Below are 131,057 nucleotides of genomic sequence, written 5' to 3' on the forward strand. Positions count from 1 at the left end.
CCATGGTACATTTATGTAACTCACATAATCATACATATTAGGAAGCACACTTTGTAGGTGTAACTATTTTAAGCTGCCATAAACCACACCGCCACTGAATGACCAACAGTACTAAATTGAATGAAGTCCTGACCTGAAACTGTACAAATGAACCTTTGATTGCTACTGTGACTTTAACTGTGCACTCCCTTGTAAATAGTTGGATTGATTGATTGTGGAATTTATTTTTCACTCCAGCATTGAATAAAATATTTTCCTGTTGTCATCTTCATTTCATGCCACATGCTTCTAAAGAACATTGTTTTTTTTTTTTTTTTACCATGTTTGACCTCCTTTACGTTGTCGTCGACCCCCCCACTTTGGTTTGGTAACAGAATGCTATCGTTTGTGAAACATTCACTCATAAATGTGCTACACATTTGAGTTGTGCTTCAGGTGTCCTTTGAACATACACCCTGTGCCTTACTCAAACTTACCTTTCTGTCTCTGATCAGTTTGCTATTCGCCCATTTGTCATTATCAAGTTCCAGGGAACCGATTCTTGTTGATTCAAACGGATCAAATCGCTTCGAGGAAGTCATACTGCAAGACTCGAGAGAAAACTTGACTTGCAACTTGCAGCAATGTTTCTGGTTGTGTTTTTGACAGACGCAGAAACTGATCGCGTGCGGGGAAAAAACGGAGCAGTTCTTTTTCAGTCAACATCTTGGTTTATCCACGATATAAATGTCAGCTGCTTCAACAACAGAGAGAAAGTTTGTATCTCGTATGGACTCTGCGCTCTGTCTGCAATTTTGTCAGTCGTCGCATGTTTGCTGTGAGTAGACTGTAGTAAATATACATCCGTCATAGGATATTTGAACTGATCCCCCTATTTATTTATATACTACTCTTTTCTATAGTCTGATATACCAGAGATGCTGTTTGAGAAAGCAAATGACGGCCGATGCTGCCACCTGCGCCGCTTATTGTTTTCTTGGCAATTTGTGCCATAGTTTTGGAGCGTCTCTTTCCAAGCAGTTGGCTTTTCAGGTGAGAGGTCTTGCTTAATAATACATTGAAGATGTTACTTTAGTTTTTGCGATTAAGTTTCAAAATTGTCTTTGGTTTACATACAGGTCATAATGGGTGCGTTTTGGGCTGCTTTGGATGTGGTTTCTTTCTTAGCTGTCTTGCTCCCTGTGTGTTTGTTCTTTCACTCGAAAAAAGGTAAGTCATTTACAGAACACCATTGAGCTATTTGTCTCATTTTGTTTGGTAGCCTCCTTAAAGGCAAATATGTGATATGTAAACTAACAAATAATGAAAGTAGTACACCCTCTCTTACACAAACATATCAATGTCAAGTTCAGTATATTTTACTAGATCCACAGACTGTGCAGTTGATTGCGAGGACCATATATTGGCTTAGTCATCACCAAGTCAATGATGTAGGAACATCTTTAAAATTACTTTCAAAATGTTAAACAGTTGAAATGTGTTCATACGCAATCCAACCGAAATGATGATGGATGATGTCCACAACTTGGACCTAGAGTGTTGAATTGCAATAGATACGCAAACATACTATAAGATAGAGCATTTACTGTATGATAAGGAGAGAGGATGATGATGAAGAGGAGGAGGAGGAGGAGACAGAACATGTTGAGTGTGTGTCTCCTGCTAATCATGGCTGGATGGGGAATTCACCTGACTGTCAGTGATGTCCACCCAGACACAACCCCAAGTAGGCGAAGACTTCTAGGGGCTTTTGTTCACGTGAGTGTCATATGAAATGCATCATTCATAATACATAAATACTTGTATAGAGGTCAGAAAATGCATCAGTACCCTTTTATAAGTGGCCTTGGCCCTACAATGTGTGTACCTACTTAGCTCCAACCTGAATCCAAAAGACTGGGATGGTTTTGGTAGACTGATGAACTTCTCCTGGGTTGCTGAAGCATTAGGATATGTGATGTAGTAGTACTGAACTAATCTTCAAAGGATAAAATGTTCACCATGCTGTTTTACACAGCTCAAAACAGTGTACTGTATGTCTAAAAAGCTATACTAGTTTTTAAACACCAGTGACTGTCTACAGTTGATTAACTGTATTCAGATATATCAACACTTACTGGTCATATTTTCATGTCCAGCTTAACTATGCAAAGAAGGTCAATGTGCCATTGCTAGGCAATAGTTGGATTTGAATATTTCTTGTGATAAAGGACAGACTGGAGCTCCTGGGCTACACACTTGGTCTGCTCAGTTTTGTGATCAGCTGGACCTCACGCTTTCCAGCTATTTTGAAAGCTGTAAGTAAAAGAAAATCTGACATCCCAAAATTTCATTGACTGACTGGGAAACAGCTATATAGTGTATAGCTATGGTTAGCTAGTTTCAGAAGGTCACCTGTATAATTAGTGTTACCGGCATTCATTTCAGAATCATTTGTTAAAAAAAGTAGAATTATGAGAATATATGGATTATGTGGTCCATCACATCTGTGTTGTAAATAAAGTATTTAAGAGGTGTATCTTGAGATGTCATTCAAACATCTTCCTTTTCAATTTGTTTTACTTTGACAAAAACTACAACTTCCTAGTACAACAGAAAGCGAAGAGGAACCGTCCATGCTGTTGTTGGGATTCTGTATGCTGTGGCTGGTGCCCTTTATACCACAGCCATCTTGGTTCATGACACAAGACTTGCATTCGTGGTCAAAGCCCTGCCATGGATTATGTCTTCAGTCTGTTGGGGAGTCTTGGAACTCCTTGTATCCTTTGCTCCTCATCACAAAATGTATTAATGATGTTAAATAGAATAGAGAAAGCTTTACTTCATTTTGCAATAAATATGACCCATCTCCCTTTCACCTGTCTTAGTGATTAAGTTGAACAGTGTTGCTCAAACACTATTTTCTTTTCTTTGACCTTTAGGTAGTCAGTAGTAATAGTAATGTTTTTCACCCCCAAATGCCTTAAATGAACGTAAGTTTACCTATCAGACAGTAGTTCAGATGCATCCAGACTCACTGCTGATTGTAACTGTCCAGTGTAATGGTCCCTCATTGTCACGAACGTGAACCTTACCAATGCCACAATTCCTATTCACTCTGCCATAATTCACAATGAAACTATTAAACTAAAATGAGACTCTGCCTGGGTTGCTTAAGTGCCTTATCCTCTGACCCATCAGATCCTGGTCTTCTCCCTCAGCAGAGAGCGTTGTGTCCATACTCAGACTGTGAGATCTCTCAGCTCAGACACAGTGGCTTTGTTAGGGGGCACCTCTGTCGGAGGCAACCACGCAGGGAAAGCTCACAGGAAACTCCAGGTAAATCCCCACCTAATGACCCTGTATATCTATTCCCAATGCCTGTCAGGTAACTTGTAAGTGGCACTTGCTGATTGGTTTTCTGGGACAAACCTTTCCTGCATCCCCAACATTGTCTTGTTTATAATTCACATCCACACCTAGAGGCCAAGCAGCAGCAGTGCTGCATGATTCTTGTTCGGTCACCTCCATACCCCCGTCTTGAGTTTGAGGGGGGTGGGGTGTAGCAGTAGATCCAGCCTGCCAAAACCAAGCTTACTACCATGTAATTTTCATCAATAAACAAATCCAGTTAACTTATTCTTTTTTTAAACATTCATTTTTGGGCTTTTTGGCCTTTAATCGATAGTTTAGTGACGAGTGGGACAGGAAATGAGAGGGAGAAGAGGTGGAGAGTGGCCAGGAGAAATGACATCAGGCCGGATTCGAACCTGTGTCCTCCATGGGCATCATGCCCAAATGTGGTCGGTCGGGGCTACTGTTTGCGCCACAGTGCTTCCCCAGCTAACTTATTCTCACAGTTTTCTGACAAATGTTATTTAATAATGACACAGATTTATTCAGCCGTCATGCCTTCCGCAGTTTGAGCCACGGAAAGATGTTTCTGATTGTTTAAATGGTTTGGCTTCCAGGACAAAGAGGGTGCATCTCCACTTTCCCCACCAGCTAACAGGACTCTACATAAGAGGACAGACATGGGCTGCTACATGGATGTCAACATTCTGCCTGTACGCAAGGTCAGCCTGTGTATAACCAAACTCAAACTCTGGACCAGGACAAAATGTTCCTGTGAAGTTTTTGTACAACAGGATGGGGACCACCATGTGTTCACTGTGTAACAGAAGCACTGTCTGGGATATTTAGTGAGGGGAGGGGCTGTAAAATAAAACCAGCATGATTGTGTGCTGTTCTTTATCGTGTCATTAAATGGAGGTCATATCTCAACTATATGACAATATTACATTGCTGCATCAGCTTCAAGGTAAATTAAAAGCAGTAAAGAACACATTTAGTCTATTGGTGTAGACTTGTAGACTTGTGAAATATTTTTTTTAAATGAAGAACAACATATCTCACAATGAGACAAGAATCTGTAGTTTATGTGTCAGATTGAATGGTAACAGTAGAGGAGGACTGGTCGGATGTTACAGATAGTGTTCCTTGTTCTCTCCTGTAGGAGGAGTTACTTCACAGTTTTGTCACAGAGACACTTATTACTCATGAGCTTATGAATATTACACAGCTGATACATGATGCCAAACTCACAGCCACCATCTGACATGATGCAGGATATGTGAGATTGCAATGAATACAAAAGATATATGTAGATTATATGAATGAGAACAACAAATTATAAAAAATATGTGTATTAATATGGCCTAAACAAAGTACAAATTGACATTATGTACACAGAAAAAGATCATATCTACATTTGTATATATATAATATGCGAAGAGGATAATTATCTTAGCAATTTCATTGCCATTCCATAGCCTGTTTCAGCACCTGACTCTTGTTTGCACTGCAGGTGTGTCTGAAGGAAGTGCGGATCTCCAATAAGGGTCAGTCTAAGAGTGAGCCTCTGAAGACGACTGTAAAGGTGCTGAGAGTTGATGAAACCTGTTCCTCGGGAAGCTCTTCAGATTCCTCTCTGAATTCTGACCTAGAGGTTAGCAGCCATTTCCTCACCAGGCAGTTACCAGGCAACGGTGAATGCATTCTCTTAGCCACTTTTTTTCTGGTCTAAAATGTAAACAAATGGGTGAGCTGTGGCGCAAGCAGCAGCCCTGGCCATGTACGGGCTTGAACACCCATGGGGACACGGGTTCCAATCCAACCCGAGGTCCCACTCCCCGACTCTTCTCTCCAGCTCATATCCTGTCAAACCTTCACTATCCTATCTGATTAAAGCCAAAAAGCCCCAAAATAAATCTTTAAAATGTAAACCAATGTAAAATTGACTGAAATAAAGCTTGAAGATGCATAGAATGAATAACATATGGAAAAATTATCTGTTTACCAAACCATGTCAAGTTTACTATTGTTAGTTTAAGAGATTAAGATATTTCCACAATGAAATCACCATAATATTGTGGTTGAAATATTTGGCTGCAAGTATTCATTTTACCAATAGATGGCGATAAAGTGTAGAAAATTCATGTATAATACAGTCTTGTGCCCTGACATGTCATCAACTGTACAGAAGAGATCTGTAGTTTAGGACTGCTCACAGATTTAAGACTAAATCCCTTAAGGTGTCTTTATGTATTTGTCATAATATTCAATTTTGTTTGTGAATCTGTTGTGAGATTTTGCCATGGAGGCTTTCCTTGGTAATGAAACAGTGAAACTCTCTTCATCGCTCTGATCATGCCAAGAGCTTTCTTATTGACTCCCTGAGAAAGCCAGTGATGGAGGATGTCATTTAATTAGAAACAAAGGCAAAAGAATTTGGAGTGCTTACAATTGCAGTTCACTAAACAGGAAGAGGCAAAGCATGTGAGCCTCCTACAAACAAAAGTGTGGCTAAGAATGTGGCATAATGTCAGTTTGTCTGTCATGCTCCAACTTTTAATGACAACTATTTTACTTTTCTAATTTGTATTTCTGCTTAGTAGTTTAAAAAAATGTACTGCAGAAGACCAGTAACGAGGAAGGTGTTTACTCTTACATAATTTACACAACTTTCTACAGGTTGACAGATGGAGAGATGTTTCATTCTCTTATACTGTCAGGTCTTCAGGCCTGGATTCAGCAGCACTTTAATTTATGCTCCCCCAGATCTCTCTCTTAAGCTTGTGCTAGTCATTGGACGAATGTGATTATCATTTACTATTTAGAGTTGTCAAACAATACAATATTTGTTAGTTCACCTGGAATTAAAACGGAGACTTGTACTGTTAGTGTTAGTCACTTTGATCATTCAACTTGAGTTACCTAGTCCCATAACAAATAATTTCTTTGTCACTTGTCTTGAGCAGTCTCATTTGGGCTTTAGTGGGACGGTGAAGTGACTCAATTGTTCTTCTGTTAGATGTTGTGATTATGGTCCAGGGCTGGACCCCCTTTGTTCGGATGCTGTACAAAATGGTGACCCAGCCCATGGGGAATAGGACTCCCTGTTTGCTATTTTTGGGAGTAATTTAACCTTGTCTCTGGAGAGCAGCGTTACAAAGAGATTATGATGACTGCCTTTCAAAGGAAGTGACTGTCTAGACATGAGCTTGTGCTCCATTAAGTGTGGCACTCATCTAGATGACCGTATCTGAACACCTCTTTTGTAAAGGTGGGCAAATGTCCAGTTGGCAGACATCCAGTTTACCTATGTTCTGTACTTTATAAATTTAACCCACAACTAATCCCAGTGAGAGTCTTGTTTTAGAGCCTTGTGTAGAGTGTTTGAATTTATTGTACGTTATGTATGTTGGAACACATTTCTACTGAAAACAACACTTTATTGGTACATGTCTGACCGTTCTGTACAATCTTTACTCAAACTGATCTCTTCTGCACAGTGGGATTTTGAAGAGGCGGCTTCAGTGCAGTGGTACAAGGTTTCACAGGAGAAGGATGGTGGAGAAGCTTACAGCTGCAGCAGTAGATGGTGACGCCGAGCCTGAAAACCAGCACCCAGTCAGGTGCTCACTTCTGCTATTGTGACAAGGGTCTGGCCAACAAGATGGCTGCATGGACCGACTGACTGTCATAAGACCACATTTCTGCTCTGAGAAATGACTGCAGAGCTCTTGCTGACCAACACAGCAGTTTATGACCAAGCACGGTATCTAACGTCAGCAGAAAACCGCCTTAGATTGTCACATAATCACATCACATAATAAAACCAATCACAATCAGTTTTCCAATGCTTTATTGGTGTATTTGAATTGCAAGAACATACTAAAATGTGATTAGATGTGTTTTTGTAACATTGATCCACCGGCCACGGATTTATTAAGTTGGGAGCTGAGTTTCCAAATAAGGACAAACTCTCTCAATTCATACATTCTATATACTGGGTGTTGAGGCATACAGGGCTATAACTTATTCACAATAAACGTAGCTCTTTGAATGCTGCTGTAAAAGACAGGTTTTCACATAGGCTACTTAGACTTTATTTACATCACGTTGAACTCTGTAGGGCTCCAATCAGCAACTCAAACGTTTTACACGGTTTAGCTGTATTGACCAAACAGTGACATCCCAGCCTGCCAATTATTCTTGCCTGGTCAAGTCCGGTCAAGACTGGCATTTTTCAAAAACTGATAATGTTGCTTACGGCAGCTTTGAGTCCCAGTAGCACCAAATCTAGGTGGCTCAGACCGAAACCGATCCGGCTCGCCAGTGGGTGCGTCAACGCAGCTCGTTTGTTCAACACTCCCCTTTCACTCTCGTTGGCTCCAGGCGTGGTTTCCTTCCTCTCAGCCAAACCACTGATTGATGGGATGGCACCAAAAAAAAAAAAAAAACTATCGCTCACTGTTTTGTGTAGTTGGCACTAAATAGTGACAAATGGAGGGAGGTGTCACATTGCCTGCCCCAATAAAGTAAGAGTACGTCCACTTACAGTCTGTCAAAGTCAAGGGGTCGCTTCCTTTATTTTGATAGCTGGACTGGTTTATCAGGGCTGGACTGGAAAAAGCTCAGCTACTCTTGATAAGAGGCAGACTAGATGACCAGAGCCCTCCCACCCTCCTTTTATGCATTGTAATAGGTCCTTCTCTTCTGCTTGTCTTGTCTTGTAACTCAGAGGCTTAGAGTCATTGTGCATGGTTCCTAGTCTTGTTTTAACAGATGGGCTTTGACGAGACTTCCCTTCCAGTCTGATACCAGGACAATGTGCAGATTAGATGCAAGTCTTGTAGCACATTCTTTGCTTCGCCATTACATTCACCATGGTGACATGCCACTGACTAATAGGGCAGATAAGTATTCCCTAAACTTACCGTTGACTGACTTTATCTGTGCCAGATCATGATATGGCCTTTCTAGTGTCAGTCGAGATACTTCTCAAACGGTAAATCTACGATGTCGAGCATTATTAATATGCAGTGATTCTTGTTCCATGTCTGTGTATTTGGAAGTAGGCTATAGCCTTTGTTGTCTGACTCCCTACAGTCACTTTGCTGCTTTTGATGAACTTTGTCTTGGTACCCCAAGCAAAAGTTCAAAAGTTTTACATCTTAACTTACGCTCACTGCCTTTGTGTACACACTGAATAAAGAGAGGTGATGCTTAGTGAACAATTTCCTGACTTGGCAGAAAGTAAAGCAAGCGTATAGACCCCTATGTCAAAAACTCTGATGTCATTCCATTTGCTTTACTAAGCAGTTGGCTTCTGAGAGCCTACAGTAGGGCTTGAGGTTAATCCCGTCTCTCTTTGAGACTCAGGGCAAAAAACAAACAAACTGCAGGGCATCCAGATAGGTGGAATTCTGTTTTTACAACTTTCAGAGAGAGAGAGAGAGAGAACATCAAAAACGAAAATGATGAATGGGCTTTGGGTGCTATTCTTTTTTCTCTTTATAAGTGTTGAGCACGTCACTAATAGGCTAAGTTAGACCAGGCTACGAGGGATGGTGTGTCTGGGGACCAGAGACCCCAAACATTTGTACACTGATTAGGCATTGATTTTGTTTTAACGTTAGAAGGCCAAACATTATCACGCATAATGCCATATAAGACATTACCTACTTATCGTTAGGCTACAGCACAAACCATTGTTATCTACAACGCTCAGAAAGAATAAAAAGAACACACAATTCAGCCATAGCATAATAACGATTCACATAAAGATTTACACTGTTGCCTTGTATATGATGATGCCAGTTTGCGCATTTTCACCTGACCCTGAGTGTGTCTGTCTAGTGATCTCACATCCTGTGCCTCACTTCCTCCAACCGTAAGCTAGCAAGCTTTAGGCAGTCAATCCCCCTACCACGACACGTTTGTTCGTCCAACGAGCTGTCAACAGAAGCCACACGCTCCGACTGACAGATATAGGCTACTGACAACAGAACTTACTTTGAGTCAAGACGATCCTCGACAGATTTTCTTCTTTTAAACGAGATCAGATTGTCTCATTATGACTCTGAGGTGATCCTCAAAGTATCCAGGTGGATCTGGTAAGATTCGTCTTTATTTCGTCTTGGGCACTCACAGCATGTGCTGTGCGATGCTAGTGGTAGTCACCAGCCATTGAGTCCGCCTTCACCTGAGGTGGATAGGAAGGGGTATTTGCATGTGTCACGAAGTAGGAATTCCGTTGTGATGAAACTCACTGTAAGCGTTTGTGTCTAACGTTAGATAGTTTTGGCGGTGAACTCCTTGCCGTGCAGCCACTTCATCGCTCAATGGACGTGTTTTCTCTGATACGTTCAATGTCTAACGTTATCTATCTAACGTAATTATGAACGAGATGTCACTATTAAGACTTTGAATCAGCTTGCTGGTATTCGAATCAACCAGTTTTCGCTGACTAGCCCATTATGATGTTGAATACGCTGTTAGCAGTGGCATTGGTTAACCAACCAGAGGGTTCAATACGTTATTTTCTAACCATGTTAAGACAGGTTAACGAGGATGCTTATTGTAACGTTAGCCATTTATCGTCACATTAGTGTTAGCTAGCCAATGTTTGGCTGCTCGTTCAATGAACACTCGCTAGTTTCCCCGTGTTAGTACTGAATCCTATAGCGAATCCCGTCAGCCACTGTATAGGTGCTTTATGCTTACATTGAACTCGAATGTCGAGTACCATTAGCTAGTTAAGATAGCTACCGGACATTAAAATCTACGGCCACGACTAACGTTAGCTCTGCGGGTTAGCAAGCTAGCTATCGCTACCATGGTTGAACCACTCCGAACAGATACATCAATGGCGTGCCAGCATGTTCACAGATAGCTGGCTAGGCAACAAGCAGGACCCCACATTAGCGGGATGGCAAGCAAACAGTATTAGCGACTTGGAGTAATTCAAGATGGGGTAAAAACTATTTGATTTACGATGAATACACTGACATATTGTTGCCTTAATCAGACAGTGAAGTAGTGTTCCCTATCTAGTGCTGTTCTTGACAGCTTGCACCAATGCTATTGTATGGCTTTCTGCCAAATACAAACAGAAATCTAGCCAAAGATCTGATGGACAGTGGCTAACTATGCTAGCTTGCTGAGGTGAAGTAGTTTTTACGTGTGTCGCCTGACTATGCAACGCACCTCAAACGCTTTGCCTTAACAATGTCACTAATCGGTGTCGCAAGAGACTGCGCTGGCTGTTGTCACCGAGTGCATTGAATACTGTTTACCTTTATTTAGGTGTCTTTATAGTCGGTTAGTCGTTTTTCGAGTGTCAAGTGTGAAGACAGGTTGTAGTAGGCTATTTGTCCACTTGAGTTGGGACATACGGCGCCTCATCATACACGCATATGTGAGTTTTCTTTCAAAAACATCACTGGCACAAGTTAATGATGTTTCTCTGAAATGTTATAGCATTTGTTTATTTGATTTGTGAAAGCTGTCCTTAGGTGAAAGTGTTTAGAGTGCATACGGTATTCAGTCAAGTTTATTAACTCAGTGGCTGTTGCGTATGCTGACGTCTATTGTTTAACCCTTGTATGGTATTCGGGTCTGTGGGACCCGTTTTCATTTGTGATCAAAACAAAAATAATACTTCTAAAATGTTTTCAAACTCATTGGCTTTGGCTCATTTGATGCGAATAACAGGTATCAGGCTACATTTTCATTGAGCGCACACCGTAAACCCCCCCTCCCTACACATTTGTGTTTCATACAGGGTGTTTGGGTCCACTGGACCCAGGGCAAATAAAAGTGTGGAAATTGTAGGTCCTGTGTACCTAAAGTCTGTTTTCCTCCTGTCTGGGTCTGCTGTAAGTGTGTGTGTGTGTTTAGTCGCTTAATATTGTCGCACAAAAGGAGGAATTAATTGCAATAGAGATGCAATAGAGCGGCGAAACCTGTTGATATGTGCTTACTTACAGGAGACCGGCAGCCAATTTTAAGCGGCTAAAAAGTACCTGATGGCTTTCGAACAACTCTTGATACTCTCTGACTGATAGCCAAAAAGTGTTGGGGTACATAGTGTCCGTTTAGGCACAATATTAAGCGACTAAAAAGTAGCTGATGGCTTTCAAATGACTCTTGAGATTCTCAGACTGATAGCCAAAAAGTGCCCGGGCTATGTGGCGTCCGGGTTACTTAATGCTATCGTTGGTATAGCAACTGTCACTCAAGAGTCTTTCGAAACTCAACATTATGTCGTCCGGGCTCTTTTTTGGCACCCGGTCACTTTTAAGCATGACAGGGCCCCTGCCACTTTAGACATTATATACCATCTAAACTTGCAAAATATGGTATAAAGATCTGGGCTGCCTGTGATGCGACTTCCTCATATGCTTGAACCTACGTCCTGAAGTCTACATAGAGTAACCTGATGAGAACACCCTGAGAAAAATCAAGGAATGAGAGTTTTCCTGGACATGGCTCAGGGACTCAGTGGACACATCACATGCTATTTTTTTTTTTTACATCCTACAAGCTGGGACAGGCGCTGACCATGTAGGGAACAATAAAGAAAAACAGGTCTGAGCTCCCACCCCAACTGCTGCCTACAAAGAACAGGCCTGTCAACTCTTCTAAATTTGTGTACACAGCTGACACATCCCTGGTATCCTATGTGCCAAAGAAACGCAAGAATATTGTACTCATGAATGCACACGGATGGGAGCGTCTCTGGCCTGGAGCATCAAAAACCAGAGATCATCGTGGATTATAATGCCACAAAAGCAGGGGGTGGAAAACATAGACAAGCTGGTGTCTGCCTACAGCTGCAAAACACTGGCCACTGCCAATTTTATTTTACATATTGGACATCGGAGTGGAAGAGAGGGAAGCTCCAGAGGATAAGCCTTTTTCTCGAGGAACTGGGGAAGACACTGGTGAAACCTTTAAACCCTGAGAAGACAACATGTTCCAAGTATCTCAGCCTCTGCAGCCACCATCAGGAGGATTCAGGAGGACAATGCTGGTGCCCCAACCACCCATATTGAGCTATGTAAGCTGACCTGTTTTCAAATTAAATTCACATAAATCAAAAAAAGTTATGGAAACCCTTGCTTCGGGTAGCAAATTAAATTCATAAATGTGATACAAAGCTAAAGGGCAAATATTAACCATATTTGCTGTTCATATTTGTTCTAATTGGGATGAAGAAAACATCTGTTGAGTATTTTACAAAAAAAATTGTTTGATTGTACTGAAAAATCGAGCGGGTCCACCAGACCCACAATACCTTCTGTGTAACAAAAAAAATGAATACCATACAAGGGTTAAGTGCAGTTGATACCTTGCAGTTATTTTGCTAAGTCAGTGCTGATTGGTGAATGTTGAGCACGATTGTGTCCCGTGGATACAGCCAGGACTAGACGTTAAGATTTGTTCAGCAAAGTCCACAATAGACAACCCACTACAAAACATTTCTCTGTTATCTTCTTTCCTTGTCTCCCCTGTAATTAGCTTAATGTTTCTTAATTTTGAGAAAAAAAATTCGAACCATTTTTCTTGTACTTGAGTAAATTCTTTGACAATACAACATACAAAGAAAGTGGGCTGCATACATCACTCATCCACTAACCTGTAGGCCACTTTAAATTGTTTTACTACTCTGCAACTAATAAGCCCTGTTTAAGTGTGTTTTTTTCTCATTGTCCGGCCGGGTGTGAAACGTAGTTAGCCAATCTACTATCAGTAATGTGAATTTAAAACACATAAGAACATGGGTGAGATCGCTGTTGATTCTATTTAATTTTAATCCTGCATGAGAGTGGTGTCTTTCTCACCAGTAGGCTGACCTTTAAAGTGGTGCTTGCTGTGTATTGTAATACATCACATCAGTACAGCATCTCCGTAGCCTTAGTGAAAGAGGAGAGTACATTTGGCCCCTGGTTATTCATTTCCACCTCTCTGCCCTAGCTGCGATGCCACGCTGTCATATGCTTCTAAAAAGAGTTACTGTCAGCAATACTGCTGTGACTCATGCATGTCTGTGCAGTAGGAATTCAGGGCTTTTGATTGTATTACTTACTTATATTTCCTGTGAATTGATTGTGTGAATGAATTGTGTGAAAGGAACATCAGCAAACCTTAGGCGGTTTAGAATGACTTCCCTAAATGCCTGTCATGAGGTGGCCTTAGGCTAGCTGCAATGGAGTGGCTTGAATTGAGTTGCGTAAGAGCTTTGGTGTTGCCTCACACTGGGCACACTTCCTGATCTGCCGGGAAATCATATAAGACCGTACTTGAACAGGACAGTCATCAGCTTGTGCCAAGTGAGGTCATTACGCATCCCATGGCTACAATCGAGACATTTTCTAATTCTTCCGGATATTTTACTCCACTTTGAAGTTGCAGGGGATGTGTTGCCATTTTGTGTCTTGTTTAAGGGGACACCTTGCAGAAGAGTCTTCAAGAAACAATATAGGAATTATCTGAGAATTGGCAGCGTGCCTAGATTAGCCATTATTTCCTAAATCCCCATGTTAAGAAATCGACATTGGTGTTTCAAGTTAGTTATGAAAGGCAGAATTTATGTGGAAGCCTTGAAGACTTGTTTTGAACTGCTTGCACTTTATCTTTGGAAGAATGCAGATTTTGGGAGTAGGTCTATTAAGATCCAGTTTTGCTTGTGTGGCCTTTACATCAATAAATACAATTCAGCCTATCTGACATTTCAAAGCTGAAAGAACACACACTGATGCTTACATACTTGACCTCTGCTAGTTTGGATATGAAAGGGCACAAAGACTACATCTCGTTTTGCCAGCATTGTTTGGGTTTTTCCTTAATATAACTCTTGGAAATGTGGTATGACGCCACGGATGGGTCACATCATCGACCTCATGTCATTCAATTCCAAGGTTAAGCGAGAGTCAGCAATCTAGACCAGACCTTTAATCATCCCCCTCTGGCACATCACCGACCAAAACACCCACCCTACCCTCACTGCCGATGATGCCGATGGAGGATTAAGAGCCTTTGGAATGAGTAACGGAGGCGCCACAAGCAGTTTGTCCTGGGGGCCTTTGAGCTGAAGCCGAATGTGATTTTCACAGGTGTGCTCAAAGACAGCAGCTCATGATAGAAAGGCTGCCAGTGTTGAATCAGAGCTGGCTTGAGAAATGTCCTGACATGGTGCAAGTCCCTTGAGCAGCTTGGCGGTGTTTGCTCACACTGACGCTGGGACGAACTGTGAAGAGGGTGGCCTTTCTAGTGCCCTGCCTGCGGTTTACCCTCCGGCAAGGCCAAGATAAACCGGCCCTCCGTTCCGGGGGCGTGATGAAGTGTTTTGGATGAAAATAGAAACAAATGTGAAATTTGGGAAGATGGTGTGAAGCACATAGTGAAGACTCAAGCCAAGAGTTCAAAATCCAAACTTTCTTTCCTGAAAAAAAAAGAACCGCTGGAACAGAACAATGAAGTATGACCACATTAACCTTTTTGATTATTTTATGACTGTTCAGAAAACAAAGTCTCTCGATCTGGTAAAATGTTTAATCAATTTTGTTGAGACATCAGTAAATAACTTACTTCAAAACGGAGTCCTTGAGGCCTTCTGAGTCACACAATCAAGGTTGACGTCATATTCTTCATATATTAGAGAACGCTACATTTCTTATCTGTTATTTAACATGGATAATAGCAGTGTCTATTAATTAACCCCAAGCACTTCCTGCAGCTGGTCAATGTGGCTACACTGTCCCTGGAGCAATTATGAGTTACATAATAAATTAAGCTTAATCTGGCCAAGGTTTATCAGTATTTTTTTTTTTCTCAGACTATCACTAATCCAGGAACATGTGGCCGGACTTAAGCGTCCAAAGCTGTTAGATCTTAAAAGATTTGTGTTCTTTCTTTCGTTTTTTTTGTCTCTCCCACACTTTGTATGTGTGACTTGCTGTGTACAGCAAGGTGAGACCCATGGCAAGGCTGGACTTAAGGACGGCCCTGTCTCTCATCCCCTTCAGTGTTCCTTCTCCTCACCAGGCAGTGCAGTGCAGCTCTCCATCCGCGCTGGCTATAAAGTGTAGACTACAATAGAGGATTTGTCAACGTGTTCTTATATTGGGTCAAAGGTGCCTCTGATTGCAGGTTTACAACTCAGGGAAGACTGGTAATGTTGTGGAGACATCACCATAATTAGAGGCAAGCGTAACAAGGTGGGTTCATTTTTGAGTTGGCTCTATATCGGTAAAACATGTAGGTGCATATATTAGTTGAAAACTTACCCTTGTAGTTTGTGGAAAAAGAGATAATTAATGTATAATTAGTGACATTAGTCCATATAGTTAACTGTGTTAGTGACTCAGTTTTCTCAACATCATTTTCACTTTGATCACCCCCCCAAACAAGGTATTGACCCTAAAGCAGATTAGCATTGTCAGCTTGGTGGTGTAATCAGCTTAAAATCTAAAATACTTGTCAGGAAAAATCATGTTTTTGCTAAGTACCACATGCAAGCTGAAAATGTGCTCATTGTGCCAGTTGAGAATGTGATTACCTCACTGAGGGCAACAATGTGATTTTTCTTTTCTGGAAGATTTCGGACATTTTTGAAGCTAGGATTGGTTATTGGAGGAAATCTACCTGGCAAACATTCAAGTTGGAACAGCATGCAATAACACACATTTTAAGCAAACCTCACATTTCCTTGCAGTTCTTGTCCATTTGTTTGCATGGTTATTTGTAGCCCTAGACATGACATGGTTTAATGAAAAGATTACCTCTTTAGGATATCACGCATAATAATTTTTTTTTAGTAATAAATAACCACTGTTGCACTGCGATGAATCTGTGTGTGTGTGTGTGTGTGTGTGTGTGTGTGTGTGTGTGTGTGTGTGTGTGTGTGTGTCTTCTTTGAAATGCAACCAGACTCAGTGCACGTCGTAGGGTCCAGTAGATACATGGTGAATAAGCGCTTCTGTGCCGTTTGTAGACAGTTTTGCACCAGGAGCTGCCGACTTGGAGGAAGGAACAGACAGTTAAAATCGAGTTACTGCTGTCAGTGGTGGAACAGTATGGAGTTACTGCTGTCGGTGGTTGAACAGACAGTTAAAATGGAGTTACTGCTGTCGGTGGTGGAACAGTATGGAGTTACTGCTGTCAGTGGTGGAACAGTATGGAGTTACTGCTGTCAGTGGTGGAACAGTATGGAGTTACTCCTGTCAGTGATGAAACAGTATGGAGTTACTGCTGTCAGTGATGAAACAGTATGGAGTTACTGCTGTCAGTGGTGGAACAGTATGGAGTTACTGCTGTCAGTGGTGGAACAGTATGGAGTTACTGCTGTCAGTGGTGGAACAGTATGGAGTTACTGCTGTCAGTGGTGGAACAGTATGGAGTTACTGCTGTCAGTGGTGGAACAGTATGGAGTTACTCCTGTCAGTGATGAAACAGTATGGAGTTACTGCTGTCAGTGATGAAACAGTATGGAGTTACTGCTGTCAGTGGTGGAACAGTATGGAGTTACTGCTGTCAGTGGTGGAACAGTATGGAGTTACTGCTGTCAGTGGTGGAACAGTATGGCTTTGGGGTCACACCATGATGATGGGGCCCACTCTTATTCAGAATGTTGATGGACCGCATCGCATTGGGTCCATGAATGACTTGTTTGGGCTGTAGGCTTATCAAAGTCTCCTCAGTCTTTCATTCTTCCATCCACTCTCACTCTCTCACCTGCTCTATGCTTGTTTGTCTGCATGTCCTTCTTTTTATTTATTTCTCTCACTTGTTCTGTCTCCCTCCCTGTCTGTATCTTGATCTTTCCAGTGACTATTCTCTGAATGGCCTTTTCTCATATTTGTTTGTATCTCTCTGGTTCTGACATTTTCTTTTGTCACTCTGCTATCTGCTCAGTTGTCAGTACAAAATGCGATTTCCTTGTCTGCAATCTCTCTCGATCTCTCTCTCTCTCTCTCAACTCTTTATCTCTATTCTGTTCAGTTCATGAAGCCTTATTAGCTCTCTCCTTTCTCATGCACGCACTCCCATAACTGGACGGTCACCCTTTCAGTCTGACTCATTTCACTCTTACCTTCACTACACATTTACAGAAAGCCAGCGATGGCTGGGTGTGGGTGTTCGGTGGGAGGTCTAGGGGTGACCTCAGCCTCAGGAAGAGGGGCCGCGTGACTGCAGGACAGGACCACAGGTCGGGATGATGTACAGCGGCGTGGTCAGGCTCAGCTCAGCCGAGCGGGGACAGTAGCCCCCCTTGCCAAAATAGATTGTGATTAGAGCGGGAAGCGATAAAGAAAAGCATATTGAGCTCAGAGTATGACCGCAGTCGAGGGGAGTGAAAAAAAACGGGGCCTTTCCTCCGAAAGTTTCCTTGAATTCTTGTGCTGGTCATTAAGTCATGCTCATTGTTAAAGATTGCGGGCTCATTGTCCGCGGATAGAGAGAGGGTTCAAGTGCATGTGCCCTAAGCACTCGGGCAGTCTAATCTCCTAAATCGCTGAGATCTCTCTTCCTGATAAGTCACAGGAGGGAGAGAGAGAGAGAGAGAGAGAGAGCAGATCATGCAATGCTCTGCTGAAGTTTGTCTCAGAATCACATTGTTGAATTCTGTGAACCTGTTGGTCTCTGACACAATGGCGGCTGTTTGAAATGCCAACGCTGCACACCTATCCCTGCGGTCACACTCACAGACGCAGTGTGTGTTTCATTGTAAATAAGTTCCTTTAGAGCCTAGTTATCCTTTTTTAGTCACAGTAATTTGTTACACACACTCTCATTTCCTCCTCTAGCTGTGAGCAGCGTCGTTTTTGTGAATGACTTCCATCCAGGACGGCACACTCTCCGTGCTCTCTGCCTTTCTCTTTCTACAAGGCTATGGTCCCCCTCTGCTGTTGCGCCATCTCAGATTTGCATATAGTATACAGACCGGCTTAATGACATTAACTTGAAGGCATGCAAACATGTGCCGCTGGCTAAAACGTAAATCTTCATCGTCGCTCAGAAAAAAACAACAAGAACAAGAAAGGACTACTAGCTCAAATGGTGGTGCTGATGATGTTAATGTTAACTACATGAATCCTCAGGATCCTCACGCAAGTAGCGGTAACGTCGCTTAGGTGAAGCGGCAGTCTGAAGACAAGTTTCAGGCTAACTGGCTCAAAATGTATCCGTGGCTCGACCTTAACAGTGAAACGAGCTGCTCAATTTGTAAAATGTACAGGGCAGCGCCTTGTACTAGCCGATGTTACAAAACGTCGACTTTAAGTCTCCACTCCACTGGCGTTTGTCATACAGCAGCCTCTAAAATAAGGCATGAGGCTGATTCTTTGGTACAGTATTGTGAATACTCCTCTACACGTGATCATAAAGAGGTGTAATGTGTGATGCATTTTTCATGTCACAGTATAAACTGTACTAACGACATGGTCCGTACTAACAGAAGTATAAAGTTGTTTGCGTGGATCTCAGTTTTTTCAGGAATACCTTGAGATAATTTTCTCCGTGGTTTGTAGTGTTGCTTAACTCTCAACCAGGTTGTTAAAGGTGTCTTGTCCTTACACATTTCAGTGAGTTTGCATTACATCATCAGAATCATTACTGGAAGATGTTGCACTCCTCTTCACATTTCAGTGAGTTTGCATTACATCATCAGAATCATTACTGGAAGATGTTGCACTCCTCTTTACATTTCAGTATGTTTGCATTACATCATCAGAATCATTACTGGAAGATGTTGCACTCCTCTTTAAATTAATCTCATCTAGATAGATGAAGAACCTAATTGTCCTTAATTTTAACTGAAATTAATCTGGCAGCAGAGAGAACTTCTCTTCCTTCTCTGGACATGCATGATTTAACCTAGAGCAAAGTGACTTGACTGGTCAGCAGTGCAGTGTGATGAAGAAAGAGTTTGGTGTGTCTGTGTGCATGATCACTCTAAAGCCTCTCCTGTTATTAACTTGCAGGGGCCCAGGTTTGTGCCGTGAGCGAGCTCTTCTAGTCTGAAGGCTACCCTGGGCCCTCTGTCCCGGGTGTGCAGGTAAGACCACCTGCTTTTCTACCGCTCTTTCTCAGGTGCTTCAACCATGCAGGAGTTGGCTGCTCTAGGTTTGGTTAAACCGTAAGCTCTCCAGATAGCTTCTTCTGAGGGGGGGTTTACAGGTGAGTTTTTACGCAGGGTGTTTTGAATGGCAAGCGTGTCTGAGCACAGATACAGATGGTTTTTCTAGGACTTTCTTGGGACACGAGAAAGGTATCGAATCAACAGAGTATGTGTGATAATTAATCAAGTCTGTTTTGGCAATACGTTCGCTGTAAAGAAAAGCCATTAGCTGAATGACGTAGCTCGCTTATGAGTTTCAGCTTTTGTGTGCGGAGTCTTTGTCCTTGTCTGTGTTTAGACGCGGGGGAGAAGCACGCCTCCCTCCCTCCAGCAATAAAAAAAACAATGTCATTTGTCTGCTCAAACAGTGCTTAAAAATTTTGCTCTGGCCAAATATTTTTTTTCTCCTTTATTATTGTCATCAAAAACGTGCTAGCCTAGCGCCTGGCCTCCTGGCACACAAATACTAGGAAGGGCTTGGCCCCAAGCAAAATTTCCCCTTGTGTGGCTGTGAAAGAGCGGGGGGCAGATAAAATCAGGCCCTGTGGCACAGCACCGGGACAGGGGCTTCGGGAGGTGGGGAGGGGGGTGGTGGTGCGGTCAGCCGCCCTAGCGACGCTCTCAGGCCCGGCTGCCTCTGCTGGGCGACAGCCTTCAATTGTTAAGACGGCAGCAAGTTCTGCCAAGAGCCATGACACCAACACACACACAGAGACACACACAGAGACACACACACACACACAGAGACACACACACACACACAGAGACACACACACACACACAGAGACACACACACACACAGAGACACACACACACACACAGAGACACACACACACACACAGAGACACACACACACACACACACACACACAGGCACAGACACACAGACACAGGCACACAGACACAGAGACACAGACACACACACGCACAGGCACAGACACACACACACGCACAGGCACAGGCACAGACACACAGAGACAGACACACACACACACACAGAGTCGCGTGCACATACACACACGGCCTCCGCCAACTCGCTCCAACCCGCGCTCGCTGCCACTGTACTGTTCTGTTCATCTGTTTTCTTTTCCTCTTTTTCCTCCCCTCTCCCCTACACGCTCATTGTTTCTGTCTCGACGGCTCTATGCTTGTTTGTCTGCATTTCTTTCTTTTTATTTATTTATTTCTCTCACTTGTTCGGTCTCCCTCCCTGTCTGTCTATTGGGCTATCCAGTGACTATTCTCTGAATGGCCTTTTCTTATATTTGTTTGTATCTCTCTGGTTCTGTCATTATCTTTTGTCTCTTTCTGCTATTTCAGTTCAGTTGTCAGTATAACATTTGATTTCCTTGTCTGCAATCTCTCTATCTCTCTCTCTCTCTCTCTCTCTCTCTCTGTCTGTCTTTCCTCAGAGGGTCCAAACAGGTGCAGACCCCTACCATACAGCTTCCTCTTTTGTCTGAGTCTGAACCATGTGCGACATTTACATTTTTATTTTGTTGCCTTCTTTCCTCAACTTTTGGTGTTGACCATTCTAGCACAGGCTCTTAAAGTGTCACGCCTGTGAATCATTTATCACTACCAAAGGAGTTGCTTACCGCATAGACTTCTCAAGTGTGTTGTGACTTGTGGATGGGTAATTGGATTATCTGTAGTTTCCGTCGCAGAGTAGGAGTTTGAATTCATCACATTCCTTCATGGAAATGGTCATCAGACCATTTCATGTGGAATTGGTGTTGTATCTAAAATCTACATTCTTTCCATGGGAACTACTGCCGGTGTTTGTGAGGGAGTGAGGGAGTGTTTGCGTGTGATTGAGGGAGTGTGTGTGTGTGTGTGTGTGTGTGTGTGTGTGTATGTTTGTTTGTGAGTGAGTTAATGTGTGCACACGTGCCCTCGTGTGTGTGTGTGTGTGTGTGTGTGTGTGTGTGTGTGTGTGTGGGGGTGGTGGGTGTGTGAGCAGCCCTTTCTGCTCCTGCTAATCACAAACAAGCACAGGCAGGCCTGTTTCCTCCCCAGCCGCCTGTGGCCCGCAGTACCGCCGCACAGCTAAATCTCCCTGATCTGGCCTTTCATGCTACGCAAACAGGGCGCATACAAAGAGAGGATAGACTCCCCTCTGGGCCCTATACTGCCCTGGACCATGTGTTTGGTGTTTTTGTGGGCTGGTGAAGGCACCTGGTACAATGTGCTGTTTTTGTCTTTTTTTTTACGAGCGAGCCCGGCATCCACACATGCCCTCCTACGTGGCTCTGAGGGTTGGCGGTAGAGCTTACTGTAGGACTGATCCAGGCTTGTGTGTGAGGAGGCTTAGATGTGAGGCGGGGTGAGAGGGTTCGAGGTAGGACAGGTGTGTGGGACTAGGCTTCCTACACGATTCCCACGAGGAACGTGGAGAGTTTAAAGGAGTTGAAAAGAGATGAACCAACAGTAACGGACTGATGGGTGATGGCATGACTTGTCCAATTTAGATAATTCATTCCTGCTTTCATTGCATTCTTTGGAGATCGAGTTTCGATTGAGGTCGAGATCTTTCTGGTCTGTGGCACACTGAGGTATAGCCATTTCTGAGTAGTAGCTCATAAATTGCCCCTGAGTAGGGTGAGTAGTAGTTCATTAATTACCCCTGAGAAGGCTGAGTAGTAGTCAATGAATTGCCCCTGAGAAAGCTGAGGAGTAGTTTATTAATTGCCCCTCTGACAACAAAAGTAGAGATATTTCCTAAAGTAGTGAAAGGCTCATTCAGGGATAGGTTTGTGTGTTTGTGTTGAGCTCAAATATCAACAACCTTTTGAGAAACCGGCATGGAATGACGTGTCTTTAAAGCCGTGCCATCAGATATAGTAGGGTGTTGGAGGTAGTGGGTGTGTCTTGATTTGTAGGGTGTGTGTTGGAGGTAGTGGGTGAGGGTTGAATAGTAGGGTGTGTGTGGGAGGTAGTGGGTGAGGGTTAAATAGTAGGGTGTGTGTTGGAGGTAGTGGGTGAGGTTGTTTTTTTGTTTTTTTTTAAGATGGAAAAGTTTGCACACATTGATTAAAGCAGCATAACGGATCACTTCCTAATCACTAACGAGATGCTAGTGCCTCAAACTAGCGAAATCTCTTGAAATGTGCTTACTTTGACACTATGACCAACTAGTTAGTCAACAACTTTCCTAACACAGGCAATCATCAAGCAAGTGCAACACAAGACGGCAAATAAGCTACTTACTAGTTCGGCAGACAGTAAAAACCAGGCAGCTTCAGGCACACCTACATAACGCAGTAATTTGCCTACGGACCCTGGTATGGCAATGGCACAGAGGCGATTCTCCATATTAAAAGTCATTGTAGCGCCCCAATTTTCAAAGCTGTTATTTTAAGGTAAAACTGCTTATCCTAACCCTAACCCTGAAGTACAATTACTGCATAAGGCCAATTTAAAAAGTGCATGCCTTGTGTTTATACTTGACTTTGTTTAAATAACTTAAATGCACAGTGGCAAAGCCACCGATTTGTTTCTGTAATGAGCAGTTAAATTCAAATGTAAAATGTGAGAAAGAATATTTCACACTAAATGTATCTAATATTGTTTCATATTTAAATCATTAAGTACGTTTTGTTGGAGAAAAAAAAGAGGATAACATTTTTAAAAATCGCATATCGAATCGCAATCGCAATATTTTTGGGGAAAATCGCAATTAGATTATTTGCCCAAATCATTCAGCCCTAGTGTGTGTTGGAGGTAGTGGGTGAGGGTTGGAGGTAGTGGGTGAGGGTTGGAGAGTAGGGTGTGTGTTGGAGGTAGTGGGTGAGGGTTGGAGGTAGTGGGTGAGGGTTGGAGAGTGGGGTGTGAGTTGGAGGTAGTGGGTGAGGGTTGGAGAGTAGGGTGTGTGTTGGAGGTAGTGGGTGAGGGTTGGAGGTAGTGGGTGAGGGTTGGAGAGTCGGGTGTGAGTTGGAGGTAGTGGGTGAGGGTTGGAGGTAGTGGGTGAGGGTTTTCCCATGCTGTTCGACTCATTCATTGTCACTATAAATCAAAGGCCCAAAGTAACCATCCACTTCCACACACATTTCCAACACTCCTCAATCCCCTTGACACACACACTGGCACACACACACATGCACACTGGCACGCACACACACACACACTGGCACGCATGCACACACACACACACACGCACTGGCACGCACGCACACTGGCATGCGCACACACACACACATACACACACACGCACGCTCTATCACGCACACTGGCATATATATACATACACACACACACACACGCACACACACACACACAACCAGAAGCATTGATTGAGGTTAGGTTACTGTCAAGCTGCGGCGTCCCGGTCACCCTGAAGACAACTGTGGCCTGGGCTCTGACTGTCAAATGTGAGCCAGCCGCAGCAATCCAGAGACACTTCCTGGAGGCCTCAGCTGTCTCAGGGCACTACAGATGGAAATGCCTAGCATGCACACTTGCATTTTTGTGTCTGAGTGTGTGTGTGTGTGTGTGTGCACGTTCATACGCTGCATACCCTTGTGTGTCAGAGAGCATTTCTATATCCAGGGCGTGTCCTGATGTGGTGACCAGGCTCCGTGTGTAATTCTGTCCCAGCTCCATATTAAGCTCAGGTGCCGGTGTGACGGGCGTGTCCTTAGTGTGCCTGTACATGAAGGCCTGTCCATCTGGGGCCCTTTGGCTCACTGTAGCCGTGATCTCTGGCCCAGATCAAAGCAGAAAGCCAGGGTAAACACGCAACATTTGGAACATGGAGGATGGAGAGAGACAACAGGACATCTGTCAATGTGTGTGAAATAGTGTGATGAGTAATGTTTGCTGGATTGTTAATATGTTTGGGTTTCTCTCTGCCTCAGGTAGGCAGCTGTGGTTTGGGCTGGACTCTGCTTCACCATGGAAGACCTGAAGACCGTCAACAAGGGGCTGGAGGACGAGATGGTATGTGCGGGAGAGATTGGTAAATATGGAGGGATGAAGAAGGAAGGAGAGGGAGGGAGGGAGACTTGGTAAATGTGGAGGGATGGACAAGGAAGGAAGGAGAGGGAGGGAGGGAGACTTAGCTTTGGAGAAATGGGAATAGGCCAAGAGTTGTAGATAAATAGAAAAACTCGACAAGCTTTAATCACAGGAATGTATAGGAGTTCCAGCAGTCATGGCCTTCTCTGGTCTGGGCCACTAAAACCTCTTCTCAACACTGGCCTGTCTTAGTAAAGCCTAAACACTGTGCTGCAACACACACATACACACACACACACACACACACACACACACACACACACACACACACACTCTCACTCTCACTCTCGAGCGCGCTCCCTGCATGGTTTCCAGAGAGATATCCTCCAGACTCACTCGAATGGTTCCCAGGTTAATAGCTTTGGCAAATCCAATCTAATTTACGTCTGCTAATTACTGCGGGCCAATCACATTTCTGTGGGACACTGCTGAAGCCCTATGACACGTGCATCCAGCCGTGACCACTGCACAGACACACAGACCTTCAGATGCTCACAGACCACTGCACAGACACACAGACCTTCAGATGCTCACAGACCACTGCACAGACACACAGGCCTTCAGATGCTCACAGACCACTGCACAGACACACAGACCTTCAGATGCTCACAGACCACTGCACAGACACACAGACCTTCAGATGCTCACAGACCACTGCACAGACACACAGACCTTTAGATGCTCACAGACCACTGCACAGACACACAGACCTTCAGATGCTCACAGACCACTGCACAGACACACAGACCTTCAGATGCTCACAGACCACTGCACAGACACACAGACCTTCAGATGCTCACAGACCACTGCACAGACACACAGACCTTCAGATGCTCACAGACCACTGCACAGACACACAGACCTTCAGATGCTCACAGACCACTGCACAGACACACAGACCTTCAGCCCTCACAGACCACTACACAGACACACAGCCCTCTCCGCTGGTTTGGTCACTGCAGTATTAGAGCGTTCTCATAAAACCGGACGGTTCAGAGGACCTTTGAGTTTACTTTAAACCACAAAAATTATGAAATGTTGGTATTTGAGTGAGGAAGAGGGCTTTTATATGTTCTCAGTCATCTTTGGGGCAGATTGAAAGTCAAAGTCAGCCATGGCAGTCTGCTGCTGTAGTATTGGTCTGCACAGAGGGCTGTTTGTGTGTTTGTGTGTTTGTTTGTTTGTTTGTTCTGTAAATGTGAGCCTCGCCCCTCTGTACAGGAGATCAGCGGGTACCGGCTGTGCCGCTGGAAGCTGGCGCTGGTGGGGGTGGGCGTGGTGTGCACCGGCGGCTTCCTGCTCCTGCTGCTCTACTGGATGCCAGAGTGGTGCGTCAGGGCCACCTGCACCCGCACCACCGTGAAGGAGGCAGAGATGGTGCTGCTCCGCTCCACGGTACGACACACACACACAAACTCAAACAGTACAACGCGCACACACACTCACACTCACTCAGACAGCTTAACACACACACAGACTTCTTTGTAACCCCAAAAGAGGGGACAAGATGGTGCTGCACCCCCAATCACACATGCACACACTCACTCACTTCTCTATGTGTCTTTGTGTGTGTGTGTGTGTGTGTGTGTTTCAGGACGAGTTCAAGCGCTGGTTCCTGGCTAAGGTGCGTGTGATGCTGGCCCCCAGCAGGAACCCGTTTGACAAACTGGACTCTCAGACCACCTCGACCGCCATGGCCAACGGCCACACCCCCCACAACACCCACAGCCCCTCCCAGGACTTCATCCAGAAGTACGCTGAGTACCAGCCTGTACAGGTGAGATACATACACGCACACACGCACGCACACACACACACACACACACACACACACACACAGTGCGTTAATTACTAACACATTACATTAGGGGTGGGAATCTCTTGGCATCTCACGATTCGATTCAGAGGTCAACGATTCGATTCTAAACCGATAAAACGATTATGGATGCAGCTTGCATTTCAACAAAGAACGGATGTATAAAAACAAATATATATACATATATATATTTTGTAACATTTTTTTAAATGTATTAATTTTTTATTTAAAAATCGATTATGAACTTCTGAATCGAGACAGAATTGTTCTAGAGAGAATCGAGAGAAATCGAAGAATCGACTTTTTTCCCCACCCTACATTACATACACAGACACGTTGGTAAACAGAAACATGTCCCCGGCTCCCTTGAATAAATGTCTTCATATTAATGTGCTGTCCCACATCCCCACTGTCTGTCTCCCACAGATCCGCTATTTCACACTCCACAGCACAAAGTACTACTGGAGCGACACAGCCCAGAATTTTGAAGTGTTCACGTGAGTGTTTGTGTTTTCTAAGCATCCAACCTGCAGTGACCATATTATTACTACTTTACATTTTTTTTAATTCCTCTCGTCTGCATCGTTTGTATCGTCTCTGCTTCTGTAGTGGCCTGGAGGATCTGGAGGTGACGTGCTCCACCGTCCACTCGAAGCACAGCACAGGGCTCTCCAGGAACCAGCAAGAGTACAGGTGAGAGACACATATACGGAGAGAGAGAGAGAGAGACACACACACACACACACACAGAGACACAGAGACACATAGACAGACACATGGAGAGAGAGAGAGAAACAGAGAGAGAGAGAGAGAGAGAGAGAAACAAACAGATGGCATGCAGATAGCATAGCTCTGCTGAGTGTAGACTTTAAATGCACCTGACTGAGCTGCTCAGGCCCTTGAGGAGCGAATGAGGCCCTGTGCCAGGCTGCTTAGATGAGAGAGAGACACGGAGAGAGGGAGAGACACACACACATAGAGTGCCAGGCTGGTTAGATAAGTGCCGTAACTAAATCCAGCCGGGGAAGAGATCCCCAGAGAGGGATTGGACATCCCTGAACAATGCAGGCCAGCCAAGCCTTCCAGACATCCCTGCGGATCTGCACACCAAATCAGCTTATCTTATCTGATTTGATCTTATCTTATCGCTGTGGAAAAATAGTCAGCAATGCAGATGTCTCGTCTCCATGGAAGAACCATTAAATGGCCCACTAAAAACTCGGTTCTGCAGTTTTATAGCATATTTTCATAGCTTTGGGAACCATTTATTTTTTTGCCAGAGAAGGCACCTTTGTGCAGAAGAATGGTCGCTGTAGAATACTTTCTCAGTTCTTGGTAGGAACTGTGATCTTGTTGTGAGGGTGAAGGAACTGTGATCTTGATGTGAGGGTGTAGGAGCCGTAGTGGTTCTTCCCCCCTGCTCTGGTACCATCAGGGAGCATGTAGAAAATACACACTCACACACTCACAAAAATCACGAAAGCGTGTAACTCACCCAAAAATCACGAAGGCGTGTAAATCACCCAAAAATCACAAAGGCGTGTAAATCACCCAAAAATCACGAAAGCGTGTAATTCACCCTTGCGTCTTGTGCGCATCACCTACCCTGGTGAAGCAGTTCTCCCATGGGAATCGCTGCAATTGGCATACTAGTTCCTACCTGCATCAGAGGGTAGGAGCCGCTCCCTCTGGCAGTGTCTGCTTAGCCTCACCCCCCATCCTGGGTCTTCACTGACCCACTTTATCTGCCAGCCTCCCGGTCTCCTCACCTGATCTGGTTTCCCTTCACCTGATCGGGGTGGATGAGAGCTTCACTCCGAGCAGGAAGTGAAGTGTTTGATGTTTATGCTGAGGAGAAATACTGATAGAAAAAAATCTGGGAGAAAGTGGTGTTACTAAAAGTGCTACTTCATGTGTTCTTATCATTCAAACAGGAAGTTATTTTTTGGAGTGAATGAAATTGCAGTGAAAGTGCCTTCTGTTTTCAAGCTGCTAATTAAGGAGGTAGGTAAAGTGTGGGTAAACTGCCACACACACACCCGTGTGTGTGTGTGTGTGTGTATGTGTGCGAGTGTGTGTGTGCGTGTGCGTGTGCGTGTGCGTGTGCGAGTGCGAGTGCGTGTGCGTGTGCGATACGTGTGCTTGTGTGTGTGTGTGTGTGACATTATACCCTTTGTTGTCCTCATCACCTGAATTGCTTATGCTGTAAGCGCATCATGTTCCCTCCCCCATAGAATCTCCTGGAAGTGTAAAGATAATGGTCGTATCATTAATTATTCATTTCCATCCAGTCTTGATTTAAAGAATGCTGAGATGTATGCGTTGACCAGAGTACAGCGGGGGGGAGTTGGAATATAGATCTCTAGACCCTCTTTGATCCTCGTCTCTCTTCACTGTTGTGATTCTTGTCCTTCCACTCCTTCCACTCATGTCCCCCATTTACTCTTTAACACACACACACACATGCATATTTAAACTTCATCGGCTTTTCCTCTTTTGCTTATTCTCTCTTCTCTCCTTTCTCTCCTTCCCTCTTCTCTCCTCCACTCTGGTTCCCTTCCCCCCCTAAATCCATTGCCTTTATGTTTCTCTCTCTCTCATTTTATTCTCTCTGTGTGTCTCTCTCTCTTTCTCAGGTCCTCAACCCCTTCTACATCTTCCAGCTCTTCAGCGTGATCCTCTGGAGTGCGGACGAGTACTACTACTACGCCGCCGCCATTGTCTTTATGTCCGTCATATCGATAGCTACCTCCCTGTACACCATCAAAAAGGTGAGCCCCTGCCCTGACACCACCTCCCCACCCCCATCCCCCCAGAGCCCCCCGTGCACTAAGCCCCCACATCAGACAGGGAAAGAGCTGTCTAATCCGGGCCCATTCACACAGGCACAGGCCCATCACTGCACGGTCTGCTGCCCGGAGTGAAGGTGGGGTCACACAGCCCCGGGGGCAGAGAGACGGGCCTCTCATGCACTGGCAGGGGGGAAAAGAACCACTTTGTTCCTGTTCCCTGTGGAGGGACTTCTAAAGTTCTGTTAAGAAGTTCTGATTGAGCAAAGAACTTTTGTTCAGAGTGTCACTGTAGAATCTCTGTTAGAGGTAGAAGTTCTGTAGAAGAAGAAGTAGTTCTGATTGAGGGAAGAACGTTTGTTCAGAGGGTCACAGTAGAATCTCTGTTAGAGGTAAAAGTTCTGATTCGTTGCAGAACTCGTGTCTGTGCTTGCAGTACGGCGGGATGTGCTGAGGTAGCCTCCACAGTAGCACAGGTGGAGAGTGTTCAAGTGGATTCACTTAGTCAGGAGACTTATCAAGTAGCAGACCTGGGCCGAGTGTTTCTGCTGTGGAAGCCTTTCCAAATGGCCAGGGACTGGAGCGTAGAAGGTGCTGAATCGGTCCAAGGCACAGAGCATGGAAGGCGGGTTTTGCTGAGTGCTTGAACTTGGCACGGACTGACCCAAACTCCAACTGCACTGCTGTAGGCAAGAAAAGGGTAGAGAGTCGAGACCATAAAACTCTGTTACAATATCTCCAGTCATAGAAGTGGTTCTCTACCTCTCTACCTCTCAAATTCTCACATTTTTAAGTAAACCCTCTTGACATTAGTAAATCATTACTATTGTATTTATCCTCTTATTTTGTGATTCTCTCTACAGCAATACGTCATGCTTCATGACATGGTGGCAGCTCACAGTATTGTCCGCGTCTCCGTCATCAGATCCAATAATGGTAAGACACCCTTTCTTTCAGCCACTGGGGATTAGGTAGTGTTAGTACAGTCGGGGTTGTCTTGAGGACACTCATCTCTTAAGTTGCCTTTTAAGTTGCCTTCCTCAAGAAAACCCTAAGTGGGGTGAGTGTGTTCCTGAGTGGGGTGAGTGTGTTCTTGAGTGAACCCTGAGTGGGGTGAGTGTGTTCCTTGAGTGAACCCTGAGTGGGGTGAGTGTGTTCCTTGAGTGAACCCTGAGTGGGGTGAGTGTGTTCCTGAGTTTAGGTGAGTGTGTTCCCTGAGTGAACCCTGAGTGGGGTGAGTGTGTTCCCTGAGTGAACCCTGAGTGGGGTGAGTGTGTTCCCTGAGTGAACCCTGAGTGGGGTGAGTGTGTTCCCTGAGTGAACCCTGAGTGGGGTGAGTGTGTTCCCTGAGTGAACCCTGAGTGGGGTGAGTGTGTTCCTTGAGTGAACCCTGAGTGGGGTGAGTGTGTTCCTTGAGTGAACCCTGAGTGGGGTGAGTGTGTTCCTTGAGTGAACCCTGAGTGGGGTGAGTGTGTTCCTTGAGTGAACCCTGAGTGGGGTGAGTGTGTTCCCTGAGTGAACCCTGAGTGGGGTGAGTGTGTTCCCTGAGTGAACCCTGAGTGGGGTGAGTGTGTTCCTTGAGTGAACCCTGAGTGGGGTGAGTGTGTTTTTGAGAGAACCCTGAGTGAGTGAGTGTGTAACGCTGTGGAATGGGACCACACAAGAGCTTGCAGTCTTTTGAATCAGGCAGGAGAGGAGCCGGGAGACGTTAACTAAGCCTGGCGTATATCTGCATGGAAACAGAGCTGCTCAGGCTTTTATGTAGCCTACTCCCAGAGGGGGGGTGTGTGTGTGTGTGCGTGTGCGTGTGCGTGTGCGTGTGCGTGTGCGTGTGTGTGTGTGTGTGTGTGTCTATAGCGCTGTATCTACGTCTGCATTCACATATCTGTGTGTGTGTGTGGGAGAGAGAGAGAGAGATGTAGAGAAAGATGGTTGGAGGTGTGGTGTATAACCTGCCGGAGGGCAGCTGGTGCAGTGGCCTCCGCTGGCAATGACTCAGCAGTCCGCCTGCTGCCCACAAGAGCTAGAGGAATGAGAGAACTGCTGAGCCAGAGAGAGAGAGAGAGAGAGAAGGGGGGAGGGAGAGAGAGAAGGGGGGAAGGAGAGAGAGAAGGGGGGAGGTGTGGGGCCAGTCTGATGCTCTGATCCCGTACTTCTGTCTCCTGTCTGTTTGTGTCTCTGTCCGTCTCTCCCTCTGTCCTTTGCCCCTCTCGGGTTTGACCTTTCACTGCCATTGATGTCCATTGTATTCTCTCTGTCTCTCTCTCTCTCTCGCGCTCTCTTTTGTTTATGCTCCCTCACTCACTCTCTCTCCTAACCTGTCTTTCATTTTCCCTCTTCCCCTCCCTCCCTCTATCTCTGTCTCTCTCCGTCCTATCCCTTCTCTCACTCTAGATATTGAGGAGGCCATGTCCACTGACCTCGTCCCAGGTGACGTCATGGTGATCCCCAGCAACGGGACCATCATGCCTTGCGACGCCGTGCTCGTCAGCGGAACATGCATCGTCAATGAGAGCATGCTCACAGGTGAAGACCCACAGCAGGGGCTGCTCAGGAGGGATGCTTGTTTTCTTCACGCACGCTAAACAGTTCCTCTCGTGCAACAAAGTACCTTTTAAACGTGCTTTAATCTCGGCTTGTTTGTAAACAAAGCATCGTACCTTTTAAAGCCCTCATAAAGGTCTCCAGTTCTCAGAGTTTAACTGGAGTTCTATCCGTGTTGGGTCTTTGTGACCATGAGATATGAGAGCGCCCATGTCTATATTTACACACACCTCCCGTGGGAACGTGCCCCAGTCTCAAAGCGACATCAAGACTCCCCAAGGGACGGAGACTGCATCTGATTGTGTGTGTGTGGGTACCTGCCTGAGTAAAGTTTGGCCCTCACTCACTCACTCCTCCTTCTCCCTGGCTCGTAGGCGAGAGCGTGCCCGTCACCAAGACCAACCTGCCCAACCCGCGCCTGGGCGAGAAGGGGGAGGAGGGCGACGACCTCTACTGCATGGAGGAGCACAAGAGGCACACACTCTTCTGTGGCACCCACGTCATCCAGACCCGCTTCTACTCAGGGGAGCTGGTCAAGGCCGTGGTGGTCCGCACTGGTGAGGAACGCTCTGACAAGACACACAACAGACACACACACACAACAGACACACACAACAGACACACACACACACACACACAGACACACACACAGACACACACACAGACACACACACAGACACACACACACACACACACACACACACTGGAATGCAAGTGTATTTTGTATTTATATGAATTTGTGGAAGGCTTGGTACATGTACATCTACATGTGTGGATGTATGTTGTTCTGTACGTCTGTGTGTGTGTGTGTGAGTGTGTGTGTCTCAACTGAATAGTGTTTGTGGGTGTGTGTATTTGTGGGTGTGCACGCCAGTCATTCTTGGATGGGCTGTGTGTGTGTGTGTGTGTGTGTGTTCCCTCAACATGTTGATTACATTACGTTCTGACCATCTGGCTCCGAGAGCACACACCCAGAAGCAGCCTGAATGTTCTCTTTGTATCTGCTTGTGAGCTGTGTGTTTATTTGTGCGACAGTTCTGTGTATTTTAGTGCTTGGGATGTTCTCTCACAGCATTTAATGTGTTGATGATCCACTCCATCCTAATCCACACATGTTTGTGTGTGTTTGTGTGTCTTCTTACTGTATTCAAACATTAGTGTGTGTGCTCTGTTCTAAGTGCTGCCTCTTCTGTCAGACTTAGGCACTGCTAAAGGGTAACAAATGCAGTCAATTTCTCTCTCTCTCTCTCTCTCTCTCTCTCTCTCTCTCTCTCAGTGTATGGTTTTTACAGTGCTCTCTTTCTCTCTCTATCTTTCTCTCCCTCTGTGTATGGTATTTACAGTGCTCTCACGCTCTCTTTCTCTCTTCTCTCTCTCTCTCTCTCTCTCTCTCTCTCTCTCTCTCTCAGTGTAAGGTATTCACAGTGCTCTCTCTCTCTCTCTCCAGGCTTCAGCACAGCCAAGGGGCAGCTTGTACGCTCCATCCTGTACCCCAAACCCACAGACTTTAAGCTGTACAGAGATGCCTACCTCTTCCTGCTCTGCCTGGTGGCTGTAGCCGGCATCGGCTTCATCTACTCCATCATCCTTAGCATCATGAACAAGGTGAAGTCACTCATATAAACATTCACAAGGAGTTATGTCTCCTAGAACTAAGAGCAGTATCTAATTGTTTCATTGATATTTATGTGAGGAAGTCTTCTATTTACTTAAAGTAAAATGGGATTAAGGCCATTTTATGAGCATAGCCAACCTGCATGGTTTTAATATCTTCCTTCTTCACAGTAAAGTCTCCATCCATCTAACTTCCTCACCCTCAGGTGCCAGCTAAGACCATCATCATCGAGTCTCTGGACATCATCACCATCACGGTGCCCCCTGCTCTTCCAGCAGCCATGACGGCGGGCATCGTGTACGCACAGCGGCGCCTCAAGCGCCTCGGCATCTTCTGCATCAGCCCGCAGCGCATCAACATCTGCGGCCAGCTCAACCTCATCTGCTTTGACAAGGTAGGTGCCAGGACGAGCGGGGGAAACACCACAACCTCTCACACACACACACACACACACACACAAGTTAAGTCTGACTAGTAACATATTAGCAGTTTATTCAAACAAGCCTCAAAGCAGTAAATTCCCACCATAAGGACATGACGTGAGGAACAAAGGGATGGTATTTAGACTCGGAAGAACTGGTTGATAAGTAGTCAGCATTTGTTTGCCTCAGTAATCTCACAGATTAAGTAAATCCAGTTCTATCCAGTTCTTTAACTGAAGGTCAGGCCTCTATTTGCAACACAACCACCCATCCCCTCTGAAGTATGTGTGAACTGGGTTAGCTGTTAATCTGAGCAGGAATGCGTGGTCACACTTTAACATAGAAACATTGTGAGAGCGGTAAGAGGAGTGAAGGAATAATGTGAATGTCTCTTCCCGCCCTCACAGACGGGGACGCTGACTGAGGACGGCCTGGACCTGTGGGGTGTTCAGAGAGTGGAAAACAGAAGGTGAGACGCTGTCTTCATCACCACCGTCACTGTCACTGTCACAGTTGTGCTCAGACATCAGACATGTTGATAATCTCAGGGTAGGTTCCGCTGTTGTTCCACTTGACGTTTGCCTTGGCATCACAACAGCAGTGCAGAAAAAGGCAGAAAGTCGACAGGCAGTGCCTTGTCAGCAGCGAGAGAGAAAATACTGCATTTTCCGCGCTATAGGGCGCACTGGATTATAAGGCGCACTGTCAATGAATGGTCTATTTTCGATCTTTTATCTTATATAAAGCACACCGGACTGTAAGGCATTAAGCGAAACAAAACATCCAGTAAGTCAAACTTTATTAAAAGTGTTCACAATAACTCTCAACATTGTTCAAACATTAATGACTGATTCACAATAACTCCCAACCTTGTTCAGTTGTAACACGTAAAAAAAAGGGACTGATACCGCTAAATCAAACGTTGGCGTATTCACAATAACTCTCAAAATGTGTATTGTAGGTCTTAACTAAAGCTCTCGACCATTATTGTTAGGTTGCTGCTAACGTTTAGACCAAAAATCCATTGAAACACATAGTAGCTAGCTAGCCTCGCTGCTAATAACGTTAGCATGTTGATATGCTGTCACACGCCCCCCTCATTGAGGCAGAGGTACTGTTTGCCTCCAGTCTCTTGGCTCTTACACTGCCGTTTCTAGCCATTAGGTCAGCCATTCTAAATAGGTTCTACACATACGTGAAATACATTCAATATTTAATGGATAGAGAGCAACGCTCCCAGTATTACTCCATAGCAAATTACTTTAGTTGTCATTTCAAGCTTGCTTGAGAAGGCACTTCCAACACCGAGCCACCAGCAAAGACAGCAACAGTGGTCGGAAGCAATGTACTGTTCGAGGGTTTATATAAAATCGTGTAGCCGTAATGCTGCTTTGTAGTTTACCAAAGTCGTGCTAAAACATTTTGACAGAGCACCGTGTACCACACGAAATCGCTTTGAGGTCAGTAATCACAACCAGAATTAATCCATTTATAAAGCGCTCCGGAATCTAAGGCCCACTGTTGTTTTTTGAGAAAATTAAAGGCTTTTAAGTGCGCCTTATAGTCCGGAAAATACGGTAAATAAAAATGTGCGCACACACAGACACAGGACTGTAGGTTTCATTTTTTAAATGCCTCAGATCTGAGAGAACAGCATTGTGATCTTCATTGAGTTATAACACATCCTACTCCTCTCTATACACACACACACACACACACACACACACACCTTGCCACTCCTTTCACTCTGTCTCTGTCTTGAGTTGACTTTGAGATGGTGCACACACTCAAGCTGAGATCGGCTCCCATTGTGAACTGCTGTTGTCTCCATTATCGTCTGTTAGTTTTCTGCTGTCGGAGGAGAACGCTTACAAGGAGAGTCTGGTGAAGTCCCAGTTTGTGGCGTGCATGGCCACCTGCCACTCCCTCACCAAGATCGAGGGGGAGATCTCAGGGGACCCGCTGGACCTCAAGATGTTTGAGGCCACTGGCTGGGTGAGTAGTGATCCCCAAGCAGTGCTACACTCATGACGTCTTGTAATGTACCCAGGCTGGGGTTACACTTTCACTCAAACTAGTGACTCTGAACACACCCGAACAAGCAGGCCAAAAGTATGGTTAGAATACACTTAGACACTTAAAAAGTACACTTAGACTTGTCAAAACCACTGAAATGATGAACTCCAGATGTGCTAAAGTCTTTATGACCGCAGGCGGGATGACTCCTTCATGTTGGTCAGGTGATCAGTTACAGTTTATGTCCAAACCAAGACGGAACCATTTAATCCTGAATCCTTTAAGCTGAACTACAGACAAAAAAAGTACAGTTACTGTTAGTGTTACGGAAACTTTCTCAGGACTCTGCTGATAATAGCGTGACTGATTAAAGCAGCCTCTGGCGTGACCTCCGCTAGCGCTAGCAGACTAATATTAATCAAGACTTGTTTTCCTGGTGGTTGGATGTAATTTCACAGAACATCAACAAACGGAATGTTTTTTTCAGCCATTTTATTACAGAATGGAACACTCAGATCTATGTAGACTTGATTTAACACTGCAGCATTTTTGATTGGTTAGTCATATGTGCAGGCAAGTTTAGCTGAAGTACAATCAGTCCTGCGAACCTGCTGACCGGTCACGGTCATGTGCGCTAGCACGCTAGAGCATGCTGATCCATTTTTACTCACGTGGACCTTTGGCAAATCTGGCATTTCAAGTGGTTTTATCTTTCAAAAGAGTGCAGATGTGCTCTGAAGTGGCCTTGTAGCGCACACGTCTTTGTATGGCAGCAGGCTTGGTTTGTGTCCTCAAGCAGGACGCTGTGAGGGTTATGGCTGTGGCTGCATATAGGGTTCAAAGCACTGGTACTCTGAGATTGCCTCTAATTTTGATCATGGTTATGATTCTGTGTGTGTGTGTGTGTGTGTGTGTGTGTGTGTGTGTACATGTGCCTCTTCATTTAAAAATATATATATATCATAGTTATTGGCTTTGTATGAGTGCATTGGTTATTGCATATCTCCCTGATGTGTGTGTGTGTGTGTGTGTGTGTGTGTGTGTGTGTTTGTGTTTGTGTGTGTGTGTGTGTGTGTGTGTGTGTGTGTGTGTGTGTGTGTGTGTGTGTGTGTGTGTGTGTGTGTGTGTGTGTGTGTGTGTGTGTGTGTGTGTGTGTGTGTGTGTGTGTGTGTGTCTCAGATCCTGGAGGAAGCCACAGAGGAGGAGACGTCGCTTCATAACCGCATCATGCCCACTGTGGTGCGGCCGCCCAAGCAGCTCCTTCCGGAGCCCATCATGTCACCCGATCAGGACATGGTACAGTGTGTCCTCCCTGTCTCTGCACTCACACACACACACACACACCCTTGGGGTCTAACTTGGCTCGATTAGACTGGCAGTGCTTGGGCCGAATGGTTCTGCTGGTTAAACTTTTTAGAAATGATTCCCCTTTATCCTTCTGTTGCACTTGACAAATAACTTTTTGAATGAGTTCTCTGGTATAGTAAAATAGTATGCATGCTTTGTGTACTTTTGAGAGAGTCGTAGATCACAGATTCTGATGTCACTTCTTTTGCACGTTGGGGTGATGTGATGCATAGTGGTAACTGGGATCTGCAATACTGGGATCTGTAATATTGTATACCAGTAGGCCTGTCTGATTTGACCTGACCTACAGCTAAGGCTAATCACTAACCCTAACGCTCCACTGAACTGATCAGCTCACTCTAATGACTGTCTCCCACTCTCACTCCATCCCTTCCACAGGAGCTGTATGAGTTGTCGGTGAGTTGACACGCAAGACGAGACACACACACACCAGTCGCAGCCGCATGAATCTTGCATACCAGCATTCACAGTAGCACAAACTCCACTCGCTCGCTCCAATGCCCCCCCTGTTCTTTTGCAGCAGGTGGGCTACGAGATCGGGATAGTGCGTCAGTTTCCCTTCTCCTCAGCCCTGCAGCGGATGAGCGTGGTGACGCGGACGCTCGGGGAGAAGCGCATGGACGCCTTCCTCAAGGGGGCCCCTGAGGTGGTGGCCAGCCTCTGCAAGAAGGACTCTGGTGGGCACAACAGGGCTGCTCTTTCACTTCCCTCCCTTCTTTTTGTTCTCAAGTATTTCTAGTGTATAATTAGCTAAAGGACTGTCTTGTAATGGATACAGAAAAAAACGAAACTTTCTGTAATTGACTAGCTGAGTTTAGGGACAAAATGCCTTAGCTTCAGTACTCAGTAAAGAAATGGTGAACTGATTAGACCAGGAATTAAACCAGATGCTTCTTTTCGACCCTAAGAAAATATCTTATTTTTTCCCCATGATTCAGTTCCAGAGGACTTTCCAGAGGTACTGGAGGATTACACAAAACAGGGCTTCCGGGTCATTGCCCTGGCACACCGACGCCTGGAGTCCAAACTGTCCTGGCACAAAGTCCAGAACGTGAATCGGTAGGCCTCTAAAGGGCACAGAGAGAGTGTGTGTGTGTGTGTGTGTGTGTGTGTGTGTGTGTGTGTGTGTGTGTGTGTGCGCCTGTGGGAGTGGAGTGCAGCACTCCCTTCTCTCAATGGTATTCATAGTTAAACGTTTACCATGGAGGAACAGTCTGGTTGACCTCATACGTGCTGTATAATATATAACCCACACCACAATACACCACTGACTGAGGTCGGACAGATCACAGTAGCTTGTGTTTACATTTCTTGTTACTGTTTGACCTGAAGTGACCCTCTCCAACCCAGGCAGGTACAGCGTATGCCTTGCCTGCTGTTTTTCTTTTTTCCACTCCCCTAACTGGGGTCATTCTGACACGCAGGAAATGTGTTGTTTGTGTTTTAAGGGATCACATAGAGGCCAACATGGACTTCCTTGGCCTGATCATCATGCAGAACAAACTGAAACCGGAGACCCCTGCGGTACTGGAGGACCTCCGGAGAGCCCACATCCGCACCGTCATGGTCACAGGTACAAGCATGCTCAGCCCCCTTAACACTGAAATGGTGGGCAGGGTTGTGCAGAGGATGGCTTTCTGTTGGCATTTCTGCTGGCAAGTGGAAGCTTGCCTGCACTTCAAAAGGCCCTTTGCTGCAGTCTTTTACTGCATGCCAGAGATCCTCTTGGATCTGTTGTGACTTGAGTCATTCATGAAAGGTTTATGATAGAACACAAGCGAGTGTTGATGTGCAGAGGGAATATGTACACCTCAGAATGCCCTCAACCCGCTGTAGTTGAGCAGCAGTTCACCCACCTTTCTGAAGCGTGAGGTGGAGAGGGTGGGCATCGGCAGAAAGAAGGGAGAGGCAGAGGTACAGGGAACGAAGGGTGCTTGTTTTTCCTGCGAGGCTCAGGGCTTAATTCCCCCCGTATTTGTGAGGCATTCCTGGAATCCCGTCCAATAAAGCGTTCAGTGCTGCAGCTTACCGTCAAAGACCTCCAAAGTCCAGAGCCAGAGGCTGGCTAGCTGGCGGCTCCCCTCCATTGTAAATGTAATCATGCTCTTAGATTGAGTTTCACCGCCACCGGCCTCGCCCCCACACACACACACACACACACACACACACACACAACCTGGCCAGGGTCACGCAGCCTTCTGGGTCGTTGCCAGAGTGCATATATAACCACGCTGTGCCTGAAAGCCCTGAAGAATGAAAGCATCCTTCTTTACATCCATGAAGTCAGGCCATGTGAAAATGAGGATTAGTTTGAGTCTCTTTCTCCATCTTTCTCGGCCCTTTCCGCTGAAATTTCTCACTGCTTTTTTCTTTTTCTCTCTCTCTCCTCCCTCTCTTTGTCTGTGCGTGTCTGATTGGCTCAGGTGACAACATGCTGACGGCCATATCAGTAGCACGGGACTGTGGGATGATCCCTCCTGAGGACCGGGTGATCATCGCCGACGCGCTGCCCCCCAAGGACGGCCAGGCGGCCAAGATCGATTGGCGCTATGCTGACAACCCCACCAAGAACTCCAGCAAGGCCGCACAGCTGGAGGTCAGCGCCCCCTGTTGGACATATAAGAGCACCACAACTTACAGCATCACATGATCTGGAAAATGCCTTCAAATTAGCTTAAAATATGTATTTTATTTTTTTGTATTAAGCATCGTTGAGTGGACTAGAAATACTACGGCTAAGCCCGGGGTTTATCTGTCATTCCAACCAAAATACAGGAAGGGTTACAAATACAAAGAACACACGATCAACAAGCTCTAGAACAAAGGGTCACAGCAACATGTTGTGACACACTTGATATTCAAGCACCCAGAGCCTCCATCCATCCATCCAGATCAGATCAGATCCATCCCTTTCTCCAGGGCTCTACCCACCTGTCTATGTGACTGCCCTGGGATTAGCCTCAGCTCCAGCTCCAGTCCTGACCCCTGCTTCACTGAGTTACACAAACACACTAATCTTGAGTGTCAGTTAAAGGCTTACTGTGTGTGCTTGTGTGTGTGTGTGCTTGTGTGTGTGTGTGCGTGTGTGTGTGTGTGTGTGTGTGTGTGTGAGAGAGTGTTTATGACTTCAGTGTTCAGAAATGGCAGTGACGTTGGGTGTAAGGAATGAATGAATGTGTTTTGTTGGTCCGAAGTGGCCCAGGGAGGCCGTGCTGTCTGGCTGCCTGTGAAAACAATGGACAGCTGAGTGGGCCTGCTGCAGTACAGACACACTCACACGCACACACACACACACACACACACACACACACGGCTGTAGTAATCGGGCCCAGAGGAAGCAGAGCAGCCCTCCCACCCTGAGGAGCCCTTAGTCGGGGGCTGTTTCCTCTTCATGTAAATCCTGAAGGTGTGCTGGAACTGCCAGGGTTGAATTTGCATGACCCACAAGAAAGCATCTGTATGCATGATGATGTTTTTTTTTCAAGCATTGCCTTGCGTTATTCTTTCCTTGGTTATTTGCATAGATATTGGTCCATAGTTTCCACGGGCTCGAACATTCTTTCAGTCCTTTTGTCTCCGTGCTGGTCAAAACTAGCCAGTTTCACTGCCAAAATACCATCTGCCATATTGGGTGCACACATGCAGTATGCCCTCCCTCAACACTCTCTGTCCACAAACCACTGCACCCAAACCGCAGTGCTATGGTGACCTCTGAAATATCATTGTCCCCTTTTAACACCTGTCTGCCACTTCCTGTGTGAACAGGATGTGGAGATCAGCCTGGAGGACGTGACCCAGGGGGATGAGTTGAAGCCGCAGGAGCGTTACCACTTTGCCATGAGCGGCAAGGCCTTCGCCGTGATCACGGAACACTTCCAGGACCTGATGCAGAAGGTAGCCACCAAGCCATCACAGCCCCGAGGGCTATGGGGACACTAGTGTTTGGTCCAGGTGTAATGAGTCATTATTATATCTGCTTCCAATTTGTCAGTACTTTGTTGGTAGTGTGAAGTTGGCTTACAGGGCCAGAGGGCAGTAGGCCTACATAGCAACAAGATCGATGAACTGGTAGACCTATACAACGTTTGAAAATAAGCATCACAATTGAGTCTCAAATCATTTCATTCTGAGGAAGCCTGGCTTCTTGACTGTTCCAAACAGCCACGTTCAGTAGTGTTGTGTAGTCGCTGAACCTCAGTGTGTGATTGATTGACAGCTGGTGCTCCATGGGACGGTGTTTGCCAGGATGGCCCCAGATCAGAAGACACAACTGGTGGAGGCACTGCAGAGTGTCGAGTGAGTGTTCATTCCTTCCAGACATACACACACATACACAAACATGTGTACAAGAACAAGCACACACATATACGTGGAAAATACACATTTGTGCAGGGATGGGGCAGTCACACACTTTTATGTACACTTTCCTATTCACACACACACACACACACACACACACACACACACACACACACACACACACACACACACACACACACTTGTATGGCTCAAGGGCTTCTCCTTCTTCCTTTTCAGCTATTTCGTGGGAATGTGTGGTGATGGTGCTAACGACTGTGGTGTAAGAGGCTTTTTTTTATATTTACAGATTTCACACACTAGCGCACACACACACACAACCACTGAATTGATCCTCTGTCCTTGTATGACCTAATCCCCCAAATGTGTTCGATCCACTGTAAATGATGTGTCTGTAATTGTACATCTCTAAAGAGAGATAAGGGGGTCTACACTGCACTAACTGGTCCAACTTGTTCATTTCTCTTGTTCCATTCTCTCTTTGAATGGCACTTTTTTTATGTATTTATATATTTGAAACACCTACTTTAATAGCACTGAGCAGACTGCATTACGTGTGCGCTCTGATTTCTGTGCTGTGTGTGTTGGACCCTTCTCTCATCAGGCCCTGAAGAGAGCCCATGGCGGCATCTCTCTGTCGGAGCTGGAGGCGTCTGTGGCCTCCCCCTTCACCTCCAGAACGCCCAACATCTCCTGTGTGCCCAACCTCATCAGGTACAGGCGGCATCGCAAACACACGCAGCTCAGGGCCGCTAAGGAGGGTTTTATTTGGGACCTTGATGTCAAAACATGATTTGATATGCTTTCTCCGTAATATTGTTACATACTGAAGTGTAGGGGCATCATTAAGTCAAAGTGCTGCTTTATATGAACATTACCAGAGCACTGAGCACAAGCATGTCTCATAATTTGTTCCATTTGTAGTATCTCACATAATTTGTCCGGTAACTCGAGATAAAATAATGTGACGAAGCTGCTTGAAGTTCTTTGAGTTCCAGTTGTGTTGAAGTAAATAGATGGGACTCTGTCTCTAACACGGCTGCACTCTACTTCTCTCCGCAGGGAAGGCCGAGCAGCTCTCATCACCTCCTTTTGTGTGTTCAAGTTTATGGCCCTCTACAGCATCATCCAGTACATCAGTGTCACCCTGCTCTACTCGGTAAGTCCCTGCCCCGGTCTTCTTCTCCAGAGCTCAGAGTCGTGTGCGTTGTGGCCACAGCCGCTTCCTCTGTGGTTCTGTAGAGTCCCACGGCCTGCTGTGTTTGGTGCTGACGAGGGCTACTCTGGCGTCTGTTTCAGATCCTTAGCAACCTGGGAGACTTCCAGTTCCTCTTCATCGACATTGCCATCATCCTCCTAATCGTCTTCACCAGTAAGCTTGTGACCAGTTTTCGCAGATGTCTGTCTTATGTAGCCTTTCACTGTCCTCGGACAAAAGTGTGTGTGTGTGTGTGTTTGAATGTGTGTGTGTGTGTTTGCATATAGCACTAACATAGGTTTGCTCGTTCATACACATGCCTTTGTGTTGACATGGGTGTGTGGGTTGTGATCTGTGTGTGTCTGTGCCGCCCGCAGTGAGTCTGAACCCGGCATGGAAGGAGCTGGTCCCACGGCGCCCCCCGTCTGGTCTGATCTCAGGGCCGCTGCTCTTCTCCGTACTCACCCAGATCCTCGTCTGCCTCGGCTTCCAGACCCTGGCCTTCCTCTGGGTCCGCCAGCAGAGCTGGTACCAGATGTGGACCCCGTTGTCCGAGTGAGTACTCCACCCAGCCAGTGCGTGTGGCTAGGGTCTGGCCCTAGAGCGCCCCCTAGGGGCCACCTGCAGATTCACATTATTATGTACCTCATCGTGTATATTTATCTTGGTTCTTCCTTAATAGACAGCTTTAGTTCATTGTGTTTTTACTGTGTACACTCCCAAAGGTCTCCTCCTCCTCCTTGTACAGTTGACTGGTGAGATCACAAACCTGTGTGTGTTCACTGATATGCTACATTATGTCTTCATGTGAGATGCGTTTCATCTTGTGTAATGAAGACTGCATGTTGAATGTGTTTTTGTGCTTGCAAGGCTGCTTTCCTGACTTTTAAGTCTGTCATTATGGATCCATGGATACATTTAGAGCTTTTGAAAGTTTGTTTTAAGTGTTTTCAGTTGGAGGTTGACTGCCATGGAAGTCTATCATTAGCACTGGGTCTCAACTCAAACCATTGGATTGTTATTTATGGCTCAAGCTGCATGGATTTGGGTATAGTAATGTATGTATCGAATTTTTATGAGATTTGATGATTTTCTTTATTGTTTCTTATATTGTAGTGCCTGCAACCAGTCCTCTTCAGGCAACATCTCTGGGGAGCTCAATCAGACCGAGCTGGACGACCACAACATCCAGAACTACGAGAACACTACACTCTTCTACGTCTCCTCTTTCCAGTACCTCATAGTGGCCATCGTCTTCTCCAAGGGGAAGCCCTTCCGACAGCCGAGCTATAAGAACTGTGAGTGCCAAACTTCAGCTTCATTCTGAACATACTGTATTTGCCACGGTACACTCCCTACAGAGACTGCAGTGCCTGACCGGATCAGCAAAAAATGTAAACAGCACCGTGAACATGTGCCGGCATGCGTCTGGACGTGATGTTCCAAATTAACTCCATTATAAACACAGCCCTTTGTCTGGCACGATGAAACATGAGCACTTGTAAAGAGAGCAAAAAAAAATAGTTTGTCAGAGCCTCTGTACAACTTACAAGACACAGACTGACCCAAAGTGCCCACCATGTATGTTTTTAAAGGAGCATGTAGACGGGACACAAAGTGTTTGAAATCTGTACTGAATTCCAAGTTCAAAATATTGGAGAGCGTTGTCTTGCACCTCTCCCCCTCCTGAACAGACTTGAAGCTCATGCGGGTTGCTAGGTTGAGGACGCTGGACCTACACGAACAAGCTTAACATTAGATAATGGCAAGCAATGACGAGTCCTACGCAAGTAGATCAGCTAATGTTAACATTAGGAGTATTTATATTGTTTGGCTAGATGGCTAACAATGACTGTTAGCCAAAGCTCAGCCTGTTATTCTGAAAACAAGCCCACTGCTCCGAAAATAGGTTTCCTAATGGAGTTGGGGTTACTTCTTTCCAGGCCCTGATAATAACAAATTGATACATTTAACAGATTCAATTGTTAAACATATTCATTTAACATATTAATCATTTCACATATTTTTCGGAGTAGTAGCCTAGTGTTCTTCCTTGTTGCAGCCTGATGCAGATCTGTTATGAAGTGCACTCATCAGCGTCAAGAAAAGCCAGTTACGAAAGGCAGAGGGCAGAGAGGATGAGCTAGAGGAGAAGGAGGAGAAGGAGGAGAAGAAAGAGAAGAGAGTACAGGTCTAAGTGGTATGAGAGGCAGAGGATCTAGAGGAAGAGCATCAGAGAGAGGAGAGGGTGCAGGTCCAGCATACTTGTCAAGTCAACATGTCTGAGATCAGTGATTGATCAAGTCAACATGTCTGAGATCAGTGATTGAACAAGTCAACATGTCTGAGATCAGTGATTGAACAAGTCAACATGTCTGAGATCAGTGATTGAACAAGTCAACATGTCTGAGATCAGTGATTGAACAAGTAAACATGTCTGAGATCAGATTGAAGTCTGTGAGCCATCCCCACAGCCCACACATACACACACAAATACAACACGTGCAAGCATATCGTTACATTTGTATTGAAACTTTGTTTACTATAGTAGCCTTAAACTGCTACACAGACATAGTAATCCACACAGTGCGGACATGAAAATGTCTCACTTGCACTCCACAATAGTATAATGTTCTTTGAGATTCTGTGTCACTTACATGAGACATGAGTCAGAAATAACACAAGACTTGAGGGGTATGGTCCTGGTCCAAGACACAGATGAAGAACGACATAGAGAGGAGAGTGTCTAATTCTCGCAAAAATTGAATCAATATAGAAATATACACCAGAAACTGCAAGTTTGACTGTCACGCAGTCACTGCCGTGGCCTGTCGCTCCTCTGCTGTGACTGATAACCGTACATTAGCCAGGGTTAGCAAGACAGCTTTAGCCAGCTCTACTTGGGATCACTTCACTGATTGTGTCTTTCAAATTGTTACCTTAATAACCCAGCTGCACACGTACCACAGAGTATTAATGTTAGCTCTGGAATGTTGAAATTCCTTAAAACGCCCATCCCTTCTAGAAGCCGTGATTAATTAGTTACGGTTAGTTAACCTTAGCTGAAGCTAAATGCTTACCTATTCAGGAGAAGATTTGGCAACTCAGCATCGGTCTTAAACCTCCTAGGCTCATCCTTATCAAAAGCTGCATGTTTGTTTGCTTACTTTCATTACAGTCTCATGCTGTGTTCACGTTCATCTGGCAACCTGGGATGTCAAAGTAGTACTGGAGAAATGGGCAATGTGCGGAATCACACAGGCCTAAACACAGAGAAGTTCCACTCTGGAAACAGAAATGTGAAAAGGAGTGTATACTGGCTGTAGCATTGTTGTCAGAGAAGCCAGTATTTCAGTTTAGCATGTTTCCTTAATCTCTGCTGACACATCATGTTCATATTATGGTTTAGTACAGGAAATATATTACGTATTGGTCCTTTAATGCGTGCTGTTCTTAAGTGTCCTCAACATGTTCCAGTCACCGTCACATACCGAGGGGCTCTTGTTTCTCTCCACAGGGCCCTTTGTGCTGTCGGCCTGCAGTCTGTACGCCTTCCTGTGCTTCATCTTGCTTTACCCCATTAGTGGCATTGACACCTTTTTGGAGGTGAGTGCCGTATGGCTTGGGACAGACTACAGATTTATACACAATTACACAAGGTCTGAGAGGCTATCAGGAGATCATCAGTTAAACATAAAAAAAAAAAAAATGTATCCACTTCCCCCCCCAGATTGTTTGTGTTCCTTTTCAATGGCGCCTCACTATACTGCTAATCGTCTTCATCAATGCTGTTGTCTGTATTGTGATGGAGGTAAGACATTTTATTTACAAACAGTAGTGTTCATAATTTATGTGTTCAGTAGGGTCAAGTCTGACATTTGAAATGAAAGTTGTTTTGAAATTGAGCTTTAGTCCTAATCCTGTGACACATTATCTGTACACACATGAAACATGGTCATAATTGCCTCATAGTCTTTTATATTCATGCAATAATGCCATTAATTATCAGCTGAAACCATTAGATCTTGCAGAGAGTGAATTATTATAGTTAATCTCCTTCCAGTTCTTTATCTTTTCTGAAACTGAGAGATAGAGAGAATCTATTGGACCTCTCTCAGAGATGGGAAGACCACAGTGCTCAACTCTGATTGGCTGTGTCAACCCTTGGCTTTGCACTGCGCTCTAGTGTCATCATTAGTAGTAAGCTCCGCCCCTCCTAGACGTTAGTTTGACAATCAGCCAATGCCGCAGCTACCTGGCCTCTACGGTTGTGAGGCACCCAATCAACCTGGACTGAGTTTGCCACAGCCGTCCAATCAGCTGTTTTACATCCTTAATCCACCATACAAAGTGATTTGTGTATTGTGCACCATAACGTCTCTGCCTCTTCTTATGACTAACGCACAGCCTGAATCACCACCAGCACCAGCAAAGCAAACACAAAGCCAGCACAATGTACATGCGTATTCCAAATGTTCAGAAGTACATTAAACAAACAAATAAAACACAACAACAAACACAAGCAAATCTTGAATGAAGCAGAAATGTGATCAGTAGCTCTCTCCGTTCCTCCCGCTCCACCACTGCCTCATTCCATAGACCTTCGTCCTTGACGTCGTCTTATGGAAGCTTGTGTTCAGCCGAGACAAGCAGGGCAGCTACGCCGCCAACCCTGCCACCCCGAAACCACAGGTTGGACTCTCACACCTCCTCCTTCCTCCTCTGCACTCCTGTCCCCTCCCCCCCTCCCTCCCTCCCCACCTCCCCCCCCTCCCTTCCTCCCTCCCCATGACTGAGTTTCTTCTCCTCCAGACCAGAGGAAATACAGTGCAAAAGCAGAGTATAGTAGACTAAAGTGTCTACATTCATCCAGTTGTGTTTTCCACAAATGTCCATATGTAGAAGGCACTTGCTGATCTATTGAGTTATAATCGATGTGTTGCCTCTTCTTTACTTGCTTATCAGCCAGTGTCTATGTGTCTAACATTGACCGATGTGGTTCCTAGAAATATAGCTATCAACAGTGTTTACATGCACAGAAAAACTCTGACTTCACTTAGCTCAAGCTCCTCTGCAGAGTAAGGTAGAGATGTCAAAGTAAATGGAATAAGACTGTAATGTACTCCTTTTGACTTGGTCACCTTAAACTGGGTGTGCAGTGTGCTTGTAATCATTGTTGATTTGTTGCTAACCGGTTAATAAGCAGCTAGCCCTTGTGTTGTGGACTTAAATATTAGTCACTTGAGATTGCCACTGTTAACTTCATTTAGCCAAGTGCTTGACATCTCCTAGAGTAAGGGAATATTGAGCAAGACACCTCACTGTGAAAGTATGAGTGAGCAGAGTAGTACACATTTTTGAAACTTTAACTTGTATTTTTTTTTTTACATTTTTGAAGAATATGTATATATATATATATTTTCTCAATAATTGTGATTTGAACCACAAATGTTAATATTGCATATGAGTGAATAGTGTAGTGGTGTTGAATATAAATATAAACGAAGACTGTAACAGCGTAACTGAGGTCAATCCAGCGGCTGCCTCGCTGTAGACAGACGGGTTCATGCAGTTGCACTGAAATCCCGATTGAATTTCTGACTCCTGCAGTCTATTTATACTTCTGCTGCATATGCATTTCCATCTGGTCCGGGCTGTTTGTTCTCTCCTACCATAACACAACACTCTTCTTAACCCTTGCCTCTGCATGCTGAAACCTGATTTCCCATATGCTCTTTGCCCCCTAGTGGCCACCCGCTGCTGGTGCAGTTCAGGGGAAACGATTACCCCTGTTCCTCTGTCTGTGTTGACCTTCTCTCTGTCTCTTGGCTCCTGTAATGCTGCATGCCCATCAGGCTTCTTTCTGTCTTGTGTGTGCATATGTATATGAGTGTGTGTGTGTGTGTGTGTGTGCGCATGTGCGTGCGTATGTATATGAGTGAGTGTGTGTGTGTGTGTATATGAGTGTGTGTGTGTGTGTGTGTGTGTGTGTGTGTGTGTGTGTGTGCATATGTATATGAGTGCGGGGTTTGTGTGCATATGTATGTGTGTGTGTGTGTGTGTGTGTGTGTGTGTGTGTGTGTACGTAAGTGTATACACGCACATGTACATGGATGAGCGGTATGACTCAGGTATGTATCTCTGCTAGTGCTGAGCATGAACAGTGTAAAGGGGTTGAGTCTCGCCCACTTGTTTTCTGAGCTGATGGTAAGACTGACCCTGATGATGGTAACTGACAGTCAGTGGCGACTGCACCAGCATCATCTTCAGATAGAAATGAGGCCAGTGTCCCAGTCTTGCACTAGAATACTCTGTGACACAGCTCAGTTCTGAAGTGTCACATGAAAGCTTGATTGGTTTGACTGCCACGTACCATTGAACATTCTTTATGAAAACTGTCTACCAAGCTTTTAGGCCTCCAGCAGATTTAGTTGGCAACTGCATGGCATGGACTGTTTTGCATTCAAATGCCTGTCATGGTTACTGTTTTTTTTTATTTATAAAGTTTTATTTTTTGTAAAAAATAAAAAAAAAATGTCATCCCTTTAAACACAGAAAGAATTTTAAAAAGTCAGCATCTTTTGGTTTAAATATTTCAAATCCACTGCTTTGTTTCTTTATTATCTCACCCTCTGTCTGTCTGTCTGTCTGTCTGTCTGTCTGTGTGTAGGGCAGTATTGACGAGTGGGGTGGCACATGGGTGTCGTGGATCTGCTGCCGGAGGAGCAAGGTGCCCAAAGCGCGCTACATGCACCTGGCCCAGGAGCTCAGCGTGGACCCCGACTGGCCCCCCAAACCCAAAACCACCACCGAGGCCAAGCCCCCCCCTCCAGACCAATCCCCACCACGGCCAGAGAACGGCTCTTACCAAATCATCGCTGCATCCTAGCAGCCAGCCCCCCCTTCCCCAAAAACTCCTAGCACCACCCCACCCCAACTTCCCCTGCTCCTGTTGCCATGGGGACCAGAGCAGCAGACATATGTTGAACACTGTATGCATTACAAAACATGTTTTAGAAACAAAAAGAGACAGAGAACAGATGATGACAAAAAACAACCCAATTTTGGGAAAGACAGAAAGAAACAAAATAACAACATGAACTTTTTGAAAAAACAACAACATAAATTGAAAGAGTTATACCTCCTTCTCCGACATCTGCAGTGGCCATGTGGTTTTGTTTTGTTTGTTTTCTGCTCAGACTTGTTACCACCCCCAACCCCCCCCCCGAGGTGCCCCAGGCTGGGATCTGTGGGTAAGCCTGCATCAGCACACACAGAGCCTGGAATCGGGGCAGCCAGCTACTGCTATTTAACTTCAATGGTATCGCTTTGAAAATGATCATAATTTTTTTTACAATGCAGGTGTACAAAACATGTTGAGGTCCTGTGCAATGCACAACTGTTTTTTTTCTTCTTTTTAATCAAAAAAAATTCAAGAGACAAAAAAACAAGCAGTTTGTGCTTCTGCAGTGCACTTTCCTGGTCTAACACAGCACCCTTCGCCCACCTCTCTCCAATAACCAGCCATACTCACCGTGGAGTAGAGAGGTCTCCAAGTGTTCTGATGCAAACATGTAACCCGGTTGTTTCAATTAGGCTGTTCTATACAGGCTGCATGCCAAAGGTTTGCGTTCACAAGCAACTACTCATGCATGTGAAACCATAAACTCCCGTGAGTTAGATAAAAACAAACAACCTTGATGGATCTGCAAGCCAGTCATTTTTACAAGTATATATTTATAAATGATTTTCTTTTTTAATTTCTTCCCATGGAAGAACTTAGTGTTATGATGCGAATTAAAAGGCTAGGCATTGTCAAGTCCCTTTGCTGTGTGCACTCTCGTTTTCAAACAAACAACACATTGACTGAGTAAGCTACTGACAAGGGTGGATCCATTTGGTAGAGCTGGGCTCTAGAGGTGTGAGAAACGACACTGATCTGAGGTGAGGGAGGCCAAAGGCTCAAAGCCCGTAATCCCACTAGCACACTGCTCCGCACAGACGAAGGGGACCCGATTAGGGGACAGGGAAGAGGTCTGGGTGGTTGAGACGTATCGATTTACAGCAGCATTTCATGCCGTATATGTGTTGCAGGCGAGCAATTTTTGGCCAGCAGTGTTTCATGTTCCGTTAACAGCCACACGTGTCCGTTCTGTACGTAATTTGTTTTTTTGTTTGTTTGGTTTGATCATTTAGTTTTCTTCTCTTTTGAAATGGTAACATATCGTGAGAATCCAGAGTATGGTCACTTAGGGAAGCATCCGCTCAGATGCAGCACATGTCCACATGTTTTTAAAAGGTATTTTTTATGTTAATGTTGCGTCATGCCCGAAACACCACACCAGTTTTCAACAACGTTGTATGTTATGTGTCCTGAGCCACTCTCACACCACACTAGCAGTTTCCCGCCACCTCGCTGTTTTCTCTAAATCATCTCAAATTTGCTCCTCAGACAACCAGCACCTCCTCTTCAGGCAGTCTGTGGCTTGCTGGTCAATTCATGTGTCTATTCACATGAAAGCCAGTATGATGATAACCAAATCAAACGTCTGATTTACAAAGTGAAGTATTGTAAACTGGTGTGTGAGTGGACAGAAGTGCTGTTGAAATGCCATCAGCACCATGTACAATACTGATGAACTGTAGAAGTTGACCCGGAATTTAGTCGGGTGCCAACAAATAAGAGTTTTCCACCAGTCATATATTTATGACTTGTCGTGGTTGGCATGTCGTGAAAAGTCGATTAATATTTGATGATAAATAATGTAATACAGTATACTGCGGTTACCTTGCCATCTAAATTTCCAGATTTCGATGTGATTGGTAGGAAAACAAGACTTTCCAGAATAAAGACTATTTTGTATGACTCATTCAACAAACTTTCCGGTCATCTTAATCGCTTTCACCTTCTGTCTCCAAAACAGTGTTTTATGCCAATGTTTTCCAGTCAGTCAGTCAGTTATTCTGTCTGAGGGTTCGGAGGCAGGTGACTTTTTTTTAGAACCTCCTCGTACCTGTCCTCTCTGATTCCTCCTGTCAGCAATATTAATATATATTATTCCCCAAGTGTAGATGTGCTGGAAATATCAAATTACTGATCGAATGTCCCACAAGTACTCCCCAAATATGTTGGAATATTTAAGTGTGTCCAAATATGTTGTGCGTTGGCAAAACTTTAACTTCGGCTGTATATTTGTTTGAGATGTACATTTATTCATGTATTTAAATTTAGCTTTGGAAATGGAATTGTTTATGTGTGTCTAGACAACTCAAAATTTTTTTTTCTCGTTTATATCAGAGTAAGGGCTTTTTTATGTTTTTGGTACTGTTTGGTCATAGAGATTGTCCGGATCAGATGTCTGTATATTTTTGTGCTGTTGAGATGTTGTAAATGTTTTGTACATCTACTGGGCATTTCCCTGTTTTCCCCTCCATCCCAACTCCCCGCCCCTTTCTTTTTTTTGGACAGCATGGTTTATGTGGTGAAAACGGATCTTTATCTGATCTTCAAAAGGAGGAACGCCTCTCCCTGTTTTGGTCAACACCAGAATGTAATGCCCATTTGATCGAAAACATGAAATAAGGGATTCCACTGTAAACAGGAGCTATGCACATCAGACTACATGGATATTTCTACAGTCTTTTATTGAATGTTTTTCATTTTCTCCCCTTCTATCTTATCGTTTTTATTTGTCTCTGTCTTTCTGGGTGTCGGTCCCTCTATCTTTCTACCAGTGGCTGTCCCACGAGAAATGTACTCTTGGGGGGGGGACTATTGAACTGTTTTGTTTCTTTATTTCTTAATTGTTGCTGCAGATTTGTATTTATGTTGAACACCTTATGTTGTGGAAGTGCTTTCTGTCCATATCTCTTCCTGCTTCTCCCCCTACACGGGACCATTTGGTTGCTAAGGGGGCTTTATACAGTCTGTTGTCATACAAGAAGCCAGGCACCTTATTACTCACAGTCTTTCATTAGAAAGAAATTAGCAAATCTGAAAGCTACCCCCCAAAATCAATTTACCTTTGTCTTCAAAATGGTTCTTGTCCTGATTGACAGGCAGGTGTAACAGATGTAACTTTTGCCTACATGCTTTACTCCATAGAAAGGTACATAGGAAACAAACTGAAGAAATATGTCATAAATGTGTCATCTGACGTTCAATTTTACTGTGCTGTTGCAGCACACCAAGAGGCATTTTGTATCTGTCTAAAGAACAGTTCAGCCACTGGGACTTACAAACCTTGAGTGGTTTTACATCCTCAGGGAAATGTACATATATTTGTTATAAATGATTAGCTAAAAAAAAAAACAATGGAGCCGAACTAAAACAATAACCATGAACCGAACAACAGCTGGGCTTGTGTCTATGCTTTGAGCTTGTTTTCATTGTCAGTCTCTGGACTCCTTTTTGCCCCTACAGCCAAAATAGTTTTTATTCTTTTCTCCTCTCTTTTCAAAGATTAATATCTTTTTTTCTGTTATTCTAAATCATATTTTGTGGAGGTGTGAATTGCTTGCAATTTTTTTTACGTCTAATTTATTTTTAAATTATTTTTTATTAGTATGTTATACTGTAACCTAATTATTTTTTTTATTTCTTTTGCCCCCTTATTCTTTGCAATAAATGTGGTCATCAAGAGTCACTCAGACTCTTTTGGCTGTGTATGAATTTTCTCACAGGTACTTCTTTGCATTTCTTGGAGTAAATGTAATACTTGCCACAAATGTAAAGTTAAAAAACACATCTCCACATCAAGCAATACTGTTGCCTCCATACACACACACACACACACACACACACACACACACACATACATAGAGCTTTAAGGTAACTATGTGGTGCTACTCTCGCTGAAGCATCTGAACCAGTGCTGGGGCTGCAGGTATACTTCACTCTGTAGTGTTCTGACTTATGCATCCTTGTAACCTTGCCAGGTTCTTTGGCGATTACATGACATTCTGCAATTTATACTTATATGCAATTGTGATCTACAACAGTAATATTTTGAGTTGTCAGATTACAATTCAACTGCAAAAGGTTTGTCAAAAATGCAATGTGATCTACAACAGTAATGTTTTGAGTCGTCAGATTACAATTCAGATGCAAATGTTTTCAAAAATGCATGTGTCCACTTTTGGCATGACTGGGAAATCCAGGTGATTTCACCGCAAAGCCAGCAAATGTGGGTCTCTCGCGTTATTACTATACTTTAGGGCTTTACAATGAGACCGCAGACAAGCCTGTGCTACAAATGCAGTATTTTCAATTATTGACAGATTATAAAGAAATACTCTTATTTTGACTACTGTATCATAAATAAAATAGATGTGATTAAGTGTGGGGGAGACCCAAATAAGATGTACAGTTGTATGCAAAAGTTTGGTCAACCCTAAGCAAAATCTGTATTTTGTTGATTTTTTGAGGTGAAGGTAAATACAATCCCTGCAGAAAAGGAGAATTTTAAAATGAGGATGTCTTCTCATTTCTGCACTGTTACTTTTTATTTAATGAAGATAAACATAGAAGAAAACAAAAACGTCATTATGGCATGTGCAGAAGATTGAGCACCCTTCTACTTTAAGAGTCTCAAAACAATTAGTTAAGTCTTCAACCCGTAGGTTGTTAAACCTTATTTAACTCATAACGACTTGTTATGCAGTTCAAGAGTTGTCCTTCAGTATGGTCAGCTCATGACAAATCCTGGTGAATTCTGACTCAAATGTTGTGGCAACACTCGATAAACATAGGCTCCTCAGCAACAGGCCGAGGATATGTATGAACCCATATGAATCCCACAAAGAATATTTCAAGTTCCAATGGCAGAAATATTATTAAGAAATCAAGGGCATGGCTGTAAGCACTCACAGAAAGTGAAATATAAATTGGCTGGGATATGAGCTAACTTCCTGGTTGATGGTCTTGCCGCCGATTGGTTGTGATGAGCGAATGCTTTTGAAAATCAAAAATACCTTTGTGAGGCCTCATCTATATCAAGTTTGGTTAAAAAATAGGAATAATGTGTTGCCTCTGAAATGTTTTTAACCTTTTGAAAGAAATCCACTATAAAAATAATCTGTCAGATTCGGGTTTCGAAGTGTGTTTATGTCCCATGTCCCAGACCATTCAGCCTCTGTACTGAGAGAGGAAAGGATGTCCCTACTGCAGAAAAAAGCCATCAGAGTTGCCCCGACAGTGGAAACCCTTTTACAGCCGCTATAACATTGTGCCAACAAAGGGAAGGGGTGTTCCACCTATACTAAACCCTAGGAGCCCTCAACAAACACCTATATCAGTTTACCTCCAAATGGTAACACATTCAGGTGTTAAGGGTAGGATGACATATGGTGCAAAGACACTCAGCATTCAAGTTCAGAGTTACTGCATATTGACAAAACCCATGGAAAATCCACATTACAAGTAAATTGTTGATCTGTAATGCTCAGTTAATGTACGAATACACACGAATGCAAACTGTTGAATAGCAACACTATAGATGAATATACTTACAAATACAAAACAACATAAGTGTCTCTGTTGTGACAGTATAGTGGTACATTCAGTTATTTTTTCTCTGCGACCACCTCAGATTTTTCGTCCTTGTTCAGTGACTTCACCTTGGCTTCCATGCCCCTGATCCTGTCCCTCAGCTTGGTCTGTGTGGACACCTGCTCGGCCATGAGTCTGGCAAACTGGACTGTGACAAGGTCAACGTTTTGCTGCAAATGGTTAATCTTCTCATCAAGAATGAGCGGATCTGTTCCCGCATTTGCGATGGCCTCGTCGATCAGGTTATCCTTCATCAATATGGCTTTTCCCTTCTCCTCCAAGGCCTTCTTGGCATCTGGGTACTCGGTGAGTGACTCCATCAGGTCATCTTTAGAGAGGGCAAAGAGGTCGGAGTAACCCACGCTCCTGATGTTGGCTGTTCTCCTGTTGCCTGCCTTACTACCTTTGATTCCCAGGATGCTGATCTCCCCGAAGTACGCGCCCTCGCCCAGAACCACAAACTGCGTGATGCCATCGTCGGCAACCACGGCCAGCTTCCCGTCCTGGATGATGTACATCTCTCTGCCGATGTCGCCCTTCTTGCAGATGTAGTCCCCAGGACTGAACACCTGCGGCTGGAGCTTCAGCACCAGCTCGATCAGCAGAGCGGCCTCACAATCCTGAAAGATGCGCACCTTCTGCACAGTTGCTAAGTGCACATTGACGGCAATCTCTGCCTTCAGCTTGTCCGGGAGGTGTTTCAGCACAGCTTTCTCATCACAGGTTTTGCCCTCGGTCCAGAGGTAGTCGAACCACTTGATGACACGGCCCTCCAGGTCCTTGTCGACCTGACGGGACTGCATGTATTGCTTAATGGAGTCCACCTTAGTCGCAAAATCTGTTCGCGAGGCATTCATGTTCAAGACCATGGCACCAACGTTACCGACAATGGAAGCGAAAATCAGCACACCCACAAGGAAGTCGCCTACGACAAACAGATACTCAAAATCTTTGACGGGAGGTGGGACTTCTCCGATACAGGTGAGCGTGAGCGTGGACCAGTACAAGCAGTAGATGTACTTCCTGGCCAGGCGACCGAACTCGGGATGGCTGATGTTAGGATACACCCAGCTGTCTGTGCCAAAGCCCAGGGTCTTGGAGATGGCGTAGAATAGGCAGCCGTTCCAGTGGATGATGATCAAGATGTACAGCACAAGGTTGCTGATTCGGAACACGTTGGGAAAGCTTGTTCTGGTTTCAGTGCGCTCAAAGAACTCAAAGAGCCGAGACATTTTGAACAGACGGTTAAATCTCAACTCAGGGTAGTCGTAGCCGTATCTGAGAAACAGGATATCGGTTGGAAGCATTGCCAGCACATCATATTTGAAGATGGGTTTCTTCGTATAATTGTCTCGCAATTTCTTGGAGTCTTTAACAAGTAATCCTTGTTCCAGATATGCTGTGAAAAAAAATTGTGAATATCATCTTAACTCACACTAGTGACTTAGAAACTCTTTTAGCAAATAACGCTGACTATGACAATGTAAGCAAAACTTGTCATATTCCACATTGTCCATATAATTACCTCTGATTAAACAGACATTTATAGTACAAATATTTGTGTGAATGTATGCATTATGTGCATTTCTTTTTTGTCACCTGTTCTTGCTTTGACAAAAGCGTCCAGGTAGTAGATCGCATCTGAAGTGTAATCCAATACAATCCACAGTATGGTGTAGTTTTCCTGGAGTTCATTAAAACAGGCCCTGAGGAGAGCAGGATGACAGTGAACTTAGTCTTGAGCACTTTACCCATCCTTATGTTGTCTGGCTATGACTTGAGTTGAGTGAAAAGAGAGGTGAATGTACCTTGTCACAAGCATAACAAGATTGAAAAATACTGGTATGGCAATGACTGTAAGCCATCTGTAGTATAGGTCTGTCGCTGGGTCCATGATCCAGATTTCCTTCCTGAAAGAAACATCTAGAAATAGTCTCTTGTATACACACATAGATTTATACAATGTCGCATCAACCTTGGCCTGTTGTTAGTCGTGTTAATGGACTACTCACCAACGACTAATGAGAAATCTTAGACTGTTGGTATGCCTCTATTGTCTACTTTATCCTTTGACTGTTTTTACTTACTTTGGCTCCTCCGCCTTTTTGTCATCTTTTTTCTTGTCGTCCTTCTTTTCATCCTTTTTTTCATCCTTCTTGTCGTCTGCCTTCTCATCTTTTTTCTCCTCCTCCTTGTCCCCATCTTTTTTCTCATCATCTTTTTTCTCATCTTTCTTTATCTCGTCCTTTTTGTCATCTTTTTTGCTAAAGATAACATTTTCTGTGTTCAAACAGCTGACTTAAGCATTAATGTTTCTATTCCGTGGGGGACAACCAGGGAGCTACGACAGATTACCAGTGCTGTCACTATTGCAATTGCCCAGTAGATGGCATCGTAAACACAATGACAGCTAAACTCTTGGCCACACCGCTTACCTCACCTGTGCATGACGAGCACCTCGCTAACCTGCTATGGCTCGCACGCATGTGTGTCAACACCGCAAGCGTTGCTTCTGCTACTGCCAGCCCTATCCTTCTACAATGAGCTCGCCTTTGATAATGGCCATAAATCATACAATGTTTACTTTCATTTCATTTTTAATTAATTTATAACAGCTAGAACCGCTTACCTAACTTAAACTTAAAAATAGGCTCCGCACCTAAACTGTAAGTGCGCCACTGCAGCAAGGCTCGTACAGCGCCTCAGACACACGTTTCACGCAGATTGCCTGGCTACTCCAACCTGTTAACATTGACAGGTTCCGTCACGCACAGGTGAGGTGAGCAGTGTGGCACAGGCCTGTGTTCTTCAGTTTACACAGCACCTGACAGAAATCATCTGTGCAAAAGAGCTGTGTATGGATCAGCTATATTTAAAGAACTACTTGACTTTAAGCACACTGATTACTGAGTGGAGATATTTAGATCTAAACCCATTAAAAACCTATATTAATCCATGCTTACTCTTGCATTAAAGTGTAAATTCACCCCCAACTCCTAATTTCGAAAAATGCTAAGAAGCAGGCAAGGGACTAACAGTTTTGTAAACTCTATGTCTATGACTATCATGACATAAAGATATACCAGATGGTTAACTCTACATCAGCATAGGCCTTGCAAGGTTCAGGATGATTTTAAACAGTAGATGGCGTGCTGAGCCATTTTAAACCTGTAAAATGATGATTTTTATAAAAATGCTAATTTTGTCAATATTAACACCATGCATTGATGTGTTTTCTCACAGTTTAGGGTGCACTTACACTTTAATATGACAAGAATGCCCAGACCTGCATAAAGAGTGAACTACACTGGGTTTTACTTAGGAACCCTATGAACTTCTACTAAAGGGAGTGGACATAGCTACAGGAAAGGCTGAAGCTATGCTATGTTTATGATGCATAAAAACACTTACTCGTCTGTGTTGTTGCAGTTGTTCATGTTGTAAGTGGCCAGGGGCCAATGATTGGTATTACTTGGGGAAACACATTTTCATTTTGTTAATGCTCATCACATTTTTGACCTGGCTACACTGTCTGACTCCACAGCTACCACAGTCAATGATCCACTGTACACTTTACAAACCATAGCAGCACGGGAGGAACCAATAGATTCAAAGTACAGTTTGCTGATTTTGTTATAAAAAACTACCATACTGATTGTATTTTTGTTGTCAATATTCCTATGCATTCATGGCATATGGACTGTCTGTTTCAGATGTTTTATATGCATTTGTGTATTTCTGAGCATAGAAATCTAAAAAAATGCAATAAAATCCCTAAAACAGAGAAACAAGACTAAACAAAACTACTGAGCCAGCAATTTTTTTTTTGTATTATTTCAGAAATGCTATGTTATGTGCCAGGTATGGTGAGTTGTCCCATAATTCCTAGTATGTAATAGCTGACCCGTCCAGTAGAAATATTGTGAAATCTAATGTCGCCGTTTATTTCTGTTAGCAATTAGGAGTCAGTGTGTGCTACATGAAAATGCACTGTGTAGTTTTCCTGGTGTCTGTTTCACCCTCACTTTGTTTTATGTGAATGAGAGTGACACCGAAAGATCGTGAGCCTTCCCTATGTAAGCATATATCCCTTTAAGCACTTTGAGCTGCATTGTTTTGTATGAAACGTGCTATACAAATAGAGTTTATTATTATGTCCTTCGACTGTGTTCTCTGAATAAAAGGCATGGGTGCCAAAGAGAAGCCTCATCTGTCTTCAAAATACTGTGTCTATGATGTTAAATTTGAATCCTAGTTTAGCTATAATTGTTAAATTGCAAAATTACAATATTCCAGATTAGTCTTTATCATGTCTTATGAGTTCCTTTCTGTTCATAGGAAGGAATCAGAACACGTTTGCATGTGCAAGCTCAAAATCAAGAGATTTAAAGTGCTTATTGTGTGCAGTTATACCATAATCCTACATATTTTAATTTTCAAATTGATAACATAAATCTATAATGCCTTCCCAAGACTACTGTAATTATCTTTATCTCCTACCGACTACATGTGATTGAAGACCCACAGAAAACAAATGCGTCCAAGCAACTTTCATCTTCACCTGACAATGATGCAAAAAAAGTGTTCCTATTAAAAACTACAACTAGAAGTAAACACTGCTGAAACTACTAGAAAAGCTCAACTGACAGCTCAACTTTAACCCAGACCACAACCAACTCCCTCAGCTGACTCACTTCCTCTTTCTGGGTCTGTCTGGCAGCCCCAGAGCGGACTCTGCGTTACTGCCCCGACTGCTCAGGTCCTTCAGCTCTGGACCGCGGAGGCGCTCCAGGATGGAGTTAGGCCTCTCTTCCTCACCGCGAAGCCTGCGGGTTGCCCAGTTCCGTAGCATGAACAGGAAGTGAGAGAGCCTGGGGGATCAGTAAAGGTCACACACTAACGGCTCATTCACATCCTTCTATGAGCTGCTTTCACATGTCATTATTCCATGGCTCTGTGGAACACGCCGTTAAACATTCAAGGACTTTTTTTTTCTGGTCTGCATAACTGACTATTGCCACACGGAGCAATGCACAGGTATCCAAACCATTGATAAAATTGTTTCAGATTCATGTTATCTCTCAACAGTTTGGTTCCATTGGTAAGCAGCCATGTAATAATGACAGTAATGCACAGCCAGCTTTTCAGTATTGCAAAATAAAGCCCTTCACAGTCAGGGTTTGGCTTGCAATGATGATCAGCCTGCTGCACCTATGTTTACACTTGGCTAATGGGGATTGTTCTAGAAGGGAAGCTACCTGGCCATGGCTCCAGTGCCTGTCAAAGAACTCCGGCGGGATCCTGGGAGTCTGCTCGTCACAGTGGAGGCGGCACCTTGCACTGCCGAGGACGAGTCCTCACAGTCAGAGGGTGCTCTGAGAGATGGAGAGAGTGGCAGTGTTTCACTGTCTCTTATCACATACTACTTTTGCTTTCACACATTATTCCTTTCATTCGTGCTCAGTTAAGTTCAGTGTACTTAATTCAATTTAGTTTTGTTCAAGGTGTTGAATGCATAATGGTGATATCACGGTTCACTAATAACAAGTTTCTCAAACACCACATCTGACTGTCAAATTTTATGAAACATCTCTTAGAGTTTGCCAGAGCTCAGGAGGATGAAGAACATGGTGATGTATGAATTTGATGTATTTGATGATTTGATGTATTTGACAGATGCAAGTTCACCGTTATGAGATCTGACCTGCTGGGACTATTGTCCGAGTCTTCGTCAGAGCTGCCATCTGATAACCTCTGACTGGTCGGGTAGGACTGTTTAGTGCAGATCTTTGCCATCTTCACTGGTCAGATTCTGCCAGCCAATCACATTTGGCTGTAAATAAAATGCTGCAGTGAAAGAAATCATGAAGCGCTTTGTTAAGCTCATGAATAATATCCAAAAGTAACAATTCCCAGCCAAAACACCTCAAAACGACCTACATATGGATCACCCTACAGGGGAAAAGCCTGAAAAACAGCCTCTAAACATGCCTCTATTAAATCCAATGTATCCAATATTATGACCCACCACGTTGCCCACTCTGTTACAGCTGATGTCCACCCCCAGCTGGATCTGATTCAGTCAAACAGAAACAGCCAACACAATGTGCTTGGGAGAATTGTCACTGGTTGGCATTTAACGTTTTGATTGAGTACATTTTTACATTGAAATCACATCCATGTGAGCTGGGTGTCTAAGAATACACATGATTATGACTTAAGGCCAAACAGGATCAACGTTGCAGCCTGCCTGCTGAAAGATCAGCACGGCTTTAAAACACCATGGCTACTCAGCGCTCTTTCTGTTCAGTAACGTCTGTGATTGGAGATCAGACAGGCCATCAGAAATAGCAGGTGACTCAGGACCAAACTTGGCCCTCACCCGTACCAGATCACCTGTTGCAGAGTCAGATCAGATGACATTTTGAACTCACTACATTTCATTCGCTTTTGTTGGAGAGATGTTTCCTTACGTAATTTCTTTCACTTTCTTTGACTCTTCTGTTTGCCTCTTTGTCATAACAAACATATACACATAGATACGATATACACAATGTACATCCATGTAATTCATTAAACGTCATGGTCATATCTGCGAAGGAGCTCATTTGAAACATGTAAAAAGTACTGTCTGACCTTGGCATTTCACAGTCTTTTCACTGTACTCCTTTGCAGCTTCAAGTAGCGACAGGTGCGGCTGTACTTAGTAAATCTGCGCTAACCCACTCAGCAACAGTATGCTAAATCTTGCTAGAAATTTGAATATATCATGTGGCCTCACTGTCTGTTTCTAGTCTAATAGTGGAACTCCAAAGTTAATGTAGGAATATAAAAAACAATCATTCATAGAAACCATCTAAAATTCACTAAACCAAATAGTTTTTCACCAAGTCGAATTGTTTTCACCTAGCCATTCATTTATTTAGTGCTGCAACTTACCTGTGCTGTCTTCTGGTCGCAAAATGAACGGTTAATATACCCTCTTGATAGTGAGTAAGTCCATACTTGTAAGAGACGCTCAAGCCTGTGCTTTGGTTATCTGTTATCTGAGTTCGCCTAAATTATGTATGTGTCCATTTTGTTCCACCTTTACGTTCGTGAAAATACGCTCCATAGAACTCTCGGCATCCAAACACAGCCTTCAGCACCTAGTCCGTTGGAGAGCTCCATGCGATCGTACTGAAAGTAGGCGGAGCCTCTTCTCAATCTGGTTCCAAATGCTTCTTACCATCCAAGGAAACTAAAATGAGTAACATTCTCATACGGATGTTGGAAGGTGATGATGCATGGGTGTTGCATGGGTGGCAATTATTAGCATATTGAGGTTTTATACCCATGACACCTGTGCAAGACACTATTACCTTACAAAACAGGGAACAAGCGAGAAAACCCACATCTCATTCATCAATGTGTGAGGGACAGAACCAGTGCTATAGCCAATAAACTGAACAATATAGCCAACAACTGTAGTCAACAATGCAGTTATCACTAATCACTATATACATTGCTGTGGCTTGATAAACTGTAAAGAACAAGAGATGAGGCAACTACAGCCGATGCTAGAAAGCCAGTTCCACAGAGGATCACCTGCCCAACATCAACACAGCACTGCACTGCCATCTTTGGGAGACCCGAAAAGACTTTAGGGCAATGTGCAGAGCTGTTCCGCTAATCCCAGATTACAGCCAAGTGCCCCTTTGATCTGTCTTTTTAGACCAAATCCCTTTAAAAAAATGCATGTAAAAGGACCCCCAGATAGGTTATGTCTAAGGATAGTGGTTGGGTTTGATTAAGGTGAAGTACAGTAAACAATTAGAAAGACTATCAACAATTCAACAAATCTACAGCAGAATTTCAACAAACCAGCTGTAGAATCTCTGCAGGCGTACTATCCAAATAACAATGTTACCCACAACTCCACTGTCAACCATCTTAGTTGTGTATCTGGCTTGTCAATGGTTACACTTACTGTGCAAATGTTCTGGATGGCGATTATGTGCAATCTATTTACATGGTGGAAATACACATGTAGTCAGATATTTTACCATACTTTAACCAATCTACATGTTATGACTTGGTAGTTTACAGCAGACTGATGGCAATCAGAAGCAGACAAAAACATCCCTGGTAAAATGAGATTGCCTGTTATTTCTAAAAATAGAGGTTCAGTACCAACTCCAAAAATAGTGTTCTGACTGCAATGTTCAGCAGCGTAGCTAAGAATAACAGGTGTTGAGTAATCTTTGCGGTCCCACAACCAGTGGATTACCATTTCAGAGTGTAACATCAGCGATTACATGATTAACGTAGTGTGTGATTCAACTTGATTCTTTTAATTGACGTCCTGCTGTCACTGTGAAACACTGGGACATGCTGACTCATTGGTATACGGGCGTGTAAAGCCTGAAGGGGAAATTGACAAGCTTTTAAAATGTAATGTGAAAAGTAGATCCGCATGATGTAAAGGAACATTTTAAAGTAAAACTGAAAAATCTCAGATCCAGGGTCTGCGCTGTAAAGCCTGAAGGAGAAATTGACAAGCTTTTAAAATGTAATGTGCAAAGTAGATCCGCATGATGTAAAGGAACATTTTAAAGTAAAACTGAAAAATCTCAGATCCAGGGTCTGCGATGACCATAAAGCACTTCTCCTTGGCATGCTCTGTGATGTCACCAACCCCCAAGAGTCAAGAGCCTGTCCAGGTGCTTTGAGACCTAAGACCAGTTCAAAGCCTCTTTACGAAGCCGGCCAAGAGGGCAGAGCTAATCACTGTACTTAAAACCCAGGTTTCCCAGAATGCATCAGCCAAGAGTACACCTAGGAGCCTCTCACTCCCTCTCTGTCTGTCTCAGTTGACAAAACAGCAGTGAGTTTAGAAAAAAACAACCTTCTGTGGATACTCCCCCTAGCCCACCCACAAGGCAACATACAGCCATGTTTCTGACTGAAAAGCTATCACCTGAAATGGCAATGGTGTACATTTCATACCATTGCGCTACACAGTCCAAAAGAGAAATGGATAAACAAACCCAAAGAGTCACTGCACAATATTGGGCAATGCAGTTAAATCTGCTCATCAGCAGAACTACTTTGTTTCCAAGTTCTGTCCCAATTAGATGTTGTGGACTCCTTGTAACTGCGGTCATGTAAGGACATGTGATGTATACAACCAGACAAAAAGTTACTCTGTCAATCTATCAATTGCAGGATCACTCAGTCAGAGGCCAAGGAAGGGACATTGTGAATAATGTAAAATATAATAATCCTAAAACATAAATGCCTTTTTTGTGTTTAAGTATTTTATTTTGTATTGTTATTTTGCAAACAAAACCTCCACACCTCCCCTTAAATGAAGATATCCTCCTTGATGTTTGACTCCTGGATATCATATTGGTATGATATGTCATCATGATAACCTATATATCTTAATACATTGTATTTTGAAATACTGACGTATCTTAACTATGCAAAAATATGTAAACAATTATATTATGTATAGTGTATGCATAATACATTAACAGAATGGGCACAATTGGCCTGTTGCTCATGACAGAGCATGTATATGTGTATATCTATACTTGTTTGAGGACACAACCCTTTTCAGAAACAAACAAATACCATTGAATGAAAGTGTGTGTAGGTCAATTGATTTTGATATTGAATAGGTTTTCCCAATGGGTCCATCCTTTGACACATCTCCCTTTATATGGTGGCTCTGGAAGAACTTACTCCCTTAGAGAGAAATTAAATAAATGAAATTAAATAATGTGAGGGCAAAGATGTTCTTGTATTAAAAATTCTGACCAGTAGCATTTATCATGTATTAATAATTTCCAGATTCGTACAAATTCTCACACAACATTGCACATAATATTTTAGAAAAAAAACAAAAGAGTCCTCTCACTTTGTTTTCCTGGTGAGACGGAGCTGCCTAAGCCGGAGACAAGTGGCCTGGTATCTGCTCTGGCTGATCTTGATGACCTTATAGCGCAAGGTGTGTACCTGACAGCCAATGATAGAAACAACAATGAAGGCAAGCAAAGATCTTTGAGGGGCACATTATGTTCATTTTTGCTTTCTAGTGGTAATCTTGGTTTTTAAGGAGGGCTATAAAACATTATCCCAAACAGATGTTGTTCAAGTCTCATGTGTACCTCCTTATTGTTGTACTTGAGGATGGTGAATAATTTGTCCGTAGCCTCCAAACGACGAGGGGTTGCTATGACAACTCCTGGGAGAAAGTGATCACCTGGGTCCTCTGTCCCAGTGGCGACCAACACAAAGTCCGCTACCTACGGTGTCAATCAGTCAAGCTCCATTACAAGTCAAGTGGAACTCAAATGCATCTGCGGTGTTTCACATGCACTTAAACATTCAGGCCATGGACAGAAGTGGGTTCAAGGCATCTCTGTCTCTCAACACTGAAAAATAATTTGCAGACTAAATCTTTCTGAGTGCGATTGTGTTTGTGACTTTGTGACTTACCGCCAAAGAAGGACAGGGTCCACAACCTCCTACTGTTAGCACATCACAGAGGGGTACGACCTCACAGGCCCCACTGCTGAAATCAACCTTTACTTTTTTCCCAGGGAGACACTTCCTGGCTATGCCTGTTGTATGGAAGACACAATTCAAGTACATTTATCCTCAGTTTGTGGCCAGTCCACACAGACCTGCAGCAACATCAGACTAGAATGAAAAGTGAGAGGAGGACATGGAGGGAAACAAGTATGCAGAATTATGACAGTGTGTCTTTAAACATGGCACAAGGCATTATAGGCAACAAGCCTGATACTAAGACAAGATATAATGACCGCATATATACAGACAAGAGGATGAGGAGGAGAAGAGCAATAGTTTTTTTTATTACTTTTATTGCTTGTGGCAGCATAGATAAAGATGCTGAGAAAAACTAAGAAAAAGTTGATCAGTTACTGCATGACGAGATAGATTTGTGATGCAAAGAGAGCAGGTAGACTCACCAGAGTGGTAGACCCCATTGGCCTCTGAACGAGCAACAACCTTTTGACCCCTCAGGGAATCCAGAGGTCTCTTTTTGGGCAGTGTTTCCTTGTGGTTAAGGTTAGTCGTCTAGGGAAAACAAGAGTCAGGAAGGAATCTTGAGGGACCCAAAGCACAGGGTCCCAGGCGCCTACAAATGATGTCAACATTTATGACACACAAAGGTCAAACAGTGAAACATTTAGTCACTACCTGTGTCGGAATATTTTGTGTGTGCATACAGTATGTGTGCATATGTGTGTGTGTGTGTGTGTGTGTGTGTGTGTGTGTGTGTCTCTCTCTCTCTCTCTCTCTCTCTCTCTCTCTCTCTCTCTCTCTCTCTCTCTCTCTCTCTCTCTCTCTCTGTGTGTGTGTGTGTCTGAATTGTGTGTGTTCATGTGTGTGACTGAGTGTGTGTGTACATGTGTATGAGTGAGTGTGTCCATTAGTCAGAGTGTGTGTGTGTGTGTGTGTGTGTGTGTGCAGCTGTGCGGCTGTGCCTGTGTCATGCCTCTGTCCCTTTGTCTGATTAGCCATCAGGAGTGATTGGACTTAATAACAGCCTCTCCACAGAACAGCCCTTCACTGGCAGATGGGGACAGACTGTTTTCACAACACTGCCTAATAAGCATGCTGAAAAAAGGCACCCTTGCCACACCATTATTGGGAGCAATGTTTCCTGCTTGATCACAAATCAAACTCCATATAGCTATCCATTTTATTCCTAATTATGGATGAGTACAATGAAAGGACTGGCAGATGACAATTATCAGGAAAGTAAAATGTATTTGTGTGTCATAAAGGAACTACCAGCTGCTGTTCTCTGTGTGAAGGCCACTGGTCCATCAATCAAATAATCTGGTGCTGTCTCATAGATGTCTTATGTGCTTATTATCTGAAATATTTAAAACATTTATTGGCCAGTCTGGAAATCCATCTTTGTTGTTGTGTTTATCACATACAGTATCTTAGCCACTGTGTTTCTCTATATCACAGTTTACGGATTATTGTGTCTGGTATAAAGAATACTGTACAGTATAAGAAACCATTGCGAGTTAATGTCACATTCTAACCACAAAATCTTCGGAATACTTCTAGATGCTCTGTGGTCTGCCCTTATTGTCTAACTGCCCAATACCAATCCCACTGGTCCTGAACATAGTAACTGGACAAAAGGAAGGAAAGTATCACCATAGCGATTTTCTAAACCCGCATTCTAAATTCTAACCACTGAGGTTAGTGGGCAAGGTCTCTGTGAGAATCACTGGCAGAGAGCAAGTTTCAGAGAGCAGCATGAACTCAAAAAAGACTCACAACTTCGGACATGACCTGATCTCGAGTGACTTCAGTCTCAACTAACTACTAATGATTTGTTAACCCTTAAAGTCTTCAATCAAAACCAATTTCCATATCATAAAGCGTAAATGGTTTCAGGTCATTCTAAAACTATAACTAAAACTATAACCTCATTGTACAGATAAAGTTTCAAACAAGAGTGACACATAGGCATAGATAATGCACATTGTCAGTTCAGACTCAGACTCAGAAGGCTTCTCTTCTCTACTTATCCAGCCCTCTGGTTTCTGATACTCACCACCTGTGCGTCTTGGGCTGCTTGTCCGGTGAGGCCCTGCAGCTCCGAAGCTTGCTGGAGGAAGCCGTGCCCCGTTTGGATCTGCTCCTCCAGCCCACTCAACTCCTCCTGGGCCACCGGCCAGCCCAGCCTCTCCAGGACCTCCAGCAGGGCCCCACGATGCTCCCTGAAGGCCACTGGCTCTCCGCCAAACCTTCACAACACACAGCCCAGCATATGACACGAGATAAACTCCCAGTACTACCCCCCTCGCTCCAGTCCCAAACGGCTTATCGACCCTCATCAATCATCTTGATCAATAGCAGTGTATGAACAGATTCTAAGGCCTGTTACTCACTTGTCCTTTTCTTCCTGTGGTAAGGCTCTCCATGCAATCAGGTTCAAGCGTCTGCCGTAAGGGAAAAACATTTTGTTTTATTTTTTCTCAAGCGTAATGTATTGAAGTCTCTCTCTCTCTCGCTCTCTTTCTCTCATTCTCTCTTTCTCTCTTTCTTGCTCTCTCTTCAACTCGTAATGCAGTCCAACTCTGTGAAACAATTGCATAGCTCAATGACTAAGAGCAGGCATATTGAATTACGCCAGGTGCTGGCTCTCCCACTACAAACTGATTAGATACTTCGAAACCCAATATGATTTGAATTGAAATTCACATGCATGTCACATTGCCAAGATGAACGGGTAGGGAAATATATATTTACAAGCTACATGGCACACACGAGCACACACAGAGGCACACACACCTCTCATAGACCTGCAGAGCCTTGCTCAGTCTAGATTTGTAGTCCTCCAAGTTGACAGCTAAAGGGTTGATGAGAGTCTGTCTCTGTGTGCCACCTTGGCAGATATGGACCAGGTGAAGTACCTGTAATAATAATAATAATAATAATAGAACACTTTACTTAATAGTCCCCTTCATGGCACTCCAGGTCACCTTACATCGTATAAGATCAAAAATAAAACAAGAAATCAATAAGCAATAGAGCACCCCCTTATACACAGACAGACAGACAGACACACACACACACACACACACACACACACACACACACACACACACACACACACACACACACACACACACACACACACACACACACACACACACACACACACACACAAGCCTACTATGTCCTGATAGTGTCTATGTGTGTATAAATACGTTGTGTATGAATCATTGCATGTGGGTAGATTGCCACAATAGATCCATAGACGTGGCGAGATGTGAAAGCCTCAGTAATGGTCTCCATGGCAGACACATCTGCAGCCTCTTCAGTCCATAGAGTGGTAAAGTATACATTTCAACCTGCGCTGCAATCGGACATGAATACACTCATGCAATTGTTTGAAGGATCATTGTTTCTGTCTGCTTGGTGCCATTTAAAAAGCAGCACTGTAACAAATAACAAAGAGCAGCCTGAAGTGCCTACATTTTAATGAAATTCTTTGAAATGAAACACAAAAAAAGCACAAAACAACGTATTGTGTTTTTTCTCCATGTAAAATGTCCTCATAGACACTGAAAATGCAGAAAGAAGAGCAAACACCTGCGGACCGAATGTGTCCGTGGATTATATTTACACATAATAAACCACTGTTCTGTTGAACACATCAAATGCAACGTGCACGGGGGTTATTGTTGTACCCCAATGTTTTGACACAAAGTATTGAACATTTCTCTAAAGATGATGGCTGTCATGACAGCTTAACTTTTCTGTGTAAAAAATTAACAGCATTTAGTTTGATTCTGATAACAATTCAACTAAAAGAAAAAGAAAAGGGCAGAGAAAACAAGGCACCTCAGCAGATCCACCTGAATATCAGACTCGACTCAACTACATTGACAATACCATCGTAACTGACACAGCACTGCCCCCCAGAGACAGAAAAAGCTACTCACTATCAGTTTCCCCCACCAGATGTTTTATGAACATAATGGGAGAACAAGCCGTGGCTGTGTCCTTGACATCACTGACCCTCCCATCATGTGACTTTCACTTCACAAAAAACTTTAACAATCAGTGATGATTGACCTTCAAAGGCAGGTTTGAAAAAAGCCATAATAATAACAACAAAGATCCTTACCTCATTAAAGACCTTTGAGTAGACATGTTTTTCCAGCAGGGGGACATATTTAGCATTATGTGCTATGGCTGCTGGTGCCAGAGCATCTACTATAGTCAACCTCTTTACAACCAGACTGTTGGCCTTCAACCACTCTGCTGTTGACATTCCCAGAAACCTACAGCATTGGAAGGAAAAATACAGCGTGAAGCGTGATACGGCATTCCTGTTTAACTTGGTCCTACATGCCTGAGTGTCAGAGTCCAGTCACAGTGATTATGCCTTCAGCAGCCGAAGCTGGACTCACTCCTTAGGCTTTCTTTTCTTTTTCTTCTTTTTATCTCTATTTTCGTCCAATGTTACTTCAAGCCCTGAATTCAATTTGTGAGAGAAAACACAGTGATTACTTAACAGCACCAGTGATTCATAAATCGTACCATACCATATTATAATGTCATTATGAGCTTATCCTCAATACAAAGCGAACAACCTTTTTGAATGCCCCATACTTGCTTGCTGGCTTATAGAGCTAATCTGGATCAGGGCATTTGGCCTCCCCAGCAACTCATCAGGGTGATTTGGGGTAATTAAAAGAGCGGTCACAACTACCTGATTAAGCAAGGTCATTTCTGCCCCCCTCTTCAACAACACTGTACACATGTAATATTTTACAATTACCCTTTGAGATTTATAATCACACTCTAATTGGACACTTGAGCTGATTTCCAAAAGGGTCACAAGCAGCACTTTAGTATAATTTACAACTACTACATACTAGATGCAAATAGCTAAGTGTGCTTAGTTTCTCTTCATTTAACAACTCTTCCTTTAGGCCCCTAACAGAAGTATATCACTAACAGTCGCTCGTAAGTCATTGGCACTAAACAAATAGTTTATAGCGTATAAGCCATTGTCATAAATACTGGTTACTGAGATGGAAATAAAAACATTCAACCACTAAACCAGTCCCTGGAGAGATGTGTTTTTTTTTCAGTGGACATTCATTATGGATTTACATGTGTATTAACACTCACTGTGAAGGACTTGCATCTGCTTATCCGCATTTGATTGAAACAGTTCCAGAGTCTCGGGGAGCAGCCACCCCTGCTCAGGGTCTGTGCTACTGTGGAGTGGAGTTCTTGCATCAGAGGTGCCACTGCTGGACAGGTGCCTAAGCAAGCTGGATTTTGTTTGAGCTAAACCAATAAAGCACACACAGCCAGGGACACATTAAAAACAAAGACTCGTTAAAATCACAAAGGACGCTATCAGCAAATGACTTGATGACACTCAATCCAGTGAAATGCAAATATGGTTTGGCAAAGGCAGTGACTTGCTGTTCACATCAAACGCGTTTCTGTCACCTTCACATCTTGCAGTCTTGACTCGTTTGAATTTCTGTTCCCTTTGACCTCCCCGGAGCTGCTGCAAATGTGGACCATGGCAGGGCCTGGATAGATTCATTGCAAATAAATAACATTGAAAAATAAAAAAATATTCAGAATTTTTCTATCAAAGTTAAAGATGCTTTGCTACTTCTCTTACCTTTGGTTTGTGTCACCGGTGCCATGATGGAAAGTGTCCAACAGGATACACTGAGCACGGAGTCCACGGACGTTATCAAGGGCTCTCTGTCCTTCCTCCATCTCTGTCTTTAAAAGCTGAAGGTCTTCATTCTTTTGGAAAATATACATTTACCCAAACCATATCCTCACTGGAGATAACTTCAACCTCACAAGACCATGGCCTGAAGCTCATTGGTCAACAGCTGTAAAAATATATATATACTGTATATATAGTTTATATACAGTACCAGTCAAAAGTTTGGATTTTTTTGAGTTAGGGTTAGTTTTTTCTTTACTTTTATTATTTTCATTGTAGATACTGAAGACATTTAAACTATAAACGAACACATATGGAATGATGAGCTAAACAAAAAAAGTGTTATCTACCATGTAGAAAATAATACAAGTAAAGAAAAAACTTCTCAAAAATGAGAAGGTGTGTCCAAACTTTTGACTGGTACTGTATATGCATATATATACTGTATATAAATGACAGGCAGAAGATGGGGTAGACAGAATGTTGACCAAAGCATACCTCATAGGGCCTCTCAGCAGCAGGCTGTTCCTGGGCATCTGTGAAGTAACTGATGAATCTGCCCCCTGTTTCCTGGGAGAGCCCATGCAGGAAGCTGTTGGCCTCATGGTCATCACAGTTGAAGGAGATGGTATGAACTGGCACAGGAGACCACCTTCTCACCTGTTCTAAAATGTCTTTGGCAGGCTAAAGAACAGGAAATAGTCTGTTATCATACATATGAATATTCAGCTTTCTGGACATCAGTACCATACCTTGTTGGTTCCCATGTGCAATCCATTTCATATAGCATATAATGCCTTCATTTGTGTCTTTTCTCTGCTATGCATAAAGGTGTGCATATTCAATTACTGTAAGTGTGTAAGTTAGCGTGTGCCCATCCCAAAGACTCCCAACCGACTTCTCTGTGAGATAAAAATGAATATGATACCTAAACTCTGGTCCCATCGTAAGATAAATACCTGATCAGGCCTCCCGTCCGTTAGGAGGTACACAGCCTGAGTACCCTCATCAGCCAAAGCCCGATCCAGAGCACCCAGTGTGTTGGTAGAGCCACCTCCCTGGTAACAGAGAAAGAGGATGGTGGAAGGACACCAAGACAATAAAACAGCTGTATGTAAAAGCATTGGTACACGCAAACATCTGAATCCTTATTGGTGCTTGGGAAAACACATTTGGTGGAGACGTTTCAATTAGGTTACTTGACCAGCCGCTCCCACTAGTAACTAGTATCTTTTCCACATGCAGATGTCATGTGCTGTTGTAAATAATGCAACCAGTGGCTAGTTGCAACGGGGTTTTGTCATCTTTTCCAGGTGCAGACGTCATGTGCTGTTGTAAACAATGCAACTTTGCACATGCAGACGTCATGTGCTGTGGCACATGCAGACGTCATGTGATGTTGTTAACAATTCAACTTTGCATAGTTTACAACAGCACATGACATCTGCATGTGGAAAATATAGCAAAACCTCGCCACGGGGGAAGTTGGCTGGGTCATCTATATGTGAAAAAATATGGCAAAACATAGTCGCTGGGGGAGGGGGCGGGGTCATCTGTATGCTATACACTACCACGCCCCCTCCCCCGTGACAAAGTGTCCTCTTTTTCCCGAACTCAAATATGGTCACCCTAGATTACATTCCAGTGAACTTTACTTTTGTCATACTTTTGACTAACTTTATGACATTTTTTAGTGGCAACATAAACTAACGTCCATCTCACACTGAACTCTGATCATATCACTCTGACCCAACACACCTGCAATTTGTCGATCCAATGCTGTGTGCTGACCAGCAACTGAGGGCTGAGCTCTGTTAGCTTGTCTCTCCACAGCGTCACATGCGTGCCAAAGCCTAGCATGTTTACTTTCTGCTTCTGGCATAGCTGTTCCTGTAATTACAAGGACTGCTGGAGTCACTCCAAAACAAAGAACGTATATATTTAAATGTTAAATCTGGTTGTAGCCTTTAAGAGATACGATCTGTTTGCTGAGAGAACTACATGTGGGTTGTTTGCACTGTATCAATCAAAAACGTAGCATATGCAAACCTCTATGAGCTGGTAAGCCTTTTCTTTCAACCAAGGCAGATGGCGTCTCATAGACTCTGAAGTATCAAGGAGGAGATACACTCTGTCTTCCAGAATGTTGCCAAAGAGCGCTCTGCTCCCACCCCTTAGCCATTCCATTCTGTAGAAAGAACATTTTGTACCCAAGTGACAACTTGTGCACAAGTAAAATGTTGCACATGAAGACAATGTAGACACTTCAAAAATCATTACACTTCACACACACTCACGTTCATTCATTCATCCATTAATTCATTCATTCATTCATTCCTTCGGTATATATTTAATTTCCCCCATTGTGCTGTAGTGTAACTCTCTATACCTCCTCTGTAAAGCTCCTAAGGCTTTGAGCATCTTCTCCTCATACTGTCTGCACACCTCAGCAGTGACATAGACGTGAACCACAGAGCCACCCTTCCAGCGCATGTGCACAAATCTGCTGCAGTACTTGGCATTGATCAGCTTTTTACCTGTCGTCTATAGTAAAGAAGCACATGGAATTATGACTTTAAACATACAGCACAGATGAACTTTGTAATTTGACCAAACTGTTATTTCTGGCCACGGAAGGGGACCATGAGGTACAAAGGGTATTATTTCAACCAATATTGCTGATATCATATTAAGCCAGACAGGGAGAAAGTAGCTGCTCACTCACAGCAACTGACTGGAGACTCTCATCTGGCATGGACTTCATGTCTACAACGCCATCCGAGTGGTGAAAGGCACAGCTGGCAAGAGCGTCATAGATTGTCAGCTTCTGTGCCTTTAGTCCAAACTCTTGAAGCCACTGTCTGGAGCTTAGGCAGGCCTCTGAGGCACAGCCACACCACAAGTCTGCTTCTGTAACAGAAATCATTACACTTTTCTTAAAACAAATGCAAGTCATGTAGTAGGGTAGGCTAGGGTAGGGTAGGGTATGGTACAGTACAGAAGGGTATAGTAGGGTACATAACAATCTGATATGGTATAATGCTGTACAGCACAGTACCCTGTGGGATCGCAGGGTATAGTATGATATAGTGTGACATGCATAGCCTACCTGATTTAGATTCTGGAGGAAATAGTTCTTTCAGGATGGCTTGGATTTGATTTTTGATTTGAAGGGCCTCTTCCTTCTTTCTCCAGACCATATAGACATCCTCTCTAACTCCACACCCTGGGACAAATATGTGCAAGTGGAGTCAAATGGGGTAATAGATCATTCTGACTGTCCTTAAGGAGTTCAATCAACAATGTTGATTATTGCAAGGAGACTTGACTCTAGGTTAAATATTTCAGAATGACACTGCTGGGAGGTGCTTGCTATAAAAAACCAGCACAGATCCATGTACACTACTCTATGAAGAATAGCCTATTCTTACATTACCAACGAATGACTCATCTATTGAGGGTAAATCTTGTTGTCTTAAGCCCTTGAGCCCATGGAAATTCAATACTAGGGTCAAGGGTTATGAATTGACCAGACATTTGATGTGTTACTGCCGTAGATTGGTTGATTCATGCTGATTGACTAATTGATTAGTGGCTGTACTAAGTCCTCTCTAAAGGGTCTGAGTGCCCCTGCTTGTGAGTTATGCGTCGTCATAGTTACCTGGCGGCACTCCTCCTGGAAGTTCAGTGGAAAACTCACACGCCTCGCACCCAGCGTTCCTCCGGGATGAGTCACATAATTCATCCACAAATATAGAAATTTCAGCGAATGCGTGAAACCTGAAGAACCAGTCAGAGTGAAAGAAACATGCTCAACCCACAATCCACATCGATGATTTCATCCAACTGCTATCTATATTAAGCCTTCTCACTATCCCAAAACTGACTGACTCACCTGCCTGAGGTTAAGAAGGACACGTGCTGTAAGGCTAAGATGGTTTTCTCTGCCTTGGCATTGAATGAGACTGTGTGCACAGGACAGCCATTACCATCTAGCATCCTCATCCTCAACACATCTGTAATGTTATCCGCAAAATCTCCAACAACAAACAAATAAACCGCCTCAGTCTGACAACCAAAAAGGAAAACCAGAGTCACAGCTTAAGTGAGTTATTGGAAAGAATGAAGACCGAAACCAAAGGCTTCACAAGGAAAGGTCTAGACCTGCACTTGATAAGAAAACTATTACATTTGTTTTTGTTTTTTGTTGTTGTTTGTTTCAATGGTGGTTGGTGATAAGTGAAAGTACATGGTCTGCTTGATGATCAGGAAAATTAGATGTACATTGGAAAAGCAAAAGGCCTTACCATAGTGTCCTCCATTGCTTTAAGAAGTGCATTGGCAGTGTTAAACTGACAAGACGCTTCTGGCTCTAAGGCCCACAACCAATCAGTGGCAGACTGTAAGTGTTTCTCATTGATGTCCACAACCTTCTGCCTCCATGCATTCACATGAGCTCCTGAACTGTAGGGTAAGAAAATCGAGAGAAAAAAAAATGAGAAAACTGAACCATTAATGGCGTTCTGCTTTTCTAAAATAGACCATCCTTACCTGATAATATTGAACGAGTTAATCTGCGAGACTTGCTCATGGATGACCTGATTCAGCGTCCTTTTGGCCTGCTGGTGGTGTGCTATCGAGGGACTACTTCCGAGGTCCACTACTACTGTAACCCTTTTCTCCTGGATCACACCAAAGAGCTGCCTACTACCTGTCGTAAGCCAGTTCAGCCTCTGCTGGTACAGATTTTCTTTTCTCTCCAGTCTTTCACATATTTCCTCCAGCTCATGTTGAGAGGCTGTGAGCTGTCAACAGAGACAGACATGTCCACCATCACATAAATGTCAGTCCTACTGGATTTTATGTAAGCTAATATTGTGTTGGTATCAGCCAACGATACATACATTGTAGATAGCTCCATGTATGGTGAACTGTGGGAACATACCACAGCCATACTGAGAGGAGACAGATTTCCCCAAGGAGTGAATATAGTCTGGAGAGAGCAGTCAACACAAATACTGATTACAAGTAGGTACCACAGTTAATTGGCCCAGGAAATAGACTACAATAACAAAAACCTCATATTTTAAAATGACAATCAAATTCCAAACTGGCTTACAGATAGCCTAATATTTGGGCACAGGCCATTTAACTTTCTTTTCTATTTGTTTTTTATTTGCATATTTCCATGCAGTTTACCTTCACTGTGTTTAAAGCTTATGTTTGCCAGGATCTGACTCAGGCTGAGTTTGCTTTGCTTCAGCCCATAATGCCTAAGCCACTCGGTCGACGAGATCAGAGTATTCAAATCATGATCCTGAGTTGCTGCGTCTCTTCTTTCACCCGCACTGCAAATTTCACCTAGCGATGACATGCTGTAAAGAGTGCACAAAAACTTTGAGCTGGATGTTCAAATTCATATGAAATTGAATTTGAAGGACAGCTGGCATTATTATGCATCAGTTTGTTATACTGTAAAACATGTTTTCTTCCCATCAACAAATAATATTGTACGTACTTTAATGTTGCCTCGCATTAGCGTAACCTCTTCTGTAGGGTACAGTGGAGTCCTTTATGTTGACATTGGTAACATGATGGTTGTCAAGCACTCTCCAATCCACCCTTTCCACACCAAGACTTATGTCTTTTGTTAAGGGTCCAATCATGCTCATGCCACTTCTTAAATATAGTATGAAATAATATAGAGGATTAACATCTTTTTACTTTCAGCTTGTTGACGTTGACGGAAACCGGCCGCAAAGCTTCAAAAGACATGATTATTGTAATTCCGCTTGAAGTTACAACTGGCAAGTGAACTGCAATTTCCAAGTTATCCACATGATGGCTCATGTGTGAACGGTGTTTATATCTGTATGAAAACAGTGGCTCAGTCGTATTCATAGTGAAACATCAGCATGGCGAGCAAGGAAAGTACACAGAGTTTTGTACACTTAAAAAGAACAAAATTATCATGCATGGCAGTTATGAGGATTTTATTTATTGCATGTATTCATGTGGCACAATCAAACAAACAAGGTAAGTCATATTTAGTTTGTAAAATGTTTGTGAATTTTGATTTGGGATGTTATTGACTGTCAGGCTTGCCAAGTAATAGTTTGTTAGCTAGCTTGCTAGCAAGTAAGTTAGAATGACCGAGGATCCGAGGTTAGCCTTGCCGTCTTGTCATGCCCTACAGAGGGAAACGAGACGTGTTCTCCGTGGCCAACAAACGGAGAAGCAACTTAACCGATGTTAGCTGTGGTTAGCTTGCTGATAGTTCAGCTATCTTGACCCTATAGCATGTCTAACATAGGTGTGTAAACACAATAAGTGATTGAAATTAAATGAAACCCTCGTTTTTTATCACACATAAGAAGAAGTATTGAAGATATTCCATAGTTGGGCAAAAAGTGGCAAGTCAATCCATATTAGCTAGCCAGCTATTTGACTGCTTGCTTGTTAGCTTAGCACAAAGTGATGGTTGTTAATCAGTCTTGTTGTAGGTAATGCAACAATTTTGACACTGACCAGCCAATATGATAGCCGGAAATTATGTGTTTTAAAACAACAACAATACTATGTCATTGAGTGATAAATATAATTGTTTTAAAATTGTATAAGCTCAACTCTTGGGAGTTGGGAGTTCATTTGATATTCCCCTTGACTAACATTACTGCATTGCCCTCCTGTCAGCCAACGTAGCATGGGCAGTAGTGAAGTCACAAGTTACTTGGAAAGGTGTGTCATCATGGTCTCTTTGTAGCAACGATGAACAGTTATTGTATTGTATGTTGATTTTATTGTGAAATAAGTAGGTAATTAGCTATGAACCTCTTTGGCTAGCTAGCTTATAGAGCTGATCTGAGCTGTCCTATATTTAACTTACAGCTCTCCAACAACAGTGGACTTTTAGATTCGTGTTTGACTACATTTCATTTTATGACAGTCTTGCACTGATTCTTTAATAACGTTGACTGTAAAGTGTAGTCAGTAATGTTGGATAACATAGGATTTCTGAAATCAGCAAAAACGCTAACGTTAGCGCGCTACTGTAGTTTGAGCTGTCAGCTAACGTTATGCCAAATAGTAACGTAACCAGACAGCTGGGTAACGTTACACGTAAGCTGAAAATTGTTGTCCCATAAACAATCTTGTTATCTGTGTGAAACTACTGGGAAACCCTCTACGGCAGCATACTTGCCAGCAATGCTTATTTCAACAAGAATCTGGCCTCAGCTTTTACTCGTATTATAGTCTTGATAAGCATTTAACTTCTACAAGTATTTTGGGAAATGGCACATATGGTTTGTAGCATTTTCCACCAACTCCCGGCCACTATTTATTTCCCTGCTTTATTCTTAGTAGCTCAGAATAGTTCCCTGACTTCAGTGTGAAGACATCGTTGTCATGACATTGCGATGCTATACTTGATTTGAAACAGTTTTGGGAAGTGGTTCTATTATTGTCCCTTCTACAGAGGTTAAACTTAAGGAGTAGCCTCGCTGCCTTGCCGTGAATTAAAGTATGGTACAGGCTTGATAAGGCAGGGTGTATGCTCTCTGCTCTCATCTCTTACTGCGTGCAACTGGGTTCCTGTAATCCTTAGGATTAAACTCACAGTTAGGGAAGTTCAAGAACAGAGGAACCCAAATGCACTACTGGGGATGTTTAGATTATGTGTGTCAGTCCTAAGGTGTGTGCTAAAAGAGTAACTTGCTGTCAAGAGTTAGGGTTATAGAATAGAAGTGGCTGAAACTGTTGACGAGTCATTAGGCTAGGTGTCCAGCTAAAGGTGTTTGCAATTACATATTGGAGTCATTCACATTGAGTCTGAGGGATATAGGCAACCACAACCAACTGTCTATTCTGTACATGGGCTACAACCCGTACAATCCACTTCACCAGTATAACATATTTAATAGATTACACTTGCAGAAAGTTTCAGACCTTTTGAGTTTTCAGCATTTTGTTATGTTTCAGACTCGTATTAAAATTGATTCAATTTAGTTTTTTCTCATCAGTCTACACACAATGGCCCACAATGACAAAGCAAAAACTGTTTTTTGGAGTGTTGTTAATTTATTAAAAAGTTTTCAGACCCTTTGTAATGGCACCTGCAATTAGCTCTGGTGCATCCTCCTCTCAGTGGCCTTTGAGATGCTTGATTGGAAAACACCTGTGCTTAATTAAATTAATTGGACAGAATTAGGAGTGGCACATACCTGTCTTTATAAGATCTCACAGTTGATGGTGTATGTCAAATTGAAAGCCAAGAGAGAGAATTGACTGCAGACCTGCGAGACAGGATTGTGCCATAATCTGAGTCAAAATGTCTGGAATGTCAAAATGTCAGGTGGAAGCCATTCCTCACTAAAATACACATGTCAGCTAGCTGGGATTTTGCTAAAAAGCACATGAATGACTCTCACACCATGAGCAGTAAAACCCTTTTGTCTGATGAAACAAAGCGTGCAAAGAGTAAACCCAGTATAGCATTTCTGGAGAGACCTGAAATGACTGTGTACTACTGACGCTCCTTTTCCAACCTGTTTGAGCTTGAGCGATTCTGCCAAGAAGAATGGGAGAAGCTTCCCAAAAGAGTGGTGTGCCAAGCTAGTGGGATCGTTCCCAGGAAGATTTGAGGCTGTCAGTTGCTGCTATAGGTGCTTTAACCAAGTACTAAGTGAAGGGTCTGAAGACTTTTATAAGTAGGATATTTCTTTTATTGTCAATACATTTACAAAACACTCCAAAACCTGTTTTAACTTTGTCATTGTGGAGTATTGTATGTAGATTGATGAGGGAAAACAAAATAATTGAATCCATAGTGTAGTCTATAGACTCAGTCTTATGCTGTAGTGCACCCTTCTTTCTGCACGTATATGTAAATAATAAAAAAATTCTGCAGTTCTGGTTAGATACTAACTGCATTTCATTGTCTTTGTACCTGTACTCTGGACAGTGACTACAGTTTAATCTAATCTAATCTAATTTGACCGTGTAAAGGGCGTTTCTGTCTTGTGAACTGTTTTAATTTCTGCACATGGTCTGAGAAACAAAGAGCCCAGTGAGACAAGAGTGGAAAAAATTCACTGCACATGAGAATGGTTAGGCTGAGTGTTCCCTCATCAGTCCTGGAAGTCCGTGCACTCACTCCTATCCCACTGTGGTCAGAGTTGCACTCGTCATTGACCAGAGGTCCTTTTGCCAAAAGCACCACAGTGCAATGACTATGATCACAGAAAGTTTCTCTAGGAGACAATTGTCGTTGCACAACAACGACACAGTGTAAATGCTCTCCTGATCTTCCCACCGTGTGTGTGGACCTATGCCTATGGTTTGTAGACACTTAGTCTGTGGTGCTACCTGCTAACAACAATCTTTCAAAGACTCTCATGTTTACAGCTGGCCTGCTTCGTTTCCCTGTATTCCAACACTCACATTTTTAAAGGGTTCTGCCTAGACAGTCGATGCATATAAAATCCTCCTCTCTCTCTCACTCAGTGGCTCAACCAAGTAATTTGGCAGCAGGGACGCTTCACAGCTGTCCTTCTGTCGTTTGTCCCCTCCATGGTAGACCAAAGACAGACCACACATTGTTCACGTGACGCCTTTCTCTGGCTCTTTTACGAAAGCATGAAAATGCAAAGTCAGAATTTGCCAGACCAAAAACCCTGAATTACCCCAGAAATTGGGAGAGACACTTTTAAATCTTAGGTTTTTGGTACAAGTTCAAAGGTCCCTTATGCAGTGTCCTTATAGGGGAAAGGCATGATTGCACCAGGTTTGCAAGGTTTGAATATATTTTTTCATTTCACTGAAGGCTAGCCTGTTTTGACACTCATCCCGCCATTGACTCTAAACTGAAAGTAAAGTCAAATTATTCAGGTTTGTTTTTTTTTGTACCAGGGCTGAGGCTCTTGTTTCCCTTGACTTGACATTCATTATTTTGGCCCAAAGGTTTGAACAAAGGAGATTAATTGACCATACTCCACAACAGTGAAGCAATATCAATTTACTGCCTGTCTGCACTTTCTGCGGTGATAAACTGTGGCCCTTTGAGATAGTGAAAGTTCTCCACACCCTGCAGTCACATGTGGACTTCCTGGCTGATCATGCTACTCGATAACCACTAACTGTCCCCCGCCCACACAACAGTTGATTCAGGGACAGACACAGCTTCACTATATGCCCCATACCATACCAGAGCCAGATCAGGGCCATATCAAGACCATACACTGGGGAAAATAAGTATTTGAACCCTTGCCGATTTCGTAAGTTTGGCCACTTGCAAAGAAATGTGTGATCTATAGTTGTAATGGTAGGTGTATTTTAACAGTGAGAAACAGAATATCAACCAAAATAAAAATCCAGAAAACTGCATTTTATAGTAACATTTATGAGTGAATGACAAGTGGCCAAACTTGCGAAATTGGCGGGGGTTCAAATACTTATTTTCCCCACTGTATATTTCAGAGCCAGATCAGGGCTAGATCAGGGCCATATCAAGGCCATATATATCAGGGCTTGATCAAAGGCATATCAAGGCCATATCAAAGCCAGCTCCACACCAAGATCGAATCCATACCAGATTCAAGTGCAGAATCATCCCTGTTTGTCTCTAGTTGCCGTCAGAGGCATGTTTGAATCGGTCAGGACTTATTTTTCATGTATGAGCAAGGGCAAAGCATTCTCACCTCTTTTGAAAAGAGAGACTGGTTGATGATGGGCGGTGGTGTGCATTGTGCACTAGTTTAACCACATTGATTTTCTCCAAACCCTGGCAGTGCCTAGAGCAGAGTTCAACAGAGCTCATAAAACTGGTAGTCTATACTATAGTCAGTTTGATTAACCTTTTAAAACACATCTGCAGTCAGCTACTTCCATTTTTTCCTGCTTGCGGTCCGCCTGTGAGCTGAGGCTCTTACAGCTCTCCGTAGTATCCCAAATCTAAAAAGTAGCACTTCATAACAAAGTGAGTGGGATCTCGAGAGTGAAGATCAATTTGATTGCGTAAGCCTTTGTTTCTATCGTGAAGAGTACACTCTGTTCTTGCTGCTGTGCACCCGTCAGTGGCTTTTGTTATGGCCATAGATCAAACTCTTCCAGGTTCCCCGTAACCAGGTGATAGTGTGCCCCTTTCTCCATTCTGCTGCATTTGAGCCCTTTGTTGTTATGGTTACTTTGAGTGTTCCTCAGGTGGCCATGCTGGTGTGTGTGTGTGTGTGTGCGTGTGTGTGTGGTGTGTGTGTGTGTGGTGTGTGTGTGTGTGTGTGTGTGTGTGTGTGTGTGTGTGTGTGTGCATGCCTGCATGTTTAGTCTCCCCTTAACCTGCAGTGTTCTTTTTGCCAGCTCAGCAGCACCTGGCTCCTCTGCCACCCCCCATCTAAAGGTTACACCAACAAAGAGCTTGGTGGCCTTCAGGGAATGGCATGTCACATTTTTCTGGACAAAAAAAAAAAACAGAATCGTACATTGTCTCTCGGCACCACTGAAACCCCAACAGGAAAAAAGCCTGTTCTGGAATCTGTACTGAAGCACTTGTTGACGGAATCCCTGGCCTCCGATGTTGCCGCTCAGTGGCGGAGCCTGCTGCCTGTGGAGTTCCGACTGGAGCGAACGTGTTAAGTGATCTTTAATGTGTGAAGATGCTCTTTAAAAGTGACGGCCCCTCAGACTAGCGCCCCATGCCTGCTGCCACCACCGTCGTTCCTGCTGGTGTTGATGTGTGCCGTGTATCCCCTATCAACCCGAAATCCTCCTGTCATCGCCGTCATTCGACAGCCCGCCGCAAACTTATAACGGCTACACAGCTCAGTCCGCTAGAGCTAAAGCTAGCGTTATTTGGCCGCTTTGGTTAGAGCGACACCGATATGAGCTGCAAGAAATGAGTGGACGGTGGTGAGAGGTGTGTGTGTGTGTGTGTGTGTGTGTGTGTGTGTGTGTGTGTGTGTGTGTGTGTGTGTGTGTGTGTGTGTGTGTGTGTGTGTGTGTGTGTGACTGATCGAGTGAGAGTGAGTGAGAGAGAAGCTTTCTTTGCTGCTCGTGACTTGTGTGTAGCTCGGTTCGACCTGACTGCTACTATAACCTCCGCCAGTGTTGCAGCGCACCGCTGACTAAGAATAGCACTGAGAATACTGCAAAGAGGAGGGTAGTGTGTGTTGAATACGATCGCCCACGTGCTGCATTAGTGAAAAGCCTTTCACTTTTGTCTAATGTGTCTCTAGCAACAACCCTAAATGAAGTCCTTAGGTGAATGAACACTGCCTCCCATGCAGACTGTAAGCTCTTACTCAATAACAGCACTTCCAGCTAGCAGCCCTGCCTACCAAACCTACATCTAATTATGCCCCTGTGTGATTTTGGGGGTTGTTTATCAGCATATGGACGTGCAGTAATGGTTGCAGAACATTGCATAAGATGAGAGAAAGGGTTGCAGTCCTATTATCCTCCTGTGGCTGTTAAAGTGAGACGCCTTTTTGCTTTCCAGTGGGATGAAGGAAGCGTTTGTGCTGGAAATATCACAACGTTGAAAGTGTTAATAAACCTTGACTTAACGCTGTTGGAAACATATCTCGCCTTATTTTAATTAGGTAGCCCTGTCATGCAGGTACAAATTGTTAAAAAATGGGTGTTCAGGGAGGAGATCTCCAGAAGTTGCTTCCCCTCTTTTTTCCCCTGTGTTTGCTGACTGCATATGTGTCTGAATTTGATACACTCCCAAAGCAACCCCCACCCCCACATCCACCCCCGCACCCCTAGATGAATTTTGCATGCCAGTCTTGCGTGTTGACTTATGCTGAAATCCTCATATGAGTTTCCTTCTTGTGTTCCTCACAGCTTTCATCCAGTCAGATACCATTCTAGAGGTACTACATTTTGGAGAAGGAGGCCTCTTGCAGGTAAGCTACCACCCCCACCCCCACCCTCCCTCCCTCCCTCCTCAGGCCATTCCACCAGCAGCCAGTGAGTTCAGCCAGCCGCCCTCCCACAGGCCCTTCTCTGTCATCCTCAGATGGTGTGGAGGGGTGGGTGGGTGTTTGTTTGTAGTGTGGAGTGCCCCCTGTTGAGTTATAAAAATGTATAAATAGCCCAGAGTTGCACTCTCCGACAGGGGTGTTCTGCCCTGCCAGTGACGGGGCTTATTTTAGCCTGAGCAGGAGCGGGCCTCTCTGGCACACTGGGCTGCACACGGCTCGGCTTTGCTCGGCCCAGCTGATCGCTGAGCCGGGGACCTGACCGATAGCATAGCGAACAAATTGCACATATACACTTTGCAAACAGTATGCAACGTAACCTCACTCTCACGTAACCTCACTAACAGGAAATCAAGTACACACACACACACACACACACACACACACACACACACACACATGCATTCTCCCCATGGCAAATACATACATGTAAGCACTCGCCCTTGCCTACACACATAAGTTCTAAAAGTTAAGAAAAACAGAAGATTGCATTGTCCCACTTAAGCAAAGCCGAACCAACTGGTTTTGGTCCAGCTTTAAGCTCACTTTCATAGCCTGTGTTTGGAGTGTGTGTTTTGTGTGTGTGTTTTGTGTGTGTGTTTTGTGTGTGTGTGTGTGTGTGTGTGTGTGTTAAAGAGAGATAATTACCATTAAATATGGTTGTTTTCTTGTATCTCTACAGACAGAGGCAGATATTGATCTTAGCTCATATCATCAAAAAAGGTAAGAAGTTAACTCCCCCCATCCATCACACATACACACACACACACACACACACACACACACTTTTCTGCATCACTTCAATCTAATCACCTCCACTTAATTACTTCTATGGCCTGAGAATGCCTCCCAGCATGTGGTTCATATTAAGCAGCTTGGTGCCGTTTGTTTGGGGCACTCTGTGGTGTATACAGTGAAAACATCTTGCGAAAAAGGACATTTTTTGAAAATGAGTTTCAGAGTGGAGACTTTTACGCCGCTGTGTGGCTGGGCAAAACAACTAAGCTGCGCTCTCCAAATCGGTGACAATGAACAGAGAATCTATTTTAGATTATCAGATACATCATAGCTGTTAGCCATTTCTTCTGTTTCTACAAGGAGGACATAATCTATCGGAAACATCGGTGGCCAAAGCCTTTTCCGGGTGTGTGTTTGATTTAAAGTGATGCTGAATCTTTGTGAAAACATAAATCATTCAAACCAATCCGTTAATGTGTGGACGACATCAGTCATGTGGACAGTTATTCCCAATATGGAGAGAGAGTGTATGCGAACGCCAAGAGAAAAAGCCACACACCTAGCGTCAGCTTTCAGAACGCTCCCCCTTTCTTGTGCAGCCACTCAGAGAGCTTCTAGTTGAACATCTCTCAACTTTACCGAAAGGCACTGGTGTCATCACTGACGCTTCCCAGCACACTGCCAGTGCTTCCTCTTTGAGAAAGAACTAAATGTGAACACACGCCCTAAACAATGAGTAACTTCCTCACTGCCAGTCAGTCAGGCAGACCCAGAGGCCCCAGCTCATCTCCACTCTTGCTTCTCATTGCGGCGTCTATCTGGTGGGTATACTGAGTTTCCCCTCACAGTCTCTACCCCATGCCCCAGGTAAGGCGACACGTGGAACAGGAGACACCGGATCTGCCAAGAAGGACAATGGGGTCTGCCTGTTGTTATGAAGCCTCATGATAACCACGAACAACGAACAGAAACCCAGGCATGAGAGAGGGCTTAAATCTCAAGTTTGAGCCCCAGTGTCTGATCTGGTGTTTGTTATTCTCAGACAAGTTATGAATACCTTAGTCGTGTCATGCGACTGTTTTTTTTTTTTTCTCTTTACCACACCCCTCAGATCTGCTCGAGTTGAGGAGCCTCTCTCTGAGTCAGGGGATAGGCCACCCTACCCCTCATGAACACCTGTGCTGGCTGCATCTGATTGGTTGATCAAGCTGGCATGTTTACTCTCCAGCGTGAATCAGAACACGCCCAGTTGACAGACAGCACAGAGTAGTGAGGTTGAGTGTCTGCCGTAGTAAAAGTGCATCGCACTCCTCTTCAGGCGTCTCTGACTGCTGCAGAGGAGCACGTGTGGGTGCGTTGAAGACGTGTACGAACAGTACCACGGCTGTCTTGTTTGTGACTCCCTCTGAACTTTGAGCCCTGGTAGATAATGGGGAGACACGGTGTGTGTTTATTGCCAATCACCACGTGTTTGTCCTGGGCGAGCGGCTCCACTCTTTTTTATTTTCTTTCTTATCTTCCAGCAGTCTTCTGCTCGCTGCGGTTTCTCATGCCTGCGCTATTGTCAAACTCGCCAGTCTTACTCATCCATTCACACGCGGCCTGAAATCTCATGTCCTCTGCTGTTTAAGAGTCTTAAAAACAGTCAGACCAACAGCAAGCATGTCCAACTCCTGTTTTTTTTTTTTTTTTTAAACAAAAGTGGTAATTTAAAAGTTATAATGTGTTTGTTTTTTGTAATCCCTCTGGTCATTCATTTTAAGCATACTATACACCTTGGCAGCAGCTCCAGGACGGTAGCCAGATAATTATAATAACGATGATGATGATGATGATGATGATGGTGAGCAGGTCAGATCTGTCATCAAAACAGTTAGTGTTTTCATGTAGTGTTATATCTCATTTATCTCGTCCCAGAACCAGCACAATCTTTCACTTTAGCAGCGTGACCCTCGCTCTCCTCTCAGTGTAGTGTGTGTGTGTGTGTGTGTGTGTGTGTGTGTGTGTGTGTCAGTGCATCAGCTACAGGGCAGCCTGACCGACCTCCCTTCCTCCCCTGGGGCTGCGTCTCAACAGAAGGCACACTGGCTCGTTTGACCCTGAGTCACCTGACCCTGAGTCACCTGACCTGGCCCCAGGCCATAGTTTGACCATGAGTCACCTGACCATGAGTGACCTGACCTGGCCCCAGGCCATGGTTTGACCCAGCGGCAGTAGCAGTAGCAGCAGCAGCAGCAGCAGCAGGAGAACCAGTTCACCTCTCAAGGCCTGTAGCTCAGCCCTTTGTGTCCAGTCAGCCAGGAAGAGAACAATCTTGCAGATCAGGTCCGAGGCAAACAAAGAAGGGGCATTCTGGGTGACACAGGCCTGGCTATCAGTCACACGTATGTGGCATGTTCCAGATAGCTGACAGTGAAACTGAAAGGTTTTTGAGTTCCGCAGGCAAGTTCCGCAGGCAAGTTCCGCAGGCAAGTGTCACGTGTCAACCAAAGTGTTCTCAACAGTTCAGTGCTGTTCCCTGTCTGCACGGAACTTCACAGAGTTTAGGGAGTTTTCAATTTGGTGCTGACCTTAATGTTCTCTGGTGTGACTGACAAAATGCAGGTCAGACAGCACATATATCCTATTCCATATCTCATTGGTTAGAAAATGTCCCTTTTGTCTCTTCCCCCTGCCTCTAATTTAATACCCTCTGATACTCTATCAGGTCTTTTGTCTATGGCCTAGTTTTGGGGATGTTGATGTTGTCCTTATGTGCTTAGGGATTACTTCATCATGTTGATGTTGATGAATAATTCTTTGCTTATGGACAATAAACTGCACGTATAAATCCAGTGGGTGTGGCTCACGTCACTGTCTTTCTTAAAAATGTTTACACTTTACATAAGGGTGGTCTGTCCAAATGACATTGTTTCCTGCAATATAATGTTCGCTCACACATTTCACGTGTTGAAACTGAATGACCTGAATGTTGATTTAGAGGTACGTGTGTATGTGTGTGTGTGTAGTAGTGTGCGTGTAGTAGTGCGCGTGTAGTGTGTGTGTAGTGTGCATGTGAGAATGAGTTTGTGTGTGGGTCTGCGTGTGTGGTCCCATGGTGTGTCATTAGCTGACATTAATAATAATAATAATAATAATAATAATAATAATACATTTTATTTGTATTGCACTTTACATCATACAGATCTCAAAGTGCTACATATACATAGACAACAACAATTAACAATGATTAGAAGAAAGCTTTTGAAAAAAGATACGTTTTCAGGCCTTTTTTAAAAACGTCAATATTAGCACCTCATTACCCTTCCTGGCCGAGTGCTGTGTGCTCGACACAGGAAGGCGTCACAGAGCGCTTAGGTGCCTCTTAGCTGGAGGGGAAAAATAATATCTGGAACTGGCAAGAATTGTTGGATCCATGTTGCAGAACTTTTGACATTGGAGGACTCCACTGTGTTTTCCCTAAGGAAGCCTGGGGCTAGGGATTCAGGTTTTTCCTCCAGAATCCCAACAGGATCTTGGCTGCCTACAGTAGTGTCTCTTTCTCTCTCACACACACACACACACACACACACACACACAGACACACTGGCACACTGGCACACTGGCTGAGTTTTCCCACTATGGCTGAGTGAAAGGATGAAATTAATCTTTGATTGCTGATATAGCTCCACAGTAATACAGCTATTATTATGGGGTGGAAGCCGTCGGCAACCAAAACAGCTAAGGTTTTGGCCAATGACTAATAAGGACCTGTGTGTGTTTTGAGCCTAAATTATCTGTTTGAAAAAGAAAAAAAACGGCCAAGTGTTTCAGGGTCAAAGATGAAAAGGGGTTTTCAAAGTTCTAATATTCAAAATCAGCTCACTAGTAAAAGACAGTCTTGGGTCAGAGTAATCACAATCACTTGTGGACGATATTACATGGCTCCAAATCTACATGTAACATCTTTTTTTTCAGCATTGTTTAATCAGTGAGGCAATGGCTTATTCTGATCTCAGTGTAGTGAATGGTCAGTCTTTGACCTTCGCGAAAATAGGAATCTTGTTGCACCCATTCACACTTGTACCGTGGAGGAAGATTGTGGTCATTGTTACTAGGTGTACAGGGGGTAGAACGACGTGGCGACTTTGGACCATTTGCCATTTTAAGGACATTGGTATTATTCCCAATTATTACCATAAAAAATTATGTCTGAGTGTAAGAGGGGATGACTTAATTGAGTTTGGGCAAATCTGCAGCCCATAGCCTTTATCTTGTTTCCTCTTTCCATATGGGTGTGTGTGACGCTGCATGTGTTGGCGTAGGCTCATAGACATGTAAATACTCAGGACGCGAGGCTCTAAGACAAACATGATCTCATTGCTGCACAATGCTTGATGTTCCCTGCACCACACGTTGGGTGCGTCCTGTGGTAATGCTCGAGACGCTTCTTTGCATAGAGTGGGCTGTAGGGTTCGATTTTTAACCACAACGGAAAATAAGAAGTAGAGCCTCCACTGTGTCGCCACACCTGTTGCCAGGCAAGTTCTCCCAGTGTTCAATGAGCACACCTGTGAACCTGATGCTCGTGCGATCCAGACACGACATTCATCATCACCTCTTTGTCTGTGTGTGTGTGTGTGTGTGTGTGTGTGTGTGTGTGTGTGTGTGTGTGTGTGTGTGTGTGTGTGTGTGTGTGTGTGTGTGTGTGTGTGTCTGTGTGTGTGTCTGTGTGTGTGTGTCTGTGTGTCTGTGTGCGTCTCTGTTGTGGCAGCGGTGCTTACACCTGCTTGTGTTTGCAGTAGGGAGGCTCGGAAGGAAGCCTGCATGTGTTTGATGGTGTGTGTGTGTGTGTATGTGAGTGTGTGTGGGAGGTTTGTGCCCCCCTCACCGGCCACCGCTGCTGCTGCTGCTGCTGCTGCTGCTGCTGTCAGTGCTGTGGCTGATTGTCCGTCCCTCTGACTGCTCTTGTCTATCCCACAGTGGGCCCTCACAGCGGGGGAACGGCAGGCCCATACGCTTTGAGCCACCAATGCTGGACTTCCATGAGCAGTAAGTACACTCTCTCTTTCTCTCTTTCTCTTTCTCTCTCTTTCTCTTTCTCTCTCTCACACACACACACACACACACACACACACACACACACACACAGATATATATACAGTATGTGTGTGTGTGTGTTTGTCTGTGTCTGAGTGTATATTTTATTTATTTATATATATATATATATACATACACATATAATGTGTACCCAGACACTTTCAGGCTTTGCTTCTCAATACCATTATTGTTCTTTCTCATGTGTCTTCCACCATCCCCCCACCCCTGTGCCTGTGCTCTCCCTGACTCATGCCCCTGAAAGGCAGCTTCCTCTTTGGTGGCTCTCTTTCACTTCCTCTGGTGCACACAGCCTTCGAGGCAGATCAGTCCACAACACATGACACATGATTACACTGTGGTTCTGTATGCACATCACATGTTACAGATGGGAGTCCATAGGATTCTCTGCAATAGACATATCAGCCAAACATGAACTAAGATTGTGGTGTAATGTGGGTAAAAACGATCTCGTCAGACTAATCTGTTGGTATCAGCTCATCAGAAATACAATCTCTTTAGGATTATAAGTATTTGTTGTGGTCTGTAAATAAATGGGTCACTTTGGTGAGTAGGATACGTGTTCTCCCACTGGCAGGCCTTCTCCTGTGGTGACTTGTCTTTAGCTGTTAGTTTATTCTCTTAGAATAGAGTTCGTCATGAATGAAGCAGCATGCAGGGTATCTGGGCTATGAAGCTGTTAGTACTACAGCAGCTTTAAATACCCCCTCAGGCAACACCCTGGGCAGCTTTTAGTTGACGTATAAGATGGCATTCCCCTTGGCAGGGCCGTCACTAGACATTTATAGTTGGGGGGCCTAAGTCCTCACTAACGGGGGGGCCTCAGTGTTTGGTCATCATCATTTTTCGAGCAACAAGCATTGCACCTACAACTGATCTATAGCATAAATACTATGTATCCAGTTACAATAGGTGCTTTCTTAAATAGCAATTTAATTTATTGTGCGCATATACGTCTACTTAGATTCTATTCTATTCTATATAAAGAATTTTTGAACATCCATCCAAGGATCGAGAAATTAAAAGATTTGCGTTATAATGACTCTTTAAATCTAGGCAAAGTATAGCGTAGCGTTGTTCTTTCACCTGTTAAACGTACACAAATCTTGTAAAATATAGCAAAGCTTAAACTAATATAGCCGACCTTTAACTAATTATCATGCAGGGTAACTGTAGTCTTACAAGGAACGACTGAAAATGACAGCTGACTGGCTGAACATTTCCGCCACAACTTAAAATAGTAATTTTTTCAGGTTTTTCAGGGTTTTTTTTTAACATGCCTTTGTGACTTTACAAGGCAATTTTACAAGATTTATTGCTGACAAGAGTTAAAGGTTTAAAATAGTTTAACTCATCTTGACAGGCGCTTATTCTACAGAGGTAGAATCACATGATCTGTTTAACTGAGGATGTACACGATTCTACCAAAGGTGGCCAGGATCATCAGGACATGATTTAGGCAAAAAAAATATTTCCGTCAAAAAATGACGAAATTTAAAGTTGACCAGAAGATAATTTTGTGATGAAACAGTGGGTTGCATTTTGGTTACGCGATCCATTTAAGCAGAAGGAAACTACAGTGGTAAGAGCTCCCTCTCCTTGCAGAATACGTTGCACATACCAGATGACGGTACAATTTCAGACGCAGTGGTGCAATCGTGGATTTTTCTTTTTTTTACAACATGAGAACTAATTTAGGCCCAAAATTGGCCTGATGACACCCCTACAACACCCCTGCCACCACTGCCCCTCACATTAGACCAGTGTCATCACGACACCACCCCTCACATTAGACCAGTGTCATCACCACACCACCCCTCACATTAGACCAGTGTCATCACCACACCACCCCTCACATTAGACCAGTGTCATCACCGCCCCTCACATTAGACCAGTGTCATCACCACACCACCCCTTACATTAGACCAGTGTCATCACCACACCACCCCTCACATTAGACCAGTGTCATCACCACACCACCCCTCACATTAGACCAGTGTCATCACCACACCACCCCTCACATTAGACCAGTGTCATCACCACACCACCCCTCACATTAGACCAGTGTCATCACCACACCACCCCTCACATTAGACCAGTGTCATTACCACACCACCCCTCACATTAGACCAGTGTCATCACCACACCACCCCTCACATTAGACCAGTGTCATCACCACACCACCCCTCACATTAGACCAGTGTCATCACCACACCACCCCTCACATTAGACCAGTGTCATCACCACACCGCCCCTCACATTAGATCAGTGTCATCACCACACCACCCCTCACATTAGACCAGTGTCATCACCACACCACCCCTCACATTAGACCAGTGTCATCACCACACCACCCCTCACATTAGACCAGTGTCATCACCACCCCTCACATTAGACCAGTGTCATCACCACACCACCCCTCACATTAGACCAGTGTACACCACCACACCACCCCTCACATTAGACCAGTGTCATCACCACACCACCCCTCACATTAGACCAGTGTACACCACCACACCACCCCTCACATTAGACCAGTGTCATCACCACCCCTCACATTAGACCAGTGTCATCACCACACCACCCCTCACATTAGACCAGTGTCATCACCACACCACCCCTCACATTAGACCAGTGTCATCACCACACCACCCCTCACATTAGACCAGTGTCATCACCACCCCTCACATTAGACCAGTGTCATCACCACCCCACCCCTCACATTAGACCAGTGTCATCACCACACCACCCCTCACATTAGACCAGTGTCATCACCACCCCACCCCTCACATTAGACCAGTGTCATCATCACCCCTCACATTAGACCAGTGTCATCACCACCCCACCCCTCACATTAGACCAGTGTCATCACCACCCCTCACATTATACCAGTGTCATCACCACACCACCCCTCACATTAGACCAGTGTCATCACCACCCCTCACATTAGACCAGTGTCATCACCACACCACCCCTCACATTAGACCAGTGTCATCACCACACCACCCCTCACATTAGACCAGTGTCATCACCACCCCTCACATTAGACCAGTGTCATCACCACCCCTCACATTAGACCAGTGTCATCACCACACCACCCCTCACATTAGACCAGTGTCATCACCACCCCACCCCTCACATTAGACCAGTGTCATCACCACCCCTCACATTAGACCAGTGTCATCACCACACCACCCCTCACATTAGACCAGTGTCATCACCACACCACCCCTCACATTAGACCAGTGTCATCACCACCCCTCACATTAGACCAGTGTACACCACCCCTCACATTATACCAGTGTCATCACCACCCCACCCCTCACATTAGACCAGTGTACACCACCCCTCACATTAGACCAGTGTCATCACCACCCCTCACATTAGACCAGTGTCATCACCACCCCTCACATTAGACCAGTGTCATCACCACCCCACCCCTAACATTAGACCAGTGTCATCACCACCCCTCACATTAGACCAGTGTCATCACCACCCCTCACATTAGACCAGTGTCATCACCACACCACCCCTTACATTAGACCAGTGTCATCACCACACCACCCCTCACATTAGACCAGTGTCATCACCACACCACCCCTCACATTAGATCAGTGTCATCACCACCCCTCACATTAGACCAGTGTCATCACCACACCACCCCTCACATTAGACCAGTGTCATCACCACCCCTCACATTAGACCAGTGCCATCACAACACCACCCCTCACATTAGACCAGTGCCATCACAACACCACCCCTCACATTAGACCAGTGTCATCACCACACCACCCCTCACATTAGACCAGTGTCATCACCACACCACCCCTCACATTAGACCAGTGTCATCACCACACCACCCCTCACATTAGACCAGTGCCATCACAACACCACCCCTCACATTAGACCAGTGCCATCACAACACCACCCCTCACATTAGACCAGTGTCATCACCACACCACCCCTCACATTAGACCAGTGTCATCACCACACCACCCCTCACATTAGACTAGTGTCATCACCACCCCTCACATTAGACCAGTGTCATCACCACACCACCCCTCACATTAGACCAGTGTCATCACCACGCTCACATTAGACCAGTGTCATCACCACCCCTCACATTAGACCAGTGTCATCACCACACCACCCCTCACATTAGACCAGTGTCATCACCACCCCACCCCTCACATTAGACCAGTGTCATCACCACCCCTCACATTAGACCAGTGTCATCACCACACCACCCCTCACATTAGACCAGTGTCATCACCACACCACCCCTCACATTAGACCAGTGTCATCACCACCCCTCACATTAGACCAGTGTCATCACCACACCGCCCCTCACATTAGACCAGTGTCATCACCACACCACCCCTCACATTAGACCAGTGTCATCACCGCCCCTCACATAAGACCAGTGTCATCACCACCCCTCACATTAGACCAGTGTCATCACCACACCACCCCTCACATTAGACCAGTGTCATCACCACCCCTCACATTAGACCAGTGTCATCACCACCCCTCACATTAGACCAGTGTCATCACCACACCACCCCTCACATTAGACCAGTGTCATCACCACCCCTCACATTAGACCAGTGTCATCACCACACCACCCCTCACATTAGACCAGTGTCATCACCACCCCTCACATTAGACCAGTGTCATCACCACACCACCCCTCACATTAGACCAGTGTCATCACCACCCCTCACATTAGACCAGTGTCATCACCACACCACCCCTCACATTAGACCAGTGTCATCACCACCCCACCCCTCACATTAGACCAGTGTCATCACCACCCCTCACATTAGACCAGTGTCATCACCACACCACCCCTTACATCAGACCAGTGTACACCACCCCTCACATTATTCCAGTGTCATCACCACGCTCACATTAGACCAGTGTCATCACCACCCCTCACATTAGACCAGTGTCATCACCACACCACCCCTCACATTAGACCAGTGTCATCACCACCCCTCACATTAGACCAGTGTCATCACCACACCACCCCTCACATTAGACCAGTGTCATCACCACACCGCCCCTCACATTAGACCAGTGTCATCACCACACCACCCCTCACATTAGACCAGTGTCATCACTGCCCCTCACATAAGACCAGTGTCATCACCACCCCTCACATTAGACCAGTGTCATCACCACACCACCCCTCACATTAGACCAGTGTCATCACCACCCCTCACATTAGACCAGTGTCATCACCACCCCTCACATTAGACCAGTGTCATCACCACACCACCCCTCACATTAGACCAGTGTCATCACCACCCCTCACATTAGACCAGTGTCATCACCACACCACCCCTCACATTAGACCAGTGTCATCACCACCCCTCACATTAGACCAGTGTCATCACCACACCACCCCTCACATTAGACCAGTGTCATCACCACACCACCCCTCACATTAGACCAGTGTCATCACCACACCACCGCTCACATTAGACCAGTGTCATCACCACACCACCCCTCACATTAGACCAGTGTCATCACCACACCACCCCTCACATTAGACCAGTGTCATCACCACCCCTCACATTAGACCAGTGTCATCACCACCCCTCACATTAGACCAGTGTCATCACCACACCACCCCTCACATTAGACCAGTGTCATCACCACCCCACCCCTCACATTAGACCAGTGTCATCACCACCCCTCACATTAGACCAGTGTCATCACCACACCACCCCTTACATTAGACCAGTGTACACCACCCCTCACATTATTCCAGTGTCATCACCACACCACCCCTCACATTAGACCAGTGTCATCACCACACCACCCCTCACATTAGACCAGTGTCATCACCACCCCTCACATTAGACCAGTGTCATCACCACACCACCCCTCACATTAGACCAGTGTCATCACCACACCACCCCTCACATTAGACCAGTGTCATCACCACACCACCCCTCACATTAGACCAGTGTCATCACCACCCCACCCCTCACATTAGACCAGTGTCATCACCACACCACCCCTTACATTAGACCAGTGTCATCACCACCCCTCACATTAGACCAGTGTCATCACCACACCACCCCTCACATTAGACCAGTGTGATCACCACCCCTCACATTAGACCAGTGTCATCACCACACCACCCCTCACATTAGACCAGTGTACACTACCCCTCACATTATACCAGTGTCATCACCACACCACCCCTCACATTAGACCAGTGTACACTACCCCTCACATTAGACCAGTGTCATCCTGTGTATTTGCAGCTCTGTAGTGCTGTGATGTGCTGTGGTCAGTGATGATGTCAGCTTGTACAACTTTAGCCTTCCCATGACACCAGCGCCCCCAATTCCAGAGTGTTACCACTGGACCAACCCACCCCACACCACCCCATCCCGACCCCAAGCCCCCGCTCACTCCCTGCAGACTCCCAGCTGGCCAGCGTATGGGTAGTCTCCTGTTGCACTCTCCTTATAAACAGCCTCCCTTATCAGCTGTTCTTGTTTGGAAGAAGCAGCCAGCAACCTTGAAAAATTCCTTCTCTCCTCCTCTGTCCCTCTCACACCCTCACCCTTCTCTCTCTCTCTCCATCTCGCTCCCTCTTCATCTCTCTCTCTCCCCATCTCTCTCTCACTGTCTCCCTCTGTCCTCTTTCTCTGCCACCAGACCATAAAGGGCAGCTCCTCTGCATAAATCACTGCCTGCTGTTTACCCTGATACAGATAAAGGTCTTTCCATTATCTCCCCACCCTCACAATCCATGTGTCAGTGGGTGTCTAGGGGATCGTTGTCTCTCCATATCTTTATGGTTTTGCATCACGTTTCGCTGTGGACACCAGTCTGGCGTAAAAAGTAGGCTGCTGAAAGTAATGGAAAGTTACTGGGGCCCATTCAGCTGTTGAGCTTTTTAAATCGCTCCTACTTCACAACGTGTGAGCAATCAGCAGCCCCAGAAGAGTTTGTTCTGATTTAGGACAAAGAAAACGACAAACAACAAACAAACAAAAAACTCCTGTATGCCATACTGAGAAGTTGGTGTGCCACGTTGCAGATTCATGTCACTCTTATCTGTGCAGTGCTTCCTCTTTGCGGTCCTCATTTGGCTATATTTTCAGCTGCAGTTGACCACTGTACTGATTGCAGATTAGATATCAAACTGGGTTGTAGTTCATATGTTTTTCATGGTTGTGTTTTTAAGTAACAAATCCGTTTTCTTATGTGTGGTATTTGTTAATGTTTATGGCAGGTTATGTTTCAATACCATAAAAGCCTGTATTATTAATGATTAGCTTGGCAAATATTACACATAAACATTTCAGGACTGTTCAACGGGAAGTGGGCCATACACATGTGTTATCTGTCTGGGGAAAGAACACCCACAAAACAATCTATCTTATGTCTTTTTGTCTTGCAGGCCAGTTGGGATGCCAAAAATGGAAAAAGTTTTCTTACACAATCCTAGCTCAGAAGAAATTAGTTTAATATCTATATCCGCTACAACGGCGCATTTTCACGCATCCTTTTTTCAGAATAGGGTAAGTATAGCATGCATCATGCACCCCTCTCTCCTTGGTCCAAACACATGCTTTGAAAGCATGAGGCATCAACACATATTTGTTGATCTCAAGGCATGAACATGTAAAATACTTTCCGTACATGATTGTCTTGCTGTCGGGTGAACGTGCCCTTAGGCCAGGGCCCTCTTTGATGTGAGCGGCCTCCTGCTCTCCGCTAAGCCTCAGCCCCCCCAAGCTAATGGCTGTAAGCATTCAGGTCGATCCCTGCGCTTCCTTCACTGAAGTGATCGGAGTCGCCCTTTGACCCCAGCGGATAAACCCCCCATTAAAGAGCTCTGTGCCTTTATGTTGTTTTGGTGAGGCGGTGCCCTGGTCTCAGTAAAAAGCTTAGGAGCTACTTAAAGCGCCGTGAGCGCCCTGCAACGAGAGCTCGCACTCATGCTTGGTAATAAATAAAAGGCCACTCCACCTGTTCCTGACACCTACGTAAATCAGTCTCCCAATAGCCTTTAGAGCCCCGTACTCCATACGTGCACTCACACCCACACACACTCACACACACTCACTCACTTGGCTAGGCCATGGTCACCCACCATAAAACCCTAGCACAGCCCTCGGCCACTCTCTCTCTCTCTCTCTCCCTCTCTCACATGCCTCTGTGTTTGGTGCTTTGACATAGGTTCGAAATTTCTGAGCTATCTTTTCAGCTGTGTATAATTAAAAAGATTCACTTGAAATTGTGATCAAACTGGTGATACTTCTGCATTTAACCCCCACAGTTAAGACAGACAGTCAGAGAAAGTGTGCCAAATTTACTACTATTTTATCTCAAATATTTCATATTTTTAATTTTATAACTGTTTTCCCCGAACCTCCACTGCATTGTTCTGGGAACTAGGGACTTGTTGTCCTCACTCACTACATCTCTCTCTCCCCCTCTCTCCCCGTCTTTCTCACCCGGCTGCAGATAATTCCCCCGGGGGGCAACACTTCCTTTGATGTGGTGTTCCTGGCACGAGTAGTGGGGAATGTAGAAAACACTTTATTTATTAATACATCTCATCATGGAATGTTTACATACCAGGTAAGGCAGGAGAGGGCCAAACACATAAGGGAAAGTGTGTGCGTGTCTGTCTGTGTCTGTGTCTGTGTCTGTGTCTGTGTCTGTGTCTGTGTCTGTGTCTGTGTCTGTGTCTGTGTCTGTGTCTGTGTCTGTGTCTGTGTCTGTGTTTCTGTGTGTGTGGTTGATGTTACTCTGTTATCTGTATAGCTGTGCTGATATTCCTCTTCCCCACATGATGTGCAGGTGTTTGGTGTGGGTATACCTAATCCCTACAGACTGCGGCCCTTCATAGGGGCCCGGGTGCCTGTGAACAGCAGCTTCTCTCCGCTTATAAATATCCACAACCCACACAGCGAACCGCTGCAGGTGATGTGTCCATTACAGTCTGTGAATACTCTGTGAATTATGCACTGTCAGTGTCCTGTTTTTGTGATGGCCATGTTAACCAGCTCTTTGAAAAAACGATTAAGGATCATTCCCCAAGTACCTCTGAATGTGTTTCATCATTTGTGATGGCCTTGTCGACAAGGCAACATTGAGGGAGCTGTTCTCGTGCAACAGCGTGTCGTTTCGCAAAACAAGTGTCCCTTTTGTGATAAACGAGATAAAACTGTGAGAGTCTGAGTGCATGCATCATGCACCCTTCTCTTCTTTGTCCAAACACATGCTTTGAAAGCATCAACACATATGTGTTGTAATCAATGCATGGACATCTAGTGCGATAAAATACCTACATTTGACGGCGTACATGATTGTCTTGCTGTCGGGTGAGCCTGCCCTTTGGCCAGGGCCCTCTTTGATGTGAACGGCCTCCTGCTCTCCGCTAAGCCCCAGCCCCCCGGGCTAATGGCTGGAAGCATTCCAACAGCGTGTCGTTTCACAAAACAAGTGTCCCTTTTGTGATAAACGAGAGAAAGCTGTGAGAGTCTGAGTAGGTGACACGCTCTGGCTTTTTCCCACCCAGGTTGTGGAGATGTACTCTAGTGGCGGGGACCTGCATCTAGAGTTGCCCACGGGCCAGCAGGGTGGCACCAAAAAATTATGGGTGAGTGCCCACATCAGAGCCCACCTCATCATTATGTCTGCCATCCAGTGGAGGCGCCTAAGGATTCATTGTGGTCGTCTCTCTCTCTCTCTCTCTCTCTCTCTCTCTCTCTCTCTCTCTCGTAGGAGATCCCCCCATTTGAGACAAAGGGGGTAATGAGGGCCAGCTTCTCCTCGCGAGACGCCGACAACCACACAGCTTTCATCAGGATCAAAACCAACTCCTCCAGTGATGATGAGTTCTTCATCCTCCCTGTGGAGGTGGAGGTCACCTCAGGTCAGTCTCCCTGCTGCCCTTCCCCACTCAGCTCAGCAGGCCTGACGCTGTCTACAGTTTGCTGCTGTGGATGGGAGCAAAGTAGTAACTGAACTGATGCTCGACTCCCAATATGATCGTGTTGCAGTGTTATAAGAGTTTTCATATGCTGAGTTGGTCTGTTGTGGTGGGATACATTGTGGTAAATTGCAGTTTGTTAAGTTAAAATGACGTCCCCAAACAAAATATAATATAATTCAGTTAATTCTGTCCATGTGACCTCATTTTGTCAACTTAAAAGCGTCTCAACAGTTCAAAAGCACATGTAAAGAAACACTCAGTAATTGAATGATGTTACTTATAAAGTACAATACATTATGTGAGGAAGATATTGTTATTTTATAGTTTAGAATCTATTGTATGATTCCCCTCCCTTTAACCTCCTAATGGGCGCTTCTCATGTTTTTGTTCTCCCCTTTGGACTGAGGACTAATCATCTGATCTCTCTGTGTACTTGATTTAGCACCGGGTATTTACTCCTCAACAGAAATGCTGGACTTTGGTACTCTCCGGTCTCAAGGTGCATAGATTCACCATATGCTACAGTGCATCAGTGTCACTCAAGATGTTTTCACATGAGCTCACCCCTTTGATCGATTTCAAAGTAATATTTACCTTGACTGACTGTCACTGCCGTTGTGGATAACAAATAATCATTGTGTATTGCATCATCTTCAGCAGTGCCTATGTGAAGCGTGAATCATAGTTTGTAGCAGTAAACTGTATAAATCATTGCATGAATTGTGTGAAAAGAAATAAACTGATTTTTTAAAGGGTTTAAAGAGAATTGATCTGACACAGGATGAATGTAGGCTGTATACCCTAGGAGGAAAAGTCACATAGGATCTTCAAATTGTACTGGTGACTGACTGAACAGTTTTTCCTGTTTCCTCTTTGCCTTTTCTGTTGTACAGATCGACCAAAACGGTTGAATTTACACCTTCTAAATTCTGGAACAAAAGATGTAACGATTACAGTAAGTGGCCTTTTTCTTCTTCTCTGAGGGTGCTGTCGCTGCAGTCATTTTGGAATGTGGTTTGCCTTTGTGAGCAACATTCACTTTCTGTTTTGTTACTGCTTCTCAGAGTGTGCGGCCGACACCATCCAATGAGGCAGTCACAGTGGAGTTCAGACAGATTACGCTGAAGGCAGCCGAGAGCCGATACACCAAAGTCGCTACTATCAGTTTCGATGGTGAGCGCTTAAACCTGTTGAAGGCTACAGTCGTTGGTCAGAGAACTAGCAATTTTGACGTCATTTAAGGTTGCTATTCCAAATGAGTTAACATGCCAAATTGCTAAATTAGAAACATTATTTGGCATATTATATAATATTGAATTGCAACTGCTGTCTGCATTCATCGCAATAGGTATTTAAGACAGATTACAGTTCCCAACATCAAACAAAATTCAGAGGCAGTCAGCCACAAAGCACAAGACCACAATGACCTTTCATTTAGCCTTAATAAGCCAGTCCTTGTCTGCAGAGTTGAAGTCTGAGTAATATCTGTAACAGAGGAGTCTCCTGTTTGGGTCATATGGTTCAAAGTCACGAAACTTCTCCTTTGTTCCCTCCAGCATCTAAAGCGCGGCGGCCCTTTCAGTTTACCGGCAAGATAACAGTGAAGGCGAGAGAGAAGAGCTACTCCAAGCTTGAAATTCCATACCAGGCTGAAGTCTTAGAGGGGTGAGAATGCTCCCTTAACCCTCCACACCCAGAGCACAATATATGAAAAGGAAATCACACGCACTGCCACCTGCTGTGCTTTAGGGATTGAGCACATTTGCATTCATATCCAGGTGGGGATCTGTAATGCAAACAGGCAGGTGATGGTATACCTCTGCTGTCTTGTTTGTGCCAGGTACCTAGGCTTTGATCACACAGCCACCCTGTTCCACATTAGAGACAGTCCCGTGGACCCGGTGGACCGGCCCATCTACCTCACCAACACCTTCAGCTTTGCCATCCGCATCCACAACGTGTCTCTGCCCAACGAGGCCAAGACCATGTTCAACGTGAGTGCCAGGACGGGTCTTACCGCCTTGAGCTGTTCTACTGTGAATCAATCTGATGGCATTTCACATCATGTGGACTGACAGTTTTTGAAATAGTGGAAACGGTTGTAAGAAATGTACACTACCGTTCAAAAGTTTGAAAACTTAAGAATGTCCTAGTTTTTTATGTTTGCTGCAAATGGAGTTTGAAGGACACAATTACTATTTCAATTAAAAATCATTATTTCAAACCCTGCCGGTGAAAAACATTTCCTATCCATTTTGCTGTATTTCCTACTCAAACTCATGTCATGTATGTTTTCACGGAAAACACGGAAATTGTGGAAGAAGTGACACCCAAACTTTTGAACGGCAGTGAACGTTTGGACTAGAATGCATGGAATGTTTTGGTTATTTATTGCCCGAATGCATCTTGACATACATAATGACGTAATGCTTTGTGACAACTTGAAATTCTAGTTGACTTGGAATGTGGAATATGTTTTGTGTTTTTGTCTGGGTCCTGTCCCCGTCTCAGGTACACAACTTCAGCAACCCGGTCCTAGTGCCCCCCCAGCAGTCCCGCTACATCTTCAGCCTCCTCTTCCGGCCGGTCCGGTCCTCTGTCCACATCGACAGCAACATCCTCCTCATCACCAACGCCTCCAAGTTCCACCTGCCTGTACGGGCCTACACAGGCTTCCTGGAGGTAGACTGTTGCTGCACCAAAGTGTTTTAATTTCTTTATACAGTATATTTTCTTTTCTTTCTTTTCTTTACTTTTACTTATCTTTACTGTTTTTAATGGCAGGGACATAGTGAGCACTTCCAGTTAAAAAGAGTTTGGGCGTTTCCCAACGCTGATGATAGATGGATAGATATGTGTTTCCTTGTACGATGGAATGACGTTTGACACAAACCTGACCTATATATTCAAACAATGAGCAGCTTATCTCGCCCTACTGTCCACCGTCACCGTGATATATCACAGACGTTACTACATTCAGTTTGTTTTCAGTTCAAATCACTGTTATCTTGAACACGGAAACCTTGGATAAAGGAAGCATGTGATTTTATTGTGTTGGTGTTTCTGTGTTGGCCTTGTTGGTAAACGACGTTGTCCGTGTTTATGTGTTTTCCCTGTACAGCCATTGGTGCTGCCCCCTAGCCTTAAGGAGCACGCGTTGGACTTTGGGATCCTCAACGCCAAAGACACAAGAAGCTTGGTGTTAGTAGTCATCAACAGCAATCCCATAGAAGTAAGCAACACAGCATTCACACACTAAATAAGAGCCTCCCCCTCACACTTCAGGTTCAGTCTAGTAACTTCAACTGTAACTTTAGTTGAGAAATGAAGCGGTTCATATCCAGCCTGCTCATTGCAAATATTTTCCTTTTATGTAACACTGAAATTAAGTTTAGTGTGTTCTTGGTCACATCAATTTGAAAGCTGGTCCAAAGTGTCTAATTTCATTTAATTACAATTAGGCCAAATAAAAAGTTAAGTTGTAAGTACAGTCTGGAGTCTGGACAGGCTTTTTCTGTTAACGCCTCAATAGGTAGATCTTGCCTGTCGCCAAGACAGAGGTTGTGAGCTTTGGCCAAAAAAGGTTGGTGACCACTGATCTAGACCTATATTTGTATTTATATGTGTATATATTCATATTTTTTTAGGCAAGGGTACAAGAAGAATTTATTTCCCATAAAAGTTTCAGACCAAATCTAAACATCCGTTTCTAAAACATTCTGACCAGTGTTTGCAGGGACAGACTTGCCCCAATGGGTGGACCCACACTAGTATAGAGTTTCAAATGGGAGCGTTAGGTGGGACAGCATACATGCACACATATCTCTGGATCCACTGATGTCCTCTGACCATACATTACTTTTCCTTATTCCTCTTTCTTTCTCAACCCTGAACTCTCCCTCCTTTCACTCGTTCTCTGTCCTCTCTCTTTTTCTCTCTCCCCTCTCTCCTCTTGTGTCTCTCTCTCTCTTTCTACCCCTACCATGTCTCTCTCTCTCTCTCTCTCTCTTTATCTCTCCCTGTCTCTCTCTATTTTCCTCTCTCTCCTTGCCTCTCTCTCTCTCTCCCCCCACCATATGTCTCTCTCTTTATCTCTCTCTCAATGTCTCCCTCCCTGTCTGGGTCTCTGTAGCTGGAGATAAAGTCGTGGCTGGTGACGGGGGAGAGCATGTCTATGGAGCTGCTGCTGACGGAGAGGGGCAACAGGACTGTGGCTGTGAATCGCCTCACTGACCTCCAGAACGTCTCAGCAACACACCACAGAGCAGTAAGAGACGCATACCCTACCATACACACACACACACACACACACACTCACATGCCAGGCCCAGGTGTTCTTTAGATCCATAGCCCCCTTTCTTCTGAGAAGTGATTTTCAGGGGCCAGTGTTATTTCCTCTTCCACTGACCTTAAGGAATTTTGCCAATTGTGGCGTCGACAGGATATTGATAATCACAGAACCCCATTGATTTTTCTTCTTTGAGGTTTATTTTGGTGCGGCGCCAAAATTCCAGCGAAAATTAGGCAACCATTGCTTTTGTTGTTTGTTTCCCTCTAGGCTTTTAAAGGAAAACCACTACTGGACTAATTTGTCTTGCAAACATACCATAGTTTTTCTAACTGTGTTGTACATGACTAATAAGTTAACGGCATGAGTAATTAGCTGACGTTAAGATCAGCCTCAACAATCTGAAAGTCTAACTGGAGTAGTTGGTTTTCTGAGAGGATTGCCTGTCAGTAGCTTGGCCCTAGGAGGCAGCAGTTGCCCCCTGGGTACTGGTTAGAGGGGCAGATGGCACAGCAGAGAGGATAGAGCATGTGACCTGCTCCTTTCGTCATGGTTCCATGGGTCACAAGTGAACAGCATGCCGTGGCTTTTCTGTTCTTCTGTTCTTTTTTTGCCACAGTCAGGCAAGGGCTTGAGTTTGTATTTACTTAGGGAAAGTGTATGGAAACCAGTTTGATGTGTGTGTGTGTGTTTGTGTGTGTGTGTGTGTTTGTGTGTGTGTGTGTGTGTGTGTGTGTGTGTGTGTGTGTGTGTGTGTGTCTGTGCGCTCTCTTAGGTTATACTGGCCTCTGGCTACTACGCAGCTTTCCGAGTGACACTGGTGGCCAAAGCCCTGGAGGGCGTGTACGACGGAGCGGCTCATATTACCACAGACTATGAGGTACGTGGCCAGGACATGATCTCTTCACCAGTGAGTCACTCACTTGCCCCTGTATGTTCTGTTAATTTCAGGTGAATTTCCTTGTCATTTAGATATTGACCGTTCCAGTTAAAGCACTCATTGCAGTGGGGACACTGACCAGTTCACCCAAACACATCATTCTACCACCCTCCTTTCCGGTAGGTTATCTGTGATGCTTCTGTGCGACGTGTGTGTGTGAGTATGCATGTGTCTGGTGCGCTCGTGTGTGTGTGTGTGTGTGTGTGTGTGTGTGTGTGTGACTGTGTGTGTGTGTGTGTGTGTGTGTGTGTGTGTGTGTGTGTGGGAGTATGAATGGGAGTATGTATGGACAGACCATCACTCCTGTTGTGGTCTTAAGGCCTGTTGCTCAGATGAGATGAACTTAAACAATAAAGTTGTAAAATGTCTGCAGTTAGTTCATACGAGCTGAGCAATGAGGTCTACTTTTCCTTAGTTGTTATAGTGCTTACAACATGAACAGCCTCACAAACATTGGCCACCAGCGCCCACCATGCTAAAACTTGAAGAGGTCCCTCTGCTGCCATTGCAGCGCAAAATACTGCAAACCATTTTTCACTCCAGAGGTGCCTGGGGTTTGGCCTTTAAAGAGAGGAGCTTAAGAATACCTCTCTTTGTAATTATCTGATCCTAATCTAAACACATTTACCCCATGGCCAAGCCGTAAGCCGTTCAAAGAAACAAACTGGTTTCCTTTCTGTTCCTTTTCAGTACTTTGAGCACGAATCACGTCAGTTTAGATATGTGAGCATTGATACTTCATGGATGAGGCTCTTAAGGTTGTTGTTGTTGTTGTTGTTGTTGTCCAGGGTAAAGTGGTTCACCAAGGCTTGAGCATCCTCAGCTCCTTCTCACAGCGGGTGAAGCTGCAGCTGCCGGTGCGCTCGCTCGGCGAGGACGCCCGCTTCTACGCCAAACGCCTGCGCAGCAGCAAGGACGAGCTGGAGCCCAAGCGCAAGTCCAAGGTTCGGTGCCACACACCCCGGTTCACAATCAGACAGTCACGTTTCATAAACATGCTGACAGATTAGAAGAGACTCATAAATCAGAGCCCTTTGATTCATTATCTTAGTCAAGGGGATCAGTTATCAATGTCTATATGCACCTGTCACCTGTCTATGCATTGAGTTGTGTGCATAAACTGTGTGTGTGTGTGTGTGTGTGTGTGTGTGTGTGTGTGTGTGCATGCATATAGGTGTGTGAGTATGGATGCATCTGTCACCTGTCTATGCATTGAATTGCCTGTGTGTGTGTGTGTGTGTGTGTGTGTGTGTGTGTGCATATAGGTGTGTGAGTGTGTGTATGGATGCACCTGTCACCTGTCTATGCATTGAAGTGTGTGTGTGTGTGTGTGTGTGTGTGTGTGTGTGTGTGTGTGTGTGTGTGTGTGCATATAGGTGTGTGAGTGTGTGTATGGATGCACCTGTCACCTGTCTATGCATTGAATTGTGTGTGTGCATAAACTTGTTTTTCATGCAGTGTGGTGACTACAAAGACAAACCTTTGGTTAAATTATGCCAATATTTACCCACAGTGCTGGAGATTTACATGGGGAAAGTAGAACTTCCTTTCCAAGTAGCCTAGTGGTATCACAGTGTTGTTGTCAGTATCCAAACAGTGGGGGATACACTATTGCTCTCTATCAGGTTTTTTTAAGACTCGCACAGTTTTAAGAGTTGTGACTTGTGCAGTTGATCACAGACTTTCATCACTTTCACGCTAGTACTAAACTTCATATGTGTTTTCCCGTGTCTGTTTTGTAGGTAGCAAATATTTATTTTGATGCCAGTTTGCAGTGTGGAGACCACTGCTATGTGGGAGTACCATTTATATTCAAACGTAAGTTTCACAATTTCCACCCTGCTCCTTCCTTTCGTGTCCTCATGATCATTTCCCCTTAAATGAATTACATCAGTCGTCTTTTCAACGACACACTGGTCCTTTTGCTCCCCCTAGTGGAGCCGAGACCTCATGGCTTAGCTATGCAGGAGGACATCTGGGACGCCGATGTCGATCTGCACCAGAAACTCCTCAAAAGGTGGAGGGAGCTGAAAGAACAATCAGGGCTTGAGTAAGTAGCTTTACGGGTCTTTGTTTTATGTGTTTCCTCTGTGGAGGTTCTGCCTACTCAGACTGATTTGTGGCCAACTGCCATGTTTTCCTTCGGAAGGGTTGAAGCCATCTTTGAAGTAAACACAGACCTTCAGAAGAACGTGCAGACCGTTGTCACCGCACAGCTGACGTGGCCTACGCTAGTCAACTCCTCTAAGCACATCTACTTTCCCCTGACCAACACCAACAGCTCATCCGTGAGTTGGGGCACACACACACACACACACACACACACACACACACACACATGCTAACACAAACTTGCAAATGTACACACCAACACACACAAACAAGTGTACACAAACAGATTGACACACCCTCTCCCTCTGTCTTACTCTCACTGACGCGCACACATGCAAACACAATCATATTGCCTTGCACAACACTCTCACACCACCCAAACAGCTTGCGGTGTAGTTTTCTTCTATGTACTTCTTCACGCTGACACCTCTGTTGGTTCCCCTCAGGAGGAGGAGGTGGTGTTGGAGAACCCCACCGATGTGCCCGTCTACGTGCAGGTGCTGCCTCTGGCCGTGTACCCCAGCCCCTCTGTGTTCACCGAGAAATTAGCCGACAGGTACCACAGCCCACACACTAACACAGCCAGAAACACACACACACACACACATACACACACACACACACACACACACACACACACACAAAAACACACAAACACACACAAATACACATACACACAAATACACACGTCTCTTCTCACATGGGCAGAGCCTTTGTTGCAGGCGGTTGTAACTTGAGCTGTAGAAGTGTCCTAACCTTGTCCTTCATCTTTTCAGGCTTCCTCTGGGGAACCTGTCCAATATTAACATCAATACAAACACACTGGAATTCCAGGTCCATCAAAATCACGTAAGTATCTTCGACACACACACACACACACACACACACACACACACACACAGTTTAAGTCCTTTCATAGGTATGAATGGCAACTTCTGTATCTTCTGTAGGGTTTCATTAATATCAGTTCATTCATTCACCGTGGATTCTTCCTACTCAGTGTTTGTTTGAGAGGTTTAAACTCAACCTGTAACCTATGTTTGGGTGTCCAAGCCAGTGAGGTGTGTCTATTCTGTCTGTCTTGTTTTGTAGTCCTCTGTGACAAAGACTAGGACGGGTTTTCTAGAAGGTTCCAAGCACCCCTTCGTCTACAACCTCCTGTTGATGCCTGGAGAAGCCACTTCCTTCACAGTGAAATTCACTCCCTCCAGGAACCACAGCGTCTCTTCCCTCCTGGTCGTCAGGTGTGTGTGCGTGTGTGCGTGTGTGCGTGTGTGCGTGTGCGTGTGTGCGTGTGTGTGCGTGTGCGTGTGTGTGTGTGTGTGTTCGTGTGTGTGTTCGTGTGTGTGTTCGTGTGTGTGTTCATGTGTGTGTGTGTTTGCGTGTGCGTGTGCGTGCATATAGGTGTGTGAGTGTGTGTGGATGCGTGTGTCAGGAATACCATGAATCGGTACTTATCGGTTTTGCCTGGTGAAATTTATAAAAAATACTTTATAAAAATACCGGTCATAATGTCCATTAAGAATGCTCATCCAAAACATAAACCATGTCCTTAAACAGGACACTTAGGTTTCAACCAAAGCAAATAATTAAGATCATATTTTCAATTATCTTATTTTATTTAGTAATGGAGTCACCCTATCCGACTGCTACTTACTTCCAGGGGCGGAGTGGCCATCGGGAGCACCGGGATTTTTCCCGGTGGGCCTGTCGGCCAATTATCTGTCGAGAACCAGCCTGCAGGCCGGCCTTCGCAGCCGTTGAGTCAAAGCCATGAGCGGCCCATCGAATTTGCATGTACGTCAAATCATGGTCCCGTGAAAATCTCTAAATTCTCCGAAAGTTACAGCATTGGGCCGTCCAACCACTATTTATAGCGCTATTTGTCTCTGTACATCACACCTATGGTGGCGTCTGTCAAACTCACTCCCATTAATCCAACCTTCTGATTTTTGTTTAGCCTCCTATATTGATGTAATTCTTTTTATTCAGACGCTCCATTACTTTCATGACCACAAATATAAATTGGCCAGCGATTTAATTCGTTTTTTTGTTGAATGTAGAATGGTCGAGCAAAGCATCATGGGAAATGTGTATCGTTCTGCCTTTATCAAGTGAACCTAGGGAGATAAATTAGCGGCTATCAGGGAGAGAGAGCAGGTGAAGCGTACCTGATGGAGGGACATAAGAGAAAGGAGAAAGGAGGGGGCAAAAAGGCCAGACTGAAAAAGAGGCGGATGCAGGAGGAAAGTGCATCAAAATGTACAAGAATTACGGATTTATTCAACCAGCCGTCAACTAGATGCGAGTGAGTTGACAGGACACGTTGTTGCGAATTAGCATAACATTTGAGCCAATACGGCAATACGGGACGCGATTTGTTCCGTATTTCCATAAATGTACATATACAAATACACTGTCACTGTCACTGTCATGTCTGTCACCCACACATCAACTCTAAATCTAACAATAATGATCAAAAGCCGCCCGTTTGTTTCTGTAGTTGATATATGGGAGGTGGAGGGGATGCGGGTTGGGCCAGTTGTGGGCACGTTGTGGGCACGTTGTGGGCCGGTGGTGGGCCGGTGCAGTTAGAATTGTCCCGGTGGATTTTTGTGTTCCACTCCGCCCCTGCTTACTTCCATTAGACAGTGAGGGGGGTTTTATCCAATCACATTTCATTCTCCGTGAAGCTTCTCTAAGGTTTTATCCAATCACATTTCATTCTCCGTGAAACTTCTCTGAGGTTTTATCCCATCACATTTCATTCTCTGTGAAGCTTCTCTGAGGTCCACTAGGCACTGCATGGTGATTGGCTAATCAAATTGATCTATCTGAGGAGGGCATGATCTATTGATCCTCTGAAAACATCAGTGGCCCTCTGGGTTTGTGTGATAGTCTATAATGTGACGGTCAGTGCCAGCATCCTTAAGGGTCAGTAAAGTTAGAGGCTTATTCCCTTCAGTGGGGCAGTTCTGATCGCCCAAACCGCATTTAGCCCATGTTGACAAATAAACAATATAGAATTGATCTCGTCATTGCTTTGATAATCATTTTGAGAAGTTGTAGGCTAGGCTATAACTTGCCGCATAGGTTATTCAAGAAACATGGGTTCCCAACGATCTGGTGACAGTTACCAACGCATTTGTGTTTTCCTTGTTGTCTTAGACTACTTGAAAAGTAGCCATTTAAAAGCTACAATTCAGTTCCTTTCTTTAGCTTTACATCTTCAGACTAGTTCTATAGTCTATAGTTAGCAGGACGTTGTTATTCCTTAGTCAACCAAGGTGTACACCATATAGGCTACATTACATTTGCGCTGTTGTGTTTTTTGCGACATGCGCCTGTAAGTTTCTATTTGTCTGGTGAAATGCATTCTTTTCGGACACTAAAAAACTTGATGTTTGTTTGTGTGTGCACGTGTTTGTGTGTGTGACACTGTAGACATGTGTGGGCCTGACTCGACAGAGAGTGGTGAAAATGGGCCGCCACTCCTTCTTGGGAGTTCATGGCTCCTGTCAGCCCCTGGCCTGCAGCTCTCAGCTCCTGAGCTAGCGGAGGAGAGTTATGCTCCGCACTTAGAACACACAGCCTGAACCCACTGAACCTTAGGCAGGGGGAAGCATAGCTGTCTCTGCCGTGTGTGATTTCAGCGCCATTCAGTAAAAGAAGCAGAGCGCAGAGGTGCTTACTGTACACACTCAGCTGGCGTCGGCATGAGGTGAGAGACTGAGCCGTGTTGAAATGCCAGAATTGGTGTGTGTGGGTGGTGTGGTGTGTGTGTGTCTGTTTTCCCACTCTCTCTGGGGTTAATCCTGTCAGACCCTTGGCTGGGCGATGTAGCCACACAGAGGTGTCATTGATGGTGGCACGTCTAACATTGGCACACTGTCTCTCTCTCTCCCCTGTCTCTCTCCTGCTCCCTCTCTCCTGCTCTCTCTCTCGCACTCTCTCTCTCCTGCTCCCTCTCTGTCTCTCTCTCTCCCCCCTGTCTCTCTCTCCTGCTCTCTCTCTCACGCACTGTCTCTCCCCTGTCTCTCTCTCCTGCTCCCTCTCCGTCTCTCTCTCTCTCTGCAGGAACAACCTGACGGTGGTGGATCTGGTGATGGTTCATGGCCAGGGTACCAGCGAGAGCCTGAAGCTGGCGGGGAAGACTCCAGGGCCCAGCAGCTCGCTCCGGTTCAAGATGACCGAAGCGCTGCTCAAAGACTGTGAAAGTGAGTAGGGCTCTTAGGCCAGGTGTCGAAAGGGGTAACACACTCTTTAACCTCTCTGTCTGTCTCTCTCGCTCTCTGTCTCTCTCTCTCTCTCTCTCTCTCTCTCTCAAGCCCCCCCTTTCTACTCCTTGTCAACACAACACATACACACCCATTTTAATCTCACTCACTCATTTTGTTCATTATTGATCTGTCATATCATATGTTTTATTCTTCTTGAACAGCATTATTTGATGACTCAAGGTAATATTGTTGTTAGTGACCATAGCCTGACATGTACCAAACTTTGTTCTCATTCTCTCTCTCCGTCTCTCTCTCTCTCTCTCTCTCTCTCTCTGTGTGCATGCCTCTGTCTCAGTTAAAGCCAAGGAGCCCAACTTCTCGCTGCGCAGGACCTTCCGTCTGGAGAACACGGGCCAGCTGGCCATCCACATCCGCTCCATGGTGATCAGCGGCCAGGCCTGCGAGGGCTTCGGCTTCAAAGTCCTCAACTGTCAGGAGTTTACACTCAAACCAAACACTTCCAAAGACCTCGTCATACTGTAAGTGTCCCAGTGGAGCGTTATCACATCATCATCATCGTGAAATCCTTTTAGGAATGAAACTGCTAAATGGGTTAAACGTACATGAGTAAATGGTAGCAAAACAAAGTAGGTCAGACTGGTGTGTGTGTGTGTGTGTGTGGGGGGGGGGGGGGGGGGGGTGTTGAGGAGTTGGAACGTTGCCTCCAGGCTCTGAGCAAATAGCACCTGTCAAAGGTGCCTGTGCATAGCGGCCTGAAGGCTCTATTAATACGTGTCAGAGGTAGTGTGTGTGTGTGTGTGTGTGTGTGTGTGTGTGTGTGTGTGTGTGTGTGTGTGCATAGTGAGATGAATCCTCTCTCTGTTCCTCTGCATGTGGCCCCCCTCTCTCTCACACACACACACACACACACACACACACACACACACACACACACATCAGGCGAACTAGCTGCAGTAGTTGGGGCTCATGAATGACAAGTTCCAGGGAAGGAGAGCCTCCCTCTTCCAGTTCACTTCAAACAGGCTGGTGCAAGTGGCGGAAGAACAGGAGTCTACGTCTGTGCACATGCACGTGTTTCTGCGTTTGGATGTAGAGGCCGATTAGCTTTTGGGTTTTAACCTTTGGGAGAAAAAACATTGCATTGAACACACATCATTAATACATGGCTGCCAGTAAAACTACCACAAAACCAATTAGAGTGCATATACACTGCCGCCATTTTATGTCTAGATCGTCTGTTTGATTCCGGTTCCTCTCACTCAGTCCCACCGTCCTCACTCCCCTGTGCCCCTCCCCCCTACACAGGTTTACACCGGACTTCACGTTGTCACGGGTGATCCGGGAGCTGAAGCTGGTGTCGGCCGGAGGGTCAGAGTTCACGTTCGTGCTGAACGCCTCGCTGCCCTACCACATGCTGGCCGTGTGCACCGACGTGCTTCCACGGCCCAACTGGGAGCTGGAGCTCTACATCATCGTCTCCCTGATAATGAGGTCAGCCCTGGACTCATGACACACACTTTGCATATAGTTGGTGTAATATCATAGGCATGCACTGACATGGCTGAAAATCCTGTCCGATCCATTCCGTGGTCCCTTGACGGCTTTAACAGTAATGTTGGCTAAAACAATTTCCTTTTGGCTTAAAAAGGTCAATTCATGGTATTGACTTTTTTTTCACAAGACACCGGATTTGGTAGCTCTACCATAACAGTACATTACAAAATGTAATTAATGAGAATGACCATTTTAGTGGCTGTGTCTGTAAACACAGACTGCAGCATATAGTTGTTATTGTTGTTGTTGTTGTTTTACGATGCCCATTCAATGTGGTCTTCTCCTGGTTTCAGCTTCATGTTCCTGCTGGTCATTGGCACAGCCTACCTAGAGGCCCAGGGCATCTGGCAGCCCTTCAAGAAGCGCCTGTCTTTGGAATCCAGCTCGCCCATGGATACAGGGAGGCCATTTGATCTCAGGGATATTGTGCGAATGGACGCAAAGTGAGTCATTGAGATGAGCAAAGAGACTACTGTTACTACTGTTTTTAGTGGGTGAACTACACAACATCTGGCACATCTGTAGACGCATCTGTAGAGCTAAAGACTCGTCTCCAGGCATACGGCTACCTTCACACTAGTCATGAACATAGAACCAAATACCTCAGCTCCAATGCCAGGTAGCTATGAAGAAAACTCTAACAGCCCCAGCCCAACACGTTAGGAATATGGGGAATTGATTGAGTGGAGGGATATCTAATAGATTTTTTTTTTTTTAAATGTGACTTAATATGAGTGATTTGATCTTGACATCCCTCTGTGTTTGGATTGCAGCTTGAATGATTACAGTGATGTGAACCAGAACTCCACCAGGGGAATGTACGGGTCTGGAGGGGGAGGGTGTCGGTCCGGAGGCCGGCAGAGCATGCCTCAAGCAAACGGACGGGCCTCAGTGGAGCCCAGTGAGGCCCGGTTCAGATCGGGCACGAACCGCTCAGCTGCTATGCAATCTTCCTCTTCCTCTACTACCTCCTCTTCCTCCTCCTCTGCCAAGGAGAGCAGCCTGAGCCAGCTGACCAACCGTAAGGCACGGAGCTCCAGTAAACAGCAGCAGCAGTCACAGCCTCTGGTCCACAGCCTGGCAGAGGAGTCAAACACAGCCCCGCCGGCCTCCAGGGGCCTCTCCTCAGAGGACCAGGACTACGTCAGGCTCCTGGTGGCCATGGAGGGAGACCTGGACCGGCCCGAGTCCCCCTCCGCAGAGCCAAGCTCACACCAATCCTCACAAAACAAAGGTCTGACTCCCAACACACACTGTTTACAATCATTTACTGGTTGGGGGGGTATGAATTGGACTCTGGCCATAGTGGGCCACTTTTGTTTGTACAAATGTTCAACCCTCAAAACCTTGTTCACCTCAGAAAACCTACTGTGTATAATTCTGTTTACCAGAGGGGTTAGGTTCATGAAAGCAGGCTTTGCAGAGAATTATTTGTAAAGAATTGTATTCTCTATTTTAGAGATTACTATCACATTATTAGATGCAGTATAAGTACCATAAGCCCATTTCCATATTAATGTTTTTTTGTGTGGATGCACAGTTTTGGAAACCAAAGGGAAAATTCGAAGCAAAACAAAAGCTCAGAAAAAGAGGGAGGAGAAGGAGCGGAAAGCAAAGGGAAAGACTCCTGGAGACGACCCCAAGGAGGCGCTAGCTGACAACGACGACAGCTCCTCAACCACCACAGAAACCTCAAACCCCGACATGGAGGCCAATATCAAAGAGGTACCACTGCCAGGCCTGAGCTGTTGTCCAGTGAACATGATTTCTGCATACCAATGTGTTTAACAGTGCCAGTAGTTTTTTTTTCTTCTTTTTTTTCTTCATACTGGAATTTGTTTTCTTATGAACTGGTGTTTGAGTGCGTTTTCATTCTCTTTTCAGGAGCCGGTTAAAAAGAAAGGCCGAACGACAGTGAACCACGACAAAGACAAAGAAGAAGCACCTGCCTCACCACCCAAACCCAAAAACAAAAAACAAACAACAGTCAAGAAGGAGACTCAAACTGATAGATCTAGGTCAGCCCTGCCTCTCTCTTACATACCCTAGCCTTCAGGATCAGCCTGTCTGTTCCCTGTAGGAATATCACACCCAATATTTAGGGTGAAGTCACCCTCGCCTATTCTCTAAACCCTAAAGGTTAAAGGTTAACTTCCCAGTCGAAGTGGACTGCACAGCTTGTAACACTGAGGTTGTCTCTGTTGTTTGTGTCCGCAGCTCCCTGGAGCTCCCCTACGTCACGCCTCTGGAAAATAAACAACGCAAGACCTTCACCCCCAAAGCCCTAATACAGTCGGCCCTCAGCGTCCTCCCTAAACCAAGACCCCTCCAGAAACAGAGACGTGGGTGTTGCAGAATTATCTGTGTTGTTAAGCATACTGATATTGAGATTAGTGATGTTGATGTTGAGATGTTGACCTCTGTGGTATTGAGATGTTGTGGAGATTTTGACTCATACTCACACATCACTTCTTCTTTGTGTGTGTGTGTGTGTGTGTGTGTGTGTGTGTGTGTGTGTGTGTGTGTGTGTGTGTCCAGTGGCTGGTGGGAGGACAGAAGATGCTCGCCCATCTCCCCTCACCAAGTTTTTCTCCAACGGCTCCCTGCAGGAGCTGGGCCACAGTAGTGGCTCTGAGGGGGAGAAGGAGTCCCCCCCGCCTGAATGGGACCTTCCAGTTAACAAAGCCATTAACCGTAAGTCACCCACCAGCCGCTCAACTTCCCAACCAAACAGTACCACTGTACAGTGTCCCATCACTTGTGCTACTTTTCACATCATGAAAAGCAGCTGTTTTGAATTGGTGGTGCAAGATGGTTTTTGATGATGGTGAGAATAGCCTACTTTTGTTTTAGAGGAATAAAGAAACCTTTTTGTGCTTGAATATTTCACCCATTAAAAAAGAAAAAGCAAACAAATACAGAAAATAACATGACCGGTATTGGTTCTCTTTCCCTCTCCTCGTTGGCTCTTCCCATGCAGAAGCAGATAGCCTCCAGCAGATCTCCCTGCAGACCATGAATGCAGACCCCTTCCTGAAGAGGTCCTTCTCCAGCACCTGCTCCCCTCCCCTGCCAGCCTCCCCCTGCCGGGTCCCCCGAGGCTCCTACAGCAGCGTGCTCTTCGCTAACAGGTAGAGTCCAACACTCGACATGTGGAATCATTACAAACAATACTCTGTGGAGATTATGGAGCGGGCTTGTTTAGTAACTGAACTCGGGACAAAATCAAACTCTGTGTCTTTTCAGTGACGCAAACTTAAAGAAAGCCCCAGGCAACATGCTGACAAAGTCCACCTCCCAGCCGGGCAAAAATGGCAACCCCACGTTTGCTGCCGTGGCGGCAGGATATGACAAAAGCCCAGGTGAGCTAGAGATTCCTTACTTCCTCCTCAGTCTCTTGGCTAATGATTCACTTGTTCCATCATGCTGACCTGTGCATATCTTCTGTGTGTACATGGGTGCCTGTGTGTGTGTGTGTGTCTGTCTGTCTGTCTGTCTGTCTGTCTGTCTGTCTGTCTGTCTGTCTGTCTGTCTGTCTGTCTGTCTGTCTGCCTTTCTGTCTGTCTGCATGCATGAACATGGTTGCTTGTGTGTGTTTGTGTGTGTGTGTGTGTTTGTGTGTGTGTGCATGACAGGTGGCAGTGGTGCAGGGAAGCCTGATGGCTTGGGAAGGGTTCCTCTACCTCACTTCACCTCTATGGAGAGCAACAGTTCAGAAAGGTGAGTCAGACCACCCAACACTACCATATACACACACACACACACACACACACACACACACACACACACACACACACACACACACACACACACACACACACACACACACACAGTGACACACTTACACAGAACACAACACACGATGATGACATGATGTTCCCTTCATTATCATTAGCTCTGGATTATGGAGCCCGACAGACAGCATTAGTAGCCCAGGTTTCAACTCCACCAACTCCTTCTCTGCTTTCGGACCCAACAACCCACTGTCTGGAGGTGAGGTGCTGCACTCCTCAGGTGGATTAGAAGGAGAAAGTTGTTGATTCAAGCCTAGTTATACATGGTCATGCAATAGGCAATTCGATCCGAGTCTGTACACTTTCCTCAGTCATTTCTCGGATCAGAAGGACGAGTTCTGTTTTCTGTTCTCAAAAGTTAAAAGTCTGTGATTTATGCCAGTATGCCTGCAGTACAGTGCAGTGTGCCTACAGTTTGTGGCTGACAGATTTGTGTGTGTGTGTGTGTGTGTGTGTGTGTGTGTGTGTGTGTGTGTGTGTGTCTGTGTTTTAAGTGTTCACCGGTATAGCCTTACCAAGGAGCTCTGAGCCCCAGCAGAGTTGGCCTGAGTACCCCCCCATGTCTCCCTCCATCTGGGAGAGTGATCCAGTGAGCCCCTGGCCCACCTCCACCTCCACCACCACCACCAGCTCCTCCAGTGCTCCCACTACAGTAAGAGCCCTGCAACACACCAGCACCTCTCACTGCCAGCTTGCCCTATGTGTGTGGTACTTCAACCAGAATGACCTTTTACCATGGTCTCATAAACCATCACAGAGTTTAAATTGGACAGATGTGCAGCATGTCATTCTTAACCATGTCATAACCTGATAGATTAGTGAGCATGCGAACATGTGGAGGTTTGTAAACTACACTGGGTTATATGTTCCTCACATTTAGTCAGCTGTTCATATGGTCAATGGGAGGGAATGAACAACTCCAGTCTCTGCTCGTCCCAAATTCCATAGTCCCACATTGTTGGGGGGGAAATAAAAAAACTACCAAATGAACATCTAACCTCCTGTAAAATCACAGATAATGCCTTTAACTCCAGCTACATCAGAATCACAGACAATGCCTTTAACTCCATCTCTCCTGTTTTGTCCGTGTCAGTCCATCCTGGGCCCCAGCCATAACCCCTGGGCCACCACAGCCCCCTTCAGCAGCTCCATCTGGTCCACCACCGGCGACCCCACCCTGCACTCCTTCGCCCCCTCCACCTCCTCCGCCCTACCCAACCTGGTCAGCCACGCGGCGCCCCCCACGCCCGCCCCCACCGAGCTGAGCCGCACTTACAACCCCTGGAACATGTGGCCGCCCTCTCTGAGCCGATGGAACTCCGACCCCTGGCCAAGCAACCCGGACAACAACGGCAACTGACCTCCCCGGCACCGGCCACCCCTCCACCATGCCACGCCATGTCTCTGGACTGTGTTTCATGACCGTGATCTTGTTTTTAAAGTACTTCATAAAGGAGAAAAGGAAACCTGTTTTTAATTGAACCTGAGATGTATGGGGAAGAGGGAATTGTGTTGAACAACAGTTTCAATACATTTCTCTAATCAGATTTTATTTTTTTAATCATTCCAGAATTATATGCTACCACATTACAGCATTATTTTACCAGAGGGAACCCAACATTTAAAAAGAGTTATTAAAGAACAATATTGCCCTTGTAGGGATGGTTTTCATTTCGTTTTTTAAAATCATTTTTCTCTCAGTTTGGTTTAGGAGAATATCCTGTGACAGTATTACTGTATGACATAGGATGCAGTATTAATGTTGAAAGAAGCCTCCCCCATGCTTTCTCAAGTACGTCATTCTGGTTCCATTCATTTTTAAAGTTTGTTTTGACCATCATGTTGACTTCTTGCATAATGCAGAGTGGAGATGGTCATAATCCTGTATGTTTCACTCAGGTCTCATCAACTGTTATCCTAGACTCTCAAGGCCAAATCATGCATCCGTTCAGATTTTAATGGTCTGTTCTTAAAATTATTATTTTATTTGATTTTAATTGGCTTTTATTTTTTGTGAAGACAAAAGGGAGCGATAAGACTTGAATTATGTTTGAAAATGTGTACTGTATGGTGCATACAGTTCATTGTCGTCTCGAGTGGAAGTAGAAAGAAACAGTCTCTGGAAATAAAAACATATCAGACTGAGCCTTTTGCCTTGATTTATTCATTTAGAAAATCAACAGTATTACAAAATCTCAATAAAGGAAACGGGTAGTGTCAAAAATATCTGACTGCTGGGAAGTGATGGACAGCTCTTGGAGTTTAGTGGTTCCTCTAAGGGTCCGCCTTCGGCTGTCTGAGTGAAGCCATTAGTAGCTGGCTGAACTTGGTTAGATCGCATGCTTTCATGACGGATACACGGTGACTCTTCTTCAGCGTGTCTGTAAAATCTAGGGCCATCATCCCTCTTCCCAAAGCCCCCTGAAGCTCCACCCGAACGGCGCACTCCACACTCTCCGTCACAACGCTGGGGTCGACGCACGCTGCTATTGCGTATGCATCGTAGGGCACGAAGCCCTGGCCGAAGAGCACGTCTCTTTTATTCACCCCAAATTCCCGAGAGAAAGCCCAGCACTTGGATGTGATTGTCTTCATAAAATTAGCAGCGGCGTGGTCCTGGTTGATTAACTCCTCAAAAAAGTCCTAGATGCCATTTGAGGAGAAGATTATATGAGACGGGACCTTTACATTATTGGATGACAACACGGGCAATAAGAAACAAGTCCTCCTTAAATCAACGTAGAAAGAAACTCACTCACCCATGAGAGCTTATTTCTGCAGGTAAATTCCCAGGTGGCAATGTGCGTAGGACACATGTATTCTTCCAAAACAACATATGCAGACTCGGGATCCATAACAAAGTTAAATTCACCACATACTGATATATTCCCTTTTCCTGTTAAAAAGAACACTTGTCAGACCAGAACAGGTAAACAGTGACTATGTATAAACACTAACTTCCATAACAGCATGTGATTTCTACCATGCCCTTCTTACCCTCCATGTTTCCTCCCATGATGAAAAGATCCTTTAACTTTTGAGGATATGTTGGGTCCAGTCTGATTGCCAAAGCCAGGTTGGTCAAAGGGCCAAGGGCCACGAGGGACACCTAAGTAAATGAAGGGGTCATAGACATGTACATAGCTCTTTACTGTAATGATTCCCCTTAGTCACAAGAGTGCTCTCATACCTTGTACTTCTAACAGTTACCTGTCCAGGGTTCTCAGACACCAGTCTGATCATAGCAGTGACCGCGTGCTCCTTCTGGATACAGTCTTTCCAGCCTACCGGATGTTCCGCATTCAAAACATCACCAAGACCATCAGTGCCAAAGTGGTCCTTCAACGTGTTGAAGGCTCCCACCAAAGGACCAGCTAACCCTTTGAAGACTGGGATCTGCAAGAGTATAATCCTATGAAGTGATAGCACTTAAAATAAGTGAATACATGGACATCAAAATACCCGAAAACCCACCTCATTGCGCCCGCAAACAGACAGGACCCGAACTACGTTCTGGCAAACATGATCAACTGAGGTATTTCCAAAGCAGCAGGTGATGCCCAAAACTTTCACATTGGGTTGTGCCAATGCCACCATAATAGCCTGGGCATCGTCAATGCCACAATCCGTGTCAATGAGTAAAAGTTTTTGAGCCATGCTTCACCACCTGTAAAATGTTTAACATCAGCACACTGCCTTTATGGATTTGACAACAATGACTTCCTGATCAAGACAAACATGTTTCAGAAATGAGATTTTGCAAGTGTATTGATTTATATCAATGTAGACATGTGTGCAGAGATATTAATAGCTGAAAAGTGAATAAAAAAAGTATATTGCTCGAAGAGCTGGAAATATTGAAAAATCATAGGTTTCATCTCAGGCGGGCATCTTACAGCATTTTACAGGTGATTTTTTGCTACGCTTCTGCCGTGGCAGATCTACAACTGCGTGTGGATATTGCCTGTATTGACAAACTTTAGTTTTTACTTAACTGGGGTATGGGAAGTTGAAGCGGACAGTCTTCGTCAAAAACGGTGTAAAGGGCACACATCTGTAAATGCGTGTATATTTGCCCTTTACACCGTTTTTTAACAGCGTTTTGTACATGTAGGCTACAACTTTAAGTACACTTGCAAACTCATTAGGCCTACACATTCAGAGATTTTTGTACACGTTTAAAAATCTGATATCGCACACACGGGGTCTGGGTGTTGCAAATCTCAGTAGGCTACACATTTAGAGATTCTTTACATATTTACAAATCTGACTGAGATGTAGTGACACAACTGTGTGCTCCCATTTATAGATAACTCTTCTACCATATTAATACCCCAACAGTTACTCGTATGCAACCTTAAAATGACACAATGTAACAAATAAGCCCAATGAACGTATCCCAAATTAACATCAAGAACTAGAAATCACGCTTACACAACCTGCAGTTCCCCTGACGTTAGCTTGGTTGCAGATATTTACAGTTTTCCTGTTGAACTTTCCTCGTAGGCTACACTTGAGTAACACGGGTGAGCAGCCGTTACTGCTGAGGAGCTACTATTGCAACTCCAAAACACGGCATTTCCATTGGGGTAGGCGTACGTGTTCTGTGACTAGAACAAGCTGATCGTTGACAAGGAGAAAATGAAACTTTCGGAAGGCAACCCAGGTCCTAGTGCCCTCTGTTTAATGTTTATATCCAGCACCCTGTTCAAAGTGCATCGATACAGACGCAACTGAGTTCTAGAATAGGTGAGAATTGTAACAATAGCAACTAGGGGGCGTCCTTACCTGTTAGAATTAACATGACTGTATAGTTGTCGCGGTATGTGTCATGAAAGAAAATACCGAGTGCGGTTTTAATGAGGATCTGGAACTCCATTCAACATCGTCTTTGATTGAGAGCGGAGATGCATGTTGTAAATCTAAAGTCACCACGCATGGTTCAGACGTCAGTGACTTCGGGGCATGGTCTGATCGCTACAACGTTTCCACCACAAACAAGAAAATCTCTCAAGATCTTTCAAAGCTCTTGACACTAAGCATAGATCAAAGAAAAGAAGGAGCTGGGACAAGAAGAATTGTTGAATCAAAAGATTGTACCAATCCAAAGGTGTATATTGATCAAAACAAATGGATCAGAGCCCGTTCTATAAATCGTTCCAACCAGAGCCAAGGAGTCGATAGCCATCCTGAGAGCTGCTTGCCAAGTAGACCTACTGGACAAAAAAGGGATAATGAAAGTGCGATTGGAGATAACAAGGAGAAAATCATGCTTGAAGAGAATAAAGAGATGAAACGGTTGAGTAATAAATACCCAATTAAGTCTTGTTCTGGGTAAGTACCATGACGAATTAGGAAGGCTTCTTTGTTTAAAAAAATTATTAAAAAATGACATTTATGTATGTGTACATGTATATATATATGTTATTATTAAATCATTGTTGTTGTTGAGTTGTCATGACTTGTCTGACTAGAATTATCTCACTTTTAGTAAAGATCTCAACGAACATCTAATGTTCATTCCATATTATATCAAGGCATTTCAAGTGAGTGAGTGCACTTACAATTTTCTTACAGTTTTAGAAAGTGAAATCTGAATTGACTTATAAAAGTATGAATTATATTTTAATTGCATGTCACAGTAACATCATTTTTATCTTAGCTCAAGAAAGAAAAAAAAACTTGCTGTACTTCCCCAGCATTCAGGAGATGTCCCATCTACTCCAGATCCATGCCACCAACCCCCCAGGATGAACATGCGCAGGTCGTTCCAGCTCCCAAACAATGTTAACCCACTGTTTTGGAAACAGACAATCGGATCCACAGCAGGGAGTAGACGGAGCAAACATCAGGTGGCCAGTGGTGAAGCCATGAGGAACATCTCTCTGTCGGCGCACAAAAACAATGTTGTGTGGTGCAGCAAATGCCCACAGTTTGGCAAAAACAAACCTGAGGCTCCTGCGGGCTCTGGGAGCGAGGATACCGCAATAAAGGGAGCCATGCGTATGCGCACAGAAAAGAGAAGAGGCTCAGATGATCAGAGGTTTGTTTAATCCCAGAAAGGTGTCTCACGTGTAATTATGTTTTCATTTTCAGTGGCAGATATTTTGAGGTGAAGCAGATTTTATGTTTAACCAGTGAAAGGTAAAGCTGTAAATATAAAGCTATCCTTAAATAAAGTACTGTAGACAAAAGCAGGCAAAGCATATACTGTAAATGTCTTTTATAATCATTAGCACATCTGAACTTCCCGTCATGTACTGGTATGCATATTCATGTTTCCTCCATGTCAAACATGTTTGCAGAGTGGAGCAACATCCCAGGCCTGTCGTGTCATCCTCCACCAGTAGGAGGTCCCAGACCCCGGAACCCATAGTCGGTCACGGTTACCTTCAATCCAGGTCTTCTAGGTCCAGTGGCAGACACACCACAATCTGCCACACAATCCTTTCACAGTCTGCCCCACCTAGGACACTGCTGGCTGAGTCAAGGAGAAGGATATACTCTAGCAAAACCACTAGAAAACCCTTCACGTAATCTAAAGATATTTGTGATAGTGATTACATAATTCACTGGGCAGACCTCATAATTAATAAGAACTACATGATTTTTTTTTCTCTTGGTATGATACTGCAGCTGGAGTTGTGTGTGTGTTTTATTTGGACAAGAAGAAGTAGTAAAAGAGGAAGTTGTTAATTTGGTTTTAAGCACATAAAGATCAACTCACAAGTCAGTCACTGATATCAAGTCAGTCAACTACATTATTCACCATCTTAAACTGCAGCAAGATTACTGATGGATCAAGATTGAAATTAGGCTGCTGTGGCAACAGAAGTGATTGTTTAGGTGCTACTTCTAAATCAAAACTACCAAGGGGTGATCACTGATAACATGTGTTTTTCCAAGCTGTATTATGACATCACAAAGCTTGTAGTGTATTCTCTCAGTGCTTTAGATAATAATTTTAGTGATGCCATGAATTGCCAATCAGAATAAGTCTAGTCGTGTGTATACATACATGTCCCAACTACCTATTAATCTTAATAGGGTGGCAAGCGGGGGATTTAACCACTAGAGGTCTTGTTGTGAAAGCTAGGGGGCAGTAATGAGGTGAGAGTACTTATCAGTGGGGACACACATAATTAGAATGGCCATGTTTCTTAATAGGACCGTGTAAAATAGAGCGTAGCCCTTTATTTATTGGTGCCACCAATAAATAAAGCAGGATTCCAGTCAATGGAAAAATGGCCTCTCCCCACCGGCAATTGTTGTTGTTTACGATTTTCTATCAGTTCTCACCACACAACGACTCTCATCTTTGCTCCTTGAATGTCGACATGTAATGGTATGGAGTTATTGAAACTTACTACATGTAAAAAAGACTAGAAATTGAATGTTTATTTTTCGAGTCTCAAGCCTATAAAGTTGCACTGGGTGCCTTTAAAGAAACCCTGTACATGAAAAATGCTTTTTTTTTTCATTAGAACCTCTTGTGAGCAAGATTAACTTGTTACCATCTAAAACAAATATACATTTTGTGCATACACAACAGAGGATGTGTGTGATAATTACATATTCAGCTTTTATGTTTCCAACCTTTTCCGGCTTATGACTAGGCCTGTCTCTGATCATGAAGAGCATCACCAAGTAAGAATGTTAATAATTTGTTGACGTTTTATTAACACGTTGGCTACATCACATTAAGGCTGATGGCCTCTTACCTCATGAATGCTATGTGTCCGATAGCTTAAAAAAAGAACCTTCCATCTTTGACCCAAATCTAGGCTTGGGATCATGGGAAAGTTATTTGGGATTGATAAATCAACCCCCCCACTGGACACCTGGGCAGCAGGCCAGCTCTCACTTGTCGGGAGCCTTAATATAGCCAGCCTGTGAACTGATAGCACTGAAATTAGGTATCTGAAAGGAGATGTAAAGAGGAAACAGGGGTCCCTTGGGTTTCGGGTTGCCGGGACTACAAGACTGCCACTGCACTTCTTTGAAAACAGTGTGAGGGTCTTTCAGCTGGGCCCTGACTGAAGCTCCCTATATTTAACTGCAAACTGATTTGACAGATAGTGCACTTCCTGACATGCATTCATTCGTTATTTTATGGCTTATTGGTCACGGAGGCAATAAATAGGTTGGTGGCAACAGCTAATGTTTCCAAGCGCTTCTGTCAGAAGCTAAATAAGACAAACAGTAAATTATGGTCTCGTATTCCTCTTTAGTACTGTTACTTAAGATGTGCCCAGATGTGAAATTCAATAAGCACCGGGAGGAGGGAATAGCAAGTCCTGAAGTGTGCCTTTAACACGGTAAGTAGTATATAGTAGATGCAGTGAGTAGAGAGGCAGGCCTACTGCAGCACTGTGGAAGCAGCATGGGTATAAAGCTAATCACTACCAGCGAACAAATGGTTTCACAGCACAGGCAGTGATGAATCATTCTACACCGGATCTTAATCAGTGGATATGATCCAATTCTAGTTCCACCTTTAGACCAACAGCAAACTTTCCATCCGCCGATGGCAGACCCCTGCACCTGTTGAAAGAGAGTCCACCAGGGGAGCCTGACAGCTGAGCCCTTTGCCAAGAGACTCCCTAATTACAAACAAACAGCTGGCATGTCACTGTAGCCCTGCGGTATTCATGGGAGTTGTAGTCCTTTTTGTAGACATTTTTATAGCCCTTTGACATGATGTCCAATGATCCAAAATTATATACATGATAAGCTGATACGTTTATTCACATACAATTATTTAGTTTTAATTAGTTGGCTGTGTCCCCTATTTCTGCTTACTATTGTAGTGTATTGGGGTCTAGAAGCTTCCAGCATGCTGGGACTGTCGGTGGCTCTCAGCATGCAATGCGAACAAGAGACTTAATTCTGTAATGTTTTCTGCATGATTACTTGCAGTTTCACACAGCAGCCCAAAAGGAGCTGGCCCTCCATGCTTTACTGCAGAGGCTCCCACAGGAGGAGCTGGGCCAGCATGTTGGCCTTGCCCTCAGCCAGGCACTCTCGCACGGCCTGCCCAGGCCCTCAGCCAGGCTCTCCGCACGGCTGAATGGATCGAGGTGGTGCTCTCCACACGGCCTGCCCAGCCCAAGGCTTCCGCTCTCCAACCACTCATCAGGGTGATTGACTACAATGAGGAGGAAGAGGCAGAAGAGGCCTGTCAAGTATGGCCTCCACCTTCAGACGGCATCCACCCCGGCCAACCAGCCACTGCTAGCCTGCCCAGCACCAGCGGCAAAAGCCAAAGCCCACCTCCAAGGCCAATTCATGCTGAATGGCTACCTGGGGAATACTAAAGGACTGTATCTGAACTGCCAGCTCAACGGTCAACCCTGCTGGGCCCTGGTAGACATGAAGTTGCAGCTGATGACAGGCTGGAGAAGGTTCAGGAATAATGAGGTTCATGCCTCACCTTTTGTGTCTGGTGTTAGTGTTAGTGTATGTGTATGTGTATGTGTATGTGTATGTGTATGTGTTTGTGTATGTGTATGTGTAAGTGTAAGTGTAAGTGTAAGTGTAAGTGTAAGTGTAAGTGTAAGTGTAAGTGTAAGTGTAAGTGTAAGTGTATGTGTATGTGTATGTGTATGTGTATGTGTATGTGTATGTGTATGTGTATGTGTATGTGCAAGTGTGAATGTGAATGTGCAAGTGTGAATGTGAATGTGCAAGTGTGAATGTGAATGTGTATGTACATGTGTTGTCGTACCAGTAGATGGCAATTCTGAGTCTGTGCGGTGTACAGACATGGGAGCAAGAGTTGCATTGAGAGATATCTGTCTTACTGCACCTCCCTCCGCGCTAGCTCACCTAACCATCTTGTTGTCTAGTTGAAGGCTACCAGATATGTGTCTCTGGTTATCCATGAGCCTTGAAACTCAAATGCTCCACCCGCTACCAAAATTAGGCTTTCTTTGATGCTGGGGCATATTTGATTCACCCCGACACTGTTTAATTTTATCTTTACGATGGAACGCTATCTCTTCTTTCTTCCATCTGACACCAACCATTTTTAACAGAAACAGAAGCATTCCTTAGCAATCTGGATAGGAAATAAGCCTTAATATAGAATCAGTGCACTGATCTACAGGGAAACCCGTTCATTTAATTGTCTTGGAGATCTTAGAACAGACCCTGTGTGGTATTCCCACCATGGCAGACTGCATAAGCTGGTCAGCTGTCCGGAGGCAGAGGTCACAGACTGTCCAGGTCTTGACCTGCTGGTTCTTCAAATCACCACCCGTCCACCTGCATGTCCTGAGGTGGCATCAGACCGATAATTAAGCTACAATGCCTCTTCTCTCACTGGTATTGTGATTGGTTACACTGGCCTGGTGAAATAAAATCAATCTTTTTCTCATAAATTTGTCCTAATTGGGTTGACAGCCATTGGCGTAATACAATTGCCATTGAACTGTTATTTATAAATGAACGTTAGACTAACTAGTAGCTTGCTTGACTAACATCTCATGAATGAACACAAATCATCATTAGTGTCTTGAATCATTCTTATCCAAAATATTATTATTATTACTTAACTTTTCATTACGGTGTGAACTTTTTGGTCTTTAGAGACACAATTTTGAGAGTGAAAAACAGTTCACTCTGATGAACTAAAAGAAGATTGGATAATGTTTGACAGTGTAGCTGTATCATGAAGTACAGGATTTGTAAGATATTAATGATCAGACCGTATGCTATAGCTATATAGACATACCCCTAGTTTTATGTACGTAAGTACAGAGCCAGTCTTGGTGTACACCCCCAGAGTGAGAGTGTGATTGTACTTTACTGTGTAAACAGACCTGCCTCAGATCTGGCAGCGTCACCATTTACCCAGAGTACATTTCTGCCCTACTAGAGTTCCATCAGTGGCTCTGTCGAGAGGCGCTTGTTACTTTTTAAGATGTGTTGGTTTCTCTCTTCAGATGAGTAACATTGATATTGATTGTTGTGATGACAGCTTTATTCAAGCCCAAGTTCAAAGGGTCCCTCTGTTTCTATTTCCCATGCCACTGTACAGTACATTATTGTTATTATTTGAGGATGGGGAGGTATTTACATGTGAGCCTGACGGAGATGTCCCTCCCCCAGCAAGCGGTGCAGTGACAGGCTGACGAGCGCTGACACTTGGTGGCTAGCTGGAGGGGTGTGAGGGCACGGCGCTGGCAGCTGGGGCCCAGGAAGGACTCCACTTGGGCGAGCTGTCTCCTTGGTGTTGATCAGAGGGCACAGCTGGGGGGGCTATTTCAGGAAAGCCTCGTTATTGTGGCCGCTGATCTGGAAGCCCCCCCCCCCCCATACACAGAGGGTACGACAGTGCACTCTGGCATTGGGGAGTTAAGGAACTAAAGACACAATACTCACGTATGAGAGGAGATTCAACCTGGTCGTGTAACGTGGAATATTCACAAAATGTATTTACAGTGGAAAAGTGTCCTTTGTATTTCCATACAGAGTTCTTATCCCAAGTCAGACAAAATGGCCGAACCTGGGAATCAATGGTGACAAAAACAAAACAAATCTAGTGTCAGTGAATGTGTTTATCTCAGCCCAGTGTTGCTCAGGATATGTTATAAGTCTTGGTGATGTCTGTAAAATACTGTATGCGTGTCACAGCGCCCCCGTCTTGTCCAATGACAGTATCAGCTTCCTAGTGGCCCAGCTGAAAGAGGTGCATGCTGGGTCTCCTCTCATGTTTCACCGTGCAGGAGCACTGGCATGTGTTTCTGGGGGTTTCTAAAGCCAGGTTAAAGAGATACCATCATTTACCATGCTTATAGTTTCATGTAGATCTCTGTTCTTACAATTTAATAAGTGATATGCTTTATGCACATGTGTCTGACATTTCTGACAGCCAGTATATTTCCAATCTTAGATACACGTAGACACACATCTGATATCAGACTAAGTGAGGTATCAGCCAGACTATGAAAGTACAAACTATGGTTTGGGGAAACACTGGAATTGCAACTTCATGGTTCCAGCTGGCTCACATAGTGAGCAACGGTGCTTTGGGGAAACATACCGCAGGACGCCATCAGCTGAGAAGAGAGACGGTGATCACATCAGAGCTCGAAAAAGTTTGTGAATCACAATGTTCCATTAACACACTCCAGGGAGAGTATGACATTATTATTTAAAAAAGGACCCTGGCCTCAACGTCACAGTGTTACTTACTACACACAGTGGAAGCACTTGGAACTTGGAAACAGGTGAAATGCCCATACAGATATTCCCATATGGAAAAAGAAGGCTAAAACGTTCACGATCCCTTGGAGAACAGCTGCATCTAGGTTAGTACATTTATTATTTGACCTCAGAAGGCTGTGACAATAGCATGGGCATTCACAGTCATGGGAGGCCATGCACACTGTGTTATTCCTTTCCCGTTCCAGACTGTGATGGCTATGATATCAGTCTTCACACAAGCCCGTGTGAGTGATGTGTGGGTAACTGGCCTGTTAAGAGGGGACAAACAACTCCCGCCTGTTGAGCCACTTCCGCAAATGAGCCCACCTGCACAGCCTTCATTGGCTCCTTGAGTTGTTTGTGGGATGCTGCTTGTTGATGTTAAAAAGCATTGTCAATACAACTGTTTGATAAAAAAATATATGTCAAATACATCACCTGTTCCATTTTGTCCTTCCCTGATGCATCAGTAGAATTGGGAAATAACCCATAACTAGGCTATGTTACAAAATTATGATATCCAAAGACAGACTAGTGCCCCCATTACACCTACATTGTTTAAGTTTACTGAGAAAGTTATACATCGAGTAAAGCATGTAAGTTTGGAACTTGTCTATTAAAGAAGCCAAAAGAAGGAGTCGGAAAGACCATAAGTGTGTGATAGAACAGCTGAGGCTATCGAAGGCCCGCGTGGAATGCGGTAGACGGCGAGAGGAACAGCACTTTTATGGATACTGCTTACCGCTACGTAACTTCACCCATTCGACTTTGCGTCTCCGCAAAGGGAGCCAGTCACGACAGTCTCCGTGCATTTGGGAATTTTGATTTGTGGTTGGCATTATCTCCATCGATATACACTGTCAATCCTATGAGAGAACGAAGCGGAATATTACTCTGAAGGAGGTAATTTAATTTAAAAACGCATGTTTTCTTTTTTCGTGTGACAATGTGTGATTTAAAAAAAATGCACCTGCATATTTTACCTGTTGCAGTGAATTTCTACACAACGAACCGAGTATGTATGTGTACGACAACTATTAACTATGGAAACGTATTAAATGTTAACTGCCCTAAATAAATAATAATTTGTCACTACAATAAAGGGAGCAGGAAATAGTTTTAAAAAAAACGTAATATTCCACCTTTTAACAACATCCCTAAGGAAATAAGAGGAAATCAGACGTGCTGTCGGAAATAAGACGTGCTGGCATTTTGTTTAGTAATCTTAATATATATGAGTGTAATCTCTTGAAAGTCTTGACCAAATTAAATTACAGCTAAATAATGTTTGCCATAAATAGGTAAATATTTGACCAGGCCTATATTAAGACTAGGTTAACCGTGATTCATATGGAAATTAAAGCTAATCAGGGCCTTACTCTGGTCAGTGCTCTTCCATGACATATTTTTCTGACTCTGAGTGTGTCTTATATGGAGAAGACTATTGTGACTTTGATATAGTCTGTTGTGGTGATGAGGATCATTCTACATTAAATAGGTCGGCATGAACACATATCTAAACTCTAAACATACATTCAGCTTGAGCAGTGCAATTGATAGGCGTTTGGTGTTGGGCTGCTCCTTCTTTGGTTTCAAGTCGCTGAAGCAGTGATAAGGGCATCTAGGCAATGATTTGGCAGTGAGGCAGGGATCCAACTTCCCTTGAGTTCTAGGATTTGAGATTTCAGCATTTGTAGTGGTAGATGTTGACTGTCTGTTCTCTGGAACCTTCTAGAACATGGCCACCAAAACAATGAAAGAGAGGTAATCTCAAC

General features: G+C 44.5%; 7 protein-coding genes across 9 annotated transcripts in view; 4 read left to right on the top strand and 3 right to left on the bottom strand.

Moving 5' to 3' along the window:
- Positions 1 to 623: 623 nt before the first annotated feature.
- tmem44 (transmembrane protein 44) lies at positions 624 to 6,926 on the top strand (the record flags this gene model as incomplete). The annotated part of the gene is made up of 10 exons (XM_080860306.1): positions 624 to 817; positions 903 to 1,032; positions 1,119 to 1,209; positions 1,598 to 1,758; positions 2,211 to 2,297; positions 2,588 to 2,758; positions 3,181 to 3,318; positions 3,951 to 4,055; positions 4,847 to 4,987; positions 6,834 to 6,926. The coding sequence occupies 10 exons, from the start codon at positions 624 to 626 to the stop codon at positions 6,924 to 6,926; spliced, it is 1,311 nt and encodes a 436-aa protein (XP_080716432.1).
- Positions 6,927 to 9,339: 2,413 nt separating this feature from the next.
- atp13a3 (ATPase 13A3) lies at positions 9,340 to 49,439 on the top strand (the record flags this gene model as incomplete). Its single annotated transcript, XM_080833465.1, has 33 exons — positions 9,340 to 9,440; positions 24,310 to 24,387; positions 25,687 to 25,860; positions 26,060 to 26,242; positions 26,708 to 26,778; positions 26,891 to 26,974; positions 28,216 to 28,285; positions 28,918 to 29,052; positions 29,934 to 30,006; positions 31,465 to 31,596; positions 31,989 to 32,171; positions 33,062 to 33,219; positions 33,435 to 33,623; positions 34,059 to 34,120; positions 35,496 to 35,646; positions 36,847 to 36,963; positions 37,414 to 37,431; positions 37,559 to 37,712; positions 37,974 to 38,094; positions 38,484 to 38,608; positions 39,459 to 39,631; positions 40,801 to 40,929; positions 41,252 to 41,331; positions 41,572 to 41,614; positions 41,957 to 42,066; positions 42,415 to 42,511; positions 42,652 to 42,724; positions 42,928 to 43,105; positions 43,667 to 43,848; positions 46,068 to 46,156; positions 46,281 to 46,361; positions 47,150 to 47,242; positions 49,221 to 49,439. Exons 2-33 carry the CDS (start codon positions 24,343 to 24,345, stop codon positions 49,437 to 49,439), a joined length of 3,792 nt encoding a protein of 1,263 aa, XP_080689591.1. The 5' UTR covers positions 9,340 to 9,440; positions 24,310 to 24,342.
- Positions 49,440 to 55,114: 5,675 nt separating this feature from the next.
- On the bottom strand, positions 55,115 to 60,411 carry LOC308360428 (cyclic nucleotide-gated channel cone photoreceptor subunit alpha-like; the record flags this gene model as incomplete). The annotated part of the gene is made up of 7 exons (XM_080832345.1): positions 60,359 to 60,411; positions 59,795 to 59,971; positions 58,512 to 58,571; positions 57,188 to 57,364; positions 56,909 to 57,010; positions 56,700 to 56,806; positions 55,115 to 56,499 (listed from the first exon to the last, which is right to left on the bottom strand). Exons 1-7 carry the CDS (start codon positions 60,364 to 60,366, stop codon positions 55,115 to 55,117), a joined length of 2,016 nt encoding a protein of 671 aa, XP_080688471.1. The 5' UTR covers positions 60,367 to 60,411.
- Positions 60,412 to 60,898: 487 nt separating this feature from the next.
- On the bottom strand, positions 60,899 to 76,732 carry LOC308360422 (von Willebrand factor A domain-containing protein 3B-like; the record flags this gene model as incomplete). The annotated part of the gene is made up of 26 exons (XM_080832337.1): positions 60,899 to 60,947; positions 65,005 to 65,102; positions 65,255 to 65,392; positions 65,586 to 65,710; positions 66,083 to 66,191; positions 67,696 to 67,888; positions 68,033 to 68,083; positions 68,436 to 68,557; positions 69,778 to 69,934; positions 70,064 to 70,127; positions 70,791 to 70,952; positions 71,121 to 71,206; positions 71,302 to 71,432; positions 71,857 to 72,042; positions 72,318 to 72,416; positions 73,117 to 73,248; positions 73,408 to 73,546; positions 73,748 to 73,902; positions 74,084 to 74,268; positions 74,468 to 74,584; positions 75,020 to 75,138; positions 75,254 to 75,426; positions 75,666 to 75,822; positions 75,910 to 76,163; positions 76,263 to 76,351; positions 76,558 to 76,732. The coding sequence occupies 26 exons, from the start codon at positions 76,730 to 76,732 to the stop codon at positions 60,899 to 60,901; spliced, it is 3,465 nt and encodes a 1,154-aa protein (XP_080688463.1).
- A 534-nt stretch (positions 76,733 to 77,266) lies between these two features.
- On the top strand, positions 77,267 to 119,191 carry tmem131 (transmembrane protein 131). The gene is made up of 41 exons (XM_080832336.1): positions 77,267 to 77,394; positions 84,199 to 84,260; positions 85,018 to 85,058; positions 90,036 to 90,104; positions 97,597 to 97,717; positions 98,667 to 98,783; positions 99,006 to 99,128; positions 99,727 to 99,807; positions 99,933 to 100,083; positions 100,586 to 100,642; positions 101,037 to 101,098; positions 101,208 to 101,316; positions 101,700 to 101,808; positions 101,984 to 102,137; positions 102,655 to 102,825; positions 103,265 to 103,375; positions 104,276 to 104,410; positions 105,207 to 105,311; positions 105,404 to 105,490; positions 106,160 to 106,315; positions 107,114 to 107,189; positions 107,307 to 107,421; positions 107,521 to 107,659; positions 107,930 to 108,039; positions 108,260 to 108,332; positions 108,576 to 108,727; positions 111,561 to 111,700; positions 112,059 to 112,242; positions 113,030 to 113,215; positions 113,572 to 113,721; positions 114,052 to 114,512; positions 114,819 to 115,003; positions 115,163 to 115,296; positions 115,496 to 115,620; positions 115,817 to 115,972; positions 116,259 to 116,409; positions 116,525 to 116,640; positions 116,914 to 116,998; positions 117,174 to 117,271; positions 117,567 to 117,724; positions 118,166 to 119,191. Exons 1-41 carry the CDS (start codon positions 77,274 to 77,276, stop codon positions 118,430 to 118,432), a joined length of 5,403 nt encoding a protein of 1,800 aa, XP_080688462.1. The 5' UTR covers positions 77,267 to 77,273; the 3' UTR covers positions 118,433 to 119,191.
- A 42-nt stretch (positions 119,192 to 119,233) lies between these two features.
- LOC308360429 (inosine-uridine preferring nucleoside hydrolase) lies at positions 119,234 to 121,654 on the bottom strand. 3 transcript variants are annotated; one of them, XM_080832346.1, is made up of 6 exons: positions 121,512 to 121,654; positions 120,547 to 120,739; positions 120,283 to 120,468; positions 120,070 to 120,181; positions 119,832 to 119,968; positions 119,234 to 119,715 (listed from the first exon to the last, which is right to left on the bottom strand). In XM_080832346.1, exons 2-6 carry the CDS (start codon positions 120,727 to 120,729, stop codon positions 119,347 to 119,349), a joined length of 987 nt encoding a protein of 328 aa, XP_080688472.1. In that variant the 5' UTR covers positions 120,730 to 120,739; positions 121,512 to 121,654; the 3' UTR covers positions 119,234 to 119,346. The 3 variants fall into 3 exon arrangements, with proteins under 3 accessions (XP_080688472.1, XP_080688474.1, XP_080688473.1); XM_080832348.1 differs by having other exon boundaries at positions 120,070 to 120,131; positions 120,263 to 120,468; XM_080832347.1 differs by having other exon boundaries at positions 121,507 to 121,654.
- An 8,395-nt stretch (positions 121,655 to 130,049) lies between these two features.
- The window catches only part of nexn (nexilin (F actin binding protein)), a 10,640-nt gene continuing 9,632 nt past the window's right edge, over positions 130,050 to 131,057 (top strand). Inside the window, exon 1 of the mRNA XM_080832338.1 lies at positions 130,050 to 130,185. The gene's annotated coding sequence lies outside the window, so the exon portion shown is untranslated. The remainder of the gene's footprint in view (positions 130,186 to 131,057) is intronic.

This window comes from Sprattus sprattus, assembly GCF_963457725.1.
Source record: "Sprattus sprattus genome assembly, chromosome: 2".
NCBI lineage: Eukaryota > Metazoa > Chordata > Actinopteri > Clupeiformes > Clupeidae > Sprattus > Sprattus sprattus.

Excerpts from the sequence above, each read along its gene's own strand:
- LOC308360429 (XM_080832346.1), bottom strand. The coding sequence starts at position 120,729 with ATGGCTCAAAAACTTTTACTCATTGACACGGATTGTGGCATTGACGAT. Across the intron at positions 120,182-120,282 it reads TGTCTGAGAACCCTGGACAG|GTGTCCCTCGTGGCCCTTGG; the intron begins GTAACTGTTAGA and ends TCATTTACTTAG. Across the intron at positions 119,716-119,831 it reads GCAGAAATAAGCTCTCATGG|GACTTTTTTGAGGAGTTAAT; the intron begins GTGAGTGAGTTT and ends AATGGCATCTAG.
- tmem131 (XM_080832336.1), top strand. The coding sequence starts at position 77,274 with ATGGCGAGCAAGGAAAGTACACAGAGTTTTGTACACTTAAAAAGAACA. Across the intron at positions 115,621-115,816 it reads ACCCCTCCAGAAACAGAGAC|TGGCTGGTGGGAGGACAGAA; the intron begins GTGGGTGTTGCA and ends GTGTGTGTCCAG. Across the intron at positions 116,641-116,913 it reads AGGATATGACAAAAGCCCAG|GTGGCAGTGGTGCAGGGAAG; the intron begins GTGAGCTAGAGA and ends TGTGCATGACAG.